General features: G+C 44.5%; 5 protein-coding genes and 1 long non-coding RNA gene across 12 annotated transcripts in view; 1 reads left to right on the top strand and 5 right to left on the bottom strand.

Moving 5' to 3' along the window:
• The window catches only part of LOC139411554 (cleavage and polyadenylation specificity factor subunit 7-like), a 3944-nt gene extending 1021 nt beyond the window's left edge, over positions 1–2923 (bottom strand). Inside the window, exons 1-7 of one of the 2 annotated variants that reach the window (XM_071158043.1) lie at positions 2371–2923; positions 1803–2012; positions 1529–1632; positions 969–1114; positions 505–859; positions 258–376; positions 1–92 (exon numbers count right to left, since the gene is read on the bottom strand). The exon at positions 1–92 is cut by the window's left edge and continues 56 nt beyond it. In XM_071158043.1, coding sequence (XP_071014144.1) covers positions 1–92; positions 258–376; positions 505–859; positions 969–1114; positions 1529–1632; positions 1803–2012; positions 2371–2454 — 1110 coding nt within the window. In that variant the 5' untranslated portion in view covers positions 2455–2923. Of the gene's footprint in view, positions 93–257; positions 380–504; positions 860–968; positions 1115–1528; positions 1633–1802; positions 2013–2370 lie in introns of both variants that reach the window. The other variant, XM_071158042.1, reaches the window with a different exon arrangement.
• LOC139411555 (succinate dehydrogenase assembly factor 2, mitochondrial-like) lies at positions 2857–5421 on the top strand. Its single transcript, XM_071158044.1, has 4 exons — positions 2857–3295; positions 4010–4233; positions 4503–4612; positions 4819–5421. The coding sequence occupies exons 1-4, from the start codon at positions 3269–3271 to the stop codon at positions 4947–4949; spliced, it is 492 nt and encodes a 163-aa protein (XP_071014145.1). The 5' UTR covers positions 2857–3268; the 3' UTR covers positions 4950–5421.
• Positions 5422–24293: 18872 nt separating this feature from the next.
• Positions 24294–57233, bottom strand: LOC139412215 (synaptotagmin-7-like). Its single transcript, XM_071159037.1, has 9 exons — positions 57116–57233; positions 49537–49890; positions 46474–46599; positions 32202–32310; positions 26440–26704; positions 25969–26138; positions 25685–25799; positions 25247–25446; positions 24294–24424 (listed from the first exon to the last, which is right to left on the bottom strand). Exons 1-9 carry the CDS (start codon positions 57157–57159, stop codon positions 24320–24322), a joined length of 1488 nt encoding a protein of 495 aa, XP_071015138.1. The 5' UTR covers positions 57160–57233; the 3' UTR covers positions 24294–24319.
• Positions 57234–60623: 3390 nt separating this feature from the next.
• On the bottom strand, positions 60624–120540 carry LOC139412216 (uncharacterized). The gene is made up of 3 exons (XR_011634674.1): positions 120380–120540; positions 70744–70847; positions 60624–60700 (listed from the first exon to the last, which is right to left on the bottom strand). It is a non-coding gene; the product is annotated as an uncharacterized lncRNA (long non-coding RNA).
• A 6156-nt stretch (positions 120541–126696) lies between these two features.
• LOC139411552 (mitochondrial glutamate carrier 1-like) lies at positions 126697–138888 on the bottom strand. 6 transcript variants are annotated; one of them, XM_071158037.1, is made up of 12 exons: positions 136633–136839; positions 136339–136415; positions 136008–136133; positions 135803–135858; positions 135597–135687; positions 133204–133261; positions 132728–132788; positions 132331–132484; positions 132083–132237; positions 129320–129395; positions 128008–128197; positions 126697–127603 (listed from the first exon to the last, which is right to left on the bottom strand). In XM_071158037.1, the coding sequence occupies exons 2-11, from the start codon at positions 136356–136358 to the stop codon at positions 128044–128046; spliced, it is 951 nt and encodes a 316-aa protein (XP_071014138.1). In that variant the 5' UTR covers positions 136359–136415; positions 136633–136839; the 3' UTR covers positions 126697–127603; positions 128008–128043. The 6 variants fall into 6 exon arrangements, with proteins under 6 accessions (XP_071014138.1, XP_071014142.1, XP_071014140.1 ...); XM_071158041.1 differs by lacking the exon at positions 136633–136839 and adding an exon at positions 138746–138888 and having other exon boundaries at positions 126697–128197; XM_071158039.1 differs by lacking the exon at positions 136633–136839 and adding an exon at positions 138362–138504 and having other exon boundaries at positions 126697–128197.
• A 694-nt stretch (positions 138889–139582) lies between these two features.
• On the bottom strand, positions 139583–142977 carry LOC139411551 (serum amyloid A-5 protein-like). The gene is made up of 5 exons (XM_071158034.1): positions 142038–142977; positions 140694–140849; positions 140470–140575; positions 140124–140262; positions 139583–139914 (listed from the first exon to the last, which is right to left on the bottom strand). The coding sequence occupies exons 3-5, from the start codon at positions 140555–140557 to the stop codon at positions 139776–139778; spliced, it is 366 nt and encodes a 121-aa protein (XP_071014135.1). The 5' UTR covers positions 140558–140575; positions 140694–140849; positions 142038–142977; the 3' UTR covers positions 139583–139775.
• Positions 142978–144179: the final 1202 nt, after the last annotated feature.

Here is a 144179-nt window from a genome sequence, read left to right as displayed (position 1 = left end):
CAGCGCTCGACAGCGCTCGTCCCCATACACTCTTGACTGCTTGATGACAGCAATGGCAGTCAAAAGCGTCTCAATGGCCAGGGGCATGTCTCCTACATGAGGCGAGGTTACAGAATTTATTACAATAGCAGGATTTAAGATGACCATGATCTGCATTGTGTACTGCACATGTAAATGTCTGGGTCTCTAGTCTAGATTTATCATCATGAATCTGTATTTGAGTGTCTACTGTAGGCATTTTTCAGTGAGAGTCTAACCGGCAGTAGCTCCAGACACAGCCTTGGTGATGGCGCTGCTGGCGATTGCTCTGTTTCTGTTCATCAGCTCATCAAACTCTCCCTCTGGCATTTGGGGTGTGGGCGCTTCACTGTCCCTGCTGCTAGAGAAAGAAAACACTCCCTTACTGATCATCATCATCATACATATCCATACAACTTGTGATAGACATGTTTTTGTATTAATTGGTAAACATTCCATAATATAAAGTACAGTGGATGAGCTCACCTGTGCCGGTTGTACGGTGTGTTGTGTTGTTGACTGTAGTTGTCATGTTGTGCTGGAGGAAAGAAGGCGGGGTTGAGATGCAGGGAGGGTGGAGGATGGCTGGGGAGACGTAGAGGTGGTGGAGGGAAAAGGTGGGGCATGGGGGGAGGAGGGATGTGTGGGGGAAGATGAGGGAAAAGAGGAGGAGGCAGCCTAAAGTATGGGACTGACAGAGGGGGAGGTTTGTTGTGAATGTGTTGGGGGTGGATAGTGTGAGGGACAGTGGAGTGGTTCTGGTTGAGCACAGGAGGGGAGATGGAGGTGTTTTTATCCCCAGTATCTGACGACTCCTTTGAGTTAGAGCGCTGGGGGACACCTATGGAAAAGGAGGGACAGTTTGATTTTGTTTCTATGGCAGTATTGGATATCGCTTCCGAGAAAGACTTGACCACCTATTTATTTACTGTAAGTAGATGTGTGCTTACGTTTATTAGCCTGGGCTTCAAACACGGCAAGATTCTGGCGTGTGGCAAAGCGGCAGTCCACCTTTTCTCCATTAACATGACAATTTGGCAATGTCTCCAGCAACCTCTGCAATGACTCTTCTGTGGCCACCACTACCTCAGCGTATCTATAGAGAGTAAAATACAAATATCAGCTAGTATACTTAATGTTACCAGCTGGAAAGAAAGGCTATTTCAGAGCTTTGAAAGGCCATCACAACATAATCAACTAGCCATCAGTAACCACCAGAGCAGCCCTGTCCAGTTCTTCAGGGTCTGGAGACAACACTTTGGCTCTGGATCATGCACAGATAATAAATAAAACATTGGTAGTCATCTGTAAGATCTGTATTTAGCTTAGCTACTGGAGCATCATATTTATTTGAAGACTAATTTGACTCAATAGGTGTCTGTCTCCAGGTCTCCCTAGAACACCATGGCCAGACCCAGTCATGAAATGACAAAACACCCAGTTAATAAACAGTGAAGAAATAGATCACATTAGATTAGAATGATGCCCAGTGGATAGGCCTAACTCTCACCCCCTGGACTGGCCATTAGCTCTGTTCTCAGCAAATTTGATCTCCACAATGTCCTTCACACCCAAGGTGCGCGCCACGTTAATAAGGTCTTTGTCGGAGGTCCACTGAGGAGAGGGGTAAAGGAAGACAAAGGCGAGAAAGAGGGAGAAGATGGGTAAAAATTAAGGATAGGGACAGAAAGGTAATAGGCCTAGGTGGCTGTATCTCATTACAGAACATAGGCTAATAGATTAGCAGACTGGATTGAAGATAATGGTGGTGGTGGGAGACTCACCCAGGAGAAGTTGCCCACATATACAGCCAGTCTCTTGTTCCACACTCCACTGTAAGTGTACAGTATTGCTGGTTTGCTCTCCTCTTTCGTCGGCTGGTCCTTGCTGAGAGGCATAGCGTTCTCTGAGAATTTCCTTTCCCGGCTCACAGAGCCAGTGAGCACGTCATCATAAAGATCACTTGCCTCTGCCGTTGTTGCAAAATCTCCTTCCTATATAGAGAGAAGATGGACAGAAGATATACATCATCCCTCAATGCCTAGCTTATCACTCACAATGACCATCCCTGAAGAATCAGACAAACTACAAGAGAACACTAACCGCCACATTTGTATTGTTGATATCAAGGTTAAGAAATGGAATAGTATGACTTTTTATCATATATTCTAAATGTAACTATTTACATTAATTCATTTAAGATATTGACATGTTGATCATGCTAAAAATCAAACAACCTCATCCAACAAGTTATTTTAGTTCCCACTTCAATAACCTTCTGCATTCACTTTTAGCTTCTCACAACTATTCATGTCTACAGCACTTATCATAATCGCTCTCGGCCTGTCTCACCTCCCCGTTGTTTTGACTGAACTTCTCGTCGTAGATGTCTATGAGGTCAGTTGCACCACCACCATCGGCCGCTTTAGCCGCCATCCCGAGTCCTGGGTTGGCAGTGCAGCCTCTGGCTACGTTAGCAACGTTTTCTCTCAGCAATCGACACTTGGCAATAAACGCAAGGAAATAACTAAAAGTGCATGTTTTGCACCTTTCCGGGCATCTATGTTTTATTGATGTTGCTAGTCCAGCTGGCTAACGTTACCCAGTTAGCACCGCAATATTGAACTAAATAGCAAGGTGGCGAACGTTCGCTAAATGGCTAGCTAGCATTCCCTCCCCTTGCAGGGAAACTGGCGTGGACGGAATACCAAAGGCAAACAAAGAAATTACCAACCCAGATTAAAATGTCAACAAATATTATACTTTCAAAATGTGATATAATTGTAATGTAAGTCTGCATGCAAAAACTGATAACTCAGGTAAGCACTCAGCTAGCTTGTTGCTGCTACATCAGAACAGAAGCGGAATCGAGGAGTGCATCTTTCAAATATCTCCGGTGTGAATCAGGCATGATATTACGACGTTCCGATTTTTTTTTTTTTAGCTATCAGCTAAATAATATATGTTGTTACATACGTGAATATATAATGTAAATGTGTGACATGTTGATACAATTCATATTGTTTAACATGCATTTCAAGAATAATTTGGAATAAGTAATAATTGCCCTTACCAATATGGCGCCAATTATTTCCCTAAGCTAGAGCGGACATTTCTTGCTGTGCTCCCCTTGTAATTATGTGACTGTCTTTGGCTAGCAGGGACTTGTATAATTTTAGGACACTGGTTACTCTCGAGTCAACAAGAACAGTTACATCAGGATTCAGCAGTCACAAGGAAGAAAGACACAATGCTGTCTGTTCTCGTTGCTAAAAGAGTGAGTCGTATTTTTAATACAAACGTGAGGCTACACGGACTATCTGAGTTAACCTTGTATCCTCATTGACTTTTTGTTTTATACTGTCGGTTTGCTATCTAGATAACTAATGTCAAGGCTGGCTAGAAATGCTGTCTATTCTGACTGAAGCTAACTCAAGTTTGCCCATAAACCTACTGTAGTTTACTACTGAGTTTGAAAGTAATTTTCTGTTCGCTCTTTTCAAACTGAACGGTAAAGTTGTGTAGGATATGAAGGTACACTTGTGCAACCATACCACATGGGAGGGCAGCAGATAATGTTATGCAACCAACCTCATGTTTTGCAGCTAAAGGAAGTAGGCTGTCTGGCAAGAACAGCAGTCCATTTCATACATAGTGGTAGCTAGCTAGGTAAAATTATGCACAAGGACAAGGGTACTCTTCACTCGTACTGTCATCTGAATTAGCCTAGGGGCGCTATGATCTTTGCCAGTCAAACTTGTGAGTACCCTACAGGACAGTCATTGTAAGCTACTTTTCTAGCAATTAAACTATGAAATCACATTTTATTGGTCACATGCATATAGTTAGCAGATGTTATTGCGAGTGTAGCGAAATGCTTATGCTACACTCGCAATAACATCTACTAACCATGTGTATAATTAAAACCATCTCCATGTTGTTGTGTACAGTCAGTCCAGTTGTTGGTAATGATGTTGTTTATCTTGTCCAGCTGGTAAGTGGGGTATGCCAGGAGTCATTGAGACCAGCTGTGGTAGAACTAGTAACTACACGGGGTTACAAAGGAGAGGCACCTGATGACTCTAGGGGTGACATAATTGAGATCCCCCTGCCCCCCTGGACAGAGAAGGATGGTGAGACCATGGACATCAAGAGACGGCGCCTGCTCTTCCAAAGCCGAAAGAGGGGCATGCTGGAGAATTGCATATTGCTCAGGTGAGTGGACCACTAATCATACTGTATATATTTTAGTATTGATTTTAGTCTTCTTTTTAGTCCTGAGCAAAGCTCATACTATGATAGAGCCCACGATAGATACAAAATGTATAAACCATCAGGTTTAAGGATAGGCAGCATATTTGTGGTCAGTGGCAGAGGCATGATTTAATTATAGTGTGCAACTTACAATATGTGTATCTGAGTCTTGGACATGTCTCAAAACCATACACTTGCACATGCCAATCAAATTGTCTTTCCCCTTTCAGCCTGTTTGCCAAACAATATCTTAATACAATGAACGAGCCCCAGTTAAGACAGTATGACAGACTGATCAACGAGCCTAGCAACGACTGGGACATCTACTACTGGGCAACAGGTGAGGAGATAATGATATTGTCTTATCTGTGATTATCCACTCTGATCTACACCAGGGCAAGCAAAGCCATATAATAGTTAGTTATACTGTTGTTTAGAAATAGTTCTTATTTTCAAACTGATCTGCTGACTTGCCCATTCTATATGAGATATGAAATGTCAGTTGAAGTTAACTGAATGTGTGTTGTCTTTCCCTCCTCTCAACAGAGGCCCAGCCTGTACCTGATGTGTACGCAAGTGAAATCATGGATCTACTGAAGGAGTTCACAAAGAACAAAGATCAGGAACAAAGGCTGGACGCACCCAACCTGGAATACCTGGACAAGGGGAGCCAGTGAAGCCTGGCTGACACATCCCTCTCAGGGTGTTTTCACATTATAGTCTTCTTTAAAATAACTGATCTCAGTCCTCTTTAAAGTGAACTCTGAGGGTAAAAAAAGAACCAAAAGATCTGTTCTCTTTGTATTCACACTGCCCTTACCTTTGAACGAGGACTTAACTCCTGTGCCAGTTCACTTCACCTATTTTGTTGTCTGAGTCCTCTTTGCATTCACATTGCTATGTTTAGAAAGGAACCAATATCTTTTTCCAACATTCATTCAATGCACTGTGGGTTTTTACAAAGTGCAGGACAAGCCATTCCATCAGAATATGCTGTCGGACAGCTAGATATACCATATACCTACTTACATTTTGGAAGCTAATAGATTGCATTTTGTTAAAAATGAGACAATTAGAAGATACTATTAACATGTAAATATTATTGGTAACATAATAAATTGCAGAATAATTACTGCCTACTAATTTACACCCATTGTAGGCCACTGCCACTTTAAGAGCTAGAATCGATTTTGTACCCTATGTTGTGATTTTTACCAAATTATGTTATCGTCTCCTCACACTATTCAAACCCCACATTCGAATAAACAGCGTAAGAAGCTCTTAGCCTATAGGTCACATATTGCAAAAAAAAAAATCTGAACTAAAAACTAAACGCATATTATGGCATTTCTGTGCATCCTTGACAATCGCTAATCAATATCCTTAAATAGCACATGTCCCCCCCTAATTTATCTAATTTGTGGCACCAATGCGAGGGGCAATTGCAGGGAAAACGGTGTTGCTGCAGTCTAGTGTGTGGTGCGGGAATAATGACAAGCGAATCTGGGGAGCTTTATGTTCACATAGCCTTAAAAAGGGAGCCGGACCGTGGAATTCATTCGAACCGAACTCAGACTACCTCTCGAAATGGTCTAAATTCGCTTCGGGGGCTCTATGAGTGGTCTGAGTTCCTTTGGGGGTTTCAGACAATCAGACTGCACTAAAAAGTAAGCGACACATTTTTTTCTGAAAAGGACTAAGTGTGAAAACACCCTCAGAGAATGCTAATGATCTCAATTTATCAGAGAAATGTACCTCCTTGACAAGGATAATTCCTACAGCTACATGCACATGCATCACCGGCCTTATTCATAAGACCTTCAACACAAAATGAAAATAATGACTGTAGTACACGGATGTGTGAGTTAACTATACTGAACAAAAAATATAAACGCAACATGTAAAGTGTTGGTTTCATGAACTGAAATAAAAGATCCCAGAAATTTTCCTTACGCACAAAAAAGCCAATTTCTCTGAAATGTGCACAAATTTGGGTTACATTGTCAATGCATGGACACCAGGGGGAAGCAAAACTACGGTTTCATTCCCTTTTTGCACCTCAACTGCACACTGCTAATCCCAGATAACGTACTGGGAATGCAGATTCAAAAACATGAAGCTCAATACTCACTCTTAAGGGCAGAGATGCAGGCACCAAAACAATTAATATAGCTAAGCTTATTGTGGGTTGCCCTGTGTCCTTGATGTCTGTAATTAGCTTTCAGCTCAGTTACTCAGGCTAAGATGATTCATAATGTAGCTAGATATCTGCATTAAATTAATAGGCAAGGTTCTCCTTTCACCATGAATGAGTAAACGTATGAGGGATCTCCTCCCAGACCTGGACTAAAGCACACACCAACTCCTGGACAGTCTGTGGTGCAACGTGGCGTTGGTGGATGGAGCGAGACATGATGTCCCAGATGTACTCAATTGGATTCAGGTCTGGGGAACGGGCGGGTCAGTCCATAGCATCAATGCCTTCCTCTTGCAGGAACTGCTGACACACTCCAGCCACATGAGGTCTAGCATTGTCTTGCATTAGGAGGAACCCAGGGCCAACCGCACCAGCATATGGTCTCACAAGGGGTCTGAGGATCTCATCTCGGTACCTAATGGCAGTCAGGCTACCTCTGGCGAGCACATGGAAGGCTGTGCGGCCCCCCCAAAGAAATGCCACCCCACACTATGACTGACCCACCGCCAAACCGGTCATGCTGGAGGATGTTGCAGGCAGCAGAACGTTCTCCACGGCGTCTCCAGACTCTGTCACGTCCGTCACATGTGCTCAGTGTGAACCTGCTTTCATCTGTGAAGAGCACAGGGCGCCAGTGGCGAATTTGCCAATCTTGGTGTTCTCTGGCAAATGCCAAACGTCCTGCACGGTGTTGGGCTGTAAGCACAACCCCCACCTGTGGACGTCGGGCCCTCATACCACCCTCATGGAGGCTGTTTCTGACCGTTTGAGCAGACACATGCACATTTGTGGCCTGCTGGAGGTCATTTTGCAGGCTCTGGCAGGGCTCCTCCTGCTCCTCCTTGCACAAAGGCGGAGGTAGCGGTCCTGCTGCTGGGTTGTTTCCCTCCTACGGCCTCCTCCACGTCTCCTGATGTACTGGCCTGTCTCCTGGTAGCACCTCCATGCTCTGGACACTACGCTGACAGACACAGCAAACCTTCTTGCCACAGCTCGCATTGAAGTGCCATCCTGGATGAGCTGCACTACCTGAGCCACTTGTGTGGGTTGTAGACTCCGTCTCATGCTACCACTAGAGTGAAAGCACCACCAGCATTCAAAAGTGACCAAAACATCAGCCAGGAAGCATAGGAACTGAGAAGTGGTCTGTGGTTACCACCTGCAGAACGACTCCTTTATTGGGGGTGTCTTGCTAATTGCCTATAATTTCCACCTGTTGTCTATTCCATTTGCACAACAGCATGTGAAATTTATTGTCAATCAGTGTTGCTTCCTAAGTGGACAGTTTGATTTCACAGAAGTGTGATTGACTTGGAGCTACATTGTGTTGTTGAAGTGTTCCCTTTATGTTTTTGAGCAGTGTAGTATCAGTACTTAAATTGCAGATTGTATTTGCCCTGAAGCACATGTAGCGTGGTTCGTTCTGCGTTGTGTACTTTTAATTAGGACGCTGCCACAACTGGAGGCCTGCTAGTTGAATTATTTTTATTTGCCCTGCACATGAAGAGACAACACACAATATGTTAGCCCTTGGCACAGTCATAGCTCTCAGGCACCTTGCTATGCCGAAGGACAGGCAAAAGAGAACAATAAGGGGGTACGGAAATAAGGTGCCCTTTGGCTAGGGGGTGTGCAGAGATTTAGAACAGAAATGAGACAAGCCTTCCCTCTGCCTGGTTCTACCCGCAAGTCACCAGAACCATTGTGCTGGAGACTCAGGCGATTACAGAAGACATTTATGATTTAAAAGATGATGTCCATCACCTGAGGGAACAGTCTCAGCTCACCAACACAAACACAATTCGCACTTCAGTAGTCTTCAATAGTCTGTACCCAGGCTATTTCCTCATTTGGCAATAAAATAATAAAACCACTTGGCATAAATCTTCTGCGTTAAAGTGGTGATCTGCACACAATTGATCATAGATTAAATTGACACACAAAATAATTTTACGTACAGCTCCTGCATGGACAGGGTGAGGTGGAGATGCTGGGTGTGTGTTTGTGATGTCAGCTGCTGTCTGTCCCACTTCAGAGACTTGGACTGGACACATCTTCTGACCTCTGTCTGTCTGTCCTTTTTTATATCTGTCTCTGCCGTTGTTTGGCTATTTACCTGACTGATGGTCAGTCTGTCTGTATAACTTTGTGTTCGGCCACTCATCTGGGTGTCATTATTTCCAACACCACTAGTGTTAAAGATGTATTGGCCTGTGTCAAGTTTGTATCTTCATGTTTCTTCAATTGATTTCTTTATCATCTTACTTCTTAATTGTTTGTCTTGATTAGGTTTTAATTGGAAAGAATTAGAAACCTGCTGAGAAACAGTTGTCTGATGTGGATGTTCAGAGAGCACATTCTGTAGGAGCGTCTGTACACGTGTATCTGAACATATCGTTTCCTGTACTGCATGAGGTAAACTTAGATCATGTGGGTGTGACTTTAATCAAACACAAACTCAATGTGCACTTTCCTTTGTTCACATGGCAATGGTCCCGTTTCCTTTTCCTCACATGGCAATGGTCTCGTGTGGCTCAGTTGTTAGAGCATGGCGCTTTCAACGTCAGGGTTTGGGTTCGATTCCCATGGCGGACCATTACCAAAATGTACTCACTCACTACTGTAAGTCGCTCTGGATATGAGCATCTACTAAATGACTGTAATATAATTTATCCCTGTTCTCTCACTATTAAATGATACGCCGCACCTGTGAATTCTACATATCAGGCTTTCATGTGCTGCACAGTTCATGTTTTTCCATTCCCGTTAAGCTTGTTTGGAGTGTGGATTTGTCTGTCGCCCACAGCCGCCCACTCTCTCCATCTCCAGGCCGACGTGTTCCTGTCTTCTTCTAGCGATGTGTCTCTGTGTCGTGACAGCTCTCAGTTTTATCCTCCGCTCTACACTACCGCCAATCTCTGCTCCCCTGGAATTAAAATTGTACCCCTCTCTCTTTCTTCACCTTCTCTCTCCCTCTCCTCAACATGTCTTCTCATTCTCTCTGTACTTGAGAGAAGCCTGCAGGAAGGGAGCTGTACAACAAAGAGAAAATACTGTAGTAGTTTAACTATTCTACTACTAATAACCTGTATTCAGGGCTAATTTTCCTGCAAGGTCATGTGGTCAGGAAAAACTTCTGTTGTGCACCGGTTTAGAATACTTAACACGAACATGCACACATCCCCTCTCCTTCATGCTCAGAGTTAACAGGGTTTCTGTAGTTGACTCAAAAATAACCGTATGTCAAAGATCAATAGTTGAAATGAACTATTGAAAATCAAATGTATTAAAAAGAAGCCCAAAGGAGGGAGTAGGGCAGATGTATGTAGGAAGTGGATTTGTAAAAGACTGAAGATCTATTCTGTTCTTGTGTTCTGGTTTAAACTACAGTGTGTGAGCATAAGGAATGAACTGTGTGGGAAGCAATGTGTGTGGGTTGTGGTGTTTTTTAAACACTTGAGAAAAGGACAAAATAATACAACTGTGTGTAAACCAGCACTTAGAAACCCCTTTTACAGCCTGTCAAAAATAGTCAAAACATACTCCTGTATAGTCCCTTTACTTTGGTCTGAGTCCAAACTGAGCTAGCTCTATCATGTTGCTACTCATTAGATTAGCTACCAATTTGATTTACTATAATTTTATTTACACAACATTCCTGCCACTTTGAAGATGCCAAATATTTTTTCTTTGCGAAACAAACAAGAAATAAGAAAAGAAAAACAGAAAACTTGAGCGTGCATAAATATTCACCCCCCCCAAAGTCAATACTTTGTAGAGCCACCTTTTGCAGCAATTACAGCTGCAAGTCTCTTGGGATATGACTCCATAAGCTTGGCACATCTAGCCACTGGGATTTTTGTCCATTCTTCAAGGCAAAACTGCTCCAGCTCCTTCAAGTTGGATGGGTTCCTGCTAGTTTACATCAATCTTTAAGTCATACCACAGATTCTCAATTGGATTAAGGTCTGGGCTTTGACTAGGCCATTCCAGGACTTTTAAATGTTTCCCCTTAAACCACTCAAGTGTTGTTTTAGCAGTATGCTTAGGGTCATTGTCCTGCTGGAAGGTGAACCTCCGCCCCAGTCTCAAATCTCTGGAAGACTAAAACAGGTTTCCCTCAAGAATTTCCCTGAATTTAGTGCCATACATCATTCATTCAATTCTGACCAGTTTCCCAATCCCTACCGATGAAAAACATCCCCATAGCATGATGCTGCCACCACCATGCTTCACTGTGGGGATGGTATTCTCGGGGTGATGGGAGGTTTTTGGTTTGTGCCACACATAACATTTTCCTTGATCGCCAAAAAGCTACATTTTAGTTTCAACTGACCAGAGTACCTTCTTCCATTTGTTTGGAGAGTCTCCCACATGACTTTTGGCGAACACCAAATGTGTTTGCTTATTTTTTTTCTTTAAGCAATGGCTTATTTCTGGCCACTCTTCCGTAAAGGCCACCTCTGTGGAGTGTATGGCTTAAAGTGGTCCTATGGACAGATACTCCAATCTCCGCTCTGGAGCTTTGCAGCTCCTTCAGGGTTATCTATGGTCTCTTTGCTGCCTCTGATTAATGCCCTCCTTTGGTGGGCGGCCCTCTCTTGGCAGGTTTGTTGTGGTGTCATATTCTTTCCATTTTTTAATAATTGATTTAATGGTGCTTTGTGGGATGTTCAGAGTTTCGGATATTGTTTAAAACCCAACCCTGATCTGTACTTCTCCACAACTTTGTCCCTGACCTGTTTGGAGAGCTCCTTGGTCTTCATGGTGCCGCTTGCTTGGTGGTGCCTCTTGCTTAGTGGTGTTGCAGACTCAGGGGCCATTCAGAGCAGGTGTATATACAGTTGAAGTAGGAAGTTTACATACACCTTAGCCAAACACATTTAAACTCAGTTTTTCCCAATTCCTGACATTTAATCCTAGTAAAAATTCCCTGTCTTAGGTCAGTTAGGATCTCCACTTTATTTTAAGAATGTGAAATGTCAGAATAATAGTAGGGAGAATGATTTATTTCAGCTTTTATTTCTTTCATCACATTCCCAGTGGGTCAGAAGTTTACATACACTCAATTAGTATTTGGTATCATTGTCTTTATATTGTTTAACTTCCACAAGCTTCCCACAATAAGTTGTGTGAATTTTGTGAAGTGCACCAGTCCCTCCTGCAGCAAAGCAACCCCACAACATGATGCTGCCACCCTCGTACTTTACGGTTGGGATGGTGTTCTTCGGCTTGCAAGCCTCCCCCTTTTTCCTCCAAACATAACGATGGTCATTATGGCCAAACAGTTCTATTTTTGTTTCATCAGACCAGAGGACATTTCTCCAAAAAGTACGATCTTTGTCCCCATGTGCAGTTGCAAACCGTAGTCTGGCTTTTTAATGGAGGTTTTGGAGCAGTGGTTTCTTCCTTGCTGAGCGACCTTTCAGGTTATGTTGATATAGGACTCGTTTTACTGTGGATATAGATACTTTTGTACCTGTTTCCGCCAGCATCTTCACAAGGTCCTTTGCTGTTGTTCTGGGATTGATTTGCACTTTTCGCACCAAAGTACATTCATCTCTAGGAGACAGAAGGCGTCTCCGTCCTGAGTGATATGACGGCTGCATGGTCCCATGGTGTTTATACTTGCATACTATTGTTTTTACAGATGAACGTGGTACCTTCAGGCGATTGGAAATTGCACCCAAGGATGAACCAGACTTTTGGAGGTCTACAATTATTGGCCTTGGCTAATTTCTTTTGATTTTCCCATGATGTCAAGCAAAGAGGCACTGAGTTTGAAGGTAGGCCTTGAAATACATCCACAGGTACACCTCCAATTGACTCAAATGATGTCAATTAGTCTATCAGAAGCTTCTAAAGCCATGACATCATTTTCTGAAATTTTCCAAGCTGTTTAAAGGCACAGTCAACTTCGTGTATGTAAACTTCTGACCCACGAATTGTGGTACAGTGAATTATAAGTGAAATAATCTGTCTGTAAATAATTGTTGGAAAAATTACTTGTGTCATGCACAAAGTAGATGTCCTAACTGACTTGCCAAAACTACAGTTTGTTAACAATAAATTTGTGGAGTGGTTGAAAAACAAGTTTTAATGACTCCAGCCTAAGTGTATGTAAACTTCCAACTTCAACTGTATATACTGAGATCATGTGACACTGAGATTGCACACAGGTGGACTTCATTTAATTAATTATGTGACTTCTGAAGGTAATTGGTTGCACCAGATCTTATTTGGGGGCTTCATAGCAAAGCAGGTGAATACATATGTATGCCCCACTTTTCCGTTTAGAATTTTCATAATATTTTGAAACAAGTCATTTTTTTCATTTCACTTCACCAATTTGGACTATTTCGTGTATGTCCATTACATGACATCCAAATAAAAATCAATTTCAATTTTTCAATAGGAAAAACGGCAAGGTGGTGAATCCTTTTGCAAGGCACTGTAGCCGTGAAAATATGAAAGTAAACAACATCTAATTAAAGGAATCAATGCCGCTTGGTTTGACAGAAAAGCAGTGTATGTACAGTATATCATTCCTCTATGAACTGAATTTGATGTTCAAGTCGAAGGCCAGATTTGAAGGCGAGGTTCAGACTTGACTCTTCACAACAGTGTTTTTACTGCAACAGAACTACTGTTTCAACTAGTACTAACCAGTGGGAACAGTTGGAAACCTTACTAAGTTCCTCTGATGGAAATCAGCTTTAGAAAAACAACAAAAACAATTTTAGAAGTTTCTTCTTTTTATGTACACATTTCTATATTTATACACTGTACAGATTTCAAAAAAATAAATGGTTGATATATAAGATTGTGCACCCCACAGATGTGTGACTAAAGAGAGAACAGAAGAGAGCAAGAGATGCAACAAAGGGATGTCAAGGACATACAGATATCAACATCCCCAATGAAAACTTTTTACATACACAATTTTAATTGATCCTTTATACAATGTCACAAAATTCTGTCCTATTTTGGACAATCCTCCTCGTATCTCTACCAATATCTGTGTAGAGAGCACTAATCAGACATTTAGGGTGATTTCAATCTGAGTGACCACTGATCAGTTTTCATATTTATTTAGATCTGTGTTTTGAATTGCTACTGGGATTTTCTAGGGCCAAGGAAGGACTCTACTAATATTCCAAGCTCAATGCCTCAGGCAAATGGACCATACCTGGCTTCTGGACCTATTTTCAGTTCAGGGAAATCAAGTCAAACAAATAATTAATTTTCACCTGTATCATGCCATTTTATCTGTGTTTCCTATTCTAGCTGATCTTTTCAATTTAATGCTGCGTCTGCATACATAATGATGTATCGTTTGCTTGTGTGCTCAGTATGACTCTGTTCCCAGTTATTTTAGGAGCAGGTAGGTGCTCTGCTATGTTCTGCTCTGCCTGGAGATTGCAGTGATGCAAATGAGGTGATGATCATTGTCTGTCTCACCTTTTCTCTGTGACTCTTGGGGAGTGAGAGCATATGGAGGAGAGGGGGAGGGGTGTTGTTTAAGAGCACCTTGTGCCAAGAAGCATGTGTGTCACAGTGGGGTTTTGAAGTACGTCAGCACTGACGTATGGAGACCTCGTCTGTCTTAGTCTCAGCGTGTTGGGCCAGACCTAGAGAGGAGGGACAGCGTGTTGGGCCAGACCTAGAGCGGAGGGACAGCGTGTTGGGCCAGACCTAGAGCGGAGGGACAGCGTGTTGGGCCAGACCTAGAGCAGAGGGACAGCGTGTTGGGCCAGACCTAGAGCGGAGGGACAGCGTGTTGGGCCAGACCTAGAGCGGAGGGACAGCGTGTTGGGCCAGACCTAGAGCGGAGGGACAGCGTGTTGGGCCAGACCTAGAGCGGAGGGACAGTGTGTTGGGCCAGACCTAGAGCGGAGGGACAGTGTGTTGGGCCAGACCTAGAGGGGAGGGACAGCGTGTTGGGCCAGACCTAGAGCGGAGGGACAGCGTGTTGGGCCAGACCTAGAGCGGAGGGACAGCGTGTTGGGCCAGACCTAGAACGGAGGGACAGTGTGTTGGGCCAGACCTAGAGCGGAGGGACTGTGTGTTGGGCCAGACCTAGAGCGGAGGGACAGTGTGTTGGGCCAGATCTAGAGCGGAGGGACAGCGTGATGGGCCAGACCTAAAGGGGAGGGACAGCGTGTTGGGCCAGACCTAGAGCGGAGGGACAGCGTGTTGGGCCAGACCTAGAGCGGAGTGACAGCGTGTTGGGCCAGACCTAGAGCGGAGGGACAGCGTGTTGGGCCAGACCTAGAGCGGACGGACAGCGTGTTGGGCCAGACCTAGAGCGGAGGGACAGCTTGTTGGGCCAGACCTAGAGGGGAGGGACAGCGTGTTGGGCCAGACCTAGAGCGGAGGGACAGCGTTTTGGGCCAGACCTAGAGCGGAGGGACAGCGTGTTGGGCCAGACCTATAGCGGAGGGACAGCGTGATGGGCCAGACCTAGAGGGGAGGGACAGCGTGTTGGGCCAGACCTAGAGCGGAGGGGCAGCGTGTTGGGCCAGACCTAGAGCGGAGGGACAGCGTGTTGGGCCAGACCTAGAGGGGAGGGACAGCGTGTTGGGCCAGACCTAGAGCGGAGGGACAGCGTGTTGGGCCAGACCTAGAGCGGAGGGACAGCGTGTTGAGCCAGACCTAGAGCGGAGGGACAGTGTGTTGGGCCAGACCTAGAGGGGAGGGACAGTGTGTTGGGCCAGACCTAGAGCGGAGGGACAACGTTTTGGGCCAGACCTAGAGGGGAGGGACAGCGTGTTGGGCCAGACCTAGAGCGGAGGGACGTGTTGGGCCAGACCAAGAGCGGAGGGACAGTGTGTTGGGCTAGACCTAGAGCGGAGGGACAGCGTGTTGGGCCAGACCTAGAGCGGAGGGACAGCGTGTTGGGCCAGACCTAGAGCGGAGGGACAGTGTGTTGGGCCAGACCTAGAGCGGAGGGACAGTGTGTTGGGCCAGACCTAGAGGGGAGGGACAGCGTGTTGGGCCAGACCTAGAGCGGAGGGACAGCGTGTTGGGCCAGACCTAGAGCGGAGGGACAACGTGTTGGGCCAGACCTAGAACGGAGGGACAGTGTGTTGGGCCAGACCTAGAGCGGAGGGACTTTGTGTTGGGCCAGACCTAGAGCGGAGGGACAGTGTGTTGGGCCAGACCTAGAGCGGAGGGACAGCGTGTTGGGCCAGACCTAAAGGGGAGGGACAGCGTGTTGGGCCAGACCTAGAGCGGAGGGACAGCGTGTTGGGCCAGACCTAGAGCGGAGGGACAGCGTGTTGGGCCAGACCTAGAGCGGAGGGACAGCGTGTTGGGCCAGACCTAGAGCGGAGGGACAGTGTGTTGGGCCAGACCTAGAGGGGAGGGACAGTGTGTTTGGCCAGACCTAGAGCGGAGGGACAACGTTTTGGGCCAGACCTAGAGGGGAGGGACAGCGTGTTGGGCCAGACCTAGAGCGGAGGGACGTGTTGGGCCAGACCTAGAGCGGAGGGACAGTGTGTTGGGCTAGACCTAGAGCGGAGGGACAGCGTGTTGGGCCAGACCTAGAGCGGAGGGACAGCGTGTTGGGCCAGACCTAGAGCGGAGGGACAGTGTGTTGGGCCAGACCTAGAGCGGAGGGACAGTGTGTTAAACCAGACCTAGAGGGGAGGGACAGCGTGTTGGGCCAGACCTAGAGCGGAGGGACAGCGTGTTGGGCCAGACCTAGAGCGGAGGGACAGCGTGTTGGGCCAGACCTAGAACGGAGGGACAGTGTGTTGGACCAGACCTAGAGCGGAGGGACTGTGTGTTGGGCCAGACCTAGAGCGGAGGGACAGTGTGTTGGGCCAGACCTAGAGCGGAGGGACAGCGTGTTGGGCCAGACCTAGAGGGGAGGGACAGCGTGTTGGGCCAGACCTAGAGCGGAGGGACAGCGTGTTGGGCCAGACCTAGAGCGGTGGGACAGCGTGTTGGGCCAGACCTAGAGCGGAGGGACAGCGTGTTGGGCCAGACCTAGAGCGGACGGACAGCGTGTTGGGCCAGACCTAGAGCGGAGGGACAGCTTGTTGGGCCAGACCTAGAGCGGAGGGACAGCGTTTTGGGCCAGACCTAGAGGGGAGGGACAGCGTGTTGGGCCAGACCTAGAGCGGAGGGACAGCGTTTTGGGCCAGACCTAGAGCGGAGGGACAGCGTGTTGGGCCAGACCTATAGCGGAGGGACAGCGTGTTGGGCCAGACCTAGAGGGGAGGGACAGCGTGTTGGGCCAGACCTAGAGCGGAGGGACAGCGTGTTGGGCCAGACCTAGAGCGGAGGGACAGCTTGTTGGGCCAGACCTAGAACGGAGGGACAGCGTGTTGGGCCAGACCTAGAGCGAAGGGACTGTGTGTTGGGCCAGACCTAGAGCGGAGGGACAGAATGTTGGGCCAGACCTAGAGCGGAGGGACAGCGTGTTGGGCCAGACCTAGAGGGGAGGGACAGCGTGTTGGGCCAGACCTAGAGCGGAGGGACAGCGTGTTGGGCCAGACCTAGAGCGGAGGGACAGCGTGTTGGGCCAGACCTAGAGCGGAGGGACAGCGTGTTGGGCCAGACCTAGAGCAGACGGACAGCGTGTTGGGCCAGACCTAGAGCGGAGGGACAGCTTGTTGGGCCAGACCTAGAGGGGAGGGACAGCGTGTTGGGCCAGACCTAGAGCGGAGGGACAGCGTTTTGGGCCAGACCTAGAGCGGAGGGACAGCGTGTTGGGCCAGACCTAGAGCGGAGGGACAGCGTGTTGGGCCAGACCTAGAGGGGAGGGACAGCGTGTTGGGCCAGACCTAGGGCGGAGGGACAGCGTGTTGGGCCAGACCTAGAGCGGAGGGACAGCGTGTTGGGCCAGTCCTAGAACGGAGGGACAGCGTGTTGGGCCAGACCTAGAGCGAAGGGACTGTGTGTTGGGCCAGACCTAGAGCGGAGGGACAGTTTGTTGGGCCAGACCTAGAGCGGAGGGACAGCGTGTTGGGCCAGACCTAGAGGGGAGGGACAGCGTGTTGGGCCAGACCTAGAGCGGAGGGACAGCGTGTTGGGCCAGACCTAGAGCGGAGGGACAGCGTGTTGGGCCAGACCTAGAGCGGAGGGACAGCGTGTTGGGCCAGACCTAGAGCAGACGGACAGCGTGTTGGGCCAGACCTAGAGCGGAGGGACAGCTTGTTGGGCCAGACCTAGAGGGGAGGGACAGCGTGTTGGGCCAGACCTAGAGCGGAGGGACAGCGTTTTGGGCCAGACCTAGAGCGGAGGGACAGCGTGTTGGGCCAGACCTATAGCGGAGGGACAGCGTGTTGGGCCAGACCTAGAGGGGAGGGACAGCGTGTTGGGCCAGACCTAGAGGGGAGGGACAGCGTGTTGGGCCAGACCTAGAGGGGAGGGACAGCGTGTTGGGCCAGACCTAGAGCGGAGGGACAGCGTGTTGGGCCAGACCTAGAGCGGAGGGACAGCGTGTTGAGCCAGACCTAGAGCGGAGGGACAGCGTGTTGGGCCAGACCTAGAGGGGAGGGACAGTGTGTTGGGCCAGACCTAGAGCGGAGGGACAACGTTTTGTGCCAGACCTAGAGGGGAGGGACAGCGTGTTGGGCCAGACCTAGAGCGGAGGGACAGCGTGTTGGGCCAGACCTAGAGCGGAGGGACAGCGTGTTGGGCCAGACCTAGAGCGGAGGGACAGTGTGTTGGGCCAGACCTAGAGGGGAGGGACAGCGTGTTGGGCCAGACCTAGAGCGGAGGGACAGCGTGTTGGGCCAGACCTAGAGCGGAGGGACAGCGATTTGGGCCAGACCTAGAGCGGAGGGACAGCGTGTTGGGCCAGACCTAGAACGGGGGGACAGTGTGTTGGGCCAGACCTAGAGCGGAGGGACTGTGTGTTGGGCCAGACCTAGAGCGGAGGGACAGTGTGTTGGGCCAGACCTAGAGCGGAGGGACAGCGTGTTGGGCCAGACCTAAAGGGGAGGGACAGCGTGTTGGGCCAGACCTAGAGCGGAGGGACAGCGTGTTGGGCCAGACCTAGAGCGGAGGGACAGCGTGTTGGGCCAGACCTAGAGCGGAGGGACAGCGTGTTGGGCCAGACCTAGAGCGGACGGACAGCGTGTTGGGCCAGACCTAGAGCGGAGGGACAGCTTGTTGGGCCAGACCTAGAGGGGAGGGACAGCGTGTTGGGCCAGACCTAGAGCGGAGGGACAGCGTGTTGGGCCAGACCTAGAGCGGAGGGACAGCGTGTTGTGCCAGACCTAGAGGGGAGGGACAGCGTGTTGGGCCAGACCTAGAGGGGAGGGACAGCGTGTTGGGCCAGACCTAGAGGGGAGGGACAGCGTGTTGGGCCAGACCTAGAGGGGAGGGACAGCGTGTTGGGCCAGACCTAGAGCGGAGGGACAGCGTGTTGAGCCAGACCTAGAGCGGAGGGACAGTGTGTTGGGCCAGACCTAGAGGGGAGGGACAGCGTGTTGGGCCAGACCTAGAGCGGAGGGACAACGTTTTGGGCCAGACCTAGAGGGGAGGGACAGCGTGTTGGGCCAGACCTAGAGCGGAGGGACGTGTTGGGCCAGACCTAGAGCGGAGGGACAGTGTGTTGGGCTAGACCTAGAGCGGAGGGACAGCGTGTTGGGCCAGACCTAGAGCGGAGGGACAGCGTGTTGGGCCAGACCTAGAGCGGAGGGACAGCGTGTTGGGCCAGACCTAGAGCGGAGGGACAGTGTGTTGGGCCAGACCTAGAGGGGAGGGACAGCGTGTTGGGCCAGACCTAGAGCGGAGGGACAGCGTGTTGGGCCAGACCTAGAGCGGAGGGACAGCGTGTTGGGCCAGACCTAGAACGGAGGGGCAGTGTGTTTGGCCAGACCTAGAGCGGAGGGACTGTGTGTTGGGCCAGACCTAGAGCGGAGGGACAGTGTGTTGGGCCAGACCTAGAGCGGAGGGACAGCGTGTTGAGCCAGACCTAGAGCGGAGGGACAGCGTGTTGGGCCAGACCTAGAGGGGAGGGACAGTGTGTTGGGCCAGACCTAGAGCGGAGGGACAACGTTTTGTGCCAGACCTAGAGGGGAGGGACAGCGTGTTGGGCCAGACCTAGAGCGGAGGGACAGCGTGTTGGGCCAGACCTAGAGCGGAGGGACAGCGTGTTGGGCCAGACCTAGAGCGGAGGGACAGTGTGTTGGGCCAGACCTAGAGGGGAGGGACAGCGTGTTGGGCCAGACCTAGAGCGGAGGGACAGCGTGTTGGGCCAGACCTAGAGCGGAGGGACAGCGTGTTGGGCCAGACCTAGAACGGGGGGACAGTGTGTTGGGCCAGACCTAGAGCGGAGGGACTGTGTGTTGGGCCAGACCTAGAGCGGAGGGACAGTGTGTTGGGCCAGACCTAGAGCGGAGGGACAGCGTGTTGGGCCAGACCTAAAGGGGAGGGACAGCGTGTTGGGCCAGACCTAGAGCGGAGGGACAGCGTGTTGGGCCAGACCTAGAGCGGAGGGACAGCGTGTTGGGCCAGACCTAGAGCGGAGGGACAGCGTGTTGGGCCAGACCTAGAGCGGACGGACAGCGTGTTGGGCCAGACCTAGAGCGGAGGGACAGCGTGTTGGGCCAGACCTATAGCGGAGGGACAGCGTGTTGGGCCAGACCTAGAGGGGAGGGACAGCGTGTTGGGCCAGACCTAGAGCGGAGGGGCAGCGTGTTGGGCCAGACCTAGAGCGGAGGGACAGCGTGTTGTGCCAGACCTAGAGGGGAGGGACAGCGTGTTGGGCCAGACCTAGAGGGGAGGGACAGCGTGTTGGGCCAGACCTAGAGGGGAGGGACAGCGTGTTGGGCCAGACCTAGAGGGGAGGGACAGCGTGTTGGGCCAGACCTAGAGCGGAGGGACAGCGTGTTGAGCCAGACCTAGAGCGGAGGGACAGTGTGTTGGGCCAGACCTAGAGGGGAGGGACAGCGTGTTGGGCCAGACCTAGAGCGGAGGGACAACGTTTTGGGCCAGACCTAGAGCGGAGGGACAGTGTGTTGGGCTAGACCTAGAGCGGAGGGACAGCGTGTTGGGCCAGACCTAGAGCGGAGGGACAGCGTGTTGGGCCAGACCTAGAGCGGAGGGACAGCGTGTTGGGCCAGACCTAGAGCGGAGGGACAGTGTGTTGGGCCAGACCTAGAGGGGAGGGACAGCGTGTTGGGCCAGACCTAGAGCGGAGGGACAGCGTGTTGGGCCAGACCTAGAGCGGAGGGACAGCGTGTTGGGCCAGACCTAGAACGGAGGGGCAGTGTGTTTGGCCAGACCTAGAGCGGAGGGACTGTGTGTTGGGCCAGACCTAGAGCGGAGGGACAGTGTGTTGGGCCAGACCTAGAGCGGAGGGACAGCGTGTTGGGCCAGACCTAGAGCGGAGGGACAGCGTGTTGGGCCAGACCTAGAGCGGAGGGACAGCGTGTTGGGCCAGACCTAGAGCGGAGGGACAGCGTGTTGGGCCAGACCTAGAGCGGAGGGACAGCGTGTTGGGCCAGACCTAGAGCGGAGGGACAGTGTGTTGGGCCAGACCTATAGCGGAGGGACAGCGTGTTGGGCCAGACCTAGAGGGGAGGGACAGCGTGTTGGGCCAGACCTAGAACGGAGGGGCAGTGTGTTTGGCCAGACCTAGAGCGGAGGGACTGTGTGTTGGGCCAGACCTAGAGCGGAGGGACAGTGTGTTGGGCCAGACCTAGAGCGGAGGGACAGCGTGTTGGGCCAGACCTAGAGCGGAGGGACAGCGTGTTGGGCCAGACCTAGAGCGGAGGGACAGCGTGTTGGGCCAGACCTAGAGCGGAGGGACAGTGTGTTGGGCCAGACCTAGAGCGGAGGGACAGTGTGTTGGGCCAGACCTAGAGCGGAGGGACAGCGTGTTGGGCCAGACCTAGAGCGGAGGGACAGCGTGTTGGGCCAGACCTAGAGGGGAGGGACAGCGTGTTGGGCCAGACCTAGAGCGGAGGGACAGCGTGTTGGGCCAGACCTAGAGCGGAGGGACAGCGTGTTGGGCCAGACCTAGAGGGGAGGGACAGCGTGTTGGGCCAGACCTAGAGGGGAGGGACAGCGTGTTGGGCCAGACCTAGAGCGGAGGGACAGCGTGTTGGGCCAGACCTAGAGCGGAGGGACAGCGTGTTGGGCCAGACCTAGAGGGGAGGGACAGCGTGTTGGGCCAGACCTAGAGCGGAGGGACAGCGTGTTGGGCCAGACCTAGAGCGGAGGGACAGCATGTTGTGGTTCTGTAAGCCACCTATTAAATGATAAACCAGAACACAAGGCCCCTGATGCACACAGGCCTGAGTGCCCAACAGAAGAGGGCTAGAATAGAATATGCTGTATGTGGTATTGTCAGATGTAATGAGCTCCCCTCTCTCTCTTCTCTTTGTTTCTCTCTTCACTCAGATTCTCGAATGTCTATGGCCCCCTCCCCAACCAACCCATAAAACCCCAACAAATAGAAAGTAGACACATGCCCTTTGTCACATTCCAACATCCCAGTAATCATTAGCGTCTCCTCCTTAGCGATCAGCGACAACATAAATAATTAACTGAACATCTAAATTACTTTATACAGAATAAAAACAGCCAAAAAACAGATTCCATATTAAGAAAATGAAAATGGCAAAAGTGAACACCAAGCACACATACATACACGGTAAACACAAACAGTCAGATGTTGACACACTCATACACACATTGCAAACACACACACACACACACACACACACATTCAGTAGACACAAATAAACAGTCAAATGTAAACAGAAAATAGGTTTAGTTGATATTATTACTCTTGTAGCTATCCTTCAGCCCATTGTGTGATGAGAGAGAGACTTAAGCTTGGAACAGGTCACACCAGGATGACATCAGGAGCAGCACAGAGCAGAGGGGGTCTGGCCAGTAATGGAACAGCCTGGCCCTGAAGCAGGACAGAACAGAGGGGGTTTGGTCCGTAACAGCCGTGGTCCTGAAGACCCACTAACACCCAACTATCTAACATCAGGAGCAGGACAGAGCAGAGAGGGTTTGGTCTGTAATGAAACAGCCCTGGTCCTGAAGACCCATTAACACCCTAACTATCTAACATCTGGAGCAGGACAGAGCAGAGGGGGTTTGGCCAGTAATGGAACAGCCTTCCACTAAGACCCTAAACATTTATCTACTAACATTCTTAAAACAATGTGTTCTGTGACATGCACACTAATGAATAAGATGTTGACTAAATGACTTACAGACCAACTGACGTAACAGACACACGTTCCAACAGACAGGCAGAATTACACAAAATGACTGAGAGAGACAAACAGGTAACGTTACCAACCTTGATGGGGACAAGATCAATTGGCTTAGTGCTCCATTAGAAACAAAATGGACTCGGTTGGGAGAGGGGCATTTATTTATGGTTATCTGCAGTGGATGATGCAATTGAGAGAAAGCAGCTCAGATGAAGACTGGTGGTTCATGTCAAGTTCCTCCTCTGCTTACCATTCCACACCAGGTAGCAGGCACTACCCTACAGACTGTACCCCTCTCTCTCTGTCACTGCTTAGCTGCTGTGACCTCTCCAAGTCTTCAAACATATCCAGTAGAATACTGATGATTATTATTGTCATCATTATTATCAGTAACATTGTCGTTATTCATTTGATAGCAGTGCAAGCCCAATACTTTCACACACTTGCACTCGCATTCACACTCTAACTTTCGCTGACACGCACGCACGCACGCACGCACACACACACACACACACACACACACACACACACACACACACACACACACACACAGAGAATACGACAGAATAATAGCTGTCTTTTTGCTTCTATTTACTGTCTCTGGAAGAACATTTTGATTGGTCTCTTTAGGCTTTTAAAAACAAAACACAACATTGATGACTCTTACTCTTTTTCTGTCATTATTCTTTTTTTTTCTCTCCAGAAAATAGGAACGTCTTTTTACATTTCCCCCATGGACCAGTGTAAATGATCAGTCATTTTCTCCTTTTTTCATCTAGAACTTCATTTGGAGTTACAGCACATCACCCACAGCACGCACAGACAACAAGGGGGTCCAGCCAGGGAAGACTCACCATAGTGGTGGGAGAGAAAGAGATCAGAGATGATGAACGGGGTGGAGTGACAGTGTCACGTCTAATTCCATTATCATCCAGACAGTCCATCCCTCTTCTATACCATTGGTTTGCCTCTCTCTCTCTATCGATCCTTCCTGTTATATTCTCTGTGTGTTTGCAGAAGGGAATGGACCAAAGGATCAACGTGGGAAGCAAAAAAAAAAAATGAACAGCCAACCAGATTGCTTCTGACGACAGAGAGAGCAGTGATTAGGGAGAGAAGTAGCCTCCCTTCACTGACACAGGAGAACGATGGAGAGACACAGGATTAATGGTGGAACTGGATTCCTTGTCGGTCAGTCTGTCACACAGTCACAGATATAATGTTTCCTGAAAGACAGGCCCTTCACCAGCTCCTTACGCAGGATTCTTATATGGTCTATTTGAACCTGTTTTTGTTGGTGGCTGAGGCTCACCCTAGGGCTGGCAGAGTGTGCTGCTCCAGAGTAAAACAGAGTAAAGGTGGACCAAGGAGAAAAAACTATGGTTGAGAGGAAGGTATGACTTAAAAGCAACAAGACTCAGAAAGGACCCGGCTAAACAGAGAGGAGTAGAGGAAGGAGAAGCTCATTAGGGATCTGAGAGAGGACAGGCAGGAGGAGAGGGTGGATGCGTAGGGTGGATGCGTTGGATGGCTATTTGTACCCATGTTCTGCAGCGAGTCAGCCTTGTGCATAACGATAGGGTGGGAGGGCAGGGCAGGGAGGGGGCAGGGGGCTGGGATGGTCTGGGTGGATGTGACTGGACCTACAGTATCAGGCCTTGAGGGCATGCCACTGCTGCACGGCATTGCGAGGTTTACCCATCATGTCCTTCCAGTGCTTCACCTCCGCTGGACCACTCTTCCACGAGAGATAGATCTGAGAGAGAGAGCAAGACGGAGGGTGGGAAGAAAGAGTGGAAGAGAAGGGGAGGAAGAGAGGAGGAGAGAGAGATGGAGTGAAAGAGAGCGAGGGGGGTGAGATGGATAAGCAGGATATCTGACGTCACAGAGATCGATATTACTCATACTCAAACAGAGAGAGGTAAACTAAACTCTCTGAAGTCTGGAGTGTCCCTGCTGTTACCATAAAGCTTGCCAATCACCCTAATCTGAATTTAATTCATATCGGGAGCTGAGGAGAGTCATTAAGATGAAACAGCTGTTTTACTCTCAGCAATTTTCAGAGCAGGGGAAACAGGGGGAAATATTTGTGTGAGAATGAGACTTATGTTTAGACAGAGAGATGGAGGCTCCCAAGCAAGCCGCAGCTGTGTTTTACTGCTGGTGATTAGACTGTGGGTGAAAGGGCCAGAGCCTGTGATGAGGCGTGTTTGGTTTACTGAGGGGTCACTATCAGACACTGGATCCATAGTAAGGAAGCCTGTATGAGGGTTACAGTGTGTCAGAAAATCAATGGGATAGTGCCTCTGTGTGCCACAAACAAACCACACAATCAATGGATATCAATCTCACTGTGTCAGTATGTAAGAGCAATCTTGAGACAGTGACTGTTAATGTGTTGTTGTGTTAGTGTGTGTGAGAGCAGGATCATTGTGTGTGTGTGTGTGTGTGTGTTATGAGTTTATGTATGTGTGCGTGTGCATGTGTGTGTGTGTGTGTCTCAGTATGTGCCAGCAGGGGTCAGTGTGGACTGGTGATGTACGTGGCTGGTGGTCTGGGCGTTACGAGGGGGCGGTACCTTGCCGATGACGTCGTTGCGACTGAGCTTGTCCTTGTCCATGACGGTGATGATGATGGTGGTCTCTCGGAGCACGTGGGCGGGGACGTCGAAGGGGAAGGACTCGTTGAACACGGGGTTCAGACAGCACTTCATTGTCACCGTCTTCTTCTTCTCCACACGCTTGTCCTTGTGCATCAGCCACAGCTTCACATAGGGATCTGACGGGGGAGACACATCACTTAAACACAGAGGTTTCATCCCAAATGGCACCCTAATCCCTATACAGTACACTTATTTTGACCAGGGCTCATAGAAAGTAGTGCACTATATAGGGAATAGGGTGTCATTTTGGATGCCGTATGGATGGAGAGATACTGAAACCACATTGACACATGTTAAGGTAGACAGACTGTAGCACAGGAAATAGGTGATGACAGAGTATTGTATGTACTGTACCGGAGGTGCCTCCAATGTCCATGGCTTTCAGGTTGCGGGCTTTGATGATGGTCACAGTGATGGTGTTGGCTTGAGGGTTGTAGCACAGTGACACCAGCAGGTCTCCTCGACTCCCCTGAGAAACACAATGACATCACCACGCACCAACCCTCTCTCCCTTCATCTCCTCTACCCCCTTCTGTCCTCCCATCATCCCTCCTTCTCCTTGTTCCCTCTCTCCTACCCTTCCCCCTCATCCCCTGTCCCTCTGCAACTGTCCTAGTCTGTGTGTGTACTTTACTCACGCTGCCGTCGCTGCAGGGCTTCAGCTCCTTCCAGTAGGTCTGCTGGTTGCCCAGGTCCACCTTGTTAAGGGGAATGGACACCTCCCCGATGGGGTCGTTCCTGCTGAAGCGATCGTAATCCAGCACCTGCATATAGAGGGTCCTCTGGATCACCTTCTCATAGGGGAACCCTGGGGGGAACAGACAGATACATAAACAGACAGATAAGAGGCTGATATGTGCTGGACAGAGATTTAGGGAGTACTCTTTCAGACTTTATACAGGATAACCAATAGCGTCTAGTTATGTGTATAGTTCTAAGACTAGATGTGTGTTTTTTATAATGTGCAGTAGTTGCCATTGCGTCCCAAATGGCATCCTATTCCCTATGTAGTGCACTACAGGGGCCCATAGGGCTGTGATCAAAAGTAGTGCAGAATAGGGCGCCATTAGGTACGCAGCCTCGTATGCAGGGTGATTTCACAGTCTGACCTTCAAACAGGAAGGTCTCGTTCCAGCGAGGATTGAGGTTCTTCCTCTTGACCTTGGTCTCCAGCTTGTGCTTCTTGTCAGGCAGCAGGTAGAGTTTGACGAAGGGGTCTGAGGTGCCAGAGAAGTCCTTGGCGGGGAGCTCCTGGCCCGTAAGGATCTTGACGGTCAGGGTGGAGTCCTGGAAGCTGTAGCCCACACTGAACTGAATCCGGCCCAGCTTCTCAACCACAGGCCCTTCTGTGTCCTCTTCTGAGCCTGGAGAGAGCTGGGAGAGAACAGCAGCAGAGAACTCTAATATTTATCCAGTCTATACGATGGTAGAATCGCAATTGCATACTCCTCGCGTCCTCTCTCCTTGACTCCTTCTCAAAACACATTGGAGAAGGTCAGAGGGGAGGGACCTCTGGCACTCTCATCCAATGGGTTTTGAGAAAGAGGCGAGGAGAAAGGAGAGAAGACGCGAGGAGTATGCAATTGAGATTCTCCCTTTGTACACTCAACAACCCTCATCCCAATACCCCCACCCTTTCCCAGCATGGAACACACAGATGAAACACTCAGGGACATGAACACCCAAGGTGAACAAGGAGCTTTATTTCTCATCCACAAGGGGGCAGTCAAACAGCACTGGAACTCACGTGCAATGCTGCCATCATGCTAGCCTAACGTTCAGATAATGTTATGTCATATGTCTGGGCTTTACTGAGCGATAAGGGAGGGAGCAATGGGGGAGAAGGCATATCTTGAGCGGAGAGGCAGGAGGTATTCTGTGAATAGAGAGACCCCCTGCCTAACTGGAGCTGGGCCCCGAGGGAGGGAAGGAAATGCAGTTAAAAGGCTGCTATCTGATAGAGAGGGACCAGAGGCTTGGCCCAAGGTGCAGTTCCTGGAATTTAATCTCACATTCTGTATTCTCTCCCACACATCTCGCTGTTGCTCTGCCTCCTCGTTCTAAATCTGATCATCTCTCCTCCTTCACTCTCTTGGTGTCTGATGTCTGTCTGTCTTTCATGAACACACACATGTATGTGCACACAGACATACTTACATGGACGCATGCATGCACACATCGTCTTTGAGACAGCGCTCCTGAAATTTGCCCCACCTAGTTTTCAAAATTTTTCAGGGTCAATCTGTTATTTATTCTCTTTTACTTGTTGCCAAATCGCTTCGCCTGAAACCCACATAACCCACATAGATACAGAACCTACAACTCACAAAATACAACCACATACTGAGCCCACCTACACTATACACATCTCTCCACCCCCAGACCATGTGAGGGTCAGAACACGAGGTTAATCATATTATTAACATAATATGTACACACACCACACCAACCAGCACAAAAACATCCTGTGGCGTTCTGCATTAGCATCGAATAGCCCCGGCGATATGCAACTTTTCAGGTAAGTCAGGAACCAATATACACAGTCAGTTAGGAAAGCAAAGGCTAGCTTTTTCAAACAGAAATTTGCATCCTGTAGCACTAATTCCAAAAAGTTTTGGGACACTGTAAAGTCCATGGAGAATAAGAGCACCTCCTCCCAGCTGCCCACTGCACTGAGGCTAGGAAACACTGTCACCACCGATAAATATACGATACTCAATCATTTCAATAAGCATTTTTCTAAGGTTAGCCATGCTTTCCACCTGGCTACCCCTACCCCGGCCAACATCTCAGCACCCCCTGCAGAAACTTGCCCAAGTCCCCCCCCCCCGCTTCTCCTTCACCCAAATCCAGACAGTTGATGTTCTGAAAGACCTGCAGAATCTGGATCCCTACAAATCAGCCGGGCTAGACAATCTGGACCCTCTCTTTCTAAAATTATTAGCCAAAATTGTTGCAACCCCTATTACTAGCCTCTTTCGTATCGTCTGAGATCTCCAAAGATTGGATAGCTGCCGCGGTCATCCTCCTCTTCAAAGGGGGAGACACTCTAGACCCAAACTGTTATAAACCTATATCCATCCTGCCCTGCCTTTCTAAAATCTTTGAAAGCCAAGTTAACAAACAGATCACCTCAGCCATGCTCAAGGTCCAAAACGATATCATAACCTCCATCGATAAAAGACAGTACTGTGCAGCCATCTTCATAGACCTGGCCAAGGCTTTCGACTCTATCAATCCCTGCATTCTTATCGGCAGACTCAATAGCCTTGGCTTCTCAAATGACTGCCTTGCCTGGTTTGCCAACTACTTCTCAGATAGAGTTCAGCGTGTTAAATCGGAGGGTCTGTTGTGCGGACCTCTGGCAGTCTCTATGGGGGTCCCACAGGGTTCAATTCTCAGGCAGACTCTTTTCTCTGTATATATCAATGATGTCACCCTTGCTGCTGGTGATTCTCTGATCCACCTCTACGCAGACGACACCATTCTGTATACATCTGGCCCTTCTTTGGACACTGTGTTAACAAACCTCCAAATGAGCTTCAATGCCATACAACACTCCTTCCGTGACCTCCAACTGCTTTTAAATGCTAGTAAAGCTAAATGCATGCTCTTCAACCGATTGCTGCCCGCACCCTCCCGCCCGACTAGCATCACTACCCTGGACTAGAGGTCGACCGATTATGATTTTTCAACGCAGATAACGATGATTAGAGGACCGAAAAAAGCCGATACCAATTAATCGGCCGATTTGTATATATATTTGTAATAAATGACAATTACAACAATACTGAATGAACAATGAACACTTATTTGAACTTAATATAATACTTAAATAAAATCAATTTAGTCTCAAATAAATAATGAAACATGTTCAATTTGGTTTAAATAATGCAAAAACACAGTGTTGGAGAGAAAGTAAAAGTGCAATATGTGCCATGTAAAAAAGCTAACGTTTAAGTTCCTTGCTCAGAATATGAGAACAGTGCCTTGCGAAAGTATTCGGTCCCCTTGAACTTTGCGACCTTTTGCCACATTTCAGGCTTCAAACATAAAGATATAAAACTGTATTTTTTTGTGAAGAATCAACAACAAGTGGGACACAATCATGAAGTGGAACGACATTTATTGGATATTTCAAACTTTTTAAACAAATCAAAAACTGAAAAATTGGGCGTGCAAAGTTTTGCACATCGAGAGACTGACATTTTTTTCCCATTCCTCCTTGCAAAACAGCTCGAGCTCAGTGAGGTTGGATGTAGAGCATTTGTGAACAGCAGTTTTCAGTTCTTTCCACAGATTCTCGATTGGATTCAGGTCTGCACTTTGACTTGGCCATTCTAACACCTGGATATGTTTATTTTTGAATAAGGGACATTATTGAACAAAACAAACATTTACTGTCTAACATGGAGACCTGGGAGTGCCACCAGATGAAGATCATCAAAGGTAAGTGATTCATTTTAATGCTATTTCTGACTTGTGAGCCCTCTCCTTAGCTGGAAAATGGCTGTATGGGTTTCTGTGGCTAGGTGCTGACCTAACATAATCGCAAAGTGTGCTTTCGCAGTAAAGCCTTTTTGAAATCTGACACAGCGGTTGCATTAAGGAGAAGTTTATCTTTATTCGTATGTTTAACACTTGTATCGTTTATCAATGTTTATGATGATTATTTCAGTAATTTGATGTGGCTCTCTGCACTTTCACCGAATGTTTGTCTGAGACAATGCATTTCTGAACATAACGAGTCAATGTAAACTGAGATTTTTGCATATAAATATGAACTTTATCGAACAAAACATACATGTATTGTGTAACATGAAGTCATATGAGTGCCATCTGATGAAGATCATCAAAGGTTAGTGATTCATTTAATCGCTATTTCTGACTTGTGAGCCCTCTCCTTGGCTGGAAAATGGCTGTATGGTTTTCTGTGACTAGGTGCTGACCAAACATAATCGCATGGTGTGCTTTCGCAGTAAAGACTTTTTGAAATTGGACACTGTGGTTGGATTTACAAGAAGTTTATCTTTAAAATAGTGTATAATACTTGTATGTTTGAGGAATTGTAATTATGGGATTTCTGTTGTTTTGAATTTGGCGCCCTGCAATTTCACTGGCTGTTGTCGAGGTGGGACGCTAGCGTGTACCAGAGAGGTTAATCGAACCTCCACTCTGGACGGTTCTGACTTAGAATATGTGGACAACTACAAATACTGTACCTAGGTGTCTGGTTAGACTGTAAACCCTCCTTTCAGACTCACATTAAGCATCTCCAACCCAAAATTAAATCTAGAATCTGCTTCCTACTTCGCAACAAAGCCTCCTTCACTCATGCTGCCAAACATACCCTCGTAAAACTGACTATCCTACCGATCCTTGACTTTGGCGATGTCATTTACAAAATAGCCTCCAACACTCTTTTCAGCAAATTGGATGAAGTCTATCACAGTGCCATCCGTTTTGTCACCAAAGCCCCATATACTACCCACCACTGCGACCTGTATGCTCTCGTTGGCTGGCCCTCGCTACATATTTGTCTCCAAACCCATTGGCTCCAGGTCATCTATAAGTCTTTGCTAGGTAAAGCCCTGCCTTATCTCAGCTCACTGGTCACCATAGCAACACCCACACATAGCACGCGCTCCAGCAGGTATATTTCACTGGTCATCCCCAAAGCCAACACCTCCTTTGGCCGCAATTCCTTCCAGTTCTCTACTGCCAATGACTGAAACGAATTGCAAAAATCACTGAAGCTGGAGACATATCTCCCTCTCTAACTTTAAGCATTAGCTGTCAGAGCAGCTTAACAATCACTGTACCTGTACACAGCCCATCTGTAAATAGCACACACAACTCCCTCATCCCCATATTGTTATTTATTTATATATATATTTTTGTTGCTCTTTTGCACCCCAGTATCTCTACTTGCACATCATCATCTGCACATCATCTATCACTCCAGTGTTAATGCTAAATTAAAATTATTTTGGCCTATTTATTGCATTACCTCCCTAATCTTACTACATTTGCACACACTGTACATATACTTTTCTATTCTGTTATTGACTGTACGTTTGTTTATGTGTAACTGTGTTGTTGTTTTTGTCACACTGCTTTGCTTTATCTTGGCCAGGTCGCAGTTGTAAATGAGAACTTGTTCTCAACTGGCCTACCTGGTTAAATAAAGGTGAAATAAAAATAAATGTAAAACAAATCCCTTGTGACAGATTGACGTACCTGGCCAGCGCACGCAATAATTGATTCTGGGTACCGGGATTATTCAAACTAACTCACTTCTATAAACGCATATAAAACTTCTAATATCCTGCATAGGTAGTATCACAATGACCCCCCCCCCCCAAAAAAGAAACTGTGCCTCAGTGATGAAAAAAAGTTATAGATATTAACTAGGCCTAGTGAAAGTCTTCGACTCACATTGTGAGAGACCAGAGATGGAAAGAGACCGTGGCCAACTGCAGGTCTGATCCAACTGACAGGCCCTGTTGGCTCCCCCTCAAAGTGAAAGTATCATCATTAAGCATCATCGGGACCTCCATAACGCAGACGTGCAACCCACATAATAACACAGGCCCATCCCCCACCCGCGCCCTGTCCACCCAGCACTCACAGCACTGTGTTCGCAGCGTAATTACCAGCTTTTGCTGAACAAAGCATATTCTACTGAGTTTCTCCTTTGTGATAGCCAAGCTGGGTTGGGAAATGTCATGTAATTAGCATGTTTTGTCATTTAAGACATCTAAATGCTGCCACAAGTGGGTGGATGTGGACAAACCCATAGACACGCAGAGAGGAGTACAGATGAACAATCATTAACACAGACAGGGGGGAAGGGAGCAGGTTTTCTCACCATGTGAATGTCGCTGGTGGTGACAGAGTTGGTCAGGTCTGTGACAGAGGAGTTCCCGAGGCGGCCTGCCTCATCTGGGGTCTGGCTCCCAGGTTTCCCCAGGCTCCTGCTGGGGGGGGGGGGGGGGTCAGAGACACAGTCAGGACGGACACTGAGAGAGAGGCCAACGGAGCACTAGGAGAATCCTGCTTCTGAAGACAAAGAGCCAGCCTCAGGTCTGTGCTGCAACCTGCAGCTCATCAAATGGCTTCCCACCACAGGTGAGGCTGCAAGGTCTTGTGTCAAGGCTGAATGTCCAGATCTTAATGTGACTGATAATGTCCCAGACTTGGGAGTAACACGGGAATGTTAGTGACTTACACTCTCACTCACACCTTCACACACATACATGCACACTTAGTTCCAAACCATAGTCACTACAATCATGTAGTAGTGTGATATTTGCGAAACAGCCACAAAAATCGACACAATTAATGAACGAAAGAGTAAAAGAGGAAGGACAGGGTGGGGGAGGACTGGGTGTTGGAGACAAAGTGTTCCTAGCCAATATGTTGTAACAGTCTGTTGAGCAGAAGACATGCTGAGCTATAGCAGGTGACACAAGTCAAGACACATAGACAGACAACACTAATTACAGGTTACACACTGCAAAATGACAAGAGGAAGAGAGAGGAAAAACAGTGCAGGTGCACTGTAGAAATGGCGGGAGAGGAAGTGGGATTAGGAATGGGTGCTGTGGGAAAGATGAGTGCAGAAGAAGAAGTAGATTTGAAGATTTATCTCTGCAGAGAAAAGGGGGGATTTGTCTTTGTTAAGACTAGGAGGATTAACAGAATGAACAAAGTGAGGTTACTGACTCAAATGAACGTGAGACAGAGACAGACACCACAGCATAGTTCAGTTGAAGCTGGAAGAGAAATAGAGGAGATAGGAGAGGATAAGAGGCCTGGAAACAAAAAAAACAAGACTAACTTTTCGTAAGAGAGCACAATAAGGACTAAAGAATAGAGACGAGAAACGGACTTGACATGGGCATGCAAAATAAGAGGACGAGTCAGAGAGGGAGGGAGATGGCTGGAGGCAGTACATCAGAAAGGCTGACAGGAAAAAGAATTAGGTGAGCGAGAGAAAAAGAGAATAATAGAGAATCAAATCAAATCAAATGTTATTTGTCACAAACACATGGTTAGCAGATGTTAATGCGAGTGTAGCGAAATGCTTGTGCTTCTAGTTCCGACAATGCAGTAATAACCAACAAGTAATCTAGCTAACAATTCCAAAGATGTGGGAGGGTATAAACATAACACACACACAACATGTTAACCGCCAAATAGATACAAGGAACTAATCGTTTGAGGTTGATGGTAATTGTGGTTCCTGAAGTATCAGTAATTTTGTGGTTGAGGCTACAGATGTCTGTGTTCCTGGTCGTTTGAGGGGTCAGTCACTGTTGTAGGACCGCAGACATGTCTCTGTCTGGTCGGGCTCTCTCTGTGTGAAGGGTCAGTCCACAAATGCAAATCCAGTATCTGTGGTTGGGTTGGGCTGCCTAACACAAGAGAGAGACTGTAACTCTAGTGCACTGTGTCCTTCCATGAACACTGGCTGGCTGGCTGGATTTCACTTATATACAGTAAAACGGAGGCATGCAGAGTTTCACTGTGCCATTATACTACAGTTTAGCAAAGCGCAAGCAACACCATGCACATACAAAACAATCTCTCAGCTAGTTTTTGCTGCCTGTATCTGAGAATCTAGGGATGACTACGTCCCATTTCATGTCTGTCTGTCTGTCTGTCTGTCCAGTGATCCATTTGTTTTCGCTATAAGGCACTAAATGGATGTTAGACAGGAAGGAGAATGACTAAAGGAATGGGGGTAAGTGGTGTAGGTAGAGTTGCAAAATTCTCCAGTTTTCTAGAAATCCCTGTTGGAAGATTCCTGTAATAAAGAGGGAATAAGCTGGGAATCTGGTATCCTTTAACCAGGATATCTGGAAAACTTTGGAATTCTGGAAAAGTTACCAGAATTTTGCAACTCTACGTACACCACTTACCCCCATTTCTTTAGTCATTCCCCTTCCTGTCTAACATCCATTTAGTGCCTTATAGAGCAAACAAATGGATCACTGAACCCTAGGTGTAGGTGATCAGTGAAGTTGAATGAGCAACAAATAAATAACATAGTTTATCCACTTGGCGAGGATAAGACTGAGTTATCCAGATCAGACAGACAAAGAGACAGAACGAGACAGACACGGGTTGACACCCAGTCACAGACAGGGACACAGGCAAATAATGGAGCACATATAGAGTAAGGAGTGGGGCATCAGACAGAGAAAGACACATACAATGAATGTTGACAGACATACAGACAGACAGGTAAGTGCATGTAAAACCGGTAATGTGGATGAGCCTGGTTCCAGGGGGATCTCTTGATTGGCATAGCTGTGATTGGAGGGGAAAGCTGTCAGGAGGATTCACACCATAGACTGCAGGGGAGGGGGTTGAATGAGGGGAGACATAAGATGATGGAAGGGGGAGAGGTCAAAGTGACAAACATCTCAACAACTGATACACCTTGCCTCGTCTTCCGTTGATCTTATCTTTACTGAATCACGACAATTTTCTCATATCCAACATCTCCTGCTGTCCTTCCTCTTTACGCCCTCAGTCCTAATCTATCTTTTCCATTTCTCTTTCCTTCCTTAGTCTATGATCTCCCTGTATGCTGATTCATTAAAGGTTGGATCTAACCCAAAGCCTGCTGTCGATGTCTAGAGACTCGTGTCCCACCCACAGGGAATGACTGTCTCAGTCTGATTCAATCAACTTCCTTCCATCAAAACATATGACTACGAATAGGCTAACAGGAGAGACTCCATACAAAGCACTCTAACTACATAGAGTTAGGTAAGGTCATCTTCTCTCTTCTTCCATATGTTACTGTTAAGGCTAACTGATGAGGCTAACGTGGGGCTAACGTGATGCTAACATGTGGCATGGTTGTGTGACGGCACAGTGAGGGTCATGTCAGTCAACTTGTAATGGCATGCAGCTGCCAGAGGTGGCTGATGGAGCCTGGACCAAACCCTGCTGCTTCCCTTCCCAGATCACCAGCTAAAGAATATGGGCTGCTCTGTTGGCACGGCAACGGCTGGAGAGACAGCAAGCACCTGGGATGGAGGGAGTAAAAGGAGGGTAGGCGTGCAGCATGGGGGCTTGGCAGGGGGTCACAGAGGGCAGCAAAAAGGCAGCCACATCAACAGCAAGACACAACGGGATTGGAGGACATATGACAGGTGCAGGTGAGTGCCTCCAGGAAAACAAACACACACACTCACACACGCACACACACACTAGCGGGGGCATGTGGAGGCAGGCGAGGCCTCTACTTCTCACCATGACCTGTGATAATATCCTTATGGATTGTTACCTGTGCCCAGAGCCTGAGACCAAAGGGAAAAGGTGGGGACACTCCGCTGCAAGGCTAGAGAGAGCACAAGAAGAAAACCCCTCCTGCCCGCCTGTTCCCAGTACCCTCCCCTACCCACCTCCCCATGACACCATCCCCATTATTCACTTAAAGACCAATACAAGAGACAAAGACACACAAAACAGACATACAGACAGACAGACAGGCACATACACACAGCCCTGGATCCACTGCCCTACACAAAAACCTGAGTCAACATAGCATAATACCCTAGTGTCAATAGAGAATAGTGTAATAGTAACCAAATAATATTGGTAGTTATAACCTAGTATCATACTGTAGTTAGGTGTGAAGGTCACAGACACGCCCTTGAGTGTAATAACTTCTGAAGGTCAAAGATCCTTTGAAATAAACAGACAGACCCTCACTACTCTGAAGTGAGACCTACTAGTAGGCCAGTGATGTAGTGCTGCCGGAGGGCGAGGGAGCTCCCTCACTTTTTACAGTTGAGAATACACGACTCCATTAACTCTATCTAACTCCATTAATATTTGTGGGGGGAAAAAATCTGAAGATGAATCAATGTCCCGCAAAATCACATAATAATTAATTTGTATTTTACATAACAAAACCAAATATAATAGCATAGCATAGTAAGTCTATACAGTGGGGCAAAAAAGTATTTAGTCAGCCACCAATTGTGCAAGTTCTCCCACTTAAAAAGATGAGAGAGGCCTGTAATTTCCATCATAGGTACACTTCAACTATGACAGACAAAATGAGAAAAAAATCCAGAAAATCACATTGTAGGATTTTTAATTAATTTAATTGCAAATTATGGTGGAAAATAAGTATATGGTGGCTGACTAAATACTTTTTTGCCCCACTGTAACCATACTGTTACACCAAAAACACTCATTTATAATGACATTTTAGGATGGTTTGCTGAAGTTGAATAGTCACAGCGCGCGCCACTAAGCAGGTTATACTGTATGCTTTGATTGAAACAAAATACAAGAAAGGCTAATAGTTTGTTAAAATCATCTGCTCTAATTCTCTCACAAAACAGTCATTGAAGAAGCTCTACATGCATATTCCCATGAAACTGATTGAGATCAAATGATCTGCATGCAGACACAGTGTCACGACTTCCGCCGAGGTCGGTCCCTCTCCTTGTTCGGGCGGCGTTCGGTGATCGATGTCACCGGTCTTCTAGCTATCGCCACCTTTCATTTTCCATTTGTTTTGTCTTGTTTTCCCACACACCTGGTTTGCATTCCCTCATTACTCGCCGTGCATATAACCCTCTGTTTCCCCCCATGTCTGTGTGTGGAATTGTTATATGTAAATGTATGTGTACTCCAGGCTGGTTTGCGCCGGGTTATTGTAACCCGTGTGTGTTTAGTTTCTATGTACCGTGTTCTGTTCGCCTCAATAAAGGGCTCCGTTTGCTACCCATTTCTGCTCTCCTGCGCCTGACTTCCCTGCAGCCAGCTACGCACTCCTTTTCACGCAGTTTGGACATTTCACCAGTAAAACGTGAACATTATTATTAACGATTATTAACGATTGACAGTGATGATGGCCTATTTTGAAATTACATATGCCTAACTTGGTGATCTCTCTGCATATTTGGGTAGGGCCCGTAAGTAAACATTTCACTGTTAGTCTACGCCTGTTGTATACGAAGCATGTGACAAATAAACATATAAACTATACCATTTTCTTGAGACGATATGTGTGGGCATAGTGCAGACGTTGCAATTGGAAGATGCATTTTATGCATATTCTATAATAATATTCAATAGGCTATATATGTTGGTACAAACTTTGACTGAGAAGTTATGACATCATTTTTAACAGATTGTTGCACTCACACACCTAAACAACAGCACTACACCACTGTAGTAGGCTAATATTGAGGGAGGTTATGTGTGTAGTGGACCGCTATAAACATCATAGGAGAGCTCTGATGGGCTCTGAGTACTGATGGGAAGCCAGCGAAATATGAGCTAATGTACAGTAATGACTAGACCGTTGATATGAGCTAATGTAAAGTAAAGACTAGCCAATTGATATGAGCTACTGTAAAGTAAAGACTAGTCCATTGATATGAACTACTGTAAAGTAAAGACTAGTCCATTGATATGAGCTACTGTAAAGTAAAGACTAGTCCATTGCTCTCCTTCCCTCACAAATTCAATGGTTATATAATTCATCCTTTTGGGGCTGGAGTAACCATGGTTACCAAACTGTACACACCCACCGAAGGTTGTATGGTACCGTGATTATATTTCTAGGGATACGGCCGGGTAACCATTACCTCCCATAAGGAGATAATAGAATCTAAGGCAATCTAAACCTCCTATGGAGCAGGGACAGGGACAGTAGGCCACATTGTCATCAGGCCCCTTGACCTCAGTCATGCCTACTCATCCTCTCTCCATACCCAAATACCGCCGTGCCCCTAGGGGGGTGAAGATGCCATGGAGCAAACAGCTGATTCACTGGAAAAGTCTATAGGAAAACTGTAGAATCACCCCCAGCTGTACCCTGCCCTCGTACAACAGGCTCTGACAGAACATTAACCTTCTCCTGTTCTAACTCCTCTGCCCAATCCCGTCGCAACACCTCAGACTGTTATAGAACAATGACTCTCCCCCAAGAGATATTGTACATTTTGATATTACTATTCCAAATGTTTGTGTGGTCTTAATACAGCAATGACAAATGATATGCACCGTCACACACATGACATCACACGACAAATACCGACACATAAATACACACTCAATACTACATCCCCTGGGGATCGATGCTGTAATCCCTAGCCAGATCCTGACACCCGAACACTGATCATATGACCTTAACCCCAGGTCAGAGAGCCTAACCTATCCTCCCATTAATTAGACCAAGCAGCAGGTCCCATCCCAGGGGACAGAGAGGGGACTTTTTCTCACTTGCTCAGGGACACCATGACAAGCTGTGATAGAGACGTAGAGAAAATACATAAATAACTCCTGCACACACAATTCCTCTGTGCATATTTACTGTCAACGTTTTGGTGTACAACCTTTTCCAAGGTCTTGAAAAAGGATGTGTACCAAAATGTTGACAATAAATATGCAGAGATAAAATCGTGTACGCTGGAGTTATTCATATTTTTTCTACAATGTTTATTTTGGTGCGGTAATTCCCTGCTCCACAAACAAGAAAAGCGAGTAGTGTTAACTCTGTTCTAAAGGTGCTAAAGAGAACCTGGACCTGATGACATACTGTGAAACAAACACATTCTGATGTGCATATCTTTGTATATTGTGTTGCAGGGGCGCATACAATGTTATGTCATCTACTAGATAAATGCCTTTAGATGCTTCCTGATTTTATGAAAGCGGCAGCAATACTAACAAATCAAAGGATGCACTGAGACTTCTTGAAGTGTAACCAACCGGAGGGAAGGAGAGTGTTGTGGGGAAAGATAATTGAACAAAGGTGGATTAAAGAAGTTTGAAATGGAAATGATGAAGTGTCCCTCATCTCTAACATTATTTTTTTTAATCTTCCATTATATGGAAGTTAAATAGAGTTAGTATAAACAAATGACTGCGTAGCCTTATATGGAAAACTGACATTTTCCGAAATATTTCATTGTGTTCTCTACTTTAATACAATGGAGTTAGATAGAGTTGATGGAGTTAGATACAGTTAATGGAGTTAGATACAGTTGATGGAGTTAGATGGCATTAGATACAGTTAATGGAGTTAGATGGAGTTAATGAAGTTAGATGGCATTAGATAGTGTTCATGAAGTTAGATGGCATTAGATACAGTTAATGAAGTTAGATGGCATTAGATAGAGTTAATGAAGTTAGATGGCATTAGATAGAGTTAATGAAGTTAGATGGCATTAGATACAGTTAATGAAGTTAGATGGCATTAGAAACAGTTAATGAAGTTAGATGGCATTAGATAGAGTTAATGAAGTTAGATGGCATTAGATAGAGTTCATGAAGTTAGATGGCATTAGATAAAGTTCATGAAGTTAGATGGCATTAGATACAGTTAATGAAGTTAGATGGCATTAGATACAGTTAATGGAGTTAGATGGAGTTAATGAAGTTAGATGGCATTAGATAGAGTTAATGAAGTTAGATGGCATTAGATACAGTTAATGGAGTTAGATGGAGTTAATGAAGTTAGATGGCATTAGATACAGTTAATGAAGTTAGATGACATTAGATACAGTTAATGGAGTTAGATGGAGTTAATGAAGTTAGATGGCATTAGATACAGTTAATGAAGTTAGATGGCATTAGATACAGTTAATGGAGTTAGATGGCATTAGATACAGTTAATGAAGTTAGATGGCATTAGAAACAGTTAATGAAGTTAGATGGCATTAGATAGAGTTAATGAAGTTAGATGGCATTAGATAGAGTTCATGAAGTTAGATGGCATTAGATACAGTTAATGGAGTTAGATGGAGTTAATTAAGTTAGATGGCATTAGATAGAGTTAATGAAGTTAGATGGCATTAGATACAGTTAATGGAGTTAGATGCAGTTAATGAAGTTAGATGGCATTAGATAGAGTTAATGAAGTTAGATGGCATTAGATACAGTTAATGGAGTTAGATGGCATTAGATACAGTTAATGGAGTTAGATGGCATTAGATAGAGTTAATGGAGTTAGATGGAGTTAATGAAGTTAGATGGCATTAGATAGAGTTAATGAAGTTAGATGGCATTAGATGGAGTTAGATGGAGTTAATGAAGTTAGATGGCATTAGATACAGTTAATGGAGTTAGATGGCATTAGATAGAGTTAATGGAGTTAGATGGAGTTAGATAGTTAATGGAGTTAGATAGAGTTAATGGAGTTAGATAGAGTTAATGGAGTTAGATGGAATTAGATAGAGTTCATGGAGTTAGATAGAGTTCATAGAGTTAGATAGAGTTAGATAGAGTTAGATGGAGTTAATGGAGTTAGATAGAGTTAATGGAGTTAGATGGAATTAGATAGAGTTAGATGGAGTTAATGGAGTTAGACAGAGTTAATGGAGTTAGATGGCGTTAGATAGAGTTAATGGAGTTAGATCGAGTTAATGGAGTTAGATGGAATTAGATAGAGTTCATGGAGTTAGATAGAGTTAGATGGAGTTAGATAGAGTTAATGGAGTTAGACAGAGTTAATGGAGTTAGACAGAGTTAATGGAGTTAGATGGCATTAGATAGAGTTAATGGAGTTAGATGGAGTTAGATAGAGTTAATGGAGTTAGACAGAGTTAGATAGAGTTCATGGAGTTAGATAGAGTTAATGAAGTTAGACGGAGTTAATGGAGTTAAGGTTAATGGCGTTAGATAGAGTTAATAGAGTTAGATAGAGTTAATGGAGTTAGATATAGTTCATGGAGTTAGATAGAGTTAATGGAGTTAGATATAGTTCATGGAGTTAGATAGAGTTAATGAAGTTAGACAGAGTTAATGGAGTTAAGGTTAATGGAGTTAGACAGAGTTAATGGAGTCAGATAGAGTTAATGGAGTTAGACATAGTTAATGGAGTTAGACAGAGTTTGTGGAGTTAGATAGAGATAATGAAGTTAGATGGAGTTAGATAGAGTTAATGGAGTTAGACAGAGTTAATGGAGTTAGACAGAGTTTGTGGAGTTAGATAGAGATAATGAAGTTAGATGGAGTTAGATAGAGTTAATGGAGTTAGAGAGAGTTAATGGAGTTAGATAGAGTTAATGGAGTTAGATTGTCACACCCTGATCTGTTTCACCTGTCCTCGTTATTGTCTCCACCCCCTCCAGGTGTCGCTCATTTTCCCCAGTGTATTTATCCCTGTGTTTCCTGTTAGTCTTGTATGTTTCCAAGTCAACCAGCGGTTTTCCCATTCTCCTGCTTTTTGCATTCTCCTTTTTCTAGTCCTCCCCGTTTTGACCCTTACCTGTTTCTGGACCTTGTACCCGCCTGCCTGACCATTCTGCCTGCCTTGACCATGAGCCTGTCTGTCTGCCAATCTGTACCTGCCTTCCTGACCATTCTGCCTGCCTTGACCATGAACCTGTCTGTCTGCCACTCTGTAACTCCTGGACTCTGATCTGGTTTTGACCTTTTTGCCTGTCCACGACCACTCTCTTGCCTACCCCTTTAGATTTATAAACATTGTAAGACTCCAACCATCCGCCCCATGTGTCTGCATTTGGGTATCGCCTTGTGCCTTGATATAGATGGAGTTAGATAGTTAATGGAGTTAGATTGAGTTAAATAGAGTTAATGGTGTTATATGGAGGAAATTCTGAGTTTGGTAGAGCAGAACACCTTTTGTGTTCTCTTGATAATACCATTCATAGCAGGCACGCCTCCATGAGATATGCATGATATGAGCATCTTCATACTATTATTGGAGAGAAACAGTGGTGCTTCACTGCAAAAACAATTGACTTGTTTCAGTATCAAATACAGGTCCCCAAACAGGCTGAGCCCAAGACACGTTTTGCATTTTGATTACATACAGTGTATGTGAATCTCTGGAGTGTCTATGTGTCCCTGCTCCTTTTTCGCCATCTCCATATCTGTGTGTGTGTGTGTGTGTGTGTGTGTGTGTGTGTGTGTGTGTGTGTGTGTGTGTGTGTGTGTGTGTGTGTGTGTGTGTGTGTGTGTTTGCTGCCCACAGGGGAATCTCATTCCCCTGTTGTGATATTCAGCAGTGATGCAGATGTAACCCAGCCAGGCTGCCTGGGCAGACAGTCATCCACCCTGACAGAGGACCAGAGCTCTGACATCATCCCATCAGAGCGCCAGTCAACACCCCCAGGGGAAGCACGATTAGATGAATAAAGAGAGAGAGGTAGAGGGAGGGAAAGAAAGGGCTGACAAAGGGAGGGAAGGTAAGTAAAGGGTTAATAGATCAATCAGATCAAGGGAGGAAGAGAGACTGCATGAGAGGCAGAGAGAGAGACAGTGAGAAAGAATGAGAGATGGAGAGATGAATTGAGAGGAGGCGGGGTTGGTGTTGTAGAGGGCAGCACGATGAAGGGAGGAGATGGAGGTGAGGTGGAGTGGGAGTGAGGGGTGGGTTCTAATGATGGGAGAGGGGGTGGAGTGATGAAAACATGAGAGATGAGTTGTATCCATAAACATACAGTATATGGGCATGCTGATCATACAACACCCCAGGAGAGCAGTGCAACACAAGCACAGGTCCCCAAGCTGTGAAGGATGAGGCCGGAGCTCTGGTGTCAGCCCACTCAGTGCAAATCAGCAGGCCACCTCCCTCCGCTCCAGCTTAATACAACTAATGGAGCCATCTACTACATGTTGTCCAGCTAACTGCTGTTTGAATACTTCTGAGTTTTCCTGATTGGTTGATACCTCTGTGAATGCTGGTAGATGTTTCAACTGATCTTTAAACTCCCTCTTATTGCACAAACACTAATAAAGTAAAGAGATGGTAGTGATGTCATTTCCTCCTCATATCTCACTTAGATATTGATTAAGGTGAATTTATGCTGCGCTTTTTTCCACGCAGGACTTCCGAAGTGGATTTCTCACTGTTTGCCATCAGATTATATAACTGTGCTTTCCTTTAATCAACTTTGTGTTCCGACTCAAACGCCTCAGCAAGGCTTGGTGAATGACTTCCTGAGACAGAGCTGACTTTTTATCAAAATGTTTATTTTGTGCTGACCTATATTGCTGTTCCCAGCCAATCAAGTTACCCTGAGCTAGTTCCAGAGGCGGCCATGGAGACCGTTGCCAAGCCAGAAGAGTAATTATAAGGCTTGACTCAGTTTGATTACAGGCCAGATGAAGAAACTCTGGTTCCAAGGAGTTGGTGGTCCAGGCTCAAAGAGCATGGAGCGTTGAGCTCCTTATTTACGTGTCCTCTGTGTGTCTGCGTGTCTGGGGGCTAGCACTGTCATGCTACAGCAGAGTTTATTTCGGAGATGGTAATGATATCGAGCTGCCATGATAAAACTCCGTAGCTACTGCATGTTGGTGGGAGGGTTAGTCCAGTGACTCCAGTCAGCCGTGAGGCTTAAGGCCTCTGACACAATGGACCTCAGCCACCAGTGCATGACTCGATGACCACAACTTCAATAACCAGCTTTAAGGTATAGCCTACAGAATACTGTACTCACCCTTTGGACCGAGTTTTTACAAGACAAACACTTTCTGGATCAGATATCATATCTGTAAGAATGGTATCGTCAGAGAACAGAACAATGGTCAATAGAAGCAGCTCCAGTAGCATGCTTTAGAATCAGACAACATTGGGGTTAGACTACTTTGTGGAGCATCACTAATCTCTCAGCACAAATGTTTCCAGACTGCTAATAAATACAAATGACTTCCAGGATAATTCCATTGTTTTCCTCCCTCATCTCCTTGTGGATAGAGCTTGGTTATCACTGGCTTTAGAGTTGTGCTGTAACACTATGATTCGTTTCTAATTGAGCTGCCATAGCAAAAGAAACAGAGATTACGCTGCCTCTAGTTTATGCTTCTCACGAAGCTTTGATTACCTGCTTCTAAGCATCTGAGTGCACACTCCTGTCTCCTGAGAATGAGCCAAGGCATATCATTCTCCATCCATCTGAATAAAGATTCCCTCTCTGCCCGAAATAGATAATATTCCGTTGTACTCGGTTCTACAGGGATAAACAAGACAGGTCTCACGGATGCAGCAGAACACATTCTCCATTTGAGAGAATGATTGACCTTCCCTCTCTGCCAATGACCCTTTCTCTGTCTATGCAAGGACATCCTATTCTAATATACAGTAAGGTGTGTGTATGGACAGCGGGTATATGCTTTGTCTGTCAATGTCAGTTTACACCCTTTCATCTGATCCTGTATGTGTGTTTATTAATCTCATTGAACTGTATGTTTCTAGGCATCTGAATGGTTCCATTTCTCTTTGAGTGAATACTTCTGTCTTTTCGGCAGTGAGTGTACATTTCTCTATCAACCTGAGAGCAAAGGTTTCTCTCTCTGTCTGACAGCATGTGTGCTCTCTCTCTCTCTCACACACACACACACACACACACACACACACACACACACACACACACACACACACACACACACACACACACACACACACACACACACACACACACACACACACACAGGGATCATCCATTTCCATCATCTTCAGTCTGCTGGGATCCATCATAAGGCCAGGGGTGGGCAAGGCAGGGGCACTGGGACCCACACAGGGGTAACTAGAGAGACTGGGAGATGGACAGAGATGATGATTGAAAGTGGTTATTCATTGTGGAAGGACACTAGACAAGTTGGCCCACGCGACTGTGCCTCGCACCAGATCGCTTTGATTAAAGACGGGTGTTGGACAGGCATCCGGCCAGGAAGAGGGAGAAGATGAGCATGCAGGCGTGCCTCCACACCGTGACTGCAATGTAGACATTTCAAGGCTGAACAGGTCATAACCGCGGCATGACCATGAAATACGATTAGCATGACCACGACAGGACAAACCCACAGGCCAATACAGCACAATAACGTTCCTTCAGAACAAGTTTCGTATGTATTCTGACCGCTGCACAGAACTCCATCTACCATCGTTCATATTTTGTTCCTTTTTAGAACTCAGTACAAAGGAAATGTGGAAATTCCAGGAGGCATTACAAATGGTATTGAAATCATAAGATGCCGTACAAAATAGTCTACATCAGAAAAATTCAGTGAAAACAAACTATCGTCTGATGAATGTAAGAGCTCATCTGGGACAGAAATGTACTGAACGCTACCATGAAAAAGCACTCACTACTACACCACCTTACACAGTAGGACTCCTTACCCAATAATAGGGATTTATGTACAGTCCACTACCCATGAGGGACAGGAGGCAAGCAGAGCACTCAAGTCCTGAGAACGTTTTAGGTGATAACACGGCAGCCTATCTAGCTGTTAGCTCACCACAAGAGTTGCTCTGGTTCCTATTTCCTGTTAGCGTGTTTGTCTCTGACAGCTGTTGGGGAATGCATATGGAGTCGGTGGCAGAAGAAGGGTTAGACAGGCATTTCACACGGGGGGACCACACTCCAGAATAATGAGTCCGCCCCCACCATGCTCCCTGCTGAGGAACGGAGACACGCAGATCAAACCCTCTTCGAGCTGGCGAGGAAGAGCGGGAGGCAAACAGGCTAACAAGGGTGAGGCAGGATGAGAGGGAGCATGAAAAGAACTAGGGAGCATGAAAAAGGAAAGATGGAAAAACTGAGGAAACAAAGCCAAAGCTGACTTAGACTGGCAAAAGTAAACAAAGGCTAGGACCAATGAAGTGGGACAGGATGTAGACACATAGTTAACACCTGATGAAAGGACATTCTAGTGTTATTACCTGCTAATTCCTATTTCAATCATGAGAGGGAATTGGGCAATGGTTGATTGCCTGGGATCAGAGACAAGGTGAGCAGAAGCTTGTTGAATATGTAATAAAGCTCATTACTTCCTGCTACCTTCTCAGGGTGACTATATCTAATCCTGATACTAATGTACTAACTCAGGACTCTCACAGCAGCAAGACACTGAAACCAACCAATCAGATGCTTCTGTTCCAATTACAGCGTCCCCATTGGGTCGTTATAGGCTCCCTCTCACTGTGAATCATGCCGATCACACAGCAGCTTCAAAACTGGACCACAAGGATCTGCTCTGAACATCACACACACTGCTGAGAAGTCTACACCAACTATTTTCCCTCAATCTCTCTTATTTCATTTCACCAGGGCTTTATCTCTCAACTCACTCTTTCTTTCTTTCTTTCTCTCTTTCTTTCTTTCATTTGTTCGTAACCTGGCTGGTACCTTGATTTGTCCGGTGGAGTTGAGTTTTCTTGGCACGCTGGTGCTTCCTGTAGATCTGGGAGGTTGGCGAAGTCATCTTGTTCAGCCAGCCCGATCGCTAGAGACAGAACAACCATCTTCCCCTCGCTGCTCCACACAACAACACACACACACAACGAGTACAGAGACAGAGTAGAGACAGGTAGTTCACAAAAAACTGTAAAGAGGAAAGAAAGGTCAATGTGATATTGATTGGTGAAACATTTACATATTATCACTTGGGTTGATACAAAACCTCACCCTTAAAACATTTAATTGAACCCAAGCTGTTGTAGACACAGATGGTTTATTTTCTGTGAGCTTTGAAGCGTACCATGTTACAGGCTTTAGTCGTATGCAGAAATCTGAAAGGGGCCAGGCACACAGTGCTCTTAACAAGCAAACATTCACACACTTCTGCTCACACACACACACACACACACACACACACACACACACACACACACACACACACACCCTTAGCTTCCCCTAAGGGATCCTCTTCCCCGGTTTGTGTAAAGCTGTGAGTCACTGTTTCTCTGAACCCTGTCCTGTCTAACTCTCTCCATCATTCTCTTCCTTCCCTCACAGGGCCTTTACAAAACACATTCCTGACCCCTGTTCAACAAAACCCACTCTGACCTTCATTGTTCTCTAATCATCTTCGGTCTACTTGCACAAGAATATCACAACATATTGTCTTTGGGGGACAAACTCGTAGTGTGTAGTTAATAGTAGTAGTTATCATCTTTTAGTGCAGTCTGTGAGGAGGCTGAAGATGTTTTGCTCCATGTCCAGCTACCTAAATGACACATGGAGTCTGTGTATCATACAGCTAGCTATTCATCACAATGTAAAAATGTATTGGCATTTTATCCTGCTTGTTCTTTTCCTCCCTCTTATAGCAATTTCTCTTTCCCTCCATCTTTGACCCAAATATTTTATTTTCATGTAATTTCTATTTCTGCCATTCTACACTCTCTCTCTCCCTCCCTATCTCTCTCTCTCTCTCTCTCTCTCTCTCTCTCAAAATGACATTTATCAAAAGAACACGACCGCCTGCAAAAAGATTAACGCAACCATACTTATCTCTTGAGTCGAAGCAGACAAAACAGAAATGTTGTCTGTGTTTTAAAATCCAAGTAGATCAATACACGTTCTTTACAGTCACTAAATCATGATGATCAAAATAAAGTACTATCCAAGGTGGTAGTTCACCAAACCATTTCATTCACATTAAATCAAATATCATTCCTCATGAAAAAAAAGCACATTTTGTGCAGGATTCATTCATTGGTATCATCACAATCCAATTCCATCTATTCAATACAAAGGTTGGTTTGCTCATAGTTTTGCAGACTTTCCATTGGTGCACAGAAACACAATAAGGAAAGGTGAATACAATAGAGGAACACAACTGCTAAGAATTTATAGGCCTAAATCCACACCAAAAGCAAAGCTCTACAATGGAAGGTCACAATGTTGGAGAAAAAAGTAACCCAACTTCATTCTCTGCATCTCTGCATATCCGCAATATAAAGAAAATCATAACAATTAGACAGTCCGCATTGCCTAGATCTTTCCATTGCCTAGCTCTTTCCACCTTTTCCCATCCTCCCATCCCCCAGAGCCTGGTCCCAGTCCAGAAAGATTCATGTTTACAGGGACTGTGGGCAAGGCCACCTCTCCCTCCATGTTCCACATATCTGCCCTGCTTTTATTGAGTGATGATTCAGTGAGGAGGTCACTGGTCTGGGGCCTGTGTTAATGGGCCAGAGAGACTCAAGTGGAGGGCAGAGGGGTCGGGGGTGTCCGCAGGCTGCCCTACACAGCCTCAGACATCCATCATCGTCCACACACACAGGAGGAGAAGGAATCAATGTTTTGTTTACCAAACAAATGGTTCATCCCCAGCCAATCATTTCAATACCCGATTCATTGGAAAATCGGTGAAACCATCAAATGTGTCAGGAGATTCTGGCCTCCAGATCGCTCCTCTGCCTACAGTAGATCTACTCTCTCCAATATGCTGTGAGGGGTCTGTGAAGTCCTGAAGTACTGCTAATTGCAGGGTAATAAAAAAATACATTTTACTGTTTTGTACAGTGGTTGATGACTAATTATTCTGGGAACCTTAAAGTGTATGGTGAAAAGTACATTTAGTGGTACATTAGGTACATTTAGCTTTATCATAGAATATTGTATAACCAAGTTATAGCTAAATTGAATTAGGAAGTGGTTGTTTTTCATCCATATCCACACAGTGAATTGAACTCTCTCTCCACCTCAACAACTCCTCCTCGTCTCCTTGAGTTTAACCTTCATCACTACTCCTCTCTAGCTTTATCTCTCTCTGTATCTAATAGTGACAGTCCATCGTGGGAGTAATGATGCTGTAGACAGGAGATCAATGCAATGTAGTTTCTACATGCTGCTGCTTAACCCCTGCACCTATGTTGATGCACACAAGCTATACATGTGATACACACACACACACACACACACACACACACGCACACACACACACACACACACACACACACACACACACACACACACACACACACACACACACACACACACACACACACACACACACACACACACACACACACACACTTCAGAGTATGGTATGCAGCTGCAGCATACTTATTAGCTCAAATAGTTTGTCCCCTACCCTCAGGTAGACAAGTGTGACCTATGCAAAGATAATGACAGGCACTAAAGACACTAAAGGGCATACAGACAGATAACCAAGAACAATGCATCAATTACACAACATATTAAAGTAATGCCAAAAGACAAGAAGTTAAAATATGTCATTACAGCTACAGTACATGGCTTAGGCTTGGCATTTTGGGAGTGAATCTTACAGTATATGAAACTCTTTAGGACAATTACCCAAGGAGAAGGGGGAGAATTGATATAATAAGGACAACACAGTGAGGTTGAGAAAGCCCAAAGAGATAGACAGAGGACAGTGCAGACAGGTTCAGAATAGAACCAAGAGCAGAATCTAGAACATTCCCAGATCAGCAGACTCACAGGAAAGACTTGACATCCAGTCCTCTGTTGCGGATCTGTCCCATCATGTGGTCCCAGCTGCCTGGGTTGGACCTGGAGCGTCCTCCTCCTGCTCCTCTGTACCGGGAAGCACCTGTCCCCGCCGGACTCCCCCGCACCCCCCGCGGGCCTCCCCGGTGCCCCCCGCCCCCGGGCCCTGTGTGCAGCTGGCCCAGGCTCTGGGAGGTGGCTGGGGGGTCATTGGGGCCCAGAGGGGGCTGGTGGCTGAGAGGCTGCTGGAGACTCTGCTGTCGCACCAGGGGACGAGGACGAGCTGCTGCAGAGGATGGAATGTGCTCCAGAGTAGAGGCGGCTGAGAGGGAGGGGTCCCCAAAACTGACCAGACAGAGTAGCAAGGGAAGAGAGGGTAACAAGGGTTTTGCAGGAGTTGCACGTGAGAGACGAGGGAAGGAGAGGGACAGATGAGAAGGATAGTGGTAACCAGAGAGATAGACAGAAGATATACATAATTGGAAAACAGGAAATACAGAGGGAGAGTGATGGTGTGAGTACAATACAAGTACCAGAGGGAACAAAAATGAGGACGGGCCCAGAGAGTTCAACATAGAGAAAGGAGGGTATGGAGAGATGAAAAAAGGAAATAGAGCATTGTCAGGTTAAATCAGTTTAGCAGCAGTTATACAGTTGTAGAAGATGCTTGTATGTGAGTGTCTGACAGTCTGTGGGTAGGCTTCTGTTTTTGACAGTGCTCAGCCCAACACCAAACAGGAGCTAACAGCCTTCATCTCAATTTTCCTTCATCCACTGCTCTTACCCTTTTCATGTCACTTTTCTCCCTGATTTACCTTGACCTCTTCCTCCTCCTTTTATCCATCTTTTTTTTCATCCCATTCATCTGTCCTCCTCTAACCCATGATGACTTTACACTAGCCTCCTAGCTAACTCTCACACTATGCTGCTTCTCTTAGGTCAACTGGTCTTTGTCAGCTCTATTCATCTTGCCTGCCTTACCCATCAGTTCAACCCATTCATTTGACCAAACAACCCTCTCCCTTCCCTCAAACCTCTCTGTCTTTCTAATCATCCGTCTGCTTTTACACTAGTTTAATAGTGTTTCCCTCCTCTCCCCCTTCCATTTCTGCCCTTCATGATTACTGTAAGCTCTGGCTAAACAGCCTTTGTCTTAGGCTAGTGCAGCGCTGGAGGATTTACAGTCTTTGGCTGTGTTGACTGTGCTCTTTAGTGGGCCCTGGGCTAGCTCTACAGCGCTGTAGTAATTCTACTGGAGAGCACCAGAGGCAGGCCCCCAAGGGGAGGGATTTGTGGACCAGATTAATACCAGTCATTCTTCAGCATTTTGCCCCCCCCCACCCCACGGCCTTTCAGATAGCTCACATACAGCTCAGGACAATGTGTTGACTGAAGATGAGCTGTGGTTAGTGAGAATGAGTGTTACAGTCATTATATGAATGGTCAGTGGGTATGGAAGTGTCTTGGGATGGTATATGGTATGTGCTAATAGCGGTTAAAGCAAATTTGATGAGTGTACGGTCGTTGCTTTAAACATTCCAGAAAATCTACAAGTGCCATCAGATTTGATTGGATTGTATATAATATAAGACATTAGGTTGGTTTGATTGAAGTTCATCAGTATCATGCTTTCCCACTCTCTCTGTATCACCACTGCCTAAATCCTTCCTCTCACTCATCTCATCCAAAGTATTATCATTGTACCTTTTATATGGCATAAAGAATCTAAAGAATGAGGAAGGGAAGAAATAATATGGATGGATGCATTAAGTATGAAAGATAGGGATAAGCTTCCAAGCTATCAGCGACAAGAGAAAAATATAACAATAGAAAGAATACATGTGATTCAGAGATAGAAATGTATCTATGAAAGCAGCAGGTCATAGATAACAACATCATATAAAAGTCTTTCAATAAAATAATTCCACTCTGCATCTCCAACAATGATGCATTCAGTGCCAAGCTACAGTATGCGCCACATCAGCTGCAGTATGCGCCACATCAGCTGCAGTATGCGCCACATCAGCTGCAGTGTGCGCCACATCAGCTGCAGTGTGCTCCACATCAGCTGCAGTGTGCTCCACATCAGCTGCAGTATGCACCACATCAGCTGCAGTATGCTCCACATCAGCTGCAGTATGCTCCACATCAGCTGCAGTATGCACCACATCAGCTGCAGTATGCTCCACATCAGCTGCAGTGTGCTCCACATCAGCTGCAGTGTGCTCCACATCAGCTGCAGTGTGCTCCACATCAGCTGCAGTGTGCTCCACATCAGCTGCAGTATGCTCCACATCAGCTGCAGTATGCTCCACATCAGCTGCAGTGTGCTCCACATCAGCTGCAGTGTGCTCCACATCAGCTGCAGTGTGCTCCACATCAGCTGCAGTATGCGCTACATTTTACAGTCCAACAAATATTTTTGTCATAACTGACAGAATGATTCATCAATAAATCTGGATGGAATGGAAGTGGCAAAGGGCCAGCCAGACATCTGGAGTCCAATTCACACAGAAATACATTTCTCCTATGTCATAAAGTTGTCTTAGGCTTTTTACAGCTCCTACCCATGACAGGGTACGTAGCCAGCTCAACACCTAATTCTTTCACTGTACATTTCTCTACTATTTCAATATCTCTATTGTCCAAGGTTGAATACATTCAACTGCAAATAGATATTTCATTTGTCTCTCTGCATGTATAGTAAATTACTTACCTACCCTGTCATTCAAATGGACAAGCAGGCTATTTGTCCTTCTATCTGCTGCCTGTATCCTCCCCCTGCTAACTTAAGGAGGGCTTCTCAGATATCCCCTACCCAGAAAGTCAATTAAACTAACTAAAAACCTTGAGAGATTTGTAATTAAAGAGCCTTGAGGAGGGGCAGAGGTAGTGAGAGGGGAGAGTGAGACATACTGTATCTTACAGCAGAAACACAGACACACATGGCTACCTTAAATTAGAAACCAATTACAGACCAGAAATGGGGAAAAAGTTAGATTTGATTAGGAGGAGGGGGAGGTAAAAAGTAGAGGAGTGAAGAAGGCAGGTAAAGAGGGACTTAGATTTGATTAGGAGGAGGGGGGAGGTAAAAAGTAGAGGAGTGAAGAAGGCAGGTAAAGAGGGACTTAGATTTGATTAGGAGGAGGGGGAGGTAAAAAGTAGAGGAGTGAAGAAGGCAGGTAAAGAGGGAATTGGATTTTGACTGAAAGTGTTAAAATGGTAATACATTCTTAGAGAAAAAGGGTTATTTGGCTGTCCCCATAGGAGAACACATTTAGTTCCAAGTAGAAACCTTTTTGGTTCCAGGTAGAATCATTTAGAGTTCCATGTAGAACCCTCTACGGAAAGGGTTCTACTGCATATGGAACCCAAAAGGATTCTACCTGGAACCAAAAGGGTTCTTCAAAGGGGTTCTCCTATGGGGACAGCCAAAGAACCGTTTTAGGTTCTAGATAGCACCTTTTTTCTAAGAGTGTACATGAGGAGAGTTTCAGGCGTCTTAAGAACGGCCCTGCTATAAGATTCCAAATCAAAAAGTAGATATTTTGTGGTCCAATACAGTGATGAAGCAGTGGCTGACGTTGCGTAACTTTTGCTATTTGTTTGTGAGAGAGGATGTTCTCTTTAGTCAACAGAGCCTTACCATGACAACATATTCCCATGCATCAGAAAATGTCAGTACAAGCACTCACATTTTCAGCTCATTATTTCCTTCAGTAGTTTCTTCCCTCTTTCCATCCATTCTTCCTTTCATAAATCTCTGCACTTCCGAATGCAGCATGTATCACATATAAGCCTTGCTGCTTCTGACTGCAGTCCCCCAAACCATCCATTCCATGCCTCTGCGCTGCTCAGCAATAACCCCCATGCGTGACCTCATGCCCAGCCAACCCGTGTCACTCATGTCACTCACTTTCTGGGCCTCAGGCCTCCGGAGTGCATGTGGCTCTGGACCGTCTGCCAGCGCCCAGCCTTGCTGCCAGGGCCCAGCCCCGTCACTATGCTTCTCACGCTGTCACTGCGACTGGGACCTGCCCCGCTCCCACACCCAGCCCCGCCCCCATCCCCCTTCTCCACCCCACTGAGAGACAGGGGGCACCAGATAGACAGACAGACAGACACAGACATAAAGGAGAGAGAGAGAGACAGAAGGAGGAGAGAGAGAGAGGTGGATAGTAACAGTAGAATCAGTGAGGAAGAACAACCCGGAAAGTGAACCACACAGCAGAATAGCATTAGGATGGGGGTAGTGTTATCAATCCAGCTACAGGTTTCCAATACAGAGGAGTAGCAGCCAGCCGCGAGGATCCAGCAAGTCAGTATGCTGTGCTGCTGCTGGGTTAGCAGGAGGGAGGTGGGCTGAGATTCACTGTATATATCTGTCTGTCTGTCTGAACCAGATGGGAAGAGTGACAGAGTGGTGTGTGTTTGGGTGCAGTGGGACTGAGACAGACAGATGCTGGCTGTGTTTTGAGTACCTGTCAGTTAGACTGACTGGCCATTCTGCAGCTGTACTTTATACTGCACATTAAATATACATGACCAAATGGATTATTCTATCAAGGACTTCATGGTGCTTGCAATAAAACTGAGGGGGCCATGATCATTGAATTATGTAAGCTATCTATGGCCTCTTTACATTTTAAAAGAAACAGTTGATCTACTTTGTTATCAAGTACAGTAGGAACTACAACGTTAAATGAAACAGATAGGCTTGATTGAAAGATTATGGTGTGTGTAATGACATTGTTGGAGTGAGTGGCTCGAAAGCCTCTAGTAATACATTGTAGTGTATAGCAGTTAATCAGCACAGTGAATCTGTTGAGTACACACTTCATTCCTCTCCCGCGTAGCCCAGAGCAGCACAAGCAGCCGTAACCTAGACAACGTCACAGAGACAACAGCAGACAGACGAGACACAGTTTCACTACAGGGTCACTACACTCAGTGGAGACACACAGACACAGTCAGAACACAGCTGCTGGCCGAGAGGGAAAACACTTTAGACAGAGGATATGTGCGTCCAGCCTGCAACAGTTCTACAGTGAGCATGGGGTAGGGGTAGGGATAGAGTTGACCATTTAGGGAGATTTAAGGTAAGTTATATGTAGCTTATGCACAGGGCTTCCCATCCCTTGTAACATGACGGTGAAAAGGGCAAACATTTGACTGGATCTCAAGAAGGGATCAATGGATCCTAGCAGGTTCACTGTATCACAACCCATGAACTCTAAAGACAATACACCCATTGAGAATAAACCCCCTCTTTATCCTTTCTCTGGTAAGCTATAAATGGATCCTAGCAGGTTCACTGTATCACAGCCCATGAACTCTAAAGACAATACACCCATTGAGAATAAACCCCCTCTTTATCCTTTCTCTGGTAAGCTATAAATGGATCCTAGCAGGTTCACTGTATCACAGCCCATGAACTCTAAAGACAAAACACCCATTGAGAATAAACCCCCTCTTTATCCTTTCTCTGGTAAGCTATAAAATTAAATTAAAAACGACTTTCTCCGTGCAGGAAAAACATCAATGACATTAGAGCCTTTAGTGATTAATGTACTGTACTGTACAGCTATAGAGTAACTGGTGTGTCTAGAGGGCTCAGGTGGTCTGACTAAGGAGAGGCAGCCTTATAGCACCTGGTGGTGGAGGTGGTGGTGGTGGTGGTGGCACAAAACCACGAGGCACAACGAGAGTGAGGAGAGGTGATTAGGGAACAACACAGGACTCCTATAGAATGTGACAAAAAAACGACAACAGCAAAAACTAGGAGCAAAAGCCCAAAACAACGGTCAACCCTCAATGACAGAGCTGAGGGGACGGTTTAAACCGAGGGCAATGGGTTTACGGTTAATACCCTTAAGATTAGGGGATGGTTGGTTAGTTGGTTGGTTTCAGTGGAAAGGTGGATATTGGGCTGTGTGAGTGGGATCTATAAAGGGTTTCTGCTCAAATGGTCTGAGGGTTGTCCGTCTCCATGGTAGCACTCCATGGGCTGGAGGTGAAGGGTTAGAGGTTAAGGGTTAGTGAGGCTGGCAGGGCTGTAAGGAATAGGGGGCTTTTCAAATGTTGGTTGGTTGGTATATAGGTAAATGTTGGCATTTAGGTAAAAGTTTCTGTATGTTCAGTTTCAGTATGTTCAGTTTCAGTATGTAAAGTTTCAGTATGTTCAGTTTCAGTATGTAAAGTTTCAGTATGTTCAGTTTCTGTATGTTCAGTTTCAGTATGTAAAGTTTCAGTATGTAAAGTTTCAGTATGTAAAGTTTCAGTATGTTCAGTTTCAGTATGTAAAGTTTCAGTATGTAAAGTTTCAGTATGTAAAGTTTCAGTATGTTCAGTTTCAGTATGTAAAGTTTCAGTATGTAAAGTTTCAGTATGTAAAGTTTCAGTATGTAAAGTTTCAGTATGTTCAGTTTCAGTATGTAAAGTTTCAGTATGTAAAGTTTCAGTATGTAAAGTTTCAGTATGTAAAGTTTCAGTATGTTCAGTTTCAGTATGTTCAGTTTCAGTATGTCAAGTTTCAGTATGTAAAGTTTCAGTATGTAAAGTTTCAGTATGTTCAGTTTATGTATGTCTATATTGTGTGTATTTTAAAGATTCATGTTACATATTCATGTGTCCAGATGGGAAAGGCTAGTATAATGAATAGTGTGTTTATAGTGTTTATAGTGGGGGGCAGCTTCAGACATGATCTGCATCTATTAGTGTCTCCATCCAATTAATATTTGATCTGTCCTGGTAACACCACTAGAGACAACCCCCTTCTGTATCCCAAAATGGCTCCCTATTCCCTATGTAGTGCACTAATTTTAACCAGAGGGAATAGGGTCAAATTTACGACACACCCGAGATGAAGATCAGAGAGCTGGAGTGAGACAAGGCTGACCTCAAGCCTGGCCATCCCTATACTGATGTCAGTCACCTCTAAGGAGATGCAAGTAGAAACATCCTAGTAGCAGCCCTGTACAACTCAATCTAGTTCTGCATGGTCAACAATGCATACTAAATAGCTTTACCTTTCAGACCCTGTTGGCTGCAGGAAAAGGAATTACTAATGTCAACGGAACTCTCCCAAGACAGAAGATATTGTATGTAAGATGTGCATGTTATGTGGATAACATCAATTACTCATGCCATTTGGCCCCTTTAGGCTATTATATTTGACCTTAGCAATGACCTTTACCGGGACATATGCATTAGGTTATGCCTTGGGTTCAGAGCTACTGTTTGGCAAATGAGCCACTTGTGTAGAATATAAAGCACATACTTTGTGCACCATGTAGCTCTTAGTCTATGCCCGGCAGAGAGAAATGCATGCAAGTGGACTAGGGTGGCATGTTCCTATGTAGACAATGTACTGTGTCTTTGGATGCATATTTTGTCTGCAATGTTTGTCTGTTTCTAGAATGTAGTGTTGTTCTAGTGAGTCAATCTGAGGGGGTTGTGGAGGGTTGGGGGTACGGGGGCACAGAACTCAATGTAAGAGGCTTGGCTCCCCCGCTTCATTACAGCCCTGCACAGAGAGAGGGGTCCCTTACCAGCCGCGACCGAGACTCACTTGGGCGTGAGGCGAGGGTCTCCATACGGGGCATAGGGGGACATGTTTAAGAGGAACTCCTTGGGCGGGTAGGAGCTCCATCTCTGCTGCACGTTGCTGCTGTCATTGTTATTCCAAAAGTCCCTGTCTAGATCACTGCGGCCAGAGAGAGAGACAGGTAAGAGCAGTACAGCCAATCACAGTGGAGTAGGAGGGAGGAGTTTCAGGGACAGAAAGAAAGATAGGTCAGAGCAGCAGAGCCAATCACAGTGGAGCAAAGTGAAGGATGTTTCTTGGAGAGAGACAGGATAGGGAAACAACCTTAGTTTAATAGATGAATGAGAGAAATGTCAATCCAGGCAATAGAGATACACGTCTAATATTTGTAGAAAATAATTGGGAAATACATTAGGGGTAGGGGGTCCTGCACAGGACCGGACTACCACATTAGGGGTAGGGGCCCTGGGGCATCGACCTCCGTGGGCCCCAATTTCTGAAATCAGCTAACTTACTACATTTCAACACATTTCTCCATGATGCAGAGAGAAAACCTTTACCTTCTCCCACAGGACCAATGTGCCCACCCACACCTCCCACCACAGGACAGTTGCACCGACCCACAGGTACCAGGAGCACCTTAAAGGCATAGAGAGCATTTCGGGGTTGGATTAATTTTCCTTTGGAATAGTCTGCAGATAAGATCTGTTGACAAAATTAAAATGGATATTCTGATAATTAGGATTTCTAGAACAGAGATTTACAGACCAGTTAATTTCAGTGAATGAAGGTAAGAGGTCTCTCTTCTATAGTAGGTCAATTGGCAGGGGATTCTAAAATGCTTTTAAGAAATGCAAGTGTAGATCAGAAAACAGTCCCCTGGGTTGAGGCCGGTTCTCAAAAATGTTGCGGAGGGGGTGAGTTGGTAGTGTTTCGCCCCAGGGGACATCATATGCTCGCATGGCAGAGCGAAGTTGCAAATAAAAGAAGAAGGATTTGCCCTGTAAATTAAAAGTTGTTTGTAATTTCTGATAGCAGGTCTGCAAAGCATGGCTTGGTGGTCGGCGAGGGCCATGGGTAATACATCTATATCAAGAACTTTGTTGAACAGGTCCTTTAAAGTGAATATAAAGTCGACAAGAGAAAAATGTAACATTTCCATAGGAGGGATTCATAATTCTACATTAAATTGTCAACTGCCATCTCATTTGCCCATTTTTCTGCAGTGTCACAGAGGTAAGATGCTGGTCTCTACCCCCTGTCTGCCCAGATCTGTCTAGCTTGTACTCCCAAACTGCATTAAAATCATGATTATTAAATAATGCAATGAGCTGCCAAATTATTTTTGTGCTAATTTCCTGCAATTCTACACTTTTTTCCATGAGGCAGAGAGAAGAATATGTTTTATAGCTCATCTCATGCTTTTGTTCACATTTTGCCATGAGGCGGAGGGAAGGTTTAGCCGTTTTCAAGGTCATTTCCTGTTATTCTATACATTTTGCCATAAGGCGGAGGGAAGGTTTAGCCGTTTTCAATGTAATTTCCTGTTATTCTATACATTTTGCCATAAGGCGGAGGGAAGGTTTAGCCGTTTTCAATGTAATTTCCTGTTATTCTATACATTTTGCCATGAGGTTGAGGGAAGGTTTAGCCGTTTTCAAGGTCATTTCCTGTTATTCTATACATTTTGCCATGAGGCGGAGGGAAGGTTTAGCCGTTTTCAATGTCATTTCCTGTTATTCTATACATTTTGCCATAAGGCGGAGGGAAGGTTTAGCCGTTTTCAAGGTCATTTCCTGTTATTCTATACATTTTGCCATGAGGTTGAGGGAAGGTTTAGCCGTTTTCAAGGTCATTTCCTGTTATTCTATACATTTTGCCATGAGGTTGAGGGAAGGTTTAGCCGTTTTCAATGTAATTTCCTGTTATTCTATACATTTTGCCATGAGGTTGAGGGAAGGTTTAGCCGTTTTCAAGGTCATTTCCTGTTATTCTATACATTTTGCCATGAGGTTGAGGGAAGGTTTAGCCGTTTTCAAGGTCATTTCCTGTTATTCTATACATTTTGCCATGAGGTTGAGGGAAGGTTTAGCCGTTTTCAATGTAATTTCCTGTTATTCTATACATTTTGCCATGAGGCGGAGAATAACGTTGCAGTTTTAAACCAAATTTCCTGCAATTCCACACATTTTGATATCGTATGTTATCAGGAGGTCAGGGGCCTAGGGGCACGTGCCCGTTCGGTAATCCGGCCCTGGCCCTGCATTTATAAAAGTAATTCCATTATAATGTTCCTAATAGAGTTTCAGAGGAAAACCTTTATGTCTTTGAAAAGTAAGTAGGAAAACAAGTGAATTAAGGAAGGTAAAAAGTATATTGTTCTAAAGGGGATGGGCTATGGGAAAAGCATATTATCTATTCTGTGAGTTTACACAGCATCCAGACTCATGGACAAATGAATAGATTATACATTCCTCTGTACAAGGGATTAGAAAACAGTGAAAGAGTTAAACATATATTCAACGTCAATCACAGAGTAATATACAGTATGTTATAAGTCAAAGTGAAACAGCAAAGGTTGGTTACACAGATAAAACATATTTTGGAAAAAGGGAGAGAGACAGAAAAAGAGAAGGGAGAAATGAAACAGGGAGGAGAGTGATGAAAGGGGGAATGGGAGAACAGGTGGTATGGTGACAGAGGAGGGAGAGAACAGCTGGGTTAGCTGGAGACAGAGACCACCATCAGTCAGGACTGCAATGTTAACAACAAACAGTCATACAGTAGAATATATCATCAAAACATTGCTGCAGTTAAAGTGGACATCAAATACAATTTTTTTATTGGGATTTGGCTACAGTTATAAATGTACTATGATAGACTTAATATTAGGTATAGTGCTTGTTTAAGTGATTCTGACTATTTTACTTTACAAGGCATTGAGATAAAGGGTACCTTAGTGAAATCCAAATAGAACATTGGTTTTAGGTTTCAACTCTGGATGTAGTGCAAATTTCAACTGAAACTCAGCCAAGGTAATTACATTCAGGCTGTAAAATAAAGTAACACTGCAGTTGGACAGTAAACTAGTGGCTTATCAGGGGTGGGTTAAATGTGGAAGACACATTTCAGTAGAATACATTCAGTTGGACAACTGACTAGGTCTCCCCTTTCCTTTGTCAGGAAGACATTATTACCGTCTCATTGAGTGTTCAGGGACACATCATGTAGTTCCTCATTTTACTGGACTTTAACATGCTCTTTATCTGAAGCATGACAAATGAAATATGCTATAATTTGTGCCTTTTGTTTTCAAAATGAGGAGTTATCAAGAAACACTTATTTAACAACCACAACTGCCCTTTACTTTGCTAAATATGTTCCTTCCCCTCCATATCTCAGTGGGATTCAGTGTTTTAACCTTTTTGAGCACACCCAGGTATTTGCCTCTGATCCTCTTGCCAGTCCCAGTTAGCTGTGCTGTAGTGAGTAGCTAAGCCCCCCCCCCCCCCCCATCACCTACTTGATGGCTTTGTTTTCCCCTCGGCCACGAATCTGAACTGAATCTGGGGTGCTGGCTGCTTCCACACCAGGCTTGTTCCTCTTCCCCTGGAGAGAGAGAGATAGAGAGACAGAGGGAGAGAGAGACAGAGAGAAAGAATGAGAGAGGGAATGAGAGAGAGAGATAATAAATCATTTCCTTTGTGTCCATTGCCTTGTGTCTTGATTGCCGTTAACATCTGAAAACTCTTTACCAGCGGAGCCTTCATTACAGAGCCTTTAGAATACCATCAGGTGCCAAAAATATGCTAAATGACCCCAGGCAGAGACAGAAGAGCAACACATTGGATGCGAGCCAGCACATACAGTAGCATGTGCATGCCCCGCCCACCTGAGGATCTATTTCCTGTGTTTGAGGGGTGAAAAATCCACTTGTCACTTAAATTTTGCTGGATTGATTGCTTTCATTTTACTCCTGTGACTCTTTCATACTTTTGCTTGTGCCTGTCGTTTTTTCCCCGTTAATGTTACGACCGTGGAAATGTTTGTAATGACCTGTCAAACACACCACAGAAATGGGCTCAATGGAATACACAGTCGATCTATTGCATCTAAAAGAACGCTTGCTTAGTCGGGGATTTAACGCATCGTCTAGACACTTACATCACAAGAGAACAAAGAGACCTCTATTTTGATGGGTGTTCATATTTTGAGGAATTGAAAAAAGTTTGAATTTAATACAGTTGAAATGTTTACAAATGAAATAAAAGCCTCTTCTGAAAATGAACACTGATTATAGTGATATTACGTTTGATGTTGCAAACAATGTAAAGTATGTACTCTGGAGCCAAGCGTGTTGATTTTTAATCTGAGAGTATCCTGCTATTGACATACTTGGGGTGGCAGGTAACCTAGTGATTAGAGTGTTGGGCCATTAACTGAAAGGATGCTGGAATGAATCCCTGAACTGACAAGGTACAAATCTGTCCTTCTACTCTTGAACAAGTTAACCCACAGTTCCCCGGTAGGACGTCATTGTAAATAAGAATTTGTTCTTAACTGACTTGCCTAGTTAGACAAAGGTTAAATAAAATAAAAAAATACTTGATGAATTATGCAACAGAACGTGACAGCAACAAGTAATTAATGAGCCAGTCTAGACAACGCAGGGGAGTGCAGGTAGGCCTATACAGGACACATTTTTGGTGGTTGATCATTGATCATCCTTGAGATGTTTCTACAACTTGATTATAATCCACCCGTGATAAATTCAATTGATTGGACAAGATTTGGAAAGGCACACACCAGTCTATATAAGGTCACACATTTGACAGTGCATGTCAGAGCAAAAAGTAAGTCGTGAGGTCAAAGGAATTGTCCGTAGAGCTCCGAGACAGACTTGTGTTGAGTCACAGATCTGGGGGAAGGATACCAAAAACTTTCTGCAGCATTATAGGTCTCCAAGAACACAGTGGCCTCCATCATTCTTAAATGGAAGAAGTTTGGAACCATCAAGACTCTTCCTAGAGCTGGACGCCCGGCCAAACTGAGCAATCGGGGGAGAAGCGCCTTGGTGACCAAGAACCCGATGGTCACTCTGACAGAGCTCCAGAGTTCCTCTGTGTAGATGGGAGAACCTTCCAGAAGGACAACCATCTCTGCAGCACTCCACCAATCAGTCCTTTATGATAGAGTGGCCAGACGGAAGCCACTCCTCAGGAAAAGACACGACACCCCACTTGGAGTTTGCCAAAAGGCACTTAAAGCATTCAGACCATGAGAAACAAGATTCTCTGTTCCAATGAAACCAAGATTGAACTCTTTGGCCTGAATGCCAAGCATCACGTCTGGAGGAAAGGAGGAAACCTGGTACCATCCCTTTTGTGAAGCATGGTGGTGGCAGCATCATGCTGTGTGGATGGTTTTCAGTGGCAGGGACTGGGAGTCTAGTCGGGATCGAAGGAGATTTGAAAGGAGCAAAGTACAGAGAGATTCTTGATGAAAACCTGTTCCAGAGCGCTCAGGACCTCAGACTGGGGTGAAGTTTCACCTTCCAATAGGACAATGACCCTAAATACAGCCCAGACAACGCAGTAGTGGCTTTGGAACAAGTCTCTGAATGTCCTTGAGCCCAGACTTGAACCTGATCTAACATCTCTGGAGAGACCTGAAAATACCTGTGCAGCGACGCTCCCCATCCAACGTGACAGAACTTGACAGGATCAGCAGAGGAGAATGGGAGAAACAACCCAAATACAGGTGTGCCAAGCTTGTAGCGTCATACCCAAGAAAACTTGAGGCAGTAATCGCTGCCAAAGGTACTTATGTAAATGTGCTATTTTGCTTTGTCATTATTGGGTATTGTGTGTAGATTGATGAGGGAAAAAAACAATTTAATCAATTTTAGAATAAGGCTGCAACGTAACAAAATATGGAAAAGGGCAAGGTGTCTGAATACTTTCTGAATGCACTGTATGAGTGCATAAAAAAGGGAAATTGTACAATAAATTGAATGCCTGAATTCCCACCAGAATCCCTGGACTACATTCATTAGTTGTCTGTGCAAGTAATATGTTTTATGTGCATTTTTTTTGGAGTATCTTCATCTATTGTCCAACTGTTGCAGTTATTAGAATTGTTTTTAAACCTTTTAACAATTTTGATGACCGTTGCTACATACAGCCAGCTCTCAGGATCTACATGTGAATCCAAACCCTCTCCACAGCAATAATCCATACATCTGTTAACCATACAGAATGAACGGATGGGAGCATCAAGCATCAGACACAGTGGGGATTAGACACGTCCACACACATCCAACACTCCCAACACACATACAACACTACACACTCAGAAACAGTACACGCCCAAACATACATAAAACAGAGGTGTTAAAATAGATGCTGTTTCCACAATTCACAACAGTCAGTGGAATTATAATGAAACATTTTGAGATGAATCTGATGACTGCAAATATATGATAAACCTTGGAACTCAGAACTGCAGTTACATGATTGGCCTGGCTTTGTGTATCAAATGAATGCAGGGTGTGTGACAATTTGTACACTGAAGCCAAACACTCAGTAAACACTAAACACACTGTCACAAAGTACAGCTACATAATCTTGTTTTTCATTTCAATGCTCATTACATTTTCAATGAATAAAGAGAGTACTACACCCTTCAAACAGACTGGAAAACAGCTATTCCATTTGAAATGTGTAAGAGGACTGTGAGTGGACACATCAACCCTGCACTATGAGTGATGGGTAATCAGCCTTAAATACATCATCTTATAATGACTTGTGTTTCTGATCATACATTTGACTCATACTTTTATAGTTTCATATCAAAGTAATACTAAAGAGTTTCTAAACTAACTTGATTAATAGGTGTTACTCACCAAACCTAATATTTACAATGTGATCCTTGTAAAATCAAATAATGATGGATTTTCCTTTCATTTCGGTTCCTTTGCAAACATATACATCACATGTAGTAGAGGAAACCTTTACCCTGTAAAGAAAGGTTTTCAAAAGGCAGTTTGGAGCAGGAAAGGGTTTTACTATAGACTTACTGTCACATTCTCTGTCACAAATTACATGGCCTGTTTGTTATAAACACTTATCAATAGAGGGCAGATCTCTGGAAATGACCTAACCCCACTGCCCACCCATCCACCAACACACAGTCATTCACTCACACAGTTGTTTTAAGGACTCCGAAAAGTCTAGATTTCAAACAGTCAAGAATATGCTATCAAGTGGAGCTCATCTATCATTTAACACTATCATCAAATCTTCAGGAGGCTAGAGAGTAGGGGAAGGAGAGAGAAGATAACACTGAAGACAGGGAGTGGGACAAGAGAGAGGGAGAGGGAAGAGAAGGGGAAAGAAGATGGAGAGAAAGGCAGACGCAATGTAGGATTGAGTGGGAAGGGTGCGCAACACAGAGAGAGAGAGAGAGAGAGAGAGAGAGAGAGAGAGAAAGAGAGAGAGAGAGAAAGAGAAAGAGTGAGAGAGTGACAGGATGAGCGGGGTTGAAACAGAATCAAGTGAGATGGAGAGAGGAGAGACATCAGAGGATGTGGGAGAGAGTGGGGAGAATGGGGGAGAGGGTGGGGTAGAAGAGGTGGAGTGTATCATGGATGTCTCCCCGCTAGGAACAGCGTAATTCTGCAGCCTTGTGAAGGATCTGTCCTCCGCCCTCAGTCCCGCTGTCGTTATGTCTGTCACAGTCCAACACACACAATGGCCGCCAACACCACTCCTATCTCCCTTCTAATCCCCTTCCCATCCTCTATCCAACTCTTTCTTCCCCTCCTCCTCTCCTCTATCCCCTCCTCCCTCCCATCCTCCTGCTTCCTCCCTCTCCCCCTCTCCCTCTCCTCCTTCCCTGCTCCTCCCCTCCATCCTCTCCTCCGTCCCTCCTCCTTCCTGCCATAATCGACCCATGAGACCTGTTTCTGACGTCTTCATCTTCCCTCACCCATATGCTGGGCTGATATACTGCACCTCTACACAGGGCTGCATCTATCAACTACCATGAGCTAAATACCACTGTATTTATCTAATTGTGTCTACCTCTGTGTACTTCCCCATAAACACAATTCTATAGCTGTCCAATGTATTTACTTAATTGTTATTTTTATTTGCCATCAACTGCGTCCCGAAGTGACACAGCTCCCATGTCAGGTAACTGATTCAGGGTTTTATCTTCATACAGAGGTGATGTCACTACTGTAAGTTGCCTGTTTTATGCACATTGTTGCATGCAAGGTTGATTTTTATACAGTCATTCATGTCCTATGAGTTTAAGGAAATGTGCTGGGTCGTTCCACAAACTCGGTGCCTTTTGAGAAGTGTAACATTTGATTTCACCTTATTTTAACATTGTCAAAATGAGAACATGTTCAACTTAATAAAAAACAAGTTTTCCCATCTCAAGAGGGATGAAATAAAATAATGACTACTAGTAAGTGCCTATTAGGTGCCAAATAAAGTAACAGGGTTCACAATTTTTTCTTAAATCAGCAATAAATCCCCTTGTGACACGGGGAATGGAAGTTCGTTGTGAGGAGCAGGGAGTGGCAATGAAATGCAAACTGTCTATCTATGGGTAACACGGCTGACATGTAGTTTTACACCACAAAACACCAGAAAATGACCAAAAAGAGTAGAACCTGCTCACCTGCCTCTATGATTTGACTTTTAGATGTTCAATGTCTCTTTTGAAAACAATATCTAAAACCGGAATAGTTTCACCATATTAAAACAAGAGTTCAGTTCACGTAACAGGGTTGACCCTAAAATGAGGGACAGACGTAAATTAATCACTAATCACATTAAATAAATAATCGTCTTCAGAAATGACTGTCAAGGCAAAGAAATACAGTGCATTCAGAAAGTATTCAGACCCCTTGACTTTTTTCACATTTTGTTACATTACAGCCTTATTCTAAAATGGATTTAAAACAAATCCCCCTCATCAATCTACACACAATACCCCATAATGACAAAATAATTATTCAGACCCTTTTCTCAGTACTTTGTTGAAGCACCTTGAATCTTCTTGGGTATTTTATTTATTTATTATATATTTTTTAACCTTTATTTAACTAGGCAAGTCAGTTAAGAACAAATTCTTATTTTCAATGACACCTAGGAACAGTGGGTTAACTGCCTTGTTCAGGGGCAGAACAACAGATTTTGACCTTGTCAGCTCGGGGAGTTGATCTTGCAACCTTTCGGTTAGTAGTCCAACACTCGGTTAGTAGTCCAACGCTCTCTCATTCTTCTCTGCAGATTCTCTCAATCTCTGTCAGGTTGGATGGGGAGCATTGCTGCACAGCATTATTCAGGTCTCCCCAGAGATGTTTGATCGGGTCTGGACACTAATGGATATTCAGAGACTTGTCCCGAAGCCACTCCTGCGTTGTCTTGGCTGTGTGCTTAGGGTTGTTGTCCTGTTGGAAGGTGAACTTTCGACCCCAGTTTGAGGTCCCGAGCGCTCTGGAGCAGGTTTTCATCAAGGATCTCTGTACTTTGCTCCGTTCATCATTTCCTTGATCCTGACTAGCCTCCCAGACTCTCCAGCTGAAAATCAGGACCAAGGCCCTTCTCCCCCGATTGCTCAGTTTGGCCAGGCGGCCAGCTCTAGAAAGCGTTTTGGTGGTTCCAAACTTATACCTTTTAATAATGATGGAGGCCGCTGTGTTCTTGGGGACCTTCAATGCTGTTGTGGTACCCTTTCCCAGATCTGTGCCTCGACACAATCCTGTCTCGGAGACCTCATGGCTTGGTTTTTGCTCTGACATGCACTGTCAACTATGGGACCTTATATAGACAGGTGTGTGCCTTTCCAAATCATGTCCAATCAGTTGAATTTACCACAGGTGGACTCCAATCAAGTTGTAGAAACGTCTCAAGGATGATCAATGGAAACCAGATGCACCTGAGCTCAATTTCAAGTCTCATAGCAATGGGTCTGAATACTTATGTAAATTAGGTATTTCAGTTTTTTTTTACACATTTGCAAAAATAAAAATAAAACTGTTTTGCTTTGCCATTATGGGGTATTGTGTGTAGATTGATGAGGAAACTGTTTTATTTAGTCAGTTTTAGAATAAGGCTGTAACGTAACAAAATGTGGAAAACGTCAAGCGATCTGAATGCTTTACGAATGAACTGTAACTAAGTCTTTACAATGATCGTGAAAATTGGAGACATTTTGGGATTAAGTGAGTTAAAATCTTCCAACAAATGACGAAGAGACATGTCAAAATAAAAATACATAAAATTAAATAAGATTTATTGAATTCTACATCATTTAATATAACCAGCTTTTAAAATGTAATATTGGTGCACAATGTCTACTTAAAATACTGTATCAAAGATACGCAAAAAGCACTCTTTCCGTGGAATGACCCTGCTATGTATAAATAGACTCAGATAGAGAGAGAGAGAGAGAGAAGGAAGATGATGCCGAAGATAACACAGAGACAAGGACTAGGAAGGGGAAACAGTGGAGGTATAAATAGAAAAACAAAAAGGACAGCGATGTACTGACAAGGACATAGAGATAAAGTGGCAAAGGGACAAACGCATAAAAGCGCTTATCAGAGTCCAAACGTGTAAGCGTCCTTTCTAGAATATTGGACCGTTGGTTTTCATACTAGCAACCATTGGTTTTCATACAAGCAACCAATGGTTTTCATACTAGCAACCACTGGTTTTCATACTAGCAATTTCTCCAACTGTCACCACATTCAAATGAGTAAAGGACATGTACACTGAGCCGCGTTGGTTGGGAATTTGGGGGAGGTGTGCGGTTGGGCTGTGCTTCTCCCGTGGACGGTGGTCTCAGAGCTGCATAGCTATGTCACAATGGGACGCTGGACTATCCTGTCTCTCAGCATCTGTGGACTCTGAATTACGGTTATGAAACACTGGTAAAGAGGGAGACATGGTATTTGCAAAGACAGACAAAGAGTGTGAGGGTCAATAGAGAAATAGAAAGGGCGAGGACAAGAGAAATGGACGGTGAGGGTTGAGTAGCTTTACTGTGTGTGTGTCTGTGTATTTGACAGGGTATGATATGATTCATCTTTGAAGACCAGACTGAAAGTCCTCAATCTACACAGGGTGTGACAGACTGGTAATATATCATAGATGTGCATCAATACAAATATGCGTAATACCAGTTACTAATATTACATCTTATTTACATGCTTTATGCATGCTTCTACAATCTCCATTTCACTTCAGAACCGTTCTATCACTCAGCTGAATTAAGTCCTCGGCATATTTTACCCACCTATGTGCTGTCCTCACTCCACAAATGCTCCTTGACAGAGAGAGAGAGAGAGACAGAAAGAGAGAGAGAGGGAAAGAGGGAGAGAAAGAGACAGAGAGAGACAGAGAGAGAAAGAGAGAGAAAGAGAGAGAAAGAGAGAGAGAGAAAGGCCAAGATAGGGACAGAGAGAGAACTGAAAGAGGCGGAGAGAGAAAAGCCAAGAGAGGACAGACAGAGGAGGGGGAGAACGATGGAGAGAGGGAGGGAGCAAAAGCAGGGGAGAGTATTTCCAGATGAAACGTATGGGCAGAATCACAGTTGCTCAGGCAGCAGCCAATAGCTCAGAGTGATGTGTACATTAGCATATGAATCATTAGCATGGGACCAGGAGCCGGCGACAAGCAGGCACACGCACTGCTCTAGGCACAAAGCCATGTTTACATAACCTAATGGAGAATTCTGTTCATGTTCACCATCATGGCCACACAACATCTCCCCATACCATTCCCCTTGCACACTACCAAGAGTCCACACACAAAGTTATGGAATCAGAAGGAAACTCCAGAAAATAGAACACAACCAGATAGCACTGCAACTTTTATCCAAGGAGTTTTTTATGGCAGAAAATAGTCATTTGGAGTTGTGCCGTCCAGCATAGAAACTAAAGTTGGCAAGAGACTGAAAATGTATTTTATGTTTTATTTACAGGCAGCAAATAGCTCATTATTAATCGTAGCTAATTACCTAGGTGTGCAACTGTACCATTTTAGTGGTACGGGCTACAGAGAGGGGCACGGACACAGCCTGGATTGTAGTGACTGTAGTGACACCTCTTGCACTGAGATGTAGTGCCTTAGATCGCTGCCCATCTCGGGAGCCCGGAATATGAACTCAAAAGTGTGATTTTGCCATTGACTAACTGCTAGATACAAAATGCAATGTGCTCATGTTCTATCCTCAGTGCCTGCCTTTTAGTGTCCTGGAATGTGTGTATTACTGTTTTGCTTATGTTAATGAAGTGAATGTAGCCTACAGTTTATGCACACATATTTGTTGCCATACACTGAGACCAGATGTACGGGTGGGGGAGGTGAGAGAATGAAAGAATGAGAGGAGGGGAAATCATTCTTTACTTAATAGAATATGATATACTCAATTATATAGAATATTATATACTCAATGATATAGAATGGTGAAAGTCTCTGATTAAATCCTATCTTTTCATTCTAAATGTCTGATCCATGAACAATCTTTCTGCTTTCCTCTAATAGCCAAAAGGCGGGAACAGGCAGCCAATATCTAATTATTAATCGCAGCTAATTACCTGGGTGTCCAACTGTACCATTTTAATGGCATGGGGTACGGAGAGGGGCACGGACACAGTGCATTGTCATGGAGAGAGAGAGAGAGATATGGAGAGCAAAAGATGGAGAGAATAGATTAAGACTTTTATAGCGCTTTTCATTACAGACAGAACCTCAAAGCATGTCTTTGCATGTCTCGGTCTCTCACATGTCTCGGTCTCTCACAGTCTTCCTCTTGTGCAATATGTAACACCTACAGCCTAACGCCTCTCTCTCTCACTATCCTACAGTTCTATTATGAGGATGTGGGGCATGTCTGTGCAAATGTGTGTGCATACAGTTCTGGGGTTCAACCCTACCAGGCAGCTAACCCTACCAGGCAGCTAACCTTACCAGATAGCTAACCTTACCAGGCAGCTAGCCTTACCGGGCAGCTAACCTTACCGGGCAGCTAACCTTACCAGGCAGAGAAACCTTACCAGGCAGCTAACCTTACCAGGCAGCTAACCCTACCAGGCAGCTAACCCTACCAGGCAGCTAACCCTACCAGGCAGCTAACCTTACCAGGTAGCTAACCTTACCGGGCAGCTAGCCTTACCGGGCAGCTAACCTTACCGGGCAGCTAACCTTACCAGGCAGAGAAACCTTACCAGGCAGAGAAACCTTATCAGGCAGCTAAACTTACCAGGCAGCTAACCTTATCAGGCAGCTAACCTTACCAGGCAGCTAATCTTACCAGGCAGCTAACCTTACCAGGCAGCTAACCTTACCAGGCAGCTAACTCAGGATAAATCCCTACTAGTTCTGGGGAATATTGTGGGTCAATGCTGGGGTGTGTATAATGACCTGAACATGTGTGTAATGACCTCTCAGACAGGTCATATTGCCGATGATAGCTGACCAAGCTAGTCGAATTAAAGTTATACAAATAAATTAGAGTCATGGAAGAGTGGATGGAAGCCTGCTGTACTGTGTTGTTCTGGGAAGGCCAGTGTGTCCTAAAACCAAATAATAGGATATAATGTTATAGGTAAATGTTAGTGGTCCACTCACCAGTTTGCGTTGACACCAGGTGCAGACTCCACACAGAGCTACTAGCCACACGGCACACACTGTCAGCCCCAGAGATACTAGGAACACACTGATAGATAGAGACCCTGCAGAGAGACAGAGGGGGGAGAGGGGATGGAGAGGGGGGAGGGGAGAGAAAGAGGAGAGAGAGGGGGAGAGGGGAGAGAGATCAAGAGAGAGATCAGGAGAGGAAGAGAGAGAGAGAGAGAGAGAGAGAGAGAGAGAGAGAGAGAGAGAGAGAGAGCGAGCGAGAGAGATTAGGAAGAGCAATAGAGGTTACTGTTAAAATGCATGCCAATCATGAGAGGGTAGGGAGAAGGAGACAAAGGGCAAGACCGAGATAAAATGTTGTTGAAAGAATATCTCTACATATCCCTTTGGCAATATGTTGGTAAAATCTAATAAACAAATACAGGAAAAATACACAAATGAGGCAGATCATGATGGGAGGAGAGGGAAGTGTGGGAGGAGAGGGAAGTGTGAGCCTGTAATGAGCTTATATGCTCTCTCCCACTCCATCATCACAAACCTGCAGACAGAGCAATCTATCAAGAGAAAAAGGGAAAGAGACAGGAAGAGAGGGCAAGTGTACCGGCATAGCATATCATGTCTACTTTCCCCATCTGTGTCAGTATCCACAGCTGGTGAATGAATACAGAGTCGGTGAAACAAAGGAAAAGAAAAACAATGGTCATTAAGAGGGTTCAATTACAAGTCTTGTAATCTGCAGCTTCCTTCCTCTTTGGTGTCTCATTGTACATGATCAGTACTGCAGCTCTTCCTCCTGCCTTTTGTTCATCTTTCAAGAAGTCAAGACCAAGCTTGACAGATAAAAGCTCGTTCACTCACACATTTCTGATAAAAATAACTACATCACTGCCTCTTGAATGCTATTCATCTAGCCCACCTCCTCTGCCAAGACAATTCAAAAGGCAAAGACGTGTTGGCAAACAACATTGTGCATAAACAATGGACTTCAATTCCACCTCATCCTCCCATTCTTTCTGTTACATTCTCCCCTCTGCCTACACAATTCCTCGATTTCACATCCCTTCCTCTCTCCATCTCTCTCTCCATCCCTCCCTATGAAACTCCAGGTCTTGTAAGTTGTTCATGGCAGAGAACAGAAGGAGTAGCTTGGTAAAAACATCCACATATCACTCTTCCCTCACACTTTCTTTCATTTCCTGTCATCCTTCCTCTATTTCCACATGAGGCCTCCTACCTTTCTCCATTCTTTCTTGCTCTCCTTTTGCTCAGTATGTTGTTCAATTTATTTTCCTACTATCTATTGTGAGAAAAATAATACAGTGCCTTTGTAGAACACATCCATCAAAGGAAGCAATCAGTTGACATTATGTTTTCAACAGAACCTGAGCAATGACAATGATACTGTAACTATCCATTACTGGTCATCTCACTCAGAAAGCAATTCAACATGTCATAATGCTGCTGATAAGTGGCCATAATGGCAGGTGTTTCATGGAGGTCTTTCATCTTTTCAGTAATTTTTTTAAAGGGATGAAATGGATGACCCTGAGGCCTACCATATACAGTATGCTGCTGTAATGTTACAAAAAAGAAAGTAGAAAGGCATTTTTAATTGAAGAGTATTTTTTTCTTATTTTCTTACCTTCGTCATAGCTGTGGATTAGACTACAGTGTATACGTTTCAGTGAAAAACAGTTCCCAGCCTATTTAGTCCACTGTTAAGCTACATAATGGCTGAAGGTCATTGTTTGGTTTAAAGTAGGCTAACTTATGAAGGAAGACCAATGTTGCCAGTTGGTGTGACTGAATAAACAAACAATCTATTAGCACCGAACAGCCAATGGAGGTTAAAAAAACAGCAGAGATTCAACCCACTGGACAGCGACAGAATCGGAATTCACTCGAATAGTGTGGACAGCGACAGAATCGGAATTCACCCGAATAGTGTGGACAGCGACAGAATCGGAATTCACCCGAATAGTGTGGACAGCGACAGAATCGGAATTCACCCGAATAGTGTGGACAGCGACAGAATCGGAATTCACCCGGGCATTGTGGAATTCACCTGGGCACCGTTTTTCACAGTTGTAGCGGAGCCACCAGCCCCCATTATGACCATCCCTGAAGATAAATGGAGAATAGCCTATAGGCTTAGACCAGGAAGAAATAACACACTAACATGATTTAACAGTAAATAGTTAATGACCTGGCCTGGCACAGGGGAGCTGTGAAGTACAGCATACATAATAACCAGGAGGAGAAATAAGCCGAGGTAGCTAGCTTCCTGACTGTAAGGTTGCTACACAGCGCAATTACTACCGTGGGCTGGCCCACCCTAATATTGAAACTCATCTTGATCTCCCAGAGGCACATCCATTAGATGCTTCTGATAGGGCAGAGAATTGCATCCTGGTCATTAGCTCGGTGAGTTCCTGTAATGATTAAACAGCAGCTTTAATATGTCTACCAGCCCAGCCATGCTGCTGTAAAAGAACCTGGGATAGAGATAGGTGGATACAGCTGGGCTGCATGGAGCTGAGGCAACAGGGTGGAAAATAGCAACGAGCCTAACAGAAGGTGGTGGTAGTGTAAACAAGGGGTTGAATCAGACTGCTGTATTACAGCTGTGGTGTGTATGGTTGTTGGGCAGGTAGGGATGTTTTCAAGAGGACTGGGACAGCTCCCTTAATATTTGTATGGTCTAAATTGTTTACATGGAGACTATGAATCAATAAAGACTAATGAGTTCTGCCCCAGTAAGGTGATTTATTACGGAGAACAACACAATGACAGCTCTGGCAAAAACAATATGGTCACACGGATGGCCCTTCTCACTGACTCTCTCCCCAGGAGTGGCCCCATGCAGCGCTGTGCTGGGTGTCACACAGAGAGCCTCCTGTGGCTAATTCCAGCGCCAGACATTCACAGCACATGCAAGCACGCACATGCAAGCACGCACACGCAGCACACACACACAGCACACACACAGCACAAGCTCTTATTGTCTCATGTCATCACTGCCCTCTTGAAAGTTCATTTTTATTGCACACATACTGGATGAGCTTTGGCGTTTCCATAAAACTACAAACTACAAAACAACAAAAAATAAAGCGAGTGTTCCTCTCGGTTGTGATATTTCTCTCTCATCTTCCCACTCTGAGCCCCTGTCGGTGCACCACTATTTTCCCTCATCAAGTAATTACATGATTTTCTACTGACATGACTAAAACTACTCATCAGAAAGAATAGCCTCCATAACAATCCCTCCCACTCTCTCTGGGTTTTAACCCCCTATTAACCCCCACATGCAGCCATCCTCTCCACTGGTCTACTAGTATCTAAGGATTGTACGGATAGATAAAAAGATGACCAAATTACACTGCAATTCACGTCTGTTTTGTGACGGGTAGTGTACCAAATGCATGCATATTCAAAATGTCATTAAGCAATGAATAAGACTCAAATAATCGCTGAGGAATACTGAGAGCACTGTTAGACCGTCTACACACTGATTTTTCTCTGCACTGCTCAAAACTATTGTTTTCCTCAGTCAGACTGCCAACAGATCCAGATTACCAGTATTATGAATATAGGGAATGTCTCATACTGTCAAACAAACATTCAGTAAATACTGCCAGTGGCTTAAGCTCATCAATCAAAACACAAGCAAAATGGCCAACCAGTCAATAACAGTCTCTACCTGAAAGTCCCAGGTATACCTGCATCTACACCTGGCTGCTCTCATCCTTCTCACTCTGAACTAAAGGTTGCTGCTGTCTGTCTTCCCCAGGCACCTCTCTCTCCACCTCGCCAGATAGATGAAGAGGATCCATCATAATGAGGTCACTGACCCACTTCTAAAGCACACACACATAACGGCATCATCATTTCATCAGCATAATCACTAAGTCATCTGCTGTAACTACGAGTGATGGGGGGGAAATCGATCCAGTTACATATGGCAATATTATTTTTGGACAATGTCATATGGATATAAAGTTACATTTTTGGGGGTAGTGTTAGCTAGTGCTAGTCAGCTGTACCGGTGCTAAAACACTGGCATTTTTAATCTTACAGTTGGTTCTCCTTCTTTGTTTTAAACAGTGAGCCAACATTTTTCCAGCTCTTTTATTTCCCTAACTGATCAAAAGCAACACTTGTTTTCTCCTGCTCTCTCTTGCCTCTCTGCAGCAGACATATAGTGAGCAATATGTTTGGAACATCAAATAGCAATAAAATCACAGTATCCAATAGCAATAAATACATTGTATACTGTAGAATTGTGAGAATCGCAGTGCATAGTAACATGTATTTTATCCTGCATGTCAATTGTGAGAGCATCGATTGGAGGGATACAATTCATATTTACAAATGACTCAGTATGATTCACTAGATGACCTGTTTCAGTGCACCGCGGAGAGGACCCACAGTTATTTATAGCTGCTTTAAGTGAGATTCCTGTGCGCTGTCAGAAGAGCCCCCTCCCTTCTTCCCTCTCTACCTCCCTCCTGTCTTCCCTCTCTCTCTCTCTCTCCTCTCCTTCACCTGCTGTGCTAATCTACTTGTGTTCTGCTCACTCAGCCCCTGGTGTTTGTGCCCAAGCTGACACAGAATCAGGGCTATTAGTCACAGGGGACCAGCAGAGGAGCATGTCTGTCTGGCCCAGGGGGGCGGGGGATCGGGGAAGGCATAGCAGAGTGGAGCCTCACCTGGGGAGCGGAACCCTTGACCCTGCCACCCGCCACTAGGACCAGCCATCAGCGGAGAAAAAAAGAGCTGACACCTTGGCTGTTCACGTTATACAGGACCAGCACCTGAGATCCATTCCGGTAACAGTATATTGCCACTAGATCTCATGTTAGATGGGTTACAGGGTGAGCCAGCATCACTGGAACTATTCTGCTTTCTACACATTCACCATACGCCAATGCGTTCATCTATTTACTCAGTAGCCCCCGAGCAGGTGAAAAACGATCCCTCAACGACGAGGCAACATTGCCTATCATCCGGAGCCCTGGCAGTCCCAACAAAAAACTCTTAAACCTAATTTATTTGATTGGCAGGTGTGTTTATCCGGCCAAAACATCCAAGCAGTTCACAGGCAGGACCCATCAAAGGCCATTTCTCATAGCCATGCCTTCACTGAGGAGGATCCAAAGGTTTGTTTTGAGTGACAAGGCCATCTATGAGTGTGTGCAGTTGAGTCATCATAACTCAGGGACAGAGGTGAAGAGACTGCAGGTGAGAGAGGGGGAGTGGAGGTCAGAGAAGCCAAGGTAAGAGACCGAGGAATTCTGAGAGGAGAGGAGGAGAGAAGGAGCAGCTGCATTAAAACATGAGCTTTCTGTAGGGTTACAGGTGTCACGGGTCAACTGAGGGAGAGGAGTGGAAGGTCAAAGACAAAAAAGGATCATGAGTGTTGAATTGCTTTAAAGAGCGACTGCCCCTAAAAAGCAACTTGTTGTTTTAAAAACAGCCTATGTGGCATCGATATGAGTCAGAAAGATGTATTAGTATTAGATGTATGTACTAGTGTCAAAATGTACTACAAAGTGTCAATAGGATACATCTGGTCATAAAGTCAGTCTTGTCCAAAACTGAGATTTGTGAGATGATAGGAAAAAATGGTATGTTACAGAAAGAAGAGTACTGTAACAGTTTTCCTTCGTTTGGGTTTATTTCAATCCTGTCCACATAACCACAGCTGGCAGCACCAAGTAATCATCAATTTGGAGCACAGTGACCGAATCGTAATGACCATGGTCAATTTTGTTTGACATTTGATATCCCTATGAGGCTAGTTAGGGACCATCAGTCAATCACACAATTTACATGGGGCAATATTTTAAAATGTCAATAGCTCCAAATGTCAATAGACTTAAAAACCTCAAACCAACTATAAATTGTGGAAATTCATGTACAAATATTGAAAGCATTTAATGAGACAACTAAAAGATGTGCAACATGAAAATATTGGGTAATTCATTGACGGTCCCTAACTATCCCCAAAGATAGCAACGTTGGTTTGACATTGGTTACTTCAAGATACAATACCTGGTTAGAGTGTTAAGTTATCTAGAAGGGTAAATGACTAACTGTTTTGACAGAAATAATGTGCAAACGCTTGCCATGTGCGAACACACAAGAGACCCACATTAAACCACCCCTCCACCCCAACACAACTCTCGTTTGGCTTCAGTCATGGCCACTGCATTTCTTAATGACCAAGCCAAAAAACAATGCTAAATCAGGAAGAAAGAAAATAACACCTAAGTAAGGAGGAAGAAAATATTTAGGGGTGGTGAGGAGAGAAAGAGAGAGAGAGTGGTAGAGGTTGGGTTGAGAAGGGGGAGAGGGGACGATGAAAGAAATGGAGTGTTTTCAGCCCAGTTGGCAGTTCGCCTGCAGCGCTTATACATTCTGAATGTAAAGTTGAGTTTCCCCCCAAATAAAACAAAAACATTTCTGAAAGTCCACTGCTAAAGATCTCAGAGGTGCTGCTGTCTAAAGTGCAGGTAGAGCCAAGGAACAGTTGGATTGCAAGTTGTGGAGGCGAATGAAACACACACCTGTTTAGGCGAGGTGCTGGCTAGAAGAGTAGAACACTTGAAAAATAAAAGGAGAGGCCTCACTCTAGGAGCACAGATGCAATAATTTAATAACCAGTGTTTCGACAGACAAGTTGTCTTTATCAGGGTATAATGACACACGGATTGCAAGTTGCAACAAAGAGAAATGCACATAAAAATCCACACAGAACATCCACAACACCTCCAGGAGAGTATCCTACTACCAACAGAATGTACAGCTGAGTGAGCTATACAGAGCTATACTACATGACCAAAATTATATAGACACCTGCTCTTCGAACATATCATTCCTAAATCATGGGCATTAATATGGAGAAGGTCCCCCCTTTGCTGCTATAACAGCATCCACTCTTCTGGGAAGGCTTGTTGGAACATTGCTGCAGGGACTTGCTTCCAATCAGCCACAAGAGTATTACTGAAGTCAGGCACTGATGTTAGGAGATTGGGCCTGGCTTGGAGTCGGCATTCCAATTAATTCCAAAGGTGTTCGATAGGGTTGAGGTCAGGGCTCTGGGCAGGCCAGTCATGTTTATCCACACCAATCTCGACAAAACATTTCTGTATGGACCTCGCTTTGTGCACGGAGACATTGTCATGCTGAAACAGGAAAGGGCCTTCCCCAAACTGTTGCCACAAAGTTGGAAGGACAGAATCATCTAGAATGTCAATGTATGCTGTAGCGTTAAGATTTCAATTCACAGGAACTAAGGGGCCTAGCCTGGACCATGAAAAACAGCCCCAGATCATTATTCCTCCTCCACCAAACTTTACAATTGGCACTATACATTGGGGCATGTAGCGTTCTCCTGGCATCCGCCAAACCAGATTTGTCCGTTGGACTGCCAGATGGTAAAGCGTGATTCATCACTCCAGAGAACGCATTTCCACTGCTCCAGAGTCCAATGGCGGAGAGCTTTACACCACTCCAGCCGACGCTTGACATTTCGCATGGTGATTTTACGCTTGTGTGTGGCTGCTTGGCCATGGAAACCCATTTCATGAAGCTCACGATGAACAGTTATTCTGCGGACGTTGCTTCCAAAGGCAGTTTGGAACTCAGTAGTGAGTGGTACAACCGAGGACAGATGATTTTAATGTGCTACGCGCTTCAGCACTCGGCGCTCCCATTCTGTGAGCTTGTGTGGCCTACCACTGCGTAGCTGAGCCGTTGTTGCTCCTAGAAGTTTCCACTTCACAATAACAGCACTTACAGTTGACCGAGACAGCTCTAGCATGGTAAAAATTTGACGAACTGACTTGCTGGAAAGGTGGCACCCTATGACGTTGCCACGCTGAAAGTCACTGAGCTCTTCAGTAAGGCCATTCTACTGCCAAAGATTGTCTATGGAGATTGCATGGCTGTGTGCTAAATTTTATACACCTGTCGGCAACAGGTGTGGCTGAAATAGCCAAATCCACTGATTTGAAGGGTTGTCCACATACAGTATATATACAAAAGTATCTTCAACACATAAATTCACTTAGATCTCGCTTACTATATCTACACAATCAGTAACCATCATGGTAACCGTGGTCCCCTTACAGTCAATGCCAAAAGAAACCCAAAAAATATTATTTCAATGTTCTGCATGTGACACCATTACTGCGATATTACCATCCTCCCATCAGCTCTTCCCTTCCCTTTCCTTCTCCTGTCTAATGTAGCTGCTGTCTCTCTCTCTAACACAGATGGGGCGAGTAGGGATGGTGAAGCGGAGTTGGAGAGGGAGATAGGGATAAACATGAATCCCTTAACCCTTAATAAACTACTGACAATCCTGTTTACACCAGAACAGAACACAGACCTACACATACACAGACCCATTACATGACACATACATGCTCTGTGCATCCCAACTTCCCCCAGACCCATTATGGAGGAGCATGCTCACACATACATTATGCACACCCTCTGAACCACATCACATAATTTCGCAATCAGCAGGGCTTGATTGGTCCAGGGTGTGAGGGGAAAGGAGAGGAGATGAGAGCATAGATAGAAGAGAGGAGATGATTGGAGACGAGAGGGGGATTATGGGAATAGAGTCCTGCTACTGCTCAATAGGAGGGTCCCCAAAGGGGGCAGAGGTGTCTGGGTGCATTAGGCAGGACTCTGTGACAGGGCTATGCGAAGGGTGCCAGCCAGTCTCATGGTGAATCAGTCACACTTGCGCACACAGATCACGTAATCCGTGCACCTGATGTGAGTGAACACATCTTCTACTACAGGGTTTGAGTCTTTCCAGCACCGCAGCACTGTTCAACTATACATAGACACAGGACTCATTTTCTCTTGCAATGACTGTTACAGAGAAACACACACGTGTGTTTTATTTTTCGTCTGATTTCGTTTAGTTTTTCCCCACATTCCGTTTTCTCTGTTTTATTTTTCCAGGTTTCCGCTTTCCCCATGTTTTCAGGTTTTTGAACTCAAAATCACACTTTTTTAATAGAAAAACAACTCAATTGGATGTTCTAAGTCAACAACAACAGTGCTTAAACTACAACAGGAGACCACCTTTGAGTCTGGGAAATTTCTGGGGACATTTAGATTTTGGGGTGTAGTTACCATTTAATTCTAGTGCACACCTAATTCTAATACCCACTGGATTGATGCAAATAATCATTATATCATTCTGCCAGGTAAGCATAGGCTACTTTGTAGTTAACATTTAATTGAGAAGGTTTTTGGGAAAGATTTTCCATCTACCAGAATAATTTTCATTAGCATCATCACTAACGGCGACACAAAGTGGTAGCTGCATGCACCATACAGTGCCTTGCGAAAGTATTCGGCCCCCTTGAACTATGCGACCTTTTGCCACATTTCAGGCTTCAAACATAAAGATATAAAACTGTATTGTTTTGTGAAGAATCAACAAGTGGGACACAATCATGAAGTGGAACGACATTTATTGGATATTTCAAACTTTTTTAACAAATCAAAAACTGAAAAATTGGGCATGCAAAATTATTCAGCCCCTTTACTTTCAGTGCAGCAAACTCTCTCCAGAAGTTCAGTGAGGATCTCTGAATGATCCAATGTTGACCTAAATGACTAATGATGATAAATACAATCCACCTGTGTGTAATCAAGTCTCCGTATAAATGCACCTGCACTGTGATAGTCTCAGAGGTCCGTTAAAAGCGCAGAGAGCATCATGAAGAACAAGGAACACACCAGGCAGGTCCGAGATACTGTTGTGAAGAAGTTTAAAGCCGGATTTGGATACAAAAAGATTTCCCAAGCTTTAAACATCCCAAGGAGCACTATGCAAGCGATAATATTGAAATGGAAGGAGTATCAGACCACTGCAAATCTACCAAGACCTGGCTGTCCCTCTAAACTTTCAGCTCATACAAGGAGAAGACTGATCAGAGATGCAGCCAAGAGGCCCATGATCACTCTGGATGAACTGCAGAGATCTACAGCTGAGGTGGGAGACTCTGTCCATAGGACAACAATCAGTCGTATATTGCACAAATCTGGCCTTTATGGAAGAGTGGCAAGAAGAAAGCCATTTCTTAAAGATATCCATAAAAAGTGTCGTTTAAAGTTTGCCACAAGCCACCTGGGAGACACACCAAACATGTGGAAGAAGGTGCTCTGGTCAGAAGAAACCAAAATGGAACTTTTGGCAACAATGCAAAATGTTATGTTTGGCGTAAAAGCAACACAGCTGAACACACCATCCCCACTGTCAAACATGGTGGTGGCAGCATCATGGTTTGGGCCTGCTTTTCTTCAGCAGGGACAGGGAAGATGGTTAAAATTGATGGGAAGATGGATGGAGCCAAATACAGGACCATTCTGGAAGAAAACCTGATGGAGTCTGCAAAAGACCTGAGACTGGGACGGAGATTTGTCTTCCAACAAGACAATGATCCAAAACATAAAGCAAAATCTACAATGGAATGGTTCAAAAATAAACATATCCAGGTGTTAGAATGGCCAAGTCAAAGTCCAGACCTGAATCCAATCGAGAATCTGTGGAAAGAACTGAAAACTGCTGTTCACAAATGCTCTCCATCCAACCTCACTGAGCTCGAGCTGTTTTGCAAGGAGGAATGGGAAAAAATGTCAGTCTCTCGATGTGCAAAACTGATAGAGACATACCCCAAGCGACTTACAGCTGTAATCGCAGCAAAAGGTGGCGCTACAAAGTATTAACTTAAGGGGGCTGAATAATTTTGCACGCCCAATTTTTCAGTTTTTGATTTGTTTGTTCAGTATGGCATTTGAAAAGTTTGAAATATCCAATAAATGTCGTTCCACTTCATGATTGTGTCCCACTTGTTGTTGATTCTTCACAAAAAATACAGTTTTATATCTTTATGTTTGAAGCCTGAAATGTGGCAAAAGGTCGCAAAGTTCAAGGGAGCCGAATACTTTCGCAAGGCACTGTACATACACAGACAGGGGGAATTCTCGTTGCCTCTTCAGAAGGTGGCAGGAAATACAAATCACTGATACATTCTGTTAATGTCTCATGATAAACAAGCATTTACAAGCACTCGCTACGCTCGCAATAACATCTTCTAACCATGTATATGTGACCAATAACATCTTCTAACCATGTATATGTGACCAATAACATCTTCTAACCATGTATATGTGACCAATAACATCTTCTAACCATGTATATGTGACCAATAACATCTTCTAACCATGTATATGTGACCAATAACATCTTCTAACCATGTATATGTGACCAATAACATCTTCTAACCATGTATATGTGACCAATAACATCTTCTAACCATGTATATGTGACCAATAACATCTTCTAACCATGTATATGTGACCAATAACATCTTCTAACCATGTATATGTGACCAATAACATCTTCTAACCATGTATATGTGACCAATAACATCTTCGAACCATGTATATGTGACCAATAACATCTTCTAACCATGTATATGTGACCAATAACATCTTCTAACCATGTATATGTGACCAATAACATCTTCTAACCATGTATATGTGACCAATAACATCTTCTAACCATGTATATGTGACCAATAACATCTTCTAACCATGTATATGTGACCAATAACATCTTCTAACCATGTATATGTGACCAATAACATCTTCTAACCATGTATATGTGACCAATAACATTGGATTTGATTTCAACTTGAGCTAATTAATTAATTTCCAATACATTTATTTAATTCCCTACTAAGTTCAATAATTTTTTAAATATTGTTGGATTCTGTGATTCTGTCCGTGTTCTCAGCATAGTGGATTTTATAGGGCCCTACACACGTCTCTCTCTCTGTTTTTCAGTCCCTCAGCCAGACACACACAGACACCCTGGCCTTTGGAGCCATGTGGAAAAGCCAGTCTTTTGTGGTCAGATGCAAACACCTGGGTCTGATAACCTCAGTGCAAAGATAATTAGCCAGTGGTGGTGCCTCCGTCTGGCTCCATCACTTTAAGGTCCCTGTGTGGAGTGCTTTATGACTTCATTACTGGCAGTTAGACCCGAGAACAGTGTTAACCCTGCCCCACAACACTGATGGACTGGAGTGCTGAGTGCTTTTGACAGGGGAGTCCATTACACATAACCCCAAATGGACACACCTCCTCTGGCCTCTGCTTTTGCGTCCGCAGCATGTCTGGCAGTTGGGCTGGGGGCCTGTATGTGGAGCGATATGTCACTTGCGCTCTCTTTGACTCTCTCTCTCTCTGTTTTCAGGAGTCTGTCTATTTAGGTGTCTGCTGTCGGGTGTCTGCTGTCGGGTGTCTGCTCGATGTCTGTCCTTTCACATCCGGTCAGTTCGTCTGTCTGGTCGACTATCTCTCCACACATCTGTCTGCCTGCCCATCTCATAACCCTTCTGCCAACATCTTGCATATCCATCTCTCTTCCTCTTATCAGCATGGCAATAGGTTCGTCTCTGTGTCTCTGTGGAAAGAGACAGATGTGAACAAGGGAGATGGAGGGGAGAGAAGAAGGGGGCGAACCGAGACAGAGATAGAAATGCGGAAAGAGAACAGAAACAGCCTGGGGATCATCAGATCATCAGATCATCACTCTGCGTGTCTGTGTGGCAGAGGGAGAGAGAGAGTTGTGTCACAGACAGGGAATGGATGCCATACTGAACAAGCGTTACCACCCATTAACATGCACTAGCACTTTTAAAGAGTACTTTATTAGAGGCAACATTTCTGGAATGAGTTCGGCCTCCCAAGGTCATGTACAGAAACAGCGAGGGGGAGAGATGTGAACCTTTTGTTAACGTGGGCATTATGAACTTCACTGCACCAATCTACAGACCTCAAGACCCCAACCATGCTCGGAAGTCTCATGTCAGGGACAAAAATAGTACAAGATGAGGCATTAGACATTCTTTTACTGTTTGAGTACTCGCATGAAAAACATACGTGTACATTTATCCTAACCACTACAGATAACAAATCATAACAGCTAAATTTCCCCATATATATAAATATTTAGTCAATGGGGTGGCAGGTAGCTTAGTGGTTAGCGCGTTGGGCCTGTAACCGAAAGGTTGCTGGATCGAATCCCTTATTCTCAAAAAGTGATCATTTGAAACGGCGCTCAATTTGGCGAGTTGAAAGACCATTTTTTTCGGGGTCTTCTTCTGTCTTAATCAAACCAATGTTTTTGCATATTTTCAGCGTGGAACCTGTGTGGCCTAGGCTAGCTAATTCTAAATGGCACTAGCAGTTCGCAAAGTAGCCTAAGCGGAAAATAGACAGGATGCAATTATTCCAAAACTGCAGCTCATTGTTGTAAAACATATTTTTCCTACTTCAATCAACCAGTCCATTTTGAATTTGTGATAAAACTGTCATAATTTGGCATGGAATGTAGCTTGTGTATCCCGTCAGATAGATCCATTTTTACAGGCATTATTTCTGTAGCCTTAACAGGACCTTGTGTTCACAACTGCGCACTCAGCCCCCATGTGTGGAGGGAGCGGTCAGAACTAACTCAGCCCCCATGTGTGGAGGGAGCGGTCAGAACTAACTCAGCCCCCATGTGTGGAGGGAGCGGTCAGAACTAACTCAGCCCCCGTGTGTGGAGGGAGCGGTCAGAACTAACTCAGCCCCCGTGTGGAGGGAGCAGTCAGAACTAACTCAGCCCCCATGTGTGGAGGGAACGGTCAGAACTAACTCAGCCCCCATGTGTGGAGGGAGCGGTTAGAACTAATTCAGCCCCCGTGTGTGGAGGGAGCGGTTAGAACTAACTCAGCCTCCGTGTGGAGGGAGCGGTCAGAACTAACTCAGCCCCCGTGTGTGGAGGTAGCGGTCAGAACTAACTCAGCCCCCGTGTGGAGGGAGCGGTCAGAACTAACTCAGCCCCCGTGTGGAGGGAGCGGTCAGAACTAACTCAGCCCCCGTGTGGAGGGAGCGGTCAGAACTAACTCAGCCCCCGTGTGTGGAGGGAGCGGTCAGAACTAACTCAGCCCCCGTGTGTGGAGGGAGCGGTCAGAACTAACTCAGCCCCCGTGTGTGGAGGGAGCGGTCAGAACTAACTCAGCCCCCGTGTGTGGAGGGAGCGGTCAGAACTAACTCAGCCCCCGTGTGTGGAGGGAGCGGTCAGAACTAACTCAGCCCACGTGTGTGGAGGGAGCGGTCAGAACTAACTCAGCCCCCGTGTGGAGGGAGCGGTCAGAACTAACTCAGCCCCCGTGTGTGGAGGGAGCGGTCAGAACTAACTCAGCCCCCGTGTGTGGAGGGAGCGGTCAGAACTAACTCAGCCCCCGTGTGTGGAGGGAGCGGTCAGAACTAACTCAGCCCCCGTGTGTGGAGGGAGCGGTCAGAACTAACTCAGCCCCCGTGTGTGGAGGGAGCGGTCAGAACTAACTCAGCCCACGTGTGTGGAGGGAGCGGTCAGAACTAACTCAGCCCCCGTGTGTGGAGGGAGCGGTCAGAACTAACTCAGCCCCCGTGTGTGGAGGGAGCGGTCAGAACTAACTCAGCCCCTGTGTGGGGAGGGAGCAGTCAGAACTAACTCAGCCCCCGTGTGGGGAGGGAGCGGTCAGAACTAACTCAGCCCACGTGTGGGGAGGGAGCGGTCAGAACTAACTCAGCCCCTGTGTGGGGAGGGAGCGGTCAGAACTAACTCAGCCCCCGTATGGGGAGGGAGCGGACAGAACTAACTCAGCCCCCGTGTGTGGAGGGAGCGGTCAGAACTAACTCAGCCCCCGTGTGTGGAGGGAGCGGTCAGAACTAACTCAGCCCCCGTGTGTGGAGGGAGCGGTCAGAACTAACTCAGCCCCCGTGTGTGGAGGGAGCGGTCAGAACTAACTCAGCCCACGTGTGTGGAGGGAGCGGTCAGAACTAACTCAGCCCACGTGTGTGGAGGGAGCGGTCAGAACTAACTCAGCCTGTGTGTGGGGAGGGAGCGGTCAGAACTAACTCAGCCCACGTGTGTGGAGGGAGCGGTCAGAACTAACTCAGCCCCCGTGTGGGGAGGGAGCGGAGAGAACTAACTCAGCCCCCGTGTGAGGAGGGAGCGGAGAGAACTAACTCAGCCCCCGTGTGTGGAGGGAGCGGTCAGAACTAACTCAGCCTGTGTGTGGGGAGGGAGCGGTCAGAACTAACTCAGCATGTGTGTGTGCAGGGAGCGGTCAGAACTAACTCAGCCCCCGTATGGGGAGGGAGCAGTCAGAACTAACTCAGCCTGTGTGTGAGGAGGGAGCGGTCAGAACTAACTCAGCCTGTGTGTGTGGAGGGAGCGGTCAGAACGCAATTGAGTGAGACAAGGAGGGGAAAGGGGATTTAGGGAGAAGAACTGTGTGATGCTTGGCTTGGCTTCTTTTTTGTTGTGCCCAGCAAATGCCCATGACCAAATGGAACACTAGTGTCAAAGCAAATTAACATCTTCAAGACAAAATTTCACTTGCTCGTTCCAGCAGCCACAAAGCACATTCCACCAAATAGTTTCACAGTATTTTATTTTTTATTTTTTATCTCTGTTTAAAGATTGAGCTTTGACGTCCATTTGAGTACTCGAGTACTCATGCCCATTCCTAGTGTAGAAATGATAATTATTCCCAGCTTCATCATAAATCTTACAAATCCAAGCCTAAACCTATAGCCCTTAACTTCACCCCTTTTCAAAATCCTAATCCTAATACCAGCCTAATGGCAAGACCATTTCATCTAGGCCTAAAGCTCTGGGTTTAAACAATAAGAATACTCATATTCCACCTTCCCGAGGGACCTCTCTTTGCACTCCTGAGTCTCGACTGTGTGGAGACCCAATAAATAGGTAAAGAGGTCATTAATTTATGTGCATGACTTTAATTATCCAGGTGTATCCAATTTGTCCAAGCTAGCGCTCTACAGTCTGGCTGCTCCTGTTGTGTTGGGGGTGGTGGCTTTTCCCTCTTCCTGTAACACAGCAAATGTTTCTGAATAACGGTAAATTAGATAACACTTCTTCTATGACCAGAATTATATTACTGTAATTATTTTCTACCCTCCACTTGCTATTAAAATACCTTGGCACAGTGACCAAGTGATGTAAAACATCTGACAGCACATTAAAGCGGTGTGACTAACAGTTCACATGAGATATATTTATCAAAACAGACGGAGAGTTTAATTCTGTGTCCTAATGTAACACACACTTCTGTCACAGCGGTGGAGCCTAATGGAGGGAGCCAAATTAGACCATTAGTAGCATGTCGAATAGCACCTTGCATTTTCCAAAGTCAGCTGCAACATGTGCAAAAACATTAAATAAACTCTAAGGGCATATGCAAAGCACTGTTGACCACCACCATAAATAAAACCCAAGTTAAAAAATGACTGGGTCCCTCAATGAACAGCTAAACAGCTTACAGAATCCCCAGTTCACCACCGGCTGAGAAAGAGCTCAACAATAGGCCATGTAAAGGCCTAATAATAAGGCCTAATAAAATGACTTGTTCTGCTAACACAACCGGAGTGTCTGACCTTTTTAACTCGCACACACACACACACACACACACACACACACACACACACACACACACACACACACACGGACGTGTGTGTGTTCAGACGGCAGTCATTTGCTGACATGGCTATGCTACTTGTCATAGTAACGACGGGTGTGTGTGTTCAGACAGCAGTCATTTGCTGACATGGCTATGCTACTTGTCATAGTAAAGACGGGTGTGTGTGTTCAGACAGCAGTCATTTGCTGACATGGCTATGCTACTTGTCATAGTAACGACGGGTGTGTGTGTTCAGACAGCAGTCATTTGCTGACATGGCTATGCTACTTGTCATAGTAACGACGGGTGTGTGTGTTCAGACAGCAGTCATTTGCTGACATGGCTATGCTACTTGTCATAGTAACGACGGGTGTGTGTGTTCAGACAGCAGTCATTTGCTGACATGGCTATGCTACTTGACATAGTAACGACGGGTGTGTGTGTTCAGACAGCAGTCATTTGCTGACATGGCTATGCTACTTGTCATAGTAACGACGGGTGTGTGTGCAGTGGTGTAGGCTGATTGGTGGTGATGCTCGTGCTTCCTATCAGTCAGAAGTTATGTAGCAAGCTAAGATGACAACAATGCCTGCCATGTACGTTTCACAGTTGCTTTGAATGTTCAACATCATAGTGTAAGAACACTTCTAAAGCCTCAAAGGATAAGATGATCCAACTTTCAAAACAAGTCCTTTTAGTCCACTAGGTAGGTGTTTTTAGCACATTCACAAATGTGTTTGTAAACAATTAACAAGCTTTTTACGTAGCTACCACATGTTCTTGTCAAACTCAACAGAGTAGCTAGCAAGCAACAAGATATTCCAAATAACAGTCTAAAAACCACTTAAGAGCAAATCAATCAGATTTGACCGTTCAGACAAGTCACATGGCCAGGAATCCGATTTGTATCCGACTTCACACCACCTACGAAGGTGGTTTGAAATGTGGCTTGAAATATCAGATTCCATGTGCTTTTTCTCTGTTCAGACCGCAGGAAAAAGAACAGATTCAAATCGGATATGGAAAATTGGCTTTGAGTCACTTCAAACTGCCAATAAGAACAAAGGACTTATTGGACTATTCCTCAATACAGATTCTTTCCAGAACCTTTACAGCCTTCGTATGGACGGCCCTCTTCAATTCAAGCCACACGTTTTCATTGGGATTCAAGACCGGAGACTGAGATGGTCATTACAAAATGTTGATTTTGTGGTCAATTAACAATTTCTTTGTGGATGTTGATGTTTGCTTGGGGTTATTGTCTTGCTGGAAGATTCCCTTGCGGCCAAGTTGCAGCCTCCTGGCAGAGGCATCCAGGTTTTTGGATAAAATGTCCTGCTATTTGGTAAAGTTCATGATTCCGTTGACCTTAACAAGAGCCCCAGGACCATTGGAAGCAAAAATAGCCCCATAACATTAAAGATCCTCCAACGTATTATACAGTAGGGATGAGGTACACTATATATACAAAAGTATGTGGACACCACTTCAAATTAGTGGATTCGGCTATTTCAGCCACAACTGTTGCTGACAGGTGTATAAAATTGAGCACACAGACATTCAAGACAAACATTGGCAGTAGAATAGTCTTACTGAAGAGCTCAGTGACTTTCAACGTGGCACCGTCTGCCCTGCTAGAGCTGTTACTGTGAAGTGGAAATGTCTAAGAGCAACAACGGCTCAGCCCCGAAGTGATAGGCCACACACGCTCACAGAATGGGACTGCCGAGTGCTAATCGTTTGTCCTCAGTTGCAACACTCACTACCAAGTTCCAAACTGCCTCTGGAAGCAACGTCAGAACAAGAACTGTTCTAAGTCTAAGATCACCATGCGCAGTGCCAAGCGTCGGCTGAAGTGGTGTAAAACTCGCAACCATTGGACTCTGGAGCAGTGGAAAAGCGTTCACTGGAGTGATGAATCACGCTTCACCATCTGGCAGTTCGATGGATGAATCTGGGTTTGGTGAATGCCAGGAGAACGCTATCTAACCGAATCCATAGTGCCAACTGTAGAGTTTGGTGGAGGAGGAATAATGTTCAGGGTTGTTTTTCATTGTTTGAGCTGGGCACCTTAGTCGCAGTGAAGGGAAATCTTAAAGCTACAGCATGCAATGACATTCTAGACGATTCTGTGTTTCCGACTTTGTGGCAACAGTTTGGGGAAGGACCTTTCCTGTTTCAGCATGACAATGCATCCCTGCACAAAGCGAGGTTCATACAGAAATGTTTTGTCGACATCGGTGTGGAAGCACTTGACTGGCATGCACAGAGCCCTGACCTCAACTCCATCGAACATCGACTGCGAGCCAGACTTAATCGCCCAACATTAGTGCCTGACCTCACTAATGCTTTTGTCCCCACAGCAATGTTCCAACATCTAGTGTAAAGCCTTCCCAGAAGAGGCTGTTATAGCAGAAATTTTGGAATGAGATGTTCGACGAGCAGGTGTCCACATACTTCATGTACCGAATACAACAGGTGTAGACCTTACCGTGAAATGCTTACTTACAAGCCCTTAACCAACAACGCAGTTTTAAGAAAATAGAGTTCAGAAAATATTTACTAAATAATTTAAACTATTTTTTTTACGTAACACAATAAAATAACAATAATGGAGGCTATATACAGGGGGTCAAGGTAATTTGTACATGTAGGTAGAGGTAAAGTGACTAAGTGTAGATAATAAACAGTGAGTAGCAGCAATGTGGCTATTTGATTAATTATTAAGCAGTCATATGGCTTGGGGGTAGAAGCTTTTGGAGCTAGACTTGGCGCTCCGGTACCGCTTGCCGTGTGTAGCAAGGAGAACCGTCTATGACTTGGGTCATATGGGCAGAAAGCTTAAATTCTTGTTCATATAACTGCACTGTCCAATTTACAGTAGCTATTACAGTGAAATAATACCATACTATTGTTTGAGAAGAGTGCACAATAATGAACTTGAAAATGTATTAATAAACCAATTAGGCACATTTTGGCAGTCTTGATACACCATTTTGGACAGACATGCAATGGTTCATTGGATCAGTCTAAAACTTTGCACATACACCGCTGCCATCTAGTGGCCAAAATCTAAATTGTGCCTGGGCTGGAATTATTATGGCCTTTCTCTTGCATTTCAAAGATGATGAAAAAATAACGCATGTTTTTTTCTTTCTATTATCTTTTACCAGATCTAATGTGTTATATTCTCCTACATTCATTTTACATTTACACAAACTTCAAAGTGTTTCATTTCAAATGATATCAAGAATATGCATATCATTGCTTCAGTTCCTGAGCTACAGGTAGTCAGATTTGGGTATGTCATTTTAGGCGAAATTGAAAAAAAGGGTTGGATCCTTAGAGATGTCTGTTATTGATAAATCAGGAAATCAGATTATACGTGTCCATTAAAATCCTTTATAAATCCAGTTCACAATGGCCTATCAACTTGAAACTTTTTAGGGTCATCAAAGTCAGATTGAGTCCAAATTTGGTCTGTGGACTCATCACAAAAGTCCCTAAAGAGTTTGAGAAAATACCGTTGATGCATTCAAAGATGGACACACTATACCAGTAGATGCATATTAGCACATACACAAATCTTCTTCTTGTGAACCAAATGACACCAAATTTGGAAGAAAAGCAAAGGGATTTGTTCAAAAGACGGCCGAGTTACCGGTAAATACAAAATCAGATTTTATATGTCAATTTCAACCACCGTAAATCCACTGCACAGTGGCGTATCAACTTAGAATTGTCACCGCTGTCATGGACATCCCTAAGATGAACCTCACTGAGTTTGGTATTGACATATCAGAAATCAAAGTATTAACAACTAACTCTTTGCATATGTAACGCTACTGTTCAAAATCATGAATCATAAGTCAGATTCACTCCAGATGTTGTATTTGGACTCATGATTGCACATAAAGGAAGATATGATAGAGTGCTTGCTTTGTTATCCAACTGATCTTGTGTACTCTCTGTCATCCTGTGAACCCCGTTCATTGTGTCTCTTTTTTATAGTCTTTTTTTCTCATCTTTATCAAGGGTGCCAGTAATTATGGACCTGACTGTATATGTCATGTGTGAATTCTAAATGTATGCATTTGTTTATTTCTGTGTGTGTGTGTGTGTGTGTGTGTGTGTGTGTGTGTGTGTGTGTGTGTGTGTGTGTGTGTGTGTGTGTGTGTGTGTGTGTGTGTGTGTGTGTGTGTGTGTGTGTGTGTGTGTGTGTGTGTGTGTGTGCACCTCTGGGTGTGTATAATTACTCAGAGAATGGAAAGTGACTCACCAGGCTGTTCTGGAAGATTCCAGCATAGGCCAAGAGGCGAAAAGAGGGGGAGAGATGGAGGGGAAAATCAAAATAATGAGGAGAATGAGGTGATGATTATAGAAGGAATTGATGCTATGGTCAAATAGCTAGGTGACAGAAATAGTAAGGAAAGATAGCAAGGGGATAAACAATACAGATTCATTTTATAAATGTTTTTTTTATGCTACTTTCACAACATTTTATGCAACAAAATGTGAGAGCTGACCACATTAAACAGATGTCGGCTTTAGAACATTCATTTGTGTACCTCCATTTAGTATATGTTACGTTATGTTACAAATGTAATAATGGTCTGGTTACTTACGACATAAACTAAAGTAGGGAGGTTGGTTGGGGATGATGGGTGGGTATAGCAATCTAAAGGTTTCATGCTTGAGTCTCGTTGGGGACAACTGTAGTATTTTAGCTAACCCTTCCCCTTTCCCTAACCTTAACCTAATTATCCTAACCTTTGTTGTTAGTTCTCCTAAACTGCACTGTAAATTCTCCTAATCTTTGCAACAAGCAGCCTGGTCTCAGAGCAAGACTGATAATACTATACATCATCCAAGATGTACAGATGTAGGATCTTAATTTGATCACTCTGTTGTTGCAGTAAATTTCCTGCACAGTAAGAAACTCAAATTTGTTTATTGGAGGTTAAAAAACTATTCTAAAGTTTGGAATTTAAACTTTAAAATGTCAGGGTTGATTTGCCCTAACAAAAAATGTGTCAACCCCTAAAACAAATTCCATTCATTATAATCCACACAAATATTCTCATTTACTGTTGCTGCAGGTGTCACGTTCTGACCTCTATTTCTGTTGTTTTGTATTTATTTAGTATGGTCAGGGCGTGAGTTGGGTGGGCAGTCTATGTTTGTTTTTCTATGTTTTGGGGCATTTCTATGTTTTCGGCCTAGTATGGTTCTCAATCAGAGGCAGGTGTCATTAGTTGTCTCTGATTGAGAATCATACTTAGGTAGCCTGGGTTTCACTGTGTGTTGGTGGGTGATTGTTCCTGTCACTGTGTTTGTTGTCACAGGATAGGACTGTTTTGCGTTTTCACATTTCTTGTTTTTGTTAGTTTGTTCATGTGTAGTGATTTATTAAAACATGAATAACCACCACGCTGCGCTTTGGTCCGCTTCTCTTCCTCCTACAGACGAACGCCGTTACAGAATCACCCACCGCAACAGGACCAAGCGGCGTGGTAACGGGCAACAGCGGCACAAGGAGGAATGGACTTGGGATGATGTGTTGGACGGCAAGGGTTGCTACACATGGGAGGAGATCCTGGCGGGAAAGGATCGCCTTCCATGGGAACAGGTGGAGGCAGCGAGGAGAGCAGAGGCAGCCGGAGAGAGGAGCCGGCGATATGAGGGAACACGGTTGGCAAGGAAGCCCGGGAGTCAGCCCCAAAAATTTCTTGGGGGGGGGCTAACAGGGAGTATGGCTACGCCAGGTAGGAGACCTGAGCCAACTTCCTGTGGTTACCGGGGGGCTAGAGAGACCGGGCAGGCACCGTGTTATGCTGTGGAGCGCACGGTGTCCCCAGTGCGGGTGCACAGCCCGGTGCGGTACATTCCAGCTCCGCGTATCGGCCGGGCTAGAGTGGGCATCGAGCCAAGTGCCATGAAGCCGGCTCTACGCATCTGGTCTCCAGTGCGTCTCCTTGGGCCGGCTTACATGGCACCAGCCTTGCGCACGGTGTCCCCGGTTCGCCTGCATAGCCCAGTGCGGGCTATTCCACCTCGCCGCACTGGCAGGGCAACCGGGACCATTCAACCGGGTAAGGTTGGGCAGGCTCGGTGCTCAAGAGCTCCAGTGCGCCTGCACGGCCCGGTCTATCCATCACCACCTCCACGCACCAGCCCTCCGGTGGCAGCTCCCCGTACCAGGCTGTCTCTCCGGCCCATCCTTGCAGGGGCTCTCTCCTCTCCAGCGCTGCCGGAGTCTCCCGCCTCTCCGGCGCTACCAGAGCCTTCCTCTTCTCCAGCGTTGCCGGAGCTTCCCGTCTGCCCAGCGCCAGCTGAGCTTCCCGTCTGCCCAGCGCCAGCTGAGCTTCCCGTCTGCCCAGCACCAGCTGAGCCTCCCGTCTGCCCGGCGCCGCCAACGCCGCCCGTCTGCCCAGCGCCGCCAACGCCGCCCGTCTGCCCAGCGCCGCCAGTGCCGCCCGTCTGCCAGGAGCCGCCAGTGCCGCCCGTCTGCCAGGAGCCGCCAGTGCCGCCCGTCTGCCAGGGGCCGCCAGTGCCGCCCGTCAGCCAGGGGCCGCCAGTGCCGCCCGTCAGCCAGGGGCCGCCAGTGCCGCCAGTCAGCCAGGGGCCGCCAGTGCCGCCAGTCAGCCAGGGGCCGCCAGTGCCGCCAGTCAGCCAGGGGCCGCCAGTGCCGCCAGTCAGCCAGGGGCCGCCAGTGCCGCCAGTCAGCCAGGGGCCGCCAGTGCCGCCAGTCAGCCAGGGGCCGCCAGTGCCGCCAGTAAGCCAGGGGCCGCCAGTGCAGCTGCCCCTCTGTCCAGAGCAGCTGTCGCCCCTCTGTCCAGAGCAGCTGTCCCTCTGTCCCGAGCAGCTGTCCCTCTGTCCCGAGCAGCTGCCATCGCCCCTCTGTCCCGAGCAGCTGCCATCGCCCCTCTGTCCCGAGCTGCTGCCATCGCCCCTCTGTCCCGAGCTGCTGCCATCGCCCCTCTGTCCCGAGCTGCTGCCATCGCCCCTCTGTCCCGAGCTGCTATCGCCCCTCTGTCCCGAGCTGCTATCGCCCCTCTGTCCCGAGCAGTTGTCCCTCTGTCCCGAGCAGCTGCTTCACCTCTGTCCCGAGCTGCCCCTCTGTCCCGAGCAGCCCCTCTGTCCAGTGGGGTCATTGAGAGGGGTGGTCATGGTGAGTAAGCCAGGGAGGCGGACAATAAGGCGGACTAAGACAATGGTGAAGTGGGGTCCGCGTCCCGCGCCAGAGCCGCCACCGCGGACAGACGCCCACCCAGACCCTCCCCTATAGGTCAAGGTTTTGCGGCCGGAGTCCGCACCTTTGGGGGGGGGTACTGTCACGTTCTGACCTCTATTTCTGTTGTTTTGTATTTATTTAGTATGGTCAGGGCGTGAGTTGGGTGGGCAGTCTATGTTTGTTTTTCTATGTTTTGGGGCATTTCTATGTTTTCGGCCTAGTATGGTTCTCAATCAGAGGCAGGTGTCATTAGTTGTCTCTGATTGAGAATCATACTTAGGTAGCCTGGGTTTCACTGTGTGTTGGTGGGTGATTGTTCCTGTCACTGTGTTTGTTGTCACAGGATAGGACTGTTTTGCGTTTTCACATTTCTTGTTTTTGTTAGTTTGTTCATGTGTAGTGATTTATTAAAACATGAATAACCACCACGCTGCGCTTTGGTCCGCTTCTCTTCCTCCTACAGACGAACGCCGTTACAGCAGGATTATTTTCCTACTGTGAGAAACTGGTCAGATTGAGATCCTGTATGATACGCTACGTCGTCCAATGTATTGATATTGTACAACCGTGTAAGACGTATTTGTACTGTACGACTGCTATTCCATTTGTAACATAACATAACAGAGTAGCCAGACGGAAGCCACTCCTCAGCAAAAGGCACATGACAGCCCGCTTGGAGTTTGCCAAAAGGCACCTAAAGGACTCTCAGACCACAAGAAACAAGATTCTCTGGTCTGATGAGACCAAGATTGAACTCTTTGGCTTGAATGCCAAGCGTCACGTCTGGAGGGAACCTGGCACCATCCCTAAGATGAAGCATGGTGGTGGCAGCATCATGCTATGGGGATGTTTTTCAGCGGCAGGGATTAGGAGACCAGTCAGGATCGAGGGACAGCTGAACGGAGCAAAGTACAGAGAGATCCTTGATGAAAACCTGCTCCAGAGCGCTCAGGACCTCAGACTGGGGCGAAGGTTCACCTTCCAACAGAACAATGACCCTAAGCACACAGCCAAGAAAACACAGGAGTGGCTTCGGGACAAGCCACTGAATGTCCTTGAGTTGCCCAGCCAGAGCCCGGATTTGAATCTGATCAAACATCTCTGGAGAGACCTGAAAATAGCTGTGCAGTGACGCCCCCCATCGAACCTGACAGTGCTTGAGAGGATCTGCAAAGAAGAATGGGAGGAACTCCCCAAATACAGTTGTGCCAAGCCTGTAGTGTCATACCCAAGAAGACTTGAGTCTGTAATCGCTGCCAAATGTGCTAAAGTACTGAGTAAAGTGTCTGAATACTTATGTAAATGTGATATTTCATTTTTTTATACAGTACCAGTCAAAATGTTTGAACACACTTGCTCATTCAAGAGTTTCTCTTTATTTTTAATATTTTCTACATTGTAGAATAATGAAGACATAAAAACTATGAAATAAACCATATGGAATCATGTAGTCACAAAAAAAGTGTTAAACAAATCTAAATATATTTAAAATGTTAGATTCTTCAAAGTAGCCAACTTTGCCTTGATGACAGCTTTGCACACTCCTGGAATGCTTTTCCAACAGTCTTTTAGGAGTTCCCACATATGCTTAGCACTTGTTGGCTGCTTTTCCTTCACTCTGCGGTCCAACTCATCCCAAACCATCTCAATTGGGATGAGGTCGAGTGATTGAGGAGGCCACGTCATTTGATCCAGCCCCCATCACTCTCTTTCTTGGTCAAATAACCCTTACACAGTCTGGAGGTGTGTTGGTTCATTGTCCCGCTGAAAAGCAAATTACAGTCCCACTAAGCGCAAACCAGATGGGATCCTGTGGTAGCCATGCTGGTTAAGTGTGCCTTGAATTCTAAATAAATCACTGACAGTGTCACCAGCAAAGCACCCCCTCACCATCACACCTCCTCCGCCATGCTTCACGATGGGAACCACAAATGCAGAGATCATCCATTCACCTTTTCTGCGTCTCAGAGTGGTTGGAACCTAAAATCTCAAATTTGGACTTCCCCCGGTCCAATGTCCATTTCTCGTGTTTCTTGGCCCAAGCAAGTCTCTTTTTCTTATTGGTGTCCTTTAGTAGTGGTTTCTTTGCAACAATTTGACCATGAAGGCCTGATTTATGCAGTCTCCTCTGAACAGTTGATGTTGAGATGTGTCTGTTACTTGAACTCTGTGAAGCATTTATTTGGGCTGCAATTGCTGAAGCTGGTAAGAACAATGAACTTATCCTGTGCAGCAGAGGTAACTCTGGTTCTTCCTTTCCTGTGGCGGTCCTCATGATAGCCAGTTTCATCATAGTGTTGATGGTTTTTGTGACTGCACTTAAAGTAATGATGGACTGTCGTTTCTCTTTGCTTATTTGAGCTGTTCTTGCCATAATATGGACTTGGTCTTTTACCAAATAGGGCAGAGTTTGGAGTGTGACTGTTTGAGGTTGTGGACAGGTGTCTTTTATACTGATAACAAGTTCAAACAGGTGCCATTAATACAGGTAACGAGTGGAGGACAGAGGAGCCTCTTAGTTACAGGTCTGTAAGAGCCAGAAATCTTGCTTGTTTGTAGATGACCAAATACTTATTTTCCACCATAATTTGCAAATATATTCCTAAAAAATCCTACAATGTGATTTTCTGGATTTTTTTTCTCATTTTGTCTGTCATAGTTGAAGTGTACCTATGATGAAAATTACAAAATTACAACTCATCTTTTTAAGTGGGAGAACTTGCACAATTGGTGGCTGACTAAATACTTTTTTGCCCCACTGTACATATGAGATGAGTAATGTAGGGTATGTAAACATTATATTCAGTGGCATTGTTTAAAGTGGCTAGTGATACATTTTTTACATCAATTTCCATTATTAAATTGGCTGGAGTTGAGTCAGTATGTTGGCAGCAGCCACTCAATGTTAGTGGTGGCTGTTTAACAGTCTGATGGCCTTGAGATATAAGTTGTTTTTCAGTCTCTCGGTCCCTGCTTTGATGCACCTGTACTGACCTCGCCTTCTGGATGATAGCGGGGTGAACAGGCAGTGGCTCGGGTGGTTGTTGTCCTTGATGATCTTTATGGCCTTCCTGTGACATCGGGTGGTGTTGGTGTCCTGGAGGGCAGCTGGTTTGCCCCTGGTGATGCGTTGTGCAGACCTCACTACCCTCTGGAGAGCCTTACGGTTGTGGGCGGAGCAGTTGCCGTACTAGGCGGTGATACAGCCCGACAGGATGCTCTCGATTGTGCATCTGTAGAAGTTTGTGAGTGCTTTTGGTGACAAGCCAAATTTCTTCAGCCCCCTGAGGTTGAAGAGGCGCTGCTGCGCCTTCTTCACAATGCTGTCTGAGTGGGTGGACCAATTCAGTTTGTCCGTGATGTGTACGCCGAGGAACTTAAAACTTACTACCCTCTCCACTACTGTCCCGTCGATGTGGATAGGGGCGTGCTCCATCTGCTGTTTCCTGAAGTCCACAATCATCTCCTTTGTTTTGTTGACGTTGAGTGTGAGGTTATTTTCCTGACACCACACTCCGAGGGCCCTCACCTCCTCCCTGTAGGCTGTCTCGTTGTTGTTGGTAATCAAGCCTACCACTGTAGTGTCGTCCGCAAACTTGATGATTGAGTTGGAGGCGTGCATGGCCACGCAGTCGTGGGTGAACAGGGAGTACAGGAGAGGGCTCAGAACACACCCTTGTGGGATCAGCGGGGTGGAGATGGTGTTACCTACCCTCACCACCTGGGGGGCGGCCCGTCAGGAAGTCCAGTACCCAGTTGCACAGGGTGGGGTCGAGACCCAGGACATCAACACCACCCGATGTCACAGGAAGGCCATAAAGATCATCAAGGAGGGTACTATGGTGTTAAATGCTGAGCTGTAGTCGATGAACAGCATTCTCACATAGGTATTCCTCTTGTCCAGATGGGTTAGGGCAGTGTGCAGTGTGGTTGCGATTGCGTTGTCTGTGGACCTATTGGGGAGGTAAGCAAATTGGAGTGGGTCTAGGGTGTCAGGTAGGGTGGAGGTGATATGGTCCTTGACTAGTCTCTCAAAGCACTTCATGACGACGGAAGTGAGTGCTACAGGGCGGTAGTCATTTAGCTCAGTTACCTTAGCTTTCTTGGGAACAGGAACAATGGTGGCCCTCTTGAAGCATGTGGGAACAGCAGACTAGGATAAGGATTGATTGAATATGTCCATAAACACACCAGCCAGCTGGTCTGCGCATGCTCTGAGGACGCGGCTGGGGATGCCATCTGGGCCTGCAGCCTTGCGAGGGTTAACACGTTTAAATGTTTTACTCACGTCGGCTGCAGTGAAGGAGAGCCCGCAGGTTTTGGTAGCGGGCCGTGTCAGTGGCACTGTATTGTCCTCAAAGCGAGCAAAAAAGTTATTTAGTCTGTCTGGGAGCAAGACATCCTGGTCCGCGACGGGGCTGGTTTTCTTTTTGTAATCCGTGACAGACTGTAGACCCTGCCACATACCTCTTGTGTCTGAGCCGTTGAATTGCGACTCTACTTTGTCTCTATACTGACACTTAGCTTGTTTGATTGCCTTGCGGAGGGAATAGCTACACTGTTTGTATTCGGTCAGGTTTCCGGTCACATGCTACATCTGCAGGGCGGATGTGGGTAAGGAATCACATTTGATTTGAGATCTGCCATTTCTGACTGGCTGTCCAAAAACAATTTCTTACATGCCAGGTTTCATTCTGTTTTTCCAGACAGTGATTATATTTGTGTCTGCCAACGACCGTTTTGAAATGAATGAGAAATGAGAGATGTCAGCGGATATGTAAACAAAATGGATACTACAGAGACATCGTAATATGGAGACACCGTGGATACTTCGGAGACATAATAGCCCCCCGGCCTCTCCTAGACAGTTAGCTGTTACTCAAAAGCTAGAATTATGACACTTCTTCAGTTCACATAGTTTGTAGTCCTCAATCATCTTGTACTGTTCACTAGTCAGACGCAACAAGACAACACACTTGGCTGAACAAGTTGGTAGTGAATTATTTTAATGAGACTTGATGATGAAACCAGCAGAAACTTTATGTACAGACTGGACAGAGAAAATGCAGACTATCACTGATCTGATGTACATAGTTCTGATCTGAACGTGTTGAATATAACCCCAGTATAAACAGGTTTTACACTTTGCTTGAATGTAGGACACTCTTTCTCATGTTTCCTTCTTGGGTGCTTCTAAAATATCAATTTTTAATGCATCTGCCATGTTTGTTATTTTGAAGAAATTCACAAAGTAGTATGTCTTTGTAAAGTGATTTAAAATTCATTTTTATCTTGACTTACATTTAGTATCCATCCATTTTGGGACAGCTTTAACTCATTTGGATAAAATGTCTTCTAAACATATAAATAACATGGAGAACCAATAATAGTTAAAGACAGCTAGCCGAGCAGTTGAGTTGGCAGAGGCCTCAGTATAGTCCTGGCAGACGACCCCACATCACTCTCAGTGGGTAATGAGTATGTATGGCACTGAAACAACTAGACAGACAACAAATACTGCACACCCTCACTCACCCTTTCAACTTTTACTCACTTTCAGTCTGTCCTTCAGTCTCCATCTGTCTCTTTTTAATTTCTCTCATTCTCTTTCTTTCTTTTTATACTTTCTTTCATCTCTCTCCCTCCCATCTTTCTGACTGGTGCTCCTCTGATCCATGCAGTGTTTTATGGTCGTGGGCCTTGGTGCCAAAGAGATCGGAGAGGCCATTATGAGGAGCGCCTGTGTGAGCAGGAGAGATTTAGGAAGAGAGAGATATACAGAGACCCAGTGAACAGCTGACAGCATGAAGGACTAGGGTTTCTTAACGTGATATGTGGTCTTTTCACATGTCAATAGAAAACACCTGGAGTGGATTAATGAGCCACGGAGAGGTGAGGACAGCATGGAGGAGACTGACAGGGGCTTGGTGATTCTACTACTGTGTTCTGCTGTTGTGTCAGTGTGAATTTCCTCATAGTGTTTGTCAGTTTGTGTTTGCTGAGCATATGTGTTGTGCCGAGGCCCCATATCTCTGTCTGGGTTTCCTTTGAAGCACCTGCTGAGCTGTGGTATTTGGGTCCGTCTCTCTGACCGTGTGTCAGTGTGTGGTTCCCTGAAAAGTGTGTGTCTGAGTCCATCCCCTGACTGTCCATAAAACTTGGGCAGAGCCCACATTGCCACTTAAAAGTTCTACTAAATTATTCAAAGCATTTACTTATAAATAAACACAGGCTGCTCCCTTCTCTCTGAACTGCTGCACCCTCATAGCTCTCAGTACCTCCTCTATCAGCCTCCTCAGACTCACCCTCCCACTAACTCCTCCTCCTAGTCCCCGGTCCTCTCTCCCTCTTACCTCTCCCTGGCTTTTCCCTCTCTCCTCTCCCCTCTGAACCGCAAACCCTCAAGTGAGATCCCTCACTGCTCTTTGTCCTCTTCCTCCCCCTTTCTCTGGTTCTCTGTAATTAAGTTGACTGTTTGTGTGTGCATTGGCCTGAGAGACGTGTACAAACACAGTCCCTTAAGAACAGAGGGAGATAAATAGAATGACAGAGAGAGAAAAAGGTAGGGTGTTATGACAGCTGGCAAACCAGTCATTGATACATGCAAACCCTCTGTCAGGCATCGAGGAGTATTACATCTCACACACACACAGATAATAACAACACACACACAACCAGATATGTCAAAAATAAATAATAATCCATTAGGCTAGTGTGCACAAACACCAAGAAAACAAAGTCACGTCTCCTCATATCCGTACACATCCCATGGGACAACAGAGTGGATATGGATAACTGATAATGATGGAATAGCAATTATGACCATAATATATCAAATCTGCGCCACTAAAAGGTCACATGTGGTGTAGGATAGAGTGTGGAGAGTAGTTAGCTCTGGGCCTCAGGTGACTGCTGGGCCCATCCACTAGATTACAGATTTGGCAGATACACGCACGCACATGCACGCACACGGCTGTCTGATTCCCAGCTCACCAGACCACACTAATTTACAGTACTGGCAAAACAAACAACAGACGATAAGCGTTGTCATCCAAGAGTGAGCAGACTACTGATGAAGGAGGGGAGCAGAAAATACAAATGTGTTTGTTTACTAGAAACCCAGGGAGAACACAGCCAGATAACAGAGGAAGTAGGACGGGAGATCAAAGGGAAGAGTGAGCTACAGGAAGGAAGGAGAAGGGGAAGCGGAGGAAGAGATAGACAGGCAGGGGGGAAGAGGACAGGAAGAGAGGGAATGAGGAAGGTAGAGAAAAGATCTAGAAGTAGAGGAGGGTGGAGAGTCTTGATGGGGAGGAAAGAGATGTGGGAAGTAGTTTATGAAGGGGATAAAATAAAATAGAAGAGAAGAGAAAGAGAGAGAGAGAGAGAGAGAGAGAGAGAGAGAGGGAGAGAGAGAGAGAGGTAGAGGGAGAGGGAGAGAAACAAAGAGGGTGTTGGAGGGTGGACAAAGTCCCGGATTCTCTTTCATCTCCAAGTGTTTGAAGGCATAGCACTTACTGAGACACTCTTGAGTTTGACTGACAGTCTGTGTGTGTGTGTGTGTGTGTGTATGTGTGTGTGTGTGTGTGTGTGTGTGTGTGTGTGTGTGTGTGTGTGTGTGTGTGTGTGTGTGTGTGTGTGTGTGTGTGTGTGTGTGTGTGTGACTATACTTGTGAGTGCCAGAAGTCCTCACAAGAATATTAAACCAACTAAAATTCAGAGAAATTAGGACATTTTGCCGGTCCTCACTTATAAAAAGGCTATTTTAGGCTTAGGGGCAAGGTTAGAATTGTGGTTAGTGGTTAGGTTTAGGTTTAGGGGTTAGGGTTAGGGAAAATAAGATTTTGAATGGGAATCAATTGTTGGTCCCCAAAAAGTCCTCACAAGTATAGTAAGACATAGCTGTGTGTGTGTGTGTGTGTGTGTGTGGGTGCGTGTGTGTGTGTGAAGGGGAGGGGGCACAGTGTGTGCATGGTGTGAGTTTGTTCTGTCAGACTGGTATTGGCAGGCTGAGTCTGTCTGTGGGAAGATCTGTCCCACCATCTGTTCCTGGCAATATGAATGTCTGTGGCTGTTTTTAAAATGCTTCCTCTACCATTCCAAGTCTTAAAATATGCCCCCATCTTTACCTCTTTTGTTAAAAAATATTTTCCCTCTTCTTTCCATTTACTGTCCATAAATTCATCCATCCATCAATCTATCCATCCCTCCATTAATCTATCCATCTATACATTAATCTACCCATCTATACATTCATCTATCCATCTATACATTCATCTATCCATCTATACATTCATCTATCCATCTATACATTAATCTATCCATCCCTCCATTAATCTATCCATCTATACATTAATCTACCCATCTATACATTCATCTATCCATCCCTCCATTAATCTATCCATCTATACATTAATCTACCCATCTATACATTCATCTATCCATCTATACATTAATCTATCCATCCCTCCATTAATCTACCCATCTATACATTAATCTACCCATCTATACATTAATCTATCCATCTATACATTCATCTATCCATCTATACATTCATCTATCCAGCTATACATTCATCTATCCATCTATACATTAATCTATCCATCTATACATTAATCTATCCATCTATACATTAATCTATCCATCTATACATTCATCTATCCATCTATACATTAATCTACCCATCTATACATTCATCTATCCATCTATACATTCATCTATCCATCTATACATTCATCTATCCATCTATACATTAATCTATCCATCTATACATTCATCTATCCATCTATACATTCATCTATCCATCTATACATTAATCTACCCATCTATACATTAATCTACCATCTATACATTCATCTACCCATCTATACATTAATCTACCCATCTATACATTAATCTATCCATCCCTCCATTAATCTATCCATCTATACATTCATCTACCCATCCATCCATCCAGTATTTCCATTACTCAAAAAGGTGACAATGGTATCGCATAAAGGAGAGTGTGATAATGCTGTGTGTAGTGTGAGTATGTTAGGTGACATAGAAATTAGGCTTGGGCGGTATACAGTTTATACTGTCTACCGAGATATTTTGAAAAAAGCCACAGGAAAATTATTTCTTTGAAGTCTTTCAATAAATTTGAACATTTGTAGCTGCTTTTTTGTTCTAATACTGTTTAAGTTATAATACTGTAAATCCCGATATGACAGAAGGACAGTATGACAATATGGGGATCTGGACAAGCCTAATAAAACTGATGAAGTTGGAAATGTGAGAAAGGTGCATGTGTCTGTGGTGACCTCACTCCCCCACTGCCTCATCTCTCTCTGATGTCCATTCTGCTCCCCTGAGACACACACAGTCCTCCCCTTCCTCGTCCTCTATCCTGAGTGCCACCATGACTCACTGTTACACCTGTACTCTGTGGATTGACAGAAATTTCACACCAAAAACCACAAATCCTTGTATTATTCCTTCATATAAACCCCCCCCCCCCGATCTCGCTTTTTCTCATGATGAACTTATAGTAAATGCTATGTCTCATGTCTTCTACAAATGAGAATGAGCTCATCAGGAACTGTAGTCCTCCTGCTAGTAGGATGCTTGAGGGAGGATGACTTCCTCTATCTTCTCCACTCAATACTGGATTAACCTGTGTCAAACTCACTTCAAAGTCTTAACAGCTAGAGTCACTGTTGTCATGCATGTTACATGCCAATCTGAATTACCGAGCATGCATGCTATAGTCCCATGCTCTACTTGGTAGAGTAACATGCTCAATGCCTGTGTATTTGAGGGAGGATGGTTGTCTTCAACAAAGTGAGCTGCTACTGGATAGTCAGTATTCTTACACCTGATTGAGCTGCGGCGTTCAGCTATGTGTTATTTTAATATTTTTTTCCTTTGTCCTACGTAGGCTTTCCCGCATGAACAGGTTATAAGATAGATGACTTCCTTTGTAATGGATGAGATGATACCCCTAACAGGAATTTTTCGACCTGTATGTGGGTGTCTGAAGAAGGATGTTTTTGGAGTGTTATAGTCTGGTCTATAAGCGTGGTTGCAATATTGGGGATAGCTTAGTGTGATCTGACCTGCCCCCTGAGCCCACTCAGACACTCTTGACACCTATTCCAAATGGGAACTACAAAAGTGGCTCATGCGCACAGTGCAATACACAGACATTGAGCATGTTGCTCTACCAAGGAGAGGAGGTAATGTGGAGATCCTACTACTACAGAGGGAGGCCTGCTGGATTTCCTTTCTAAAAACATTGACCCCTAGTGGTCTGAATATTGACGTTGATCTCAGGTCCTTCTTATGAACAAATCTTCTTTATTCACTCTTCTTATGAACACGTCTTATAAATGAATATATTCTTTCTGCAGCTTATCATCTTACACCCAATATGTTCCCTCTGTTGATGATACTTATTATGCATTATGGTTGAACCATAAGATTACATGTAAAAAAAATAATAATAATGAAAACAATTAAATATATGTGATATTAAATTAAACAATAATGCATTTTGATGTGAATATTATGTATGATATCGAATTATGTTTCCATATGATAACACCAGCCTAATATATTATATATGCTGTAAACTTTTGTCTTTTAACAGTTTCACTCAATAAATTCTATTCAACCAAATAATGACACACCCCTCACAATTCTAATTGGTTGCACTAATTGCACTGTTTGTCTACATAACCTGGTTCAAGCATTCATGACATTACCCTGAAGAAGACACATGGATGCTGAAACGTTGGTGTTAATCCCAATAAATTACTGGGAGTTTATATACTGTACCAGTCAAAAGTTTGGACACACCTACTCATTCAAGGGTTTTTCTTTATTTTTAAAATGTTCTACATTATATATATATTATATAGAATAAGAGTGAAGACATCAAAACTATGAAATAACACAAGGCATCATGTAGTAACCAAAAAAGTGTTAAACAAATCAAAATACAGTCGAAGTCGGAAGTTTACATACACTTTAGCCAAATACATTTAAACTCAGTTCAACACAATTCCTGACATTTAATCCTAGTAAAGATTCCCTGTCTTAGGTCACTTAGGATCACCACTTTATTTTAAGAATGTGAAATGTCAGAAAAATAGTAGAGAGAATTTTTAAAATATATACATTTCACCTTTATTTAACCAGGTAAGCTAGTTGAGAATGTGACGACCCTCCCACTCTGTCTGCCGTATTCTCTCTCTTTGCTCTTGTTTCCTTATTAGGATGCCGGTGGGCGGAGCTGGGAGGGTCGTCAGCGACATGGGAAACACCTGGGTGTCCCAGGATAAATAGACCTCTTCCACATTCATTGGGAGACTCTCTCCATGTAGACACACTGTTGTTTATTTGTATACAGGTTACCTTAGTTAATAAATATATTTTGTTATTCCTTATCTCCACATTGTCTCCCTTTTTGTTACGGGCTTCGAGTCAGTTCGTGACAAGAACAAGTTCTCATTTACAACTGCGACCTGGCCAAGATAAAGCAAAGCAGTGCGGCACAAACAACAAAACAGAGTTACACATGGAATAAACAAGCGTACAGTCAATAACACAATATAAAAAAAAGAAAGTCTAAATACAGTGTGTGCAAATGGCTTGATGAGGTATGGCAATCAATAGGCTACAGTAGCGAAGTAATTACAGTTTAGCAAATTAACACTGGAGTGATAGATGAGCGGATGATGATGTGCAAGTAGAAATGCTGGTGTGCAAAAGAGCAGAATAGTACAAAAAAAAACAATATGGGGATGATGTAGGTAGATTGGGTGGGCTATTTACAGATGGGCTATGTACAGCTGCAGTGATCGGTTAGTTGCTCAGATAGCTGATGTTTAAAGTTAGTGAGGGAAATATAAGTTTCCAGATTCAGCGATTTTTGCAATTCGTTCCAGTCATTGGCAGCAGAGAACTGGAAGGAAAGGCGGCCAAAGCAGGTGTTGGCTTTGGGGATGACCAGTGAGATATACCTGCTGGAGCGCGTGCTACGGGTGCGTGTTGTTATCGTGACCAGTGAGCTGAGATAAGGTTGGAGCTTTATCTAGCAAAGACTTATAGATGACCTGGAGCCAGTGGTTCTGGCAATAAATATGTAGCAAAGGTCAGCCGACTAGAGCATACAGGTCGCAGTGGTATATGGGGCTTTGGTGACAAAACGGATGGCACTGTGATAGACTGCATCCAGTTTGCTGAGTAGAGTATTGGAAGTGATTTTGTAAATGACATCGCCGAAGTCAAGGATAGGTAGGATAGTCAGTTTTACGAGGGTATGTTTGGCAGCGTGAGTGAAGGAGGCTTTTTTTGTGAAATAGGAAGCCGATTCTAGATTTACTTTTGGATTGAATATGTTTAATATGAGTTTGGAAGGAGAGTTTACAGTCTAGCCAGACACCTAGGTATTTGTAGTTGTCCGCATATTCTAAGTCAGAACCGTCCAGAGTAGTGATGCTAGGCGGGCGGGTGGGTGCGGGCAGCGAACGGATGAAAAGCATGCATTTGGTTTTACTAGCGTTTAAGAGCAGTTGGAGGCCACGGAAGGAGTGTTGTATGGCATTGAAGCTCGCTTGAAAGTTAGTTAACACAGTGTCCAAAGAAAGGCCAGATGTATACAGAATGGTGTCGTCTGCATAGAGGTGGATCAGGGAATCACCCGCAGCAAGAGCGACATCGATGATATATACAGAGAAAAGAGTCGGCCCGAGAATTGAACCCTGTGGTACCCCATAGAGACTGCCTGATTTATTTCAGCTTTTATTTCTTTCATCACATTTCCAGTGGGTCAGAGGTTTACAGACACTCAATTAGTATTGTGTCATTGCCTTTAAATTGTTTAACTTGGGTAAAACATTTTGGGTAGCTTCCATAAGCCTCCCACAATAAGTTGGGTGAATTTTAGCCCATTCCTTCTGACAGAGCTGGTGTAACCGAGTCAGGTTAGTTGGCCTCCTTGCTCGTATACACTATTTCAGTTCTGCACACACATTTTCTATAGGATTGAGGTCAGGACTTTGTGATGGCCACTCTAATACCTTGACTTTGAGTCCTTAAGCATTTTGCCACAACTTTGGAAGTATGCTTGGGGTCATTGTCCATTTGGAAGACCCATTTTCGATCAAGTTTTGAGATGTTGCTTCAATATATCAATATATCCACATACTTTTCCTCCCTCATGATGCCATCTATTCGGAAGTTTACATACACTTAGGTTGGAGTCATTAAAACTCGTTTTTCAAGCACTCCACAAAATTCTTGTTAACAAACTATCGTTTTGACAAGTCGGTTAGGACATCTACTTTGTGCATGACACAAGTCATTTTTCCAACAATTGTTAACAGACACATTATTTCACTGTATCACAATTGCACTGGGTCAGAAGTTTACATACACTAAGTTGACTGTGCCTTTTTAGCAGTTTGGAAAATTCCAGAAAATGATGTCATGGCTTTAGAAGCTCCTGAAAGGCTATTTGACATAATTTGAGTCTGTTGAAGGTGTACCTGTGGATGTATTTCAAGGACTACCTTCAAACTCAGTGCCTCTTTGCTTGACAGCATGGGGAAATCAAAAGAAATCAGCCAAGACCTCAGAAAATAAATTGTAGACCTCCACAAGTATGGTTCATCCTTGGGAGCAATTTCCAAATGCCTGAAGGTACTACGTTCATCTGTACAAACAACGGACCACGCAGCCGTCATACCACTCAGGAAGGAGACGCATTCTGTCTCCTAGAGATTAATATACTTTGGTGCAAAAAGTGCAAATCAATCCCAGAACAACAGCAAAGAACCTTGTGAAGATGCTGGAGGAAACAGGTACAAAAGGATCTATATCCACAGTAAAACGAGTCCTATATCGACATCACCTGAAAGGCCGCTCAGCAAGGAAGAAGCCACTGCTCCAAAACCGCCATAAAAAAGCCAGACTACGGTTTGCAACTACACATGGGCACAAAGATCGTACTTTTTGGAGAAATGTCCTCTGGTCTGATGAAACAAAAATAGAACTGTTTGGCCATAATGACAATCGCTATGTTTGGAGGAAAAAGGGGGAGGCTTGCAAGCCGAAGAACACCATCCCAAACGTGAAGCACAGGGATGGCAGCATCATGTTGTGGGGTGCTTTGCTGCAGGAGGGACAGGTGCACTTCACAAAATGATGTCTATATATTGAAGCAACATCTCAAGACATCAGTCAGTAAGTTAAAGTTTGGTCGCAAATGGGTCTTCCAAATGGACAATGACCCAAAGCATACTTCCAAAGTTGTGGCAAAATGGCTTAAGGGCAACAAAGTCAAGGTATTGAAGTGGCCATCACAAAGCCCTGACCTCAATCCCATAGACAATGTGTGGGCAGGACTGAAAAAGCATGTGTGAGCAAGGAGGCCTGCAAACCTGACTCAGTTACACCAGCTCTGTCAGGAGGAATGGGACAAAATTTACCCAACTTATTGCGGAAAGCTTGTGGAAGGCTACCTGAAATGTTTGATCCAAGTTAAACAATTTAAAGACAGTGCTACCAATACTAATTGAGTGTATGTAAACTTCTGACCCACTGGGAATGTGAAGAAAGAAAAACGTAAATAAATCATTCTCTCTACTATTATTCTGACATTTCACATTCTTATAATAAAGTGGTGATCCTAACTGACCTAAAACAGGGATTTCTTTTTATTGGATTAAATGTCAGGAATTGTGAAAAACTGAGTTTAAATGTATTTGGCTAAGGTGTATGTAAACTTCTGACTTCAACTGTATATTCTGGACACTAACATTGCTTGTCTGATATTTCTGAATCATATATATATTTTTTTTTAACTTTGGGGATTATGTCTTTATTATTGTATTGCTAGATATTACTGCACTGTTGGAGCTAGAAACATAAGCATTTCGCTGCACCTGCGATAACAACTTAAAATCTGTGTACTCAATCAATACATTTTGATTTGGTCTGATACAGTATAATACACCTAAATGCAGTCCATTACCAACATCCAAAACAAATGGAGCTAAGAACTTTGAGAAATAGAAACAAAACAATGCATCACCCCTCCCGTTTCCCTCCCTCATTCCCTTCTTCCTCGCTCTATTTTACAGTCCATGTAGTCTCTGGGAACCACCATGCCTTCAATGAGCTCACTGATTAAAAGGCATACATTCTCTCTCTTTTCTGCCTCTTTAAAAGCACTCACTTCTGGGAGGCATAGCCTAGATGATCTCTCAGAGTACTGACCCCCTCTCCCTCCCTCTATCTCCAATTCTCATTTTCCATCTATCTCCATAAACCTTTTTTTCCGCTTATATCATTCTCAACAAACACTTGCTGCTGAGAGAGAGTTTCTTGCCTGTGCCTCATCAGATTTCATCATTACCTCTTCCCTTCCTGGTGCTCTGCCTGAATGTATGCATCTACTTGTGGATAATCATTAGACAAGAAGACAGGGAGGCAGTGGTGGCAAGGGGAAGAGCAAGCAGGAGAGCCCGAGCTGAGGACAAGAGTGTCACTGGGGGAAGAGAGGAGAGATGGTGACTTGAGTCGTGCACATAAGAGACACCACCGTCTCTAGTGAACCAGAGTGTTATGTAACAGTAGAGACACCACCGTCTCTAGTGAACCAGAGTGCTATGTAACAGTAGAGACACCATCGTCTCTAGTGAACCAGAGTGTTATGTAAAAGTAGAGACACCACCGTCTCTAGTGAACCAGAGTGTTGTGTAACAGTAGAGACACCACCGTCTAGTGAACCAGAGTGTTATGTAAAAGTAGACACCACTGTCTCTAGTGAACCAGAGTGTTATGTAACAGTAGAGACACCACCGTCTCTAGTGAACCAGAGTGTTATGTAAAAGTAGAGACACCACCGTCTAGTGAACCAGAGTGTTATGTAACAGTAGACACCACCGTCTCTAGTGAACCAGAGTGTTATGTAACAGTAGAGACACCATCGTCTCTAGTGAACCAGAGTGTTATGTAAACGTAGAGACACCACCGTCTAGTGAACCAGTGTTATGTAACAGTAGACACCACCGTCTCTAGTGAACCAGAGTGTTATGTAACAGTAGAGACACCACCGTCTAGTGAACCAGAGTGTTATGTAACAGTAGACACCACCGTCTCTAGTGAACCAGAGTGTTATGTAACAGTAGAGACACCACCGTCTCTAGTGAACCAGAGTGTTATGTAAAAGTAGAGACACTGTCTCTAGTGAACCAGAGAGTTATGTAACAGTAGACACCACCGTCTCTAGTGAACCAGAGTGTTATGTAACAGTAGAGACACCACCGTCTCTAGTGAACCAGAGTGTTATGTAAAAGTAGAGACACCGTCTCTAGTGAACCAGAGAGTGTTATGTAATAGTAGAGACACACGTGTGTAAGCATACGCCCATCCTAATTTACCCACTTACACGCACGCACGAACACACACGCATACCTCTCTCCTTCCCTCTTGAATCTAAATTCCCTTCAATCCAAGTCAGGCTCCGTCTTGGTTAATCAATGTGACGGTTTACTGAGGCTGTGTGGGACAATGTCTGACCCAGGCAAAACACCATTCCATGCCCTGCTTCCCATCCATGCTTTTCTCACTTTCTGTCTCTCTCAAATAACATTGCCCTAGTATCACAAGTCTCACTTTCTTTATATATTTACCAGTCTGATTTCTCGTCTTTCTGTCTCATCTTTGCCTTTTGTGTAAAAACAAACAGAACCACATCTTCTCCAATCCTGCCTTCCAGTCTCTGTACTCCCCGAGTCTGTATGATAGTGAAAGGAACTGATCTCTGTGCCTTCCCCCATTACACACCAGAGTTATACCACCACTGGATAAAAATACATTCATTTCAGATGGCTATTATTGCCAGTACCTGATTAATAGCTGCTTTTTCCTCCCTCCCTCCATCTCTCTCTCTACTTTCCCTCTTTTCAGCTCCTCCTCCCTGTCCTCATATAAAACACTAATAAGTCAGATGATTGGAGCTCATTATTTCTCCTTTTAAGAAATGTAATATTAACAAGACATTTGACAATGGATCTGGATACTGGTATTAATAGGCAATTACCTCAGACGTTTACAAACTGCTGGGATGGAAAAAGCTCTTCAGCATGACTGACCAATGTGTGTGCATCCTTCTCCCCGTTTGTCTCCTCCCTCCCTCCCTCCCTCCCTCCCTCCCTCCCTCCCTCCCTCCCTCCCTCCCTCCCTCCCTCCCTCCCTCCCTCCCTCCCTCCCTCCCTCCCTCCCTCCCTCCCTCCCTACTGTCTCCCTCCCTCCATGCCTACTGTCTCCCTCCCTCCCTCCATGCCTACTGTCTCCCTCCCTCACCGTCTCTCCTCTGTGTCTGGCCCTGACAGAGTCATGGTGCTACAATCTGCCAGAACATCTCTTATCCACAGAACAGATGATAGAACTAGAGCGATGCCATGGCAAACTCCCAGATCACTAAAGACACAGCAGAGTGAAACCATTTCACTGTCCTCCACTATCAACGATCCAGCCCACATGAGACAAGGCGCACTAGACAGACATTACAGACACCCTGCAGCCAAGCTATCACAGATTCCATCCACACTAGAACACATCAGGTAAAGGTCATAAAAAGGGCATGGAGTGTATCTGCAGTACAGGCGGTTATGTGAGTAGTCCAAAAACACACAGACTTTGTGAACGTAGCTAGATCTAAGCTGATAATTCATGTATTGTATATGCATAATGACCACAATGCTTTGAAAGGAATGGCAGTTTGTTTTCCAGTGAAGAAATATTACCCTGATCTAACTTATCTAACATGGGAGACCTGAACACGTTAGATAAACGTCCTGACATCTAACACAATACCTCTGACCTTCTTCCAGTGTTTGGATTATTGCTCTGCTATGACAGAGCCACCCTGCAGGAATACCAATAAACAGGATGGATAAAGGTGATAAACCCTCCATCAATTACATAACATTTTACATACAGTAGAAGTTGGATGTTTACATACACTTATGTTGGAGTCATTAAAACTTGTTTTACAACCACTCCACAAATTTCTTGTTAACAAACTATAGTTTTGGCATGTCGGTTAGGACATCTACTTTGTGCATGACACAAGTCATTTTTCCAACAATTGTTTACAGACAGATTATTTCACTTATAATTCACTGTATCACAATTCCAGTGGGTCAGAAGTTTACATACACTAAGTTGACTGTGCCTTTATACAGCTTGGAAAATTCCAGAAAATTATGTCATGGCTTTAGAAGCTTCTGGTAGGCTAATTTACATCATTTGAGTCAATTGGAGGTGTAACTGTGGATGTATTTCAAGGCCTACCTTCAAACTCAGTGCCTCTTTGCTTGACATCATGGGAAAATCAAAAGAAATCAGCCAAGACCTCAGAAAAGAAATTGTTGACCTCCACAAGTATGGTTCACCCTTGGGAGCAATTTCCAAATGCCGGAAGGTACCACGTTCATCTGTACAAACAATAGTATAAAATAGCATGGGACCATGCAGCCGGCATACCGCTCAGGAAGGAGACGCGTTCTGTCTCCTAGAGATTAATATACTTTGGTGCCAAAAGTGCAAATCAACCCCAGAACAACAGTAAAGGACATTGTGAAGATGCTGGAGGAAACAGATACAAAAATATCTATATCCACAGTAAAACGAGTCCTATATCGACATCACCTGAAAGGCCGCTCAGCATGTTAGAAGCCACTGCTCCAAAATCGCCATAAAAAAAGCCAGACTGGTTTGCAACTGCACATGGGGACAAAGATCATCCTTTTTAGAGAAATGTCCTCTGGTCTGATGAAACAAAAATAGAACTGTTTGGCCTTAATGACCATCGCTATGTTGGAGGACAAAGGGGGATGCTTGCAAGCCGAAGAACAACATCCCAACCGTGAAGCACGGGGGGTGGCAGCATCATGTTGTGGGGGTGCTTTGCTGCAGGAGGGACTGGTGCTCTTCACAAAATAGATGGCATCATGAGGGAGGAAAAGTATGTGTATATTTTGAAGCAACATCTCAAGACATCAGTCAGGAAGTTAAAGCTTGGTCGCAAATGGGTCTTCCAAATGGACAATGACCCCAAGCATACTTCCAAAGTTGTGGCAAAATGGCTTAAGGACAAATTCAAGCTATTGGAGTGGCCATCACAAAGCACTTACCTCAATCCTATAGAAAATGTGTGGGCATGTCACACCCTGACCTTAGTTATCTTTGTTTTCTTTATTATTTTGGTTAGGTCAGGGTGTGACAAGGGGTGGTTTGTTGTGTTTTTGTCCTGTCTAGGGTTTTTGTATGTTTATGGGGTTGTTGACTAGTCTAGGTGTTTTGTATGTCTATGTTTAGTTGCCTGTGTCAGCACTATTATTATAGCTTCACGTTCGTTTTGTTGTTTTTGTAAGTTTGTTTAAGTTTCTTCGTTTCATTAAAGAAGATGTATTCTCATCACGCTGCGCCTTGGTCTCATCGCTATAACGAACGTGACAGGGCAGAACTGACAAAGCGTGTGCGAGCATTGAGGCCTACAAACCTGACTCAGTTACACCAGCTCTGTCAGATGGAATGGGCTAAAATTCACCCAACTTATTGTGGGAAGCTTGTGGAAGGCTACCCAAAACGTTTGACCAAAATTAAACAATTTAAAGGCAATGCTACCAAATATTAATTGAGTGTATGTAAACTTCTGACCCACTGGGAATGTGATGAAAGAAATAAAAGCTGAAATAAATCACTCTCTATTATTATTCTGACATTTCACATTCTTAAAATAAAGTGGTGATCCTAACTGACCTAAGACAGGGATTTTGTTACTGGGATTAAATGTCAGGAATTGTGAAAAAATGAGTTTAAATGTATTTGGCTAAGGTGTATGTAAACTTCCGACTTCAACTGTATACCATTAATATGACATTTATCATAGCATTATTAATGGTATGTTTAGATTTTGGCCGCAAGCAGGCTCAAGATTCTGAAAGCACTGAGAAACCTTCTATACTTTTTTTCTTGGCTTTGTGACCTCTATAAATAATGGCAGGAATTTCATCAGAAAATATTTATCACCGTGTTGAGCTTCCACCTAACCCCACTGACCAAAACCTACAACCCCCTAAAACTGCTTTTCCACTGAAAGGCCATTGGTTGTGGCGGTTGAAGAATTCAAGACTACATGTAGTTATTGCTGTTGTCTGATAAGCGAGTTAGGGCTCAGATGTGGTCTAATCTTTACCTAGGGCTGAGATTAACCAGAGTCAATAGCTCCAGTGTGTGCCGATGTCAGATCACCTGCCACTGCAGGGATCCCCCCACAGCACAGCACAGGCTGCCTGTCAGGGAACCATTCCTGATGGGAAATAGATTCCCTGCTGGGAGATGGATTAGTGGAAACCATTCCAGAGTGGAATTAAGACATGCTGGACATTCTGGATTCCACAGCCTTGTAGTCCTCTGTGAAAGCCAACATTTTGGATGTATGTGATATACTAATAACAGAGGGACAGACATCTGTATTGGAAAGGATTGCTGTGCAATAAACACACCATCATCTAACTGTCATATTGGCCATCCAGTGTGTGGTGCAATTTGACAGAATTGTGCTAAAATTAATCAACTTAAAAAAAGATTATTTGACTGTGTCATGTTGTTCTTTTCCCCACTTGTTATAGATCATACAATTAGAAAATATATTATGATACATCTATAGGCAAACATGAATTATGCCAACAACCATCCATGAAACCTACCAGTAAAACACTTGTCTAATATAGACCTTTCGCCCCACCCGAGACAGGGAAAGGGAGACAGAGCATTCAATGACTATGTGTATTTTCACACATCCACTGCAGTGCCAGTGGCCTTGTGAGGAGAGGAAAAGCTGCCTACACTTATCCCTGTAATGAAATAGTTAGATTCTGCCCAAAGCTGCCAGGAGCACAAAGTATTTCAAACACCTGACAAATCTGAGTCTTAATCATTATGCCTACTTCTAAATAAAAAAATATGTATATTTTTCTGCATAGGTTATCTAGCATACCCCTTTACCTGTTCAATTGTAATTTTAATGAGGGTGCCATTTTTACTGTTGTGAATCAGAAATCTCAATATACTGCACTAACATGCCTAGGACATAAAAATTACAACAGTACACGGGATACAGGCTAGAGGTCGACCGATTATGATTTTTCAACGCCGATACCAATACCGATTATTGGAGGACCAAAAAAGCCGATACCGATTAATCAGACAATTTTTTTTTTTTTTTGTAATAATGACAATTACAACAATACTGAATGAACACTTATTTTAACTTAATATAAAATCAATAAAATCAATTTAGCCTCAAATAAAATGAAACATGTTCAATTTGGTTTAAATACTGTAATGCCAAAACAAAGTGTTGGAGAAGAAAGTAAAAGTGCAATATGTGCCATGTAAGAAAGCTAACGTTTAAGTTCCTTGCTCACAACATGAGAACATATGAAAGCTGGTGGTTCCTTTTAACATGAGTCTTCAATATTCCCAGGTAAGAAGTTTTAGGTTGTAGTTATTATAGGAATTATAGGACTATTTCTCTCTATATGATTTGTATTTCATATACCTTTGACTATTGGATGTTCTTACAGTGCCTTGCGAAAGTATTCGGCCCCCTTGAACTTTGCGACCTTTTGCCACATTTCAGGCTTCAAACATAAAGATATAAAACTGTATTTTTTTGTGAAGAATCAACAACAAGTGGGACACAATCATGAAGTGGAACGACATTTATTGGATATTTCAAACTTTTTTAACAAATCAAAAACTGAAAAATTGGGCGTGCAAAATTATTCAGCCCCCTTAAGTTAATACTTTGTAGCGCCACCTTTTGCTGCGATTACAGCTGTAAGTCGCTTGGGGTATGTCTCTATCAGTTTTGCACATCGAGAGACTGACATTTTTCCCCATTCCTCCTTGCAAAACAGCTCGAGCTCAGTGAGGTTGGATGGAGAGCATTTGTGAACAGCAGTTTTCAGTTCTTTCCACAGATTCTCGATTGGATTCAGGTCTGGACTTTGACTTGGCCATTCTAACACCTGGATATGCTTATTTTTGAACCATTCCATTGTAGATTTTGCTTTATGTTTTAAATCATTGTCTTGTTGGAAGACAAATCTCCGTCCCAGTCTCAGGTCTTTTGCAGACTCCATCAGGTTTTCTTCCAGAATGGTCCTGTATTTGGCTCCATCCATCTTCCCATCAATTTTAACCATCTTCCCTGTCCCTGCTGAAGAAAAGCAGGCCCAAACCATGATGCTGCCACCACCATGTTTGACAGTGGGGATGGTGTGTTCAGTGTGATGAGCTGTGTTGCTTTTACGCCAAACATAACGTTTTGCATTGTTGCCAAAAAGTTCAATTTTGGTTTCATCTGACCAGAGCACCTTCTTCCACATGTTTGGTGTGTCTCCCAGGTGGCTTGTGGCAAACTTTAAACTACACTTTTTATGGATATCTTTAAGAAATGGCTTTCTTCTTGCCACTCTTCCATAAAAGCCAGATTTGTGCAATATACGACTGATTGTTGTCCTATGGACAGAGTCTCCCACCTCAGCTGTAGATCTCTGCAGTTCATCCAGAGTGATCATGGGCCTCTTGGCTGCATCTCTGATCAGTCTTCTCCTTGTATGAGCTGAAAGTTTAGAGGGACGGCCAGGTCTTGGTAGATTTGCAGTGGTCTGATACTCCTTCCATTTCAATATTATCGCTTGCACAGTGCTCCTTGGGATGTTTAAAGCTTGGGAAATCTTTTTGTATCCAAATCCGGCTTTAAACTTCTTCACAACAGTATCTCGGACCTGCCTGGTGTGTTCCTTGTTCTTCATGATGCTCTCTGCGCTTTTAACGGACCTCTGAGACTATCACAGTGCAAGTGCATTTATACGGAGACTTGATTACACACAGGTGGATTGTATTTATCCTCATTAGTCATTTAGGTCAACATTGGATCATTCAGAGATCCTCACTGAACTTCTGGAGAGAGTTTGCTGCACTGAAAGTAAAGGGGTGAATAATTTTGCACGCCCAATTTTTCAGTTTTTGATTTGTTAAAAAAGTTTGAAATATCCAATAAATGTCGTTCCACTTCATGATTGTGTCCCACTTGTTGTTGATTCTTCACAAAAAAATACAGTTTTATATCTTTATGTTTGAAGCCTGAAATGTGGCAAAAGGTCGCAAAGTTCAAGGGGGCCGAATACTTTCGCAAGGCACTGTATAGGCACTTTAGTATTGCCAGTGTAACAGTATAGCTTCCGTCCCTCTCCTCGCTCCTACCTGGGCTCGAACCAGGAACACAATGACAACAGCCACCCTCGAAGCAGCGTTACCCATCGCTCCACAAAAGCCGCGGCCCTTGCAGATCAAGGGGAACAACCACTCCAAGTCTCAGAGCGAGTGACGTTTGAAACGCTATTAGCGTCACTCGCTCTGAGACTTGGAGTGGTTGTTCCCCTTGCTCTGCAAGGGCCGCGGCTTTTGTGGAGCGATGGGTAATGCTGCTTCGAGGGTGGCTGTTGTCGTTGTGTTCCTGGTTCGAGCCCAGGTAGGAGCGAGGAGAGGGACGGAAGCTAACTAGCTAGCCATTTCACATCGGTTACACCAGCCTAATCTCGGGAGTTGATAGGCTTGAAGACATAAACAGCAGAGCTGCTGGCAAAACACACGAAAGTGCTGTTTGAATGAATGCTTACGAGCCTGCTGCTGCCTACCATCGCTCAGTCAGACTGCTCTATCAATTCATAGACTTAGTTATAACATGATAACACACAGAAATACAAGCCTTAGGTCATTAATATGGTTGAATCCGGAAATTATCATCTCGAAAACAAGACGTTTATTCTTTCAGTGAAATACGGAACCGTTCCATATTTTATCTAACGGGTGGCATCCATAAGTCTAAATATTTCTGTTACATTGCACAACCTTCAATGTTATGTCATAATTACGTAAAATTCTGGCAAATTAGGCGGCCTAAACTGTTGCATATACCCTGACTCTGCGTGCAATGAACGCAAGAGAAGTGACACAATTTCACCTGGTTAATATTGCCTGCTAACCTGGATTTATTTTAGCTAAATATGCAGGTTTAAAAATATATACTTCTATGTATTGATTTTAAGAAAGGCATTGATGTTTATGGTTAGGTACACATTGGAACAACAATAAGAATGTGTTCTTAACTGACTTGCCTAGTTAAATAAAGATTAAATAAAGGTGTTAAAAAATACAAATAAAAATCTGCCAAATCGGTGTCCAGAAATACCGATTTCCAATTGTTACGAAAACTTGAAATCGGCCCTAATTAATTGCCGATTCCGATTAATCGGAACTCATCACCATCGAACACCTTTGGGATGAATTGGAACGCAGACTGCGAGCCAGGCCTAATCGCCCAACATCAGTGCCGACCTCACTAATGCTCTTGTGTCTGAATGGAAGCAAGTTCCTACAGCAATGTTCCAACATCTAGTGGAAAGCCTTCCCAGAAGAGTGAAGGCTGTTAGGGCAGCAAAGGGGGGGACCAAATCCAGATGAATTCCCATGACTTTGGAATGATATGTTTGACGAACAGGTGTCCACATATTTTTGGCCATGTAGTGTAGGAACTTTTTGGAAGACTTGGTGAAAAAGTAAATAAGCCAGTAATTCTAGAATGGATGATGGAAAATGAACAAATCTCACATTTTCTGTGTTCATAAAAGTTAGCAATTTGCTTTTGCTATATTATGTGGATAGATTTAGGTCATTTTATAGAGTATAGTGTTCAGAAACCCACTTGTTCCAGACACCATCCTCTCAACAAATGACCCTCAATATATAGGCCTATTTTACAAGTGATCTGTCACAAAAGGGATGTTCAAAGGGACACAGTGTTTATAGAACTATGCCTTCTTATAATATTCAGACTACAGACAATAATATTTATTGGAACTGGGTGATTTACTGGAAGTGCATTTTTCACTGCCATAATGAGTCCATGAATGAATAAAGCTGTTTTCAGCCATTTCACGTTTCACTGACAGTCTTCACAGAGGATCATTCAGCTCACACATTTCTCTCCCTGAGCAGCAGGTGTTTGCTGTCAAGGTGTGCAGCCTACTGCTGGCCACCAGGGGTGACACTTAGGGGCGGGAAGAGGGCCACTACTTCTCCATGTCACGCCCCCGATGCACGTGTGATACATTTCTTAAATAGGTGCCCCCCCCCACACACACACACACACCCACCCACACACACACACAATATTCTCTTCTCTCCCCCTTTCTCTCAGACAGGGGCACAAACACCCGTTGACATGATAGGAGATGAGGTGACCTTGTGTGCTTTGCCGCTCAGTTTACCTGACGTGAAAACCGGTGACACTCGGGCATGTAGGCTAACGTTAACAATACTGAGAGAACAACAAGTGCACAAGCATCTTTATCTTACACCCGAGTCTCCATGCTGCCAGCCTTTATTGTAGTCATTCCATCTACACAATTGCCTTTGGTGCGGTCTCTGAACGATGATGTAGCCTTTGAATGTCATCCAGGCACATGACAAGGAATGTAACGAGTAAACAACATCATGGGCTATGCATTCTGATAGAGATGACACTAGTAAAATCAGCAATAACATGCTGCTTGTGTTATGGCGATGACTCCCAGCATCATTACTTGAGACCAACAAATCATACTCAAGGGCGTTTTTGAACCAACACAAGAGCCTCAAACAAACTAGCCTAAAAGGGAGACAGACAGTCTGGCATGGAAAATATAAATTGAGGTCTTTATCTCACCTTTGCTGTTCCCTTCTTCTCTGTTTAGATGCATGGCTGTTGCTTTTATCAGTAAAGCTGTATTATTATATTTAAATTTTTAAGGAATAGCCTTCGTGTTGAAAACTCCAATTCCAATTTTGATTTTTATTTCTGCCTGGACGCGCGCGTATTTGAGCGTATTTCGCTCGAGCAGGTAGGTAATGTTGGTGCCTGAATCTATTTAGGATCTCTCTCGCTCTCTCCTTTTTTTCTCTCGCTCTCTCTCTCTCCAGTTCAGATGCGCTCAAAAGGGATGGTCGCAATAAGATTGCAGGGAGGAGACGGGTGGGGTGACGTGACAGCAGTCCGTGCAAAGTACTCGAGCTGGAGTCAAAATCCGTGTTCGGACTATGGTTCCCGCCAGTTGATGGAACCGTACACTTTAATGTTGCCAATTTTTTTAAAGGGATTTCCTCGTCACCAAATTGTACGCTCCTCGTTCGACCAAGTTAGGTGTTAGTCTACAATCACCATCCTTATCCTCACCTCAATCACTATTATCCCTTCATTTCATAAACATGTCCTTTGAGAATTCCAGAAACCGTCTCAGATGGCTAATATAGAGGGGTCGAGAGAGGGATTGATTCACCACAAAAAGAGACCTGGAAATGTGTGTGCCTTTGTGGCCTCATAATTAACCAAACTGGAAATGTGCGAATAGGTGTCTGTAGATGTGTAGTCTCAGCCTGGTTTGGTTGGTAGTCTATGGGCGACAGGTTGTCAGTGACTCCCAACTGCATGTGGAAAATTAATTGGGGGTCGTGGGTGAGAAACGGTTGCCTTTTCTCGCGCGCACATGCTGTAGCCTACCATCTTCACATTTTTTGTGTGATTAACGTTGGTTCATCCCCGATTATTTGAGCCTGTTAATTTTAACACTCAATCTGTATTCGCCATAGGACTGTTATAGCCAATACGAAAAGTTGATTTACTCACCGCTCACGTCCACCCGTAGCTGACTGACATGGCTCACCAGCGGTCCCTAGTGTTGTAGAACATCAAATAATTGTTATTTTATGAAGGCCTATTCAAGTTTGGTGTAGCCTAATCTTATTTCCGCATCTTCATATAACCACATGCCAAATATTTAATGACGTGGGCTATCAATTACGCATTTAATTGATATTGATAAGTAGGCTAGCCCATATAAAATTGAGAAACATTTTTACTCTAATTTTACATTTTAAATGTTTTAAACAAAAAGTGCTAAAGAGACTGGGTTGTATGCATACAATATGGTCTATGCAGAAGCATCTACTTTTGTCTCACCCATCTTCCATTCCTTAACCTTGAGTGCTCAATAATAACTGAGGCCAATGACACCTCCATGAGATTGGAGTTGATATGCTGGCCCTTGGAGCGATGCTGGCTATGTGCCTCTTCCTGTCTCATGTGAGCCTTTTGGCTGCAAGATAATGCTTTCTCTGTCCCAGAACTCAGTTGAAAGTCCGTGTTGCCCAGCAACAGCCCCAAAACATCACTGCTCTAGAGGAGATCTGCATGGAGGAATGGTCTAAAATACCAGCAACAGTGTGTGAAAACCTTGTGAAGACTTACAGAAAACATTTGACCTCTGTCATTGCCAACAAAGGGTGTATAACAAAGTATTGAGATAAACTTTTGTTATTGACCAAATACTTATTTTCCACAATAATTTGCAAATAAATTCATAAAAAATCCTACAATGTCTGGCATCTCTCTCTCACTGACACTGAGTGTACAAAACATTAACAATATTGAGTTGCACACTTCTGCCCTCAGAACAGCCTCAATTCGTTGGGGCATTGACTTTGCAAGGTGTCAAAATCGTTCCACTGTGATGCTGGCCCATGTTGACTCCAACGCTTCCCACAGTTGTGTCAAGTTGACTGGATGCTGTCAATGGCGTGCGTACTGGGAGCGGAGTCAGATGCCCTTTGGGTGGTGGACCATTCTTGAGACACACAAGAAACTGTTGAGCATGAAAAAGCCAGCAATGTTGCAGTTCTTGAGACACTGAACACACTGGCTTTCAGATTTTTTTTTTAAGCCACCCATCAGAGTAAATGTCATTCTGGTTAATTTGCTCTGTTGTATTGTGAGCAAATGTTAAGGTTGAACACCGACACAAGTGTTGCTTTAATGAGGCTTACACATACAGTGGGGCAAAAAAGTATTTAGTCAGCCACCAATTGTGCAAGTTCTCCCACTTAAAAAGATGAGAGAGGCCTGTAATTTTCATCATAGGTACACTTCAACTATGACAGACAAAATGAGAAGAAAAAAAATCCTGAAAATCACATTGTAGGATTTTTTATGAATTTATTTGCAAATTATGGTGGAAAATAAGTATTTGGTCAATAACAAAAGTTTATCTCAATACTTTGTTATACACCCTTTGTTGGCAATGACAGAGGTCAAATGTTTTCTGTAAGTCTTCACAAGGTTTTCACACACTGTTGCTGGTATTTTAGACCATTCCTCCATGCAGATCTCCTCTAGAGTTTTGGGGCTGTTGCTGGGCAACACAGACTTTCAACTCCCTCCAAAGATTTTCTATGGGGTTGAGATCTGGAGACTGGCTAGGCCACTCCAGGACCTTGAAATGCTTCTTACGAAGCCACTCCTTCGTTGCCCAGGCGGTGTGTTTGGGATCATTGTCATGCTGAAAGACCCAGTCATGTTTCATCTTCAATGCCCTTGCCGATGGAAGGAGGTTTTCACTCAAAATCTCACGATACATGGCCCCATTCATTCTTTCCTTTAAACGGATCAGTCGTCCTGGTCCCTTTGCAGAAAAACAGCCCCAAAGCGTGTTGTTTCCACCCCCATGCTTCACAGTAGGTATGGTGATCTTTGGATGCAACTCAGCATTCTTTCTCCTCCAAACACGACGAGTTGAGTTTTTACCAAAAAGTTATATTTTGGTTTCATCTGACCATATTTTTATTTTTTTTATTTTACCTTTATTTAACAAGGCAAGTCAGTTAAGAACAAATTCTTATTTTCAATGACGGCCTAGGAACAGTGGGTTAACTGCCTGTTCAGGGGCAGAATGACAGATTGTCAGCTCGGGGATTTGAACTTGCAACCTTCCGGTTACCAGCCCAATGCTCTAACCACTAGGCTACCCTGCCGCCCCTGCCGCATATGACATTCTCCCAATCTTCTTCTGGATCATCCAAATGCTCTCTGGCAAACTTCAGACGGGCCTGGACATGTACTGGCTTAAGCAGGGGGACACGTCTGTCACTGCAGGATTTGAGTCCCTGGCGGCGTAGTGTGTTACTGATGGTAGGCTTTGTTACTTTGGTCCCAGCTCTCTGCAGGTCATTCACTAGGTCCCCCCGTGTGGTTTTGGGATTTTTGCTCACCGTTCTTGTGATCATTTTGACCCCACGGGGTGAGATCTTGCGTGGAGCCCCAGATCGAGGGAGATTATCAGTGGTCTTGTATGTCTTCCATTTCCTAATAATTGCTCCCGCAGTTGATTTCTTCAAACCAAGCTGTTTACCTATTGCAGATTCAGTCTTCCCAGCCTGGTGCAGGTCTACAATTTTGTTTCTGGTGTTCTTTGACAGGTTTTTGGTCTTGGCCATAGTGGAGTTTGGAGTGTGACTGTTTGAGGTTGTGGACAGGTGTTTTTTATACTGATAACAAGTTCAAACAGGTGCCATTAATACAGGTAAAGAGTGGAGGACAGAGGAGCCTACAGGTCTGTGAGAGCCAGAAATCTTGCTTGTTTGTAGGTGACCAAATACTTATTTTCCACCATAATTTGCAAATAAATTAATTTAAAATCCTACAATGTGATTTTCTGGATTTTTTTTCTCATTTTGTCTGTCATAGTTGAAGTGTACCTATGATGAAAATTACAGACCTCTGTCATCTTTTTAAGTGGGAGAACTTGCACAATTGGTGGCTGACTAAATACTTTTTTGCCCCACTGTATGTATGAGTACCTCAAGAGCCTATGTATATCCCAATGTTGGGATAGTTACCACTTTAGGGAAAGGGGATACCTAGTCAGTTGCACAACTGAATACTTTCAACTGAAATGTGAATCAGAGAGGTGCAGGGGGCTGCCTTAATCTACATCCATGTCATCAGGGCCCAGGGAGCAATTGTTGTTGGGGATTAACAGCCTTGCTCAAGGGCAGAACACCACATTTTTCCACCTCGCCAACTCTGGGATACAAACCAGCAACCTTTTGGTTATTGGCCCATCGCTCTTAACCGCTAGGCTACCTGCTGCCATTATAATGTTATTAACTTTAGATTAAAGTGTGTAATTTGCAACAATATTCAAGAAACATTTTATTTTGCAATATACAAACTTAAAATTATGAACAGGAGTGACATTTACTCTCATGGATGGCCAAAAATAACTATATTAAAGCCACACCCATAATAGGCCAAGGCTCCTTAAAATAACCTAGAATTACATTAAAAAAGACCCAGCATGAAAGTGAATAAAAAAAAAATTGATGGTTGAATTAACCCATATTTGGTAATCCAAACAACCCAACATGTTGGGTTATTAACGCAACCCAACTGGCTGGGTCAAAATAACCCAGCGTGTGGTCTGTCCAATATTTACCCAGCGCAGGGTTACCAAATAACCCAAATTGGGTTGCTTTTAACCCAGCATTTTTTGGAGTGTAGGTTACAGCCCACTCAGAGCTACACACTGGATCTCAAACAAATACTCCAATACCCCTGTCTGCATCTCTCGTAGCACTTGCCCCCCCCCCCCCCCCTCTCTCCCATCATCATCATCTCTGGCATGAATATTAATTAACCTGTCACACTGTCGCCTCTGAACTCAAGGCAACTCTTTCATCAACGCAACTTCAGCAATGCTTTGATCCTCAAGGGTTTTCATTGACATTATGTCATTTTGCAGCCGCCAGCTTGCCCCAATACCAATCTGCATGGGGGAATAAGCTAATGTATGTATGTATGTATGACCTATAAAGTGCAGTTTTCTAAAATGTTATGCCAATTTTACAGTAAATTAATTGTTGGTGACCAGTGCCATTTACTGTACTGTAGATTGCAAATAATGACTACAGAACCATAACAGATTTAGATCGCTTACAGTAGATATTCCTACACATTTCAGCCATACTTGCTGGTAAAATGTCTTCCACTTTCATAGCCCTGAGACACAATTCCTGCCTGTTATACACCATCAAATGAGGTAGAGGTCATTTCTCGAGCCATTTACACACCATACTCTCCCATTCCCCTGAAAAAGGGTGAATAATACAGCTATTGCAATTCCCCTTGAGAATGTAATTTTTCAACATATGAAATGTCAGAGTAAATAAGCTAATTGATCACTATGAAGGCAATTTAAGTCTTATGAAAGTGAAATGTATGGCACTGCCTGTGACAGTAGGCCTACGATAAATTGGATCTAGATTGATATGATGAAATTGATCTAAATGATGGTGGGGCATCTACATCCCCTCTGGTCTGTGTGTGTTTGACAGGCCTTGGCAGTAGATTCTCACCCTCCAGGCACTCACTTCTTTTGTAATCAATGCCCTGATTTGGTTGAGTGCCTCGATCTCCCCATCTCTCATCTCTCCCTCTTCCCCTCCCTTCCCTTCTTCCCATTTCTTATCGGTTAACCCTGTTCCTTGACTCCACCTGTATTAGCCATATTCTCCTGTGCAGCATACAAAGTACATAATAATTACATATTAGATAATAATAATTAATCATATCAATAATAATCATAGTACAAACATAACATCTCCTTTTTGTAATTGTATTAAATTCTATGAAATGTAGTATACATTAAATGCATGCCGGCTTGCAGCTGCTCCATCTACTGGACAGATGCTAACACCGTAATAACCACATAACAACGGAAGGTGTAAATAATGTGTCCTCTATACACAGTGTCTCTGCTTGCTTGTTTTCAAATGGGATCTGAGTGGTATCCATGGGAGTGGAGAAAGACAAACACTGCAGGTTGGAAATGGATCTCCTCCAAATGAGATATTGCCAAGAAAGCAACAGGACACAAGGATAGCCATGCCCATGTGAACTAGAGAATCTGGTTATTGGATGGACACATGACAATGGTTCCTTAGGAATGAGACAGGCCGACAGAGACAGCGAGATACTGAGATAGATTAATTTGGTGAAGCAAATGCATAAAACAATCCCTCCATTGTTTCCTTGGTTACCACAGTAGGGGAAATCTTCAGATTTCCTTGAGACTTGTTACGGTAGAATGAGGTCAAACCACACACCAAAGGCTGTCACACAAATAGAGAGAAAGAATCATAAGACAACACGGGTAGCACAATCCCATTCATTTTTTTCAGACAGCAATATATACGAGAGGAATACATTTTTTCTGTTCTTATTTTACCTCAAATGAATAATACAATAGCTGTCAGCCTGTTTTACACCTTCAGTGCACATCCATATTCACAACTCCAAACTGATAACCCAACACCCACCATATCTACAGGGGAGGGAAGAGGGGTGGTGACATAAAAGTGCTTGGACGTGCATTTGTCCTCCTGAAAAGAGGGAATAACGGTCCAGGGATGAACCAGCACAATATAGAATCTAGGTTACTATGATACAGGGTCATACAGGGTCTACAAATGTACCTTTCAGTAATGATAATGGCGATGGGCTTGCACAAATGTCAAGGGTGAGTTTTTATCTTTTTGATTTGATGACTTGACTCTGGCTGAGTGCTGTGAGTGAATTGCCACTCTCAGAACCGTGGGGTGTATTCATTACGCAGATTCTGTTGCAAAATGTTTTGTCTGTTGCAAAAAATTTTCTAACAGAAACCGTTTACTTAAAACAGAAAACATTTTGCCCACGAAAGTGAGAGTTTCTATCGGACAAATTCAGGCAGGTCCCTGAACTGACATCTAGTTACAAAATGGTGCCAACATGGTGGCTGGGGAACTAATTGTGTTTGGTGTGTAGTCACCAATGTCACCAACCAGTGACGTTTTCTGCAGGCAATGTTGACTCTTTCAAGGCCCACAGCTTGAGTACATCGTTTCCAACATCTGCCAACATCTTATGTTATCTTTGTTAATCCTGAATAGTGAATACACCTCAGATCAGATCTTAGTATCACTGTGATGAAATTCTCAATGCATTCTTGGAAGAAGAATGCAATTCTAAAGCTTCTTTATGGATGAAGAGGGAAACACCATTTGGAAAGAGGTACAGAAGCTGTGCAAAACAGCCACAAAACCACAACAAAAAATAGCATCAATACAGACAGAAGATATTACAGTACAGTCATGTTTGACAGATTTATATATCATGATTGCATCATCTTAGTAAAAACAATAAAGAGAATTCCATGACTAAACCTTGATAAAGCACAACTAAAAGTACACTTGAAATGATATTGAATTATTATCATATAGTTATAAATCAGACCTAAATGTAAATATTTACTGTAATTAATCTCAGGTAGGGGATATAATAAATGATGACCTATCAGAACACCCTCAACAGGTGCAGAGAACAAACTTTGGTCTAGAACACACACACCGTTCTGTCTCTCTCTGACTAACTCCTTAGGGCTTAGGCTAATGTGGGCTGTGTCTGAAAGGAAAGTGACAGATTACCTGGCTCCAATGTGGGCTGTGTGTGAGAGTGCAAGACTAGTTGTTCTGTTGAGGCAGGAAGCTGAGAAGGAACTCTCCCACTCCCAGGAAGTAGACCACCTGTGCGATGCCAAAGAGGGGAGCAATGACCAGAGCACGGCAGTACGCCCCCTTCAGGAAAGCAGAGGGACCCTCTTGGCGCAGAATCTTCCTGTTAAACAAGAGGGTCGTGATATAGGGGTGTATCTACAGTACCAGTCAAAAGTTTGGATACACCTACTCATTCAAGGGTTTTCTTTATTTTTACTATTTTCTTAATTGTAAAATAATAGTGAAGACATCAAAACTATGAAATATCACATATAATCATGTAGTATCCAGAAAAGTGTTAAACAAATTAAAATATATTTTACATTTGAGATTCTTCAAAGTAGCCACCTTTTGCCTTTATGACAGCTTTGCACACGCTTGGCATTCTCTCAACCAGCTTCACCTGGAATGCTTTTTTGAAGGAGTTCCCACATATACTGTGCACCTGTTGGTTGCTTTTCCTTCACTCTGCAGTCAAACTCATTCCAAACCATCTCAATTGGGTTGAGGTCAGGCAAAGGGAGGCTACTTTGAAGAATCAAATATATAAAACATATTTTAATTTGTTTAACACTTTTTTGTTTATTACATGATTCTATAGGTATCACGTTTCAGGTAAGACCCAGATGCAGACAACGTCGAAGTAACAACAGTTTATTATTTCGAACAGGGGCAGTCAAAAGGCAGGTCAAGGGCAGGCAGAGGTCAGTAATCCAGATAGGTGGGGCAAAGGTACAGAATGGCAGGCAGGCTCAGGGTCAGAGCAGCGGGAAAACTAGGAAACACCGGGAAAATTAGGGAACAGGAACAATCGAGAGACAGGCTCCGAAAGAAAAACGCTGGTAGGCTTGACAAAACAAAAAGAACTGGCAACAAATACACAGAGAACACAGGGGATAAATACACAGGGGATAATGGGGAAGATGGGTGACACCTGGAGGGGGTGGAGACAATCACAAAGACAGGTGAAACAGTGTTATTTCATAGTTTTGATGTCTTCACCATTATTCAATAATGTAGAAAATAGTAAAAAATAAAGAAAAAACCTTGAATGAGTAGGTGTATCCAAACTTTTGACTGGTACTGTATATTCTAGCCTAAAAGGCCTTCTCCGTTTATTTCATAGTACCAGTAGATGTTGTAATGTTCTACCATCAGATAATATGGATATAATCGATCAGAAAAGGCCTGTCAAAACCAGGAGGGAAGCAGTGGAAGAGTTAGAGTGAGAAGGAGAGGTTACCTGATGCATTCTGTCACTCCGTTGTAGGTGTCCTCCTGACTTCCCCGTGTCATGGTCTGAATTCTGGTCTTAATCACTATGACACACATACTGTATCAATAGGCTTACAGGGCACATGGCAGGCATAATCAAATCACATTTTATTTGTCACATGCGCTGAATACAACAGGTAGACCTTACCGTGAAATGCTTACTTACTGGCCCTTAACCAACAATGCAGTTTTAAGAAAAATAAGACTTAGGGCCTTTCTTTGACACTGACTGGTACATAGGTCCTGGATGACAGGAAGCTTGGCCCCAGTGATGTACTGGGCCGTACCCACTAGCCTCTGTAGCCCCTTGCAATCGGAGGCCGAGTAGTTGCAATACCAGGCGGTGATGTAACCAGTCAAGATGCTCTCGATGGTGCAGCTGTAGAACTTTTTGAGGATCTGAGGACCCATGCCAAATCTTTGGGGGAATAGGCATTGTCCTGCCCTCTTCACGGCTGTCTTGGTGTGTTTGGACCATGATAGTGTGTTGGTGATGTGGACACCATGGAACTTGAAGCTCTCAGTCTGCTCCAGTACAGCCCCGTCGATGAGAATGGGGAAATGCTCGACCCTCCTTTTCCTGCTCGACCCTCCTTTTCCTTGTTGCCCTGGCACCACACTTTCAGGTCTCTGACCTCCTCCCTATAGGCTGTCTCATCGTTGTCGGTGATCAGGCCTACCACCGCTGTGTCGTCTGAAAACGTAATTATTGTGTTGGAGTCGTGCATGGCCACACAGTCATGAGCAGGGAGTACAGGAGGGGACTAAGTATAGGCCCCGTGTTAAGGATCAGCGTGGCAGATGTGTTGTTGCCTACCCTTACCACCTGGGGGCGGCTAGTGAGGAAGTCCAAGATCCAGTTGTAGAGGGAGATGTTTAGTCCCAGGGTCCTTAGCTTAGTGATGAGCTTTGAGGGCACTATGGTGTTGAACGCTGAGCTGTAGTCAATGAACAGCATTCTCACGTAATTGTTCATTTTGTACAGGATGGAAAGGGCAGTGTTGAGTGCAGTAGAAATTGCATCATCTGTGGATATGTTGGGGCGGTATGCAAATTGTAGTGGATCTGGGGTTTCTGAGCTGATGGTGTTGATGTGAGCCTTTCAAAGCACTTCATGGCTACAGACGTGAGTGCTACGGGTCGGTAATCGTTTAGGCAGGTTACCTTGGTGTTCTTTGGCACAGGCACTATGGTGGTCTGCTTGAAACATGTAGGTATTACAGACTCGGCCAGGGACAGGTTGAAAATATCAGTGAAGGCACTTGCCAGTTGGTCAGTGCATGCACGGAGTACACGTCCTGGTAATCATCTGGCCCTGCGTCCTTGTGAATGTTTACCTGTTTAAAGATCCTACTCATGGGCCTCCCGAGTGGCACAGTGGTCTAAGGCACTGCATCGCAATGCTAGAGTCATCATTAGGAACCAATTTTCAATCCCGGGCTGTATCAGACTCCCATGCTCTTCCCAAAGGGCGGCGCACAATTGGCGAGGTTTCCTCCAACACATTGGTGCGGATGGCTTCCGGGTTAAGTGGGTGGGTGTTAAGAAGCACGGTTTGGTGGGTCATGTTTCAAAGGATGTATGTCTCGACCTTCACCTCCCGAGCCAGTAGGGGAGTTGCACCGATGAGACAAGATCGAAATGGGGGACAAAAAGGGGGTAAACATTTTTTTTAAAAGGTCTTAGTCACATCGACTGCTGGTGCTCTCATCTATGCTTCAGTGTTGCTTGCCTTGAAGCACGCATGGAAGTCATTTTGTTCTTCTGGTAGGCTTGTGTCACTGGTCAGCTCACGGCTGGACTTCCCTTTGAAGTCCGTAATAGTATGCAAGCCTTGCCACATCCAACGAGCGTTGGAGCCGGTGTAATAGGACTCAATCTTAGTACTGTATTAACACATGGCCTGTTTGATGGTTCATCTGAGGGCATAGCAGGATTTCTTATTTGAGTCTGGGTTAGAGTCTCGCTCCTTGAAAGCGGCAGCCCTACCCTTTAGCTCAGTGCGGATGTTGCCTGCAATCCATGGCTTCTGGTTGGGGTATGTACGTAATATTCCTCAATTAAACTGGATGAGTCCCGGAACATATTCCAGTCTTTGCTAGCAAAACAGTCCTGTAGCTTAGCATCTGTGTCATCTGACCACCTCTGTATTGAGAGAGTCACTGGTACTTCCTGCTTTAGTTTTTGCTTGTAAGCAGGAATCAGGAGGATAGAATTATAGTCAGATTTGCCAAATGGAGGATGAGGGAGAGCTCTGTATGCGTCTTTGTGTTTGGAGTAAAGGTAGTCTAGAGTTTTCTCCCCTCTTTTTGCACATGTAACAGGTAAAAGGGATTTTAGTTTCTCTGCATTAAAGTCCCCGGTCACTAGGAGCACCGCCTCTGGATGAGCATTTTCTTGTTTGCTTATGGCTTTATACGGCTCATTGAGTGCGGTCTTAGTGCCAGCATCGGTTTGTGGTGGTAAATAGACGGCTACGAAAAATATAGAGGAAAACTCTCTTGGAAAATAGTGGGGTCTACAGCTTATCATGAGATACTCTACCTCAGGTGAGCAAAACCTTGAGACTTCCTTAATATTTGATTTTGTGCACCAGCTGTTATTGACAAATAGACACAGACCTCCACCCCTTGTCTTACCGGGGGCAGCTGTTCTGTCTTGCCGATGCATGGAAAAACCACACAACTGTATACACACTCATACCTGTATACACACACACGACTGTCCTTACCATCCACAGGATTAACTGCCACAGCAGCTGTACTGCCAGCGATGCAGCCTGATGCAAAGGACACATAAAAGGGAGCGGGGCCATCAGCCCCACGGTCACCAAGACTGTTCAGATTGGCAAACAGGGGGAAGTAGATTATGGAGAATGGCACGTCCCTAAGAGAACAGAAGAATGGGCCATCAAATGTGAATCATCTTTATTTGTGTGTGTTCTTGCAAGGTTTCCATTGTGTCTTCTTGCAGATGTACCTCAGGAGTGTGGCCCCCAGGCCCTTGTAGAGCCCTGCAATGCCCTGGCTCCTCAGCAGCTCCCGGGTGAGCTGCATTGCTGTATGGGACCTCAACTCCACTGGGCCCCCAGGGGCCCTAACTGCAGCCTGGGACATCAGCTTCCTCTGAGCCTCTACATGTGTCATAACACACACAACATCGTCAGGATCATCAGTGTGACATCATCAGTCAAGTAATAAAATAACTATTTTACATTGATAGAATAACAATGCTGGTTGTTACGGGTTCTAACTGATCAGATCTCTGTGATCTGTTTGTGTTTGTTTGGCTGACAAGATATTGGTTAGTCATGAAACAGTGACTGGGAACAGGGGAACATACAACCTCCTCTCTCCTTCTTCTACCCATCTCTCACCTATCCGCCCTGCATCCTGTAACTGAATCTTTAGCATCTCCATGGGAGTGGTGATGATGACCTGCACCAAGAGATGGAGAGACAAAGAGATGGAGACACAGAGAGATGGAGAGACAGAGAGATGGAGACACAGAGAGATGGAGAGGCAAAGAGATGGAGACAGAGAGATGGAGAGACAGAGAGATTGAGAGACAAAGAGATGGAGAGACAGAGAGATAGAGAAACAAAGAGATGGAGACAGAGAGATGGAGAGACAGAGAGATGGAGAGACAGAGAGATGGATAGACAGAGAGATGGAGAGACAAAGAGATGGAGAGACAGAGAGATGGAGAGACAAAGAGATGGAGAGACTGTATGACTGTGTTTCAGAAGAGGTCAAATACCCAGGCAGACACACAACTATTGTGCATAATTACTGTTGAGCCACAAGATGGTAGTAGAAAGCTGTCTGAGGCTGATACCCAAACTGATCTTACCTGACATGTACCAGCACCACAACCCGCCAGCATCTCCCTCAGCAGGCTAAGCTTCTGACTGAGAGAGAGAACAAATGTCATAATTATTTTGGTTCAATGACTTTGCTCATTTCCCTGGATGTTCTGGTGTTATCTCAAGTGATTTCCATACATTAAACAAAAGGCATACAACATAAAACTCTCTGTTTCTATACACATAGGCCATGACCATAAACATGCATAAAACAATAAACATACCAAACATAACATACACATAAAGAAACATACATAAAGACACACACACACACACAAATACATACATACAGTGCCTTGCGAAAGTATTCGGCCCCCTTGAACTTTGCGACCTTTTGCCACATTTCAGGCTTCAAACATAAAGATATAAAACTGTATTTTTTTGTGAAGAATCAACAACAAGTGGGACACAATCATGAAGTGGAACGACATTTATTGGATATTTCAAACTTTTTTAACAAATCAAAAACTGAAAAATTGGGCGTGCAAAATTATTCAGCCCCATTTACTTTCAGTGCAGCAAACTCTCTCCAGAAGTTCAGTGAGGATCTCTGAATGATCCAATTTTGACTTAAATGACTAATGATGATAAATACAATCCACCTGTGTGTAATCAAGTCTCCGTATAAATGCACCTGCACTGTGATGGTCTCAGAGGTCCGTTAAAAGCGCAGAGAGCATCATGAAGAACAAGGAACACACCAGGCAGGTCCGAGATACTGTTGTGAAGAAGTTTAAAGCCGGATTTGGATACAAAAAGATTTCCCAAGCTTTAAACATCCCAAGGAGCACTGTGCAAGCGATAATATTGAAATGGAAGGAGTATCAGACCACTGCAAATCTACCAAGACCTGGCCGTCCCTCTAAACTTTCAGCTCATACAAGGAGAAGACTGATCAGAGATGCAGCCAAGAGGCCCATGATCACTCTGGATGAACTGCAGAGATCTACAGCTGAGGTGGGAGACTCTGTCCATAGGACAACAATCAGTCGTATATTGCACAAATCTGGCCTTTATGGAAGAGTGGCAAGAAGAAAGCCATTTCTTAAAGATATCCATAAAAAGTGTCGTTTAAAGTTTGCCACAAGCCACCTGGGAGACACACCAAACATGTGGAAGAAGGTGCTCTGGTCAGATGAAACCAAAATTGAACTTTTTGGCAACAATGCAAAACGTTATGTTTGGCGTAAAAGCAACACAGCTGAACACACCATCCCCACTGTCAAACATGGTGGTGGCAGCATCATGGTTTGGGCCTGCTTTTCTTCAGCAGGGACAGGGAAGATGGTTAAAATTGATGGGAAGATGGATGGAGCCAAATACAGGACCATTCTGGAAGAAAACCTGATGTAGTCTGCAAAAGACCTGAGACTGGGACGGAGATTTGTCTTCCAACAAGACAATGATCCAAAACATAAAGCAAAATCTACAATGGAATGGTTCAAAAATAAACATATCCAGGTGTTAGAATGGCCAAGTCAAAGTCCAGACCTGAATCCAATCGAGAATCTGTGGAAAGAACTGAAAACTGCTGTTCACAAATGCTCTCCATCCAACCTCACTGAGCTCGAGCTGTTTTGCAAGGAGGAATGGGAAAAAATATCAGTCTCTCGATGTGCAAAACTGATAGAGACATACCCCAAGCGACTTACAGCTGTAATCGCAGCAAAAGGTGGTGCTACAAAGTATTAACTTAAGGGGGCTGAATAATTTTGCACGCCCAATTTTTCAGTTTTTGATTTGTTAAAAAAGTTAGAAATATCCAATAAATGTCGTTCCACTTCATGATTGTGTCCCACTTGTTGTTGATTCTTCACAAAAAAATACAGTTTTATATCTTTATGTTTGAAGCCTGAAATGTGGCAAAAGTTCGCAAAGTTCAAGGGGGCCGAATACTTTCGCAAGGCACTGTACATACATGCACACACACACACACTCACACAGTCTTAGAAACATGTTAATAATTCACCAGTTCACTAGCGCAGGTCACTCAATAATTTATCAGCCATGTTGTTGGTCCCCATGGAAATGTTGAGGGATGCTAAAGATAGCCCAGGTATGTCATGCAGATAATGCTGCAGGGGCCTGTGGGATTGGTCCTATCAACCATGCTGTGTGTTTACAAAATATTTATACCTCTAACGTATTACCACTAGATCCCAGCACATAGTGAGATATTATTAGAATCCTATTTGTGATATGTATATCAAATCCAAACAAGAAGTTAGTTAAAGCTGATATAGTATATAATACATATTTCAAGTACATCTATTCAAAGAGATCAGAGTGGGCAAGAGGTTGGTGTACCAGTCAGTTACGACTGGTGTAGGATTGTATTTGACAGGTAGGTGTTCGAAAGACGCCTCTGAGCACTACTCACCCGTCCTTGGACAGGTGCTGTCTAAAGAAGTCATTGGCAGCTAGTTTGATGGCCTTCTCTGGAGTGACCAGAGTCAGGTTCACAGCAGCACCTAATGGTTAAAGAAATAGACATACACAGAATCATAAACAAAGAATATGCTCAAACCTGTGTGCACACACGCACACGCACACGCATGCACACACACACACACAATTTTGTCCTACCTCTGTACATGCCAAAGTACCCCTCTGATTGGATGGTCTTGATAAGGCAATCTGACCTGTGTTGTGAACACAAAGGATTACTGTGCAAAGACCTCAGAGAATCAACCAGAAGTAAGCAGATACTACAAGCAAACTGCAAGTTTGTTTTAGATTTTTTATTTTTTTTGACTGGTTAAAAGAGTGTGTTGAACAACATTGTACATACATGCTGGTGTAGAGACGGGAACCATTTTGCTGGTTCTGGAGACGGGTCTTGGCTAGGTCAATAGGAAATACACATGTCACACCAATCAGTCCAGCAATTCCCCCGTTGATCAATTTGGCAGGTAAACTGAGAGGGAGAGAAAGAGAGAAGAGTGAGAAGGGATCAAAAAGGTGACAATGACCAATCAATACCAAAAGTTAAAAACAAGAATGAGAGAGCTGGAAAATGGTGGAGGGATTACTTCAAGACTCAAACTGGAACATTAATTAAAAAATTTGATAACATTTTCTCAGATTCATCTGTTTCCATCAATATCCGTATCCGCACTTACCTGATCTGCTTGTCAGCCATCTATCTGAGACACAGTTACCTTGGCAGTTTCTCTGTCTGTGTATCTGTAAACGTGATCTGCAAGGAAAACAATGGATTAGTGGAAGATGGATGGATAATACCTCAGTCAACCAGCCAATGTTCAACTGTCAGTTTCAGTCAGCTGTGGAGGAGAACTGGAAAAGAACAGAGTACAAATCCATATCAGAACAGTAGTCTGACACTCAGTTAAAGCTTTGAGAAACATCTGTGCGTGGAAAGTACCTGGCTTATCCCTGGGCATAATAGCATTTACCTCAATGTTGTGTTGGCTGGCTACCTGAAATGAAGAGTGTTCATTCATTGAGCCATGCTTTCAGAAGAATATGACTGTACAGCCACCCTCCTTCTGGACCAATCACATCAATCCTTCCCCTCCACTCCTCTCTCAACCCTAATTCTATCCCAAACTCTTCTATTTCCTCTACTCCTACTCCTCCCAGATCTCTCCTGATTTGTGTGTGTGCATTGTATTTGAATGGAGCAAGAGAAAGCAGAGAAAGAGAGAGGGAGATGGGACATCCAATACTGTGATTAGAAATATGGGTGTATATCTGTTTGAGGTCTATTCTGTCAGCTCACAGCACTCCTTCTCTCTTTGCAGGCATGTAACAATATATCTTTGACCGAATGTTTCGCTTTGTTGTCTTTATAAAAGGATCTACTGTGTGTGTGTGTGTGTGTGTGTGTGTGTGTGTGTGTGTGTGAGTGTGTGTGTGTGTGTGTGTGTCTGTGTGTGTGTGTGTGTGTGTGTGTGTGTGTGTGTGCGTGTCTGTGTGTGTGTGTCTGTGTGTCTGTGTGTGTGTGTGTGTGTGTGTGTGTGTGTGTGTGTGTCTGTGTGTGTGTGTGTGTGTGTGTGTGCGTGTGCGTGTGTGTGTGTCTGTGTGTCTGTGTGTGTGTGTGTGTGTGTGTGTGTGTCTCTGTGTGTGTGTGTGTGTGTGTGTGTGTGTGTGTGTGTGTGTGTCTCTGTGTGTGTGTGTGTGTGTGTGTGTGTGTGTGTCTCTGTGTGTGTGTGTGTGTGTGTGCGTGTGTGTGTGTGTGTCTGTGTGTCTGTGTGTGTGTGTGTGTGTGTGTGTGTGTCTCTGTGTGTGTGTGTGTGTGCGTGTGTGTGTGTGTGTGCGTGTGTGTGTGTGGGTGTGGGTGTGTGGGGAGGGGGGGACCTTGGTCATAGAATAGTACCTAAGAGAAGGCACAGGAGTGGTCTGTCTACTCAATGTCTGCTTTTCATTTATATGTACAGTATGAGCTCATGTATTTTTCATTGCCAGGAATGGATTACATGTGGTAATGGAGAGACTTACCACATCTAGTTTGTTAATACATCATGAATAAATACTTCCACGTAACACTATACCCATTCCACCACCTACCTGCCTTGCAACATTCAGATTTTTTTTTTTTTTTTTTTTTTTTTTTTATTTTTTTTTTTTTAACCTTTATTTAACCAGGCAAGTCAGTTAAGAACAAATTCTTATTTTCAATGACGGCCTGGGAACAGTGGGTTAACTGCCTGTTCAGGGGCAGAACGACAGATTTGTACCTTGTCAGCTCGGGGGTTTGAACTCGCAACCTTCCGGTTACTAGTCCAACGCTCTAACCACTAGGCTACCCTGCCGCCCCATTTGAGTGTTATGATTGTCAGGTAAACCTGACGTAACATAATTCACCCCCGTTAACTACACATCATTGCTCACCCGGTGAACCTTCCACATAAATGTATACACAGATCGGGTATTCAATACATGATGCTTATGTTTTCCTTGCTGCATTTCAGGGCTCATCACATCGATGCTGAGTGCAACTGCTGAGGCTACTTATTTCCACTTGGTGAAGCAGAACCCTGTTGCTACCCATTTCACATCTCAGGTAAAGTTAATAATGATATAGCAAAATCTATTGACCTCACTTTGAGCCCTAAAGTTCATATTTTCAAATTAAGAGTGCCGAAAAAGAGAAAATCTAGGAAAGCAAAATCACTCAAATACCTGAGTTACAATTCCTCTGTGTTACAATTTCTTAGCTCTTCTCTCTGTTTCTGTCTCTCTCTGTCTCTCTTTTTCTCTCTCTCTCTGTCTGTCTGTCTGTCTGTCTGTCTGTCTGTCTGTCTGTCTGACTCACTCACTCACTCACTCACTCACTCTGTTCAAAGTCTGTTCCAAGAAGCTGGTACAGTACTTTGAACCATACTCTCATTGGTTGCTTGTGTGGAGGTGTGGTCAGGCTCATCAAAACATTGTATGTCTGTGCATATTTTACAGTACGCCTGTAATTCTGCATTCTGTAATAATGAGTGGTTATGTTCAAAAGCCTAGCTGTATGCTAATTTTATGCATATCTGTGCCAACTTATACATAGCCTACTCGTCTCACCTCCGGTCTCAATAGAGTTGCATAGTATGTTGAATTGAATCCTCATTCAAACTGTCATGTTCCATTGATTAACAGCAGGGGCATCCATCCTCTCCTCTTTGGCCTCTCTCCCCATGCTTCTCTTGTGATGTCACAACAAGGATAGCCTGGCACCAGCTTTGTTCCAGAGCATGTCTCTATTTTCACAAAGATTTCATCAGTGACCCTCAATGATTAACAAATACACTGAAATGGACATGGCAGATACCAATATTATAATTGTAATTTATCATGAACTGACCTACCACTTTTCATCCTCCTGGACCAGCTGTTCAAGCCTATATGGTACCTGCAGGCCTCCTTACTTCCCCTGCACCACTAATAACAGGATTCCCTGCTATATCGTTACACTCAACAAATTGGCTTGGTGGATTGACACTGTCAGTTAAACCAGCATCTATTGGTTGTAAGTGAGAAGGGGAGGAAACGGTGTGTGTTGTGTTGGAGAGAGGGAGCTTAGGGATGGGCAGAGAAAAATAATTGTTGTTGCACCCTCAAAGTTCACATCACCTCGTCATCTGCATTAATCTTAGCCTCTTGTCTCCTATGTTTTTTTCAGCTTCTTCTATGTCTCCTATGTTTTTCTCAGCTTCTTCTATGTCTACCCTATGAAAAACATGTACGGCTACCCCACTGTCCAAAAGTTCCTCTTTCTAGTTGTAAAGGGCTGACCGGTTGCCAGTTGAAGGCTGGGAAAATGTCAACACCAGATCATTTGAGGGTACATTTCAGGATTTCAACATTTTTTTCCAGCCTTCCCAGTCGTATCATACTGAATACAGAAAGACATTCGGTCTCTGGTTGTGTAATCACTTTATTTCTGCAACCCTTTTGAAATACATTGTATACTATGTTTCAGTACCATGTACCTGTCTATTAGCAGAAATCATTTTTGAGAATATGACATTTTTACCAAAAGCAGTAATTAAGTGCAATATGTTTGTTTGGAATTTGGTCCTTCAGTTTGGCTAGTAACCTCCTTTTTGTAGGTTCAGTAGTTCTTGGGGAGTCCTTGGGGTCTGAATCGGTTGGGGTCCCCTCCATTACGTCCCCAGCGGTTAGCCTCCTGGTCAGCTGCTGAGTCCTCGTGTCCTCGACCACTGGAACCCTGAACCATCTCCCGGCCATTACTGAGAGAGGAGAAATATTACATAAGTAACTCGCCAACCACAGTAAACCAATAATGGTAAAATTGTCTTTCTGACCAGACATTTTTTTTTTGTTTTACAAAAAGTGGCATAAAGATCTAATTAGAGAAAGGAGAATGTTTTTATGAGATAATTTGATGACCAACTGAACCACATTATAAGCATCACACAGATATTTGAGAATCACCCACCTGATGACTGTTGCTGCCCACCTGCCCCCTGGACCTCTCCTGGCAGCATCATAGTTGCCCCGAGCGTGAAAGTACTTGTCTGAGTTTTTCCAGTTGGCGTCCTTCATGTCGCCATATGCACGCCACATGTCTTTAGCACCTGCAGGGTCAGGAGGACACAGATGTTGATTTTGACACTTTCAATGAACTTTACAACTTTTCAAACCACTAGCCTCAAGAAATAACAATGACTTTAAAGGAGTCCTCAAATACAGTACATGTCGCTCTTGATAGATTTGTTGCTACTGGTTTCTGTATCTATTTCTGTCAACAATGAAGAAACAATGATTAAAGTGTATAAACGGACCTCGAGCAGCTTCACCAGGGAAGCGGTACCACTGAGCTTGAGCTCCTACAACAAGGGTCAGAACAAGTCCAGCTAGAAGCAGCTTCATACTTGCAGATGTGACAAACTGAAGGAAACACGAGGGTGAGAGAGAGCATAGGCCACTATATGAATTGCTAACATATTTACAGATCATTTATTCAACTTAAACTCAGACTGCCTCATATAAGAGAGTTATCGCTTACCTTCTAGCTCCTTAGTTAGTTAGTCAGTCAGGCAGTTTGAACTCCCTTGTGTTTTGTGTTGGTTTGTGGTCTGCAGCTTGTTCTTATATTCCACTCAGACCAGGGAGGAGTTCTGTTTTTCCAAAAGCTGGAATTCCCTAACTTCGTCCTCCCAAGCTATTACGATCAGAAGTGTATGCCCGGGAACACAAGATGAGAAATTTCCAGGTCATGACAAGATGAATTAGAGGACGTGCTCTGAAGCCTTGGGCAATAAGGAGGATACTCCTCAATTGTGTAACTAGGCCTACAGCTTAAAAAAACAAGGCATCAAAATGTGATGTGTCTGTATTAATAAGACTAATGGGGGAGCAGTTTGTTTTTCTGCTTTTAATGTCGTAATTGTCATGATGGTTGAGGTTCCAAAAGTTTGCCTCTCACCTAATATGAGAGAATGAATCCTTATGATATGATTCATTATAGACTACTATAATATGGTAGAATACAAGTATTTAATAGCCATAGACATGAAAGGCAATTTGCATGTCCACATCTTACAGTTGGCACCTTTATCTTACGGGTTACACAATTACTGCTCCCCCTCACACCTATGCTGCTGTTCATTGATTATTGATTTCCATTACCATTAGTATCTATCTTTTTATCCTACTACCGGTCACAATTGCTATTTTTTACAAATCAAATCAAAATGTATTGGTCGCATACACCTATTTAGCAGATGTTTTGCGGGTGTAGAGAAATGCTTGTGCTCTTAGCTCCAGCAGTGCAGTAATATCTAACAATTTACAACAATACACACAGATCTAAAAGTAAAAGAATGGAATTAAGAAATATATAAATTTTACAAGCAATGTCAGAGACTGAAGTATATATATATATATATATATATATATATATATATATATATATATATATATATACTGTGTATATATATATGATGGGATGTATAGATGTTATGGACGGTATGTGGATAGAATATTCAGGGTATCTGTAGAATACGTAGGATAGAATAGTATATATACAGCAATAGTTGAATGAGATGGCATTAAGAATGCAATATATACTGTACATATGAAATTAGTAAAACAGTATTTCAACGTTATTAAAGTGACCAGTGTTCCATTATTAAAGTAATCAGTGATTCCATGTCTATGTGCATAGGTTAGCAGCCTCTAAGGTGTAGGGTTGAGTAACCGAGTGGTAGCCGGCAAGTGACAATGACTAATTTCAGGGAAGGGTACTGCACGGAGGCTGGCAAGTGATGGCTATTTAACAGTGTGATGGCCTTGAGATAGAAGCTGTTTTTCAGTCTCTCGGTCCCAGCTTTGATGCACCTGTACTGACCTTGCCTTCTGGATGATAGCAAGGTGAACAGGCTGTGGCTCGGGTGGTTGATGACCTTGACATCGGGTGCTCTAGGTGTCCTGACATCGGGTACTCTAGGTGTCCTGGAGGGCAGGCATTGTGTCCCCGGTGATGCATTGGGTGATGCATTGGGCAGACCATAGCACCCTCTGGAGAGCTCTGCGGGTGGTGCAGTTGCCGTACCAGGGAGTGATACAGCCCAACAGGATGCTCTCAATGGTGCATCTGTAAAAGTTTGTGTGGGTCTTAGGGGCCAAGCCGGGGAACTTGAAGCTTTTCACCTTCTCCACTTCGGCCCCGTCGATGTGGATAGGGGCGTGTTTCCTCTGCTGTGGACATGTACAGTACCTTCAGAAAGTATCCACATCCAGTGACTTTTTCCACATTTTGTTGTGTTACAGCCTGAATTTAAAATGTTTTAATTGAGATGTTGTCTCACTGGCCTAGACACATTACCCCATAATGTTGTCAAAGTGGAATTTTGGTTTTAGAAACGTTTACAAATGAATAAAAATTTTAATCAGAAATCAGAAATCTTGAGTCAATAAGAATTCAATCCATTTGTTATGGCAAGCCTAAATGTGTTCAGGAGTAAAAATGTGCTTAACAAGTCACATAAGTTCCATGGACTCACTCTGTGTGCAATAGTACTGTTTAACATGATTTTTGACTACTTAATCTCTGGACCATACACATGCAATTATCTGTAAGGTCTCTTAGTCAAGCAGTGAATTTCAAACAAAGATTAACAAAGACCAGGGAGGTTTTCCAATGCCTCACAAAGAAGACATTAGGGGCATACTGCAACAACAACAAAAAAATATATGGACAGTTTAAAGGACATAGGCCTCTTAGCATCTCGTGAGGCCTACCAGTTTCTGGATATAATCCATGTCTGGCGTCTTGAGAATGGCTAACTGACACTTTTCGTGGTATCAATTAGGGATTGGTATCAATCCCCAATTTCGTGGTAATTGTTTAGTAGCTACTATCTTGTCTCATCGCTACAACTCCCGCACTAGCTTGGGAGAGACGAAGGCTGAAAGTCATGCGTCCTCCGATACACAACCCAACCACTGCTTCTTAACACAGCGCGCATCCAACCCGGAAGCCAGCCGCACCAATGTGTCGGAGGAAACACCGTGCACCTGGCAACCCTGAGCCCGGTCCGCCACAGGAGTCGCTGGTGCGCGATGAGACAAGGATATCACTACCGGACAACCCCTCCCTAACCCGGACGACGCTAGGCCAATTGTGCGTCGCCCCACGGACCTCCCGGTCGCGGCCAGTTACGACAGAGCCTGGGCGCCCAGAGTCTCTGGTGGCACAGCTGGCGCTGCAGTACAGCGCCCTTAACCACTGCGCCACCCGGGAAGCCCCTAACACTGCCTCTTCTAGTCAGCAACAACACATCAGAAAACAAATTATAGATTTTAATGCTTTACTGTACTGACCTATTTAGCTTTAGTCCTCAATTGCAAATCGTTGTATTTTGGTGTAAAACACTGTCTCAGGCGCTGCTCCAGAATCTCCCATAGGTGTTCAATTGGGTTGAGATCTAGTCACTGAAATAGCCATGGCATATGGTTTACATCATTTTCATGCTCAGCCAACCAGATCAGTGACCACCCCCTTCCTTGTGGACGGGGGCATTGTCATCCTGCGGGCCAAAGCCATGATAGCCAAAATAATGACCTGCCCAGCATTTTTATACATGACCCTAAGCATGATGGGACATTAACTGCTTAATTAACTCAGGAACCCCACCTGTGTGGAAGCACCTGCTTTCAAAATACTTTGTATCCCTCCTTTACTCAAGTGTTTCCTTTTGGAAAATACCTGTACTTAAAACAGTACCTTCGTGTAGTGTTACCAAATTATCCAATTTTGAAAGGGAACAAAAAAAACAAAAAAATATATGTTTTTAACTAGTTTTAAACTTTTATGGCCAGTGCCATCATGATGACGTCATGTCGGTTGCATAATGACATGTCAGTATGGAGACAGCACAGCAAGGTTATGTGTTTCTATATTTGTTTTAATTTCTGTTTGTTTTGTACATCCGTATTAGTTTCTATTTAGTTTAAGTTGTATGAAAATATATATATTTCATTTTTATAT

This window comes from Oncorhynchus clarkii, chromosome 6 (assembly GCF_045791955.1).
Source record: "Oncorhynchus clarkii lewisi isolate Uvic-CL-2024 chromosome 6, UVic_Ocla_1.0, whole genome shotgun sequence".
NCBI classification, from domain to species: domain Eukaryota; kingdom Metazoa; phylum Chordata; class Actinopteri; order Salmoniformes; family Salmonidae; genus Oncorhynchus; species Oncorhynchus clarkii.
The sequence above is the reverse complement of the archived record's forward strand: the minus strand, read 5'-3'. Positions and strand labels throughout refer to the sequence as shown.

Excerpts from the sequence above, each read along its gene's own strand:
- LOC139412215 (XM_071159037.1), bottom strand. The coding sequence starts at position 57,159 with ATGTCCCCCTATGCCCCGTATGGAGACCCTCGCCTCACGCCCAA. Across the intron at positions 25,800-25,968 it reads AGCCCTGCAGCGACGGCAGC|GGGAGTCGAGGAGACCTGCT; the intron begins GTGAGTAAAGTA and ends TGTGTTTCTCAG. Across the intron at positions 25,447-25,684 it reads GGACATTGGAGGCACCTCCG|ATCCCTATGTGAAGCTGTGG; the intron begins GTACAGTACATA and ends CTCCCCCGTCAG.
- LOC139411551 (XM_071158034.1), bottom strand. The coding sequence starts at position 140,557 with ATGAAGCTGCTTCTAGCTGGACTTGTTCTGACCCTTGTTGTAGGAGCT. Across the intron at positions 140,263-140,469 it reads CCCTGGTGAAGCTGCTCGAG|GTGCTAAAGACATGTGGCGT; the intron begins GTCCGTTTATAC and ends CTGACCCTGCAG. Across the intron at positions 139,915-140,123 it reads TGGGCAGCAACAGTCATCAG|TAATGGCCGGGAGATGGTTC; the intron begins GTGGGTGATTCT and ends CTCCTCTCTCAG.
- LOC139411552 (XM_071158041.1), bottom strand. The coding sequence starts at position 136,358 with ATGGCTGACAAGCAGATCAG. Across the intron at positions 133,262-135,596 it reads CAGCACCTGTCCAAGGACGG|TCAGAAGCTTAGCCTGCTGA; the intron begins GTGAGTAGTGCT and ends TCTCTCTCTCAG. Across the intron at positions 128,198-129,319 it reads GGAGTGACAGAATGCATCAG|GAAGATTCTGCGCCAAGAGG; the intron begins GTAACCTCTCCT and ends CTTGTTTAACAG.
- LOC139411555 (XM_071158044.1), top strand. The coding sequence starts at position 3,269 with ATGCTGTCTGTTCTCGTTGCTAAAAGA. Across the intron at positions 4,234-4,502 it reads GAGAATTGCATATTGCTCAG|CCTGTTTGCCAAACAATATC; the intron begins GTGAGTGGACCA and ends TTCCCCTTTCAG. Across the intron at positions 4,613-4,818 it reads CATCTACTACTGGGCAACAG|AGGCCCAGCCTGTACCTGAT; the intron begins GTGAGGAGATAA and ends TCCTCTCAACAG.